At 41.7% G+C, this 144179-nt stretch overlaps 7 protein-coding genes across 12 annotated transcripts in view; 5 read left to right on the top strand and 2 right to left on the bottom strand.

The window, feature by feature from the left end:
• The first annotated feature begins 25990 nt into the window (after nt 1-25990).
• On the top strand, nt 25991-56983 carry LOC139330103 (chromodomain Y-like protein 2). The gene is made up of 7 exons (XM_070960843.1): nt 25991-26327; nt 40065-40662; nt 45354-45571; nt 52293-52465; nt 52551-52761; nt 52974-53117; nt 53206-56983. The coding sequence occupies exons 1-7, from the start codon at nt 26304-26306 to the stop codon at nt 53362-53364; spliced, it is 1527 nt and encodes a 508-aa protein (XP_070816944.1). The 5' UTR covers nt 25991-26303; the 3' UTR covers nt 53365-56983.
• A 74-nt stretch (nt 56984-57057) lies between these two features.
• Nucleotides 57058-59085, bottom strand: cmc2 (C-x(9)-C motif containing 2). Of its 4 annotated transcripts, XR_011602122.1 has the most exons (5): nt 58783-59066; nt 57874-57990; nt 57717-57788; nt 57174-57597; nt 57073-57140 (listed from the first exon to the last, which is right to left on the bottom strand). XR_011602122.1 is itself a non-coding variant. In XM_070960917.1 (4 exons), exons 2-4 carry the CDS (start codon nt 57952-57954, stop codon nt 57514-57516), a joined length of 237 nt encoding a protein of 78 aa, XP_070817018.1. In that variant the 5' UTR covers nt 57955-57990; nt 58783-59085; the 3' UTR covers nt 57058-57513. The 4 variants fall into 4 exon arrangements, 3 of the variants coding, with proteins under 3 accessions (XP_070817018.1, XP_070817026.1, XP_070817035.1); XM_070960917.1 differs by having other exon boundaries at nt 57058-57597; nt 58783-59085; XM_070960925.1 differs by having other exon boundaries at nt 57058-57597; nt 57874-58514; nt 58783-59054.
• Nucleotides 59086-61008: 1923 nt separating this feature from the next.
• On the top strand, nt 61009-64914 carry cenpn (centromere protein N). The gene is made up of 10 exons (XM_070966835.1): nt 61009-61300; nt 61561-61606; nt 61727-61786; nt 62410-62483; nt 62612-62785; nt 62886-62987; nt 63724-63778; nt 63946-64055; nt 64223-64346; nt 64570-64914. Exons 1-10 carry the CDS (start codon nt 61130-61132, stop codon nt 64689-64691), a joined length of 1038 nt encoding a protein of 345 aa, XP_070822936.1. The 5' UTR covers nt 61009-61129; the 3' UTR covers nt 64692-64914.
• Nucleotides 64915-66336: 1422 nt separating this feature from the next.
• Nucleotides 66337-76165, top strand: atmin (ATM interactor). Of its 2 annotated transcripts, none has more exons than XM_070969588.1 (4): nt 66337-66666; nt 69672-69797; nt 71811-72010; nt 72125-76165. In XM_070969588.1, exons 1-4 carry the CDS (start codon nt 66415-66417, stop codon nt 73905-73907), a joined length of 2361 nt encoding a protein of 786 aa, XP_070825689.1. In that variant the 5' UTR covers nt 66337-66414; the 3' UTR covers nt 73908-76165. The 2 variants fall into 2 exon arrangements, with proteins under 2 accessions (XP_070825689.1, XP_070825697.1); XM_070969596.1 differs by lacking the exon at nt 66337-66666 and adding an exon at nt 67085-67113 and having other exon boundaries at nt 72125-76159.
• A 65-nt stretch (nt 76166-76230) lies between these two features.
• c1h16orf46 (chromosome 1 C16orf46 homolog) lies at nt 76231-78701 on the bottom strand. The gene is made up of 3 exons (XM_070967146.1): nt 78481-78701; nt 78142-78377; nt 76231-77811 (listed from the first exon to the last, which is right to left on the bottom strand). Exons 2-3 carry the CDS (start codon nt 78343-78345, stop codon nt 76999-77001), a joined length of 1017 nt encoding a protein of 338 aa, XP_070823247.1. The 5' UTR covers nt 78346-78377; nt 78481-78701; the 3' UTR covers nt 76231-76998.
• A 464-nt stretch (nt 78702-79165) lies between these two features.
• LOC139335257 (protein phosphatase 1 regulatory subunit 3E) lies at nt 79166-84074 on the top strand. The gene has a single exon (XM_070968775.1). It carries the CDS (start codon nt 79467-79469, stop codon nt 80388-80390), a length of 924 nt encoding a protein of 307 aa, XP_070824876.1. The 5' UTR covers nt 79166-79466; the 3' UTR covers nt 80391-84074.
• Nucleotides 84075-113615: 29541 nt separating this feature from the next.
• The window catches only part of gse1b (Gse1 coiled-coil protein b), a 168269-nt gene continuing 137705 nt past the window's right edge, over nt 113616-144179 (top strand). For both annotated transcript variants that reach the window (XM_070960801.1, XM_070960795.1), the window contains exon 1: nt 113616-113708. In XM_070960801.1, the coding sequence (XP_070816902.1) occupies nt 113619-113708 (90 nt within the window). In that variant the 5' untranslated portion in view covers nt 113616-113618. The remainder of the gene's footprint in view (nt 113709-144179) is intronic.

The following is a 144179-nucleotide window of genomic DNA, read 5'->3' as shown; positions in this document are numbered from 1 at the left end:
CCTGGGTTATCTGACAAACACAGAGGACATAATGAGAGACAGATCAGTTTCACCTCCATCTACCTTTCGTCTTCCTCCCATTGCTAAGTCCTCCCATCACTCTGTTTTGCCATGCTGAGATACAGTCCCTATGCCGAGGCCTATCTTAGTGCACAGCCGGATCATACCGGGCCAATCTTCCACCTAGAAATAGAGGAGGGCCGGAAAAAGACTCCAGTTTGCTGACGTCACCTTATCGAGAGCAGGGGACACAGGGGAGAGGTAGCGAGTAGATTACCGGTCTCTAAAAATAAAATTGAAATATGGCTTCTGTTCTGCAACTTCCCTCATTCTCTCTCTCTCTCTCTCTCTCTCTCTCTCTCTCTCTGTTTTTTGTTGACTGTTTTTTCTCCATGCATCACATCTCCACTGTGTGATACATTCAGTAAACACTGTTAAATGTGTCAACTTTGTGATTAAGTCTAGTACTTGACCATGGTCCTTGTTTAATAATATACTTATATACACATATTATATAGGTGTGGCCTGGTTGCACATTATTGTTTTAAGCCCCGGCCTCTGGCTCTGTTTTACAGGTCTCAGAGGACAGCGGGCATTGAGTACTAATTGGTTCCAGAGCGAACCATAACACGGACTCCACCAACGACTGTCCGCCTTCATCACCACAGGACCGTAACGAGTGTTTTGCAAACAACACAGAGAGGCTGATAAGAGGCCAGGTGGGTAATTGATGTGGTTACTAAGTGGCTAATTTGCATTCTTTACACATATCAAACTAAGCAGAGGGAGAGATAGGGGTAAATGAGACAGAGTTGGGGGGAATTACAGTCATAAATGGCAACATGAACTCTAAATTTGATCTAAAGTGACCTGAATTCCTGAAGAAGACTCATTTATAAAATGCATTAGGAACTTCGATAGAGTTGAGGGGCTGGGCAATACGGTAAATTTGTTACTCATCAGTGGATTGACATACATCACAATATAAAATCAAGTCAGGATTTTTGTTTAGCTTCAAGATTTCCTTAAGCTCAAACCTCCTTGTCTGGATTACAACCAAAAATAACAGTTCAAGAGATCATATCTGCAATTTCCTGAATCTCCATGAATCCCTGGTTTTTGACAATAAATATCAGAACCATGTCTTTTGCACTTTAAAAAAGCAAGAATGTATATTCCTTTTTTGTCTTTCAATGCAGCGCTGGATAAGATGGAGCACTGGCCATCACACGCTGTGTGTCCAAATCCCCCAGCCCAACAATGATGAAGTCCATTGCAATGTTTTACTGCAGACATCGTGGACATGGAATGATTCTTTCCCATATAACAACACAAAGCAACTGTGCCACTATAGTACAATGCCTGACTGTCTGCTGGTGGCAATGATGAGCTGCTGAACAGTGACGACAGTGGGAGTAGAGATGATAAATGGTGAGTTTGAGTATGTTATGAGATAATATGATGAAGGCATTGTGAAGACTTTTTCTTGTAGGACTGTTGTCGTATATTGTATTTGTGCTAATTGGTGGAAAATATAGGGTATCAAGTGCTGTGGGAGTATCCTATAAAACTAATTTACAGATGCTATTACTATTATCTCACACAGCTCAGTGTAAACTGTGAGCAAGAACAACTCTCAGGAATCCTGAAGCCTCTTTCCTGACAGGCGATCAGGGACCAAATTAATGGACTCTGCAAAACACTATGCGCGATTCAACAGGCATTTGGGCACATGACTGAATGGTCTATGATCCCAAACATAGTGTGTGTGTGTGTGTGTGTGTGTGTGTGTGTGTGTGTGTGTGTGTGTGTGTGTGTGTGTGTGTGTGTGTGTGTGTGTGTGTGTGTGTGTGTGTGTGAATTTTGTTTTAGGCACTAATTAACATGTCTATCATTCTGTTTAGGTTCTCTTGTTTCAGCACAGACAGTTTAACATATTGTGGCATCCTAATCTATCCTACTCTCACCTTCCCCTGGGGATATAAAGTTAATTTGTGACTATTTGCAGACTGCACCACAATGGTATAATATTGATACCTAAGCCTGTCCCACCTCTTTTCATTTGTGCATTCTTCTCAACCTGTTCCCTGGCATGGCTCCGAGCTGTCTTGCGCTGTCTTAGGAACACATCTGCTGCTTTAATGCTCCACCAGAGTTTAGAGAGGTCTCAGCACAGGCCAGAGCTGCACCTGCAGACCCATCCAAACAAGAGGAACAGCACTTGCATTGCACAAGGAATTCATGACATAAATATCCCTTCTGCCTTTACTCTAAAATCAGATAATGTGCCCGAAAAAACGCAACCATGTGTTAGAGTAGTGCACAATGATAGGTACCAACTGGGGCATGGAAATACAGAGGAAGAACTCACTGAGATGGGAGGTAAGACAGATAGCAGGAAAAATTAGGAGAAAATTAAAAAAGGCACAAAAAAGTGACAATAAAAAAGAGTAAAAGAAAAGGAGAGAGATGAAACAGTGTCTTGCTGTCAATTCCTCTTCCAGTAAAAAGAATCACTGAGGCCACCTGCGCCAGATGCTGGGTAGGATCATTAGGCGGGTGGCTAAAGGAGAGATGCTTACCCAAAGAGGAGAGCTGTGTACCAAGCCCACCTGCCCAGGGATAAAAATCTCCCTGGGACTCTTAAACTGAAAGGAAAAGAGCGCTGAGCCTCTCAACCAGATGAAGCTAAATAAAACCAAGGCTATTTATCAGTGTAGCAGCCACTCGACCTGTCACTCCTCACCCTGCATCCTCCCCATTCAACCATTCATTGACAGCAGCGCTATCAGCCCACACAAAGCAAATCAGATGCATGAATCAAGCTAGGCAGTATGGCTGAAGTAAGCCAAAAAAAATAATTCTCCAGTTGGCCGAGACAACACATTAATATATAGAGTTGGGCACCATTTGAGAGTTGCAATTTGACTTTGACTGTACTTTGGTTATGTGGAACCACACAAACTTAAAAAGTTATGCCTGGCTGTTGCTGTTTGTAAAAGGAATTCCCACTGTGGCAAACATTTGCGTCGTTGAAGGCCTGACCAAACACTTCAGAATAATCTGGCAAACACTCCATTATCCAATTAATACTCCTTCCTAGGAAAGTCCCTGGGTTTCATTCAAGATCAAATGGACCATCAAAAATCACAACCACTATCTAAAAAATGTTGTTTGGACAAAGGCAACCACTGTTGGGTCTCTTAGCCCCCCACCTCCAAGCTTCATCCTTGCAATAGTCAGGTAATTTCTACACTCCATTCATCATGTGAGGAGCTAAAAGTTAAATCTTTGTCAGAGGTGAAAGAGTGATTCCTGCTGCTACTGTGTATCACTGACACTGCTCCCCTGTGGCAGATTTTCCAACACACTCACAAAGTGGGAGACAGATTATTTTCAACAGACTTACCCTCTCCAGGGGGCAATCTGTCTGTGTTACTGTGGTGTTAGTCACAGGGATAAAGGTACTATGCTCTACTATTGTCTGTAGAATTTCTCCTCTTTTCCAATGTGGTATTAAAGCAAATGTAATTATGCATGATATGTTACAGTAAATGAATGATTGTGGTGTGTACAAGTAATTGCCTCCCTTCTTTACCATTACCACTGTCATATTGAAAAGAGAATATGGGGTAAAGTTAGAAACCAGCATAATGGGATATTCTGAAACAGACAAAATTGCCTCATTATGATGCATTATATAGTCCCTCTGAGCTGCAGCCTCAGAGGTTTGGTAATTTTGGATGCACAGGTGTATTGTTTAATCAGCATTGTTATCATTACCACTCTTTCTCCTCCACTCTACACTAAAGTGCTGAAGCAGGTGAATTACACCATGGAACTTCACAATACTCGAGTGTATCTGTTCATTGTGGTAGTAGGCCAAATTCAAACTACTATCCCCTCACTAACCTTTAATGATCAGCTACTGCCCTTAAAAATAGATGTACCTTGCAATATCAACCCGACTGTATGTGTTTGTTTTCTGAGGCATCATATAATGAGCTCTAATCCTGGATACTGATACGTCTCCTTACTTTTCTACAGTCGTAATAAGAAACGGCATCAGTGGTAGGCAAACCATTCAGTGCAATAGCCATGTCTAATGGGGCCATAATGCAGGGTTGAATGGCTCTATCTGCTGGGGAGAGACAGCCCTCTCAGCAGCCCCTCAGGCCATCGCCTCAGGTCCATTTCAGAGGAAATTCTCAAGTGTTTCATAATTTCCATTTATAAATGCCTTGTTTTGATCACTGAGCTATAGCATAATGTCTTTTTAGCAGTTAGCTGGCTGTTTGACAAACCAGATCATCAGCTTTGTTCATACTTACAGTGATTCTTGCTTATAACAGAAATATAGCCAGATATTTTGTAATTTATACAATCTTGTCACTTCTACAGTACAAAACGACTTAAGAGAGACAGTGTAGGCTGACAAGACTGAAAAACTCCCTATTGTAAAGCAATGTTGCATCCACAGCGCACTTCAAACTCGAACAGTCTAAAATAAACATGGGAAATGGCTCCTTTATTTCATTTTATTTTATTCCCTTACTCCTGTGCGCTGGTCTCCAAGGAGTGCTGGCATCGATTGCTGATTTAATGAAAGCGTCTGTTCCTCTCCCCCATTCCTTGCTCCTCCTCCAGGTCACTCTGCTTAAAATGCCTCCGTTAATCAGATTTCTGTTAAAAGCCGTAAATAGAATCAAAGGTCTGGTGCCAAAACACACTCTCCTTTACCCTAGTCTTCACTCCATCGCCCCCATTTCTACAATTTTCTCATTTGGTGTAGTGGGCATCCATTCTAAAGGTACAAGTTGCATGCAATGGGCAGCCGCTCATTCAGAGTGTCAAACATTTCTTTGACAGCAAAACAGACAAATTACCAAAGTGTGACTTAATAAGTAACTTCTTCTGTAAAAAACTTCTTCTGTGACAAAGTGTTGGTGATAGAAACAATTACTGAATTAATCAATTTGTCAACCATCAGAAAATTAACTGGCAAATCTTGACAGCACAAAAGGCCAAACACTCTGAAGCTCCACTTTGTCAAAAGTGACGATTTGTCGCTTTTTTGTCACATAAGATAACAAACTGAATATCTGTAGACTCTGGACTTAGCGGAACAAATCAAGCAATTTGATGACAAAATAATCAGCAGACTGATCAGTAATGAAAACAATCGTTTTGCTACCAGTTGGTAGCAATATTGAAAGGGGAATATTTTTGCCTGATTAAAATCTTAAGAACTCTGCTCCTTTTATTTTAGCACTTAGACTGCGTTCAAGTGCTTTACGACAAATGGAATACAATCCCACGTAGTGTTATCCTGAAAACACTCCTGAGCACTGGAATTAACAGCTATTCCTTGTTAAGTATAGGATACTCCTAAGGGGAGGATTTCTAATGTTGTTATGTGGTGCAAATTCATTTTTCCGTATGGTTCTATTTGTTCGTCATACTTTACATGTGGAGGTAAAATCCAGAGAAAACCCTTCCAGTTTGGCAGAGGTCTGCTTTTACTCAAAAATTAAAAAAAAATGGCCTGTCAACAGCCCCCTGCTGAAGAATTTAAAGTCTCACCCTTGCCATTACTGCACAATTTGTGTTGGGCCTATCCAAAGTAGAGGAACTACTGTGAAATGAAAACACAAACTAAGAAAGTAAAAAACAACCAGCTATATTGTCCCTACTAATATCACTGTTGGGTTCAGAACATCACTGTTGATTCTTAAAATATTTACTTATGAAGGGCAATATGAAAGGGGATCAGAGTCCTGGTTGGCTAAGGATTCTTGGTGGTGGGTCCTGGGCCCCTTTCACTAATCTGCCTTGCAGATATTTAAAGGATAAATTGCATAGGGAAGAAAACTTTTGGTGCAGTGTCCAGGATGAATATTCTAAACATGTTGCAGTGACCATGAAAAATGGCCATGTTCACTGGTTGTACGAAAAAGAAATGCTATTTTATCACTTGTTATGCTTACAAGCAGGGAAAGCAGCACCACTTGATCCCTTAGGGTCTGTTTAAGTCACTGAGTGATGTCTGTTAGTCACTAAACGCTTCATACCCAACACTGCATAAAAAATACCCGTGGAGCAAATTCTAGACAAATTGTTCAATGTATCAATACAAAGGTTCATAAAAGTAAAACATTCTACTTTACTTCTACAGGCTCATGTTGCTCTATTACACATAAATGCTATTCTACTATAACTATACTTCTTCGGACATCTAACAGGATGTACATGCTCAGTCCCTAATACTGGTGGAGGCAAGGTGGCACGGTGGAACAGTGACAACACTGTTGCCTCAATGCTAGAAGGTCCCAGTTCAATTCCCGCTGTGAGCGCTGGTGGCGTGTCCTCCACCATGCCTTCAGTGCCTGCTGCTCGAGGATAAAGGGCCTTTCTGTGTGGAGTTTGCATGTTCTCCCGATGCTCACCTGGGGTATCCTCCATAAAAATACCCCCACTAAAAACACGCAAGAAGATCACCACCTGACCAATGGTGACAGCCCACCACTCCTGGTCTGCCACGGAGGAAGGAATGACCAAGGATGGGTTAAAAGCAGAGAAAGAATTTCACATATGCATGGCATGTGCAGTTCCCCATCCTAACTTTACATGTTAGGTTAATTGTGACTAATAAAGGATTTCTTCTTCTTCTTCTTCTTCTTCTTCTTCTTCTTCTTCTTCTTCTTCTTCTTCTTCTTCTAATATCTTTTATCTGTGCACTGAACATTTGAAAATGTAAAAAGAGCAGGAAAAGACAACAAAGCTTAATGCTCTATCCATTGCCCAGCCCCTTCCTCATTAGGGAAGCAGTGCAGTTGCTCATCCAAACGCTGATCATCTCTCGGACTACTGCAACTCCCATCTCGGCGTCTAACAGACTGCTGCAGCTTGCCAACTATGCTGCTGCCTGCCTGGTGTTCAATATCCCAAATTTCTCCCACACCACTCCTCTTCTCCAATTGCCACACTGGCTCCCTGTTGTAACTCATATACACGTTAAGACTCTGGTCCTTGACTACGGGGGCCATGAAAGGAACCACTCTTTGCTACCTCCAAGCCATAGTCAAACCCTACATGTAGGCCCAACTATTGCCCTCCTCTGCCTCTGGAAGATTGGTTTCACCATTACTCTCCGGCAATGCTTTTCACTGTTTTGGCCCCACAGTGGTGGAAACTGCCATGGCCCTCACAATACCCTTACCTAAACATCATCAAAAATGTGTGGATAGATCTCAAAAGAGCAGTGCATGCAAGACTGCCCAAGAATCTCACAGAGCTAGGCTACTTTTGACAGGAAGGATGGGTGAAAATCCCCAAACAAGAATAGAAAGACTCTCAGTTGGCTACAAAAAAATGTTTACAAGCTGTGATACAGGCCAAAGAGTACTCACCTTGCAGGGTGCACAAAATTTTACTTCAGGCCCTTTTCCTTTTATGTTACTTTGAAACTGTAAAAGATGGAAATATAAAAGTAATCTTGCTTAAAATAATGAAGCATGTCATCACAACGAGAGTAACAGAATTTTTGAACTCTGCCATGCAACTGTATATGTTATGGTTAAGTTTTTATGGACACCACTTTGAGTGGAAATGGTGTACATGTTTTTTTGCACAGATGAATGACTTATACATCTGGCCCCAGGTGTCGGATGTTCAATTAAATGTACTGCGTACGTTATGCTCTTATGATTGTTATTATGTTTGTGACTTGATTATTCAGCGTGCCATAAAAAACACTCCTTAAGCTTACAAATCCTAATTGGTTATTGTATATGCTAAAGGATCATTTAAGATGAGACTTTACTTTTCTTTCCAGCAGATAAGCAGCACTTAGACTGCCACAAGGGCTAATCATCACATTGTTCCTGATGAATAGCCAGCCAAAATGATTATGCACTCTACAAAAACTCTTAATTAGCAAAATCTCTTCCTCAATCAAGTATCTAAATTACATTTGTACAGTTCAGTGATTACTGACCAAAAGGAGGATTCTTGAGCGGTAAAGAATACGCTGGCCCATAAATGGTCCCATCGAATGGGTGACCACTCACTGAATGAATCATGTCCTAATAATTAAATTGTATGGCATACCAAGAGTGTTAACTTTAGTGGATGCACATTGAGCGGTTCTGACTTCTCAATAGGCTTTTAAAGAAATTAAGTGATGGGCTTGGACAATAATTTCTCTTTTCTGGGTCATTGATTGTTCTCATTTTTGGCTCCTTCAGGCCCATTTTGCTCCTCTACTTAAGATATGTATTCAGGGACTCTTGTCTTATCCCTATAACCTCAGACAAGTCAAGGGAGTAAAGAGGAAAGAGATGCATGACACTGAGCTGTCACAGTTGTTACTTTTGAAATGTGGTCATTTCTTACGTTATCTGAGACAAGTTAGTTATTCACTCTACTGTAATTGTTCAAGAGAAATAGTCGACAACTACGAAGTATTTCTGTGGGTATGATTTGCCATTTAGCAAAAATTGTTTACATTTATCATGCAATGTAGAGAGATATCACACAGTTTTATAAAATGTACTTATCAGTTACAAGCATTTTAGGTCTGAATAAATCTACAGTCACATCTATCAGGTTGACAATCTTTAATGTCACAATCATTAAATCACAATTTGAATATATGGATATGCCTATACATCAAACTCTGGAGATATTAACTCTTAATTTCAATTATAGACTGCATGTCATGAGCAGCACTTATACCCCACTAACGCCTGGGTTTAATCTTTAAAGTAATGGGCTCTTCCAAAGAATTTCATGACAGAAAGCTTAAAACACTATTGCCACAGGTATATACAAACCTTAATACCCTCTTCACAGAAGCAGAAAACAGAAACAAGCAGCTGTTATGGTATCCAAAATGTTTAATTATGTAAGCTAGTCAAAATAGCCCAGATGAATTTGCAGCTATTAGAACATTTGTTTAACACACTGAGGCTGTCAAAACAGGAAAATTAGTCACATCACAGACAGCCTTTTCTTTTTATTACATGTTCATTTTTCTTTTCTTTTTTTGACCTCAGAGGACTAACAATTTGCTGCAATCTGTTAGCATCCAGCTATTAATCTAGTGGTTGCTGAACAGCCTGCAGGATTGTTGTGATTTAAGAGCCATAACAGCGTCTTCTCTCTCTGTTCAAGCACCTGCTTTCCATTTGTTTCAGTTTTCTAAAACATTGTAAGCAAACTGTCAGCATGTCATAATATTAGGCCAATAATCAAAGTCAATTAGTGTCTGTGCTCCATCCCTTTTACACATAGTCCCTCTGGCTTATCCCACCATGTCGTTGAAACTTTAGAACAACCATTACCGCCTTTCTATGACATTTTTAGCTATCCAAAGGGGTCTGATATCAAGCTTCTTCCTGATCAATAAGTAGAACTGTAGGCTAGTGCCATTTATCACATCCAAAACTGCCTACCTGCCTCTCATGAAGAGTGATACATCTCCCACACAGTCTATAATCTAAAATTACTCATAAAGACTGATTAGGGCCAAATCAGAACCTTCCTCTTATGGATCCTGTACATATCATCAAAAACAGGCTTCCTGAAGTCAAGCAGCCATATGATAGACGAGCCTTTCCAAGCACGAGGCCAGGGTATTGTGTGTGCCATGAAGCTTATTTTATAGGGTCCATGATAGATGTTGTTTAGAGCGATTTAAGCGGCCCTTATGCTGGTGTCAGCATCTGACCCCTCCGCAGTGATAAAGCTATCAGAAAGAGAAAGTAGAACCAGAAGTGAAATATGGAGGGAGGGACACGTGTGCCAGATAAACTCCTGCATACTGGGCACAGGCCCAGCACTGGGAGGGGAAAGCCTTCAGTCTTATCTGCATAAAACTTGAGGAATGGTTGGTGAAAGGGGGAGGGGATGAGGGCCAGTGCAGAAAGAGTGGTTTCAGTGAAATTGCCTGTGAAGTCCACTAACTGTTCATTTTCCAAAACTTGAATTTAAATCAAGAGCATTTTCCCAGGAAGAACAAGTATAAACCGACTTCCTCATTGCATCAATAAGACCTAAGTGTAAGATATAATTCAGCTAAGTAATATAATTAATGAAACCAAACTGGCGGCAGCTACACAGTGCACAATGAGATGGCAGTGAATGTGTAGCAGCAAAAGACAAACAATATCACTGGTAACAGATGTTTTTGCATATAAATTCCACAAGTCAACCTAGTTCCTCTAGCAGAGTAGCAAAGTGCTTTACAATAGCAGGACAGTAAAACAGAGCATAATATGATAAATAACACAAATAACAATCAGAAGTCAAGAGAATAAAAACAAGAGCAAGGTACAGTAATTAAAAAGGTGGCCCTGACACAAGTTGGAAAAGGGAAGCAAATAACAGTGAGTTTTAAGAAGTGATTTAGAAGATGAAACTAACTTGGCCAGCCTGAAGTGCTGAGGCTAAAGCTGAGGGTGTGGTAGGGACTGGTATCAAATGATCACATATAAAATTGGCCTCATCAGGCAAGTTGCTGAAACAACAAGAGAGCACTGCGATTCATAGCATGCAGTGTCTAAAATGTAAACTGGTGCCAGACACAACCTTTAAAATAATCAATACAATCTTAAAGGGTCAGTTCACTTAAAAACATATTCTCTCAGTTATCCCTATTTGTACGTAGTCATACAGGTAGTTGCTGTTTAATTTGTAGAGGTGTTGCAGTGTACACTCCCTACTTATGCCGTGGGCTACAGTTTTTTTAGCCTATAGTTTGTAACGTTTTGATAAACTGTCACCATTGAAAGTATGCCAAATTATGTATTAGAAGTGCCTGTTTGCAGTGTACCTGTAGATGCACCAACTATCGCTGGATTAATTTGAGACTGATAATTCTCAGGCATGCTTTGAAGTTAACAAGCAGCATTTTTTCCAAAGATTTTAAGCAGATTTATAGATGTTTATCTGCAATGGACAGGAGACAATGTCATCTGACATATTATGCGTAGCTGTGACATCACTATCAGTAGCTTATAGCCTAAAGCTGGTGCACAGACAACCTATTGTAGCTAGTTATTTAGACCCACCTTTACAGACAATTATCAACAGCTAGACCAATTTGTCTGCTTTCTCAAACTTGCACATCTTTTGCTTTGCTGATGAACTCACTGTTTGCTATCCTCACAGTTCATGTTGTCACATTGCATCAAAAGCTCTGTCAGTCAAAATTTGAGAAATTTTATGCTAATCTCAGTGAGTGTACCCAACTTAATTCACCCCTCTTATTAATCTAACAGTTACAAAATAATTAAGAAGTAATTATCAATAGTACATGACAATGAAAAACAAAAATGACATTCCAAACAGCTTAAGGTGTGTTAAAGAACAGCAAACAGTGACCAAAGAATAGATTAGATAGAGAATAGAATAGATAGAGTTGTACAGCAGGTAAGAAAAAGTGCTGGCACAAAAAAAATTCTTCACCACTTCCTCTTTTAGGAAGATATTACAAACCCATTGGGACATTAACCCCAACTCCCTCTCTTCTCCAAGCTCCATAATACAGACACTGCCCCAAATGAGTAGTTTGTGCTGTCATGTGAAATTGAGACCTATTGGTTGTAATCAGGAAATGCGACAGGCCTGTCCCCTCTAAGAGCAGGTCACCTCTACTTCCCCGCCCTCTTCCTGTTCTGGTCTGTTCAGCCTTCACGAGCACCATGTTTTATTCCCCATTTCTGTCCACACACATTGGTCCTGTCATTTTTCACTCTGCTGACTGATTACTGGTTACACTGTTCAGCCTATCTCCACTTACAGCTCCTTGTCTTCCCTGGCTTTATGACATTATTATATGTCTTTATCACCGCCATCAATACTCCTGGACCCACAGTGAGATGTTTCAACACACAGTACAGGCTGGGCATAAACATCATTAGCTTAGCCCACAAATCTTCAACACACACCACACTACATATAGTGTCAGCTGGACAGAGACCTGAAGCGATACAAGTTTAACCAAGTGAATGTACTATCAATTCAACATGATGAGCATTATTACACTTCCATTTATAAAGTAGTAGCTACTTTTCTCAGCCTAGAATTTAATTTTTTTCTGTCTGGCTGCACAAACTTGACTGTGATAACAGAAGTTCAATAGTTTGACTAACCAAGCATGTGTGAAATTTGTAATGAGATTCATAATCCTCTACCTCAAAATAAAATTTAGTCTGAAATCAATGGAAACAAGGCAGTGGTTCCTACATCACCAAGTCTAAAAGATTAAACATGTGGGAGTAGTGAAATTAAGTCACACAGAGGGACAATGGAAAAGGAGGGTGAGCTAATATAACAAAGAAACCTCTATATACTGTACTGCATTGTACACTATTGTGCCGTGTGAAATAACGTGTGCTTATTTCGAGAACATGTTCATTCTGTTTTAAATATGGGTATTTCTGTTCATCCTTACCACTCACTAATCACCATTATTCTTTTGGGCGAGCACGCAGATTTCAGAGCACGATATGGAGAAGGAACACATTCATGTGATGGAAAAGGGACAGAGGCAAGACAGAGTCAAAATTAAGGGCAGTGGTCTTCCAGTCAAAACTCTAATCATCTCCTGAATTAATCAAAAAAGCCAAACACCTTGCAGTAAAAGAGTGAAAGACAGCAAACATTCACGCTATAACAAAGATAGTTTTAAGTGGACACTATATTGTCGCAATACTGTATCAATCGTCAGTATTACAGACATGTTTGTTAAATGCTTAAAAGTATATCAAAATGCAACATCTGTGGTTGTTGATTCCTGGCCAGAGGTGGCTGTCACAAAGGTGTATTGTTGCGGTTTAGTTCAGTTTATTTTGCTTGCACAATGACGAACAAATAATCCAATTTCGGGATGCAGTTGCTTTGCTGTTCTAAATATTAATTTTCAATATGACTTACAGTTTAGTAACAATGTCAACATTCTCATTTCCTAATTGTTTAAGTAACTGCTGCTGAATACTGATTAAGCCATCTGTGCATGTGAGGGCTGTCCACTGCAACCCTGCAAAATGGTTATTTTAGATAAATAGTGTTGCTTTTTTTTGGGGGGGGGGGTTGTTCTTGCCATGTAATTTCAATTCATGTCAAAAACAGCAATGGCAAATTTCAGTCTATGCATAAAACTCCTCGATGTCCTGTTTGTAATGGGAAGAACTCTGGGCAATTACCACACTTCAGCAAGCAGAATAGTAAATATGTGTCTATTAATTAACATTAAAAATGTTAAACGAAAAATGAGCAACACTTATCTGTATTTTACAGTCATTTTTCTCAAATTCAACTCAAAATATTTATGTGTGTATTCTGTGTGTGTACCAATGTGCGTATTAGTGTTGAGCATTTGAGTGCAGTCACGCAAACCTGCCCCCGGGTGGGTGTGGGGTTGTGTCTGTGTGTGTCTGAGTTTATTTGTGCTCAAGCTTGAACACATACTGCAACTTGATTGAAATGCAGAATTTTAGCATGAGAGAAGCGTAATCTTAGTCTCACAACAGGGTGCCTCAATGTCAGAGGAGCACTGCACTGGTGGCAATTACTATTGACATCACGCTAATTGTAGCTGAATAATTAATCCTTACTGTTGTGGAGTACAGGGACCTGAAAAGGTGAGCTGGATGTGGCAGAGTTGAACTCTTCCGAAGTAGAATCGTGACTAATTGGATTTAGGTTCATTGCATTTATTGGACAATCACAATATTATCTATTCCAGTTTAGGTCATGTTTAAGGAGGCACGGCGGCCAGAATTAGACTGTGAAGACCACAGCAGAACAATTGATAACAATTATAGTATGAATTTAAATATCCTTATACAGTGTTCCTGAAGCTAAACATATATATATAAACTACTGGATATGGAAATCTAAATTCATCTCATGAAAACAATGTAGTCTGTGCATGTGAATGAGCCCAGCGAAACTCTCAGCAATTAAATTTGCAACACTGGTCTGCCCTCTATTGGTCAAAACATTTAAATGTGACTTTCCCCCTCCATGGATGCAGAGGAAAGAATTATCTTTTGTATTTTAAGATTGGTAATTCTATTAAATTTACTGATTTTTTTAGAGAGAATAAAATTGTGTTAATCACAATGATTTAGGCCAAACAGGACAGTGTGAATTAGGTATAATGCATGTTTGTAAAATCTCTGAGCATTGTTGCAAAAACAGAGGTGATGACAGCACACAACATCAGGATGCTGAGAGTGTGACGAGTGCCCCCCAACACGAAAAAGTTGTCTGCATAAACAGGCCTGACCTTTGACTTTCTTGTGGGCACAAAAAAAATCATGAGAACAACCACCACAGGAGCTTTTATACTTACTACCATGAAAAGTAGCTTTTATCACATATTTTTTCTTTCATTTTGTTTACAGATTTAACTCTCTCTCTCTCTAGATAGATAGATAGATAGATAGATAGATAGATAGATAGATAGATAGATAGATAGATAGATAGATAGATAGATAGATAGATAGATAGATAGATAGATAGATGTAAATGCACTGTTCTGTTTGAAGAGAAATCTATTTCCTCAAAGTTGCAGTATATACTCATACTAATAAAAAGATTTTGATATCAATACTGATCACACATAAACTTTCATAAAAACAAAATATAGCCTCCGACATTCATTCATTCATTCATTCTGTCCATCTGATCAGTTCTTTTCAGAAGTCACCCTAACACAGGACATGATGCAGATTAAGTGTAATGTGGTATGAAATGACTGATCATTTACCAGGATATAGTGGAAAAAATGTACGTGTGAAAATGTTGTTTGACGTACGACCACAACAGGAGGAGGTGATTCATCCTGCTTAAAACAGACATGTGATATAGCCCAGTTAATCTCTTTCAATTTTCAATTTTATTTGTATAGCGCCAAATCACAACAGAAGTTGTCTCAGGACACTTTCCATATAGAGCTGGTACAGACCAAGCTCTTTTGTTAGTGGTTTGTCGTTACTTTCTCATGTGGATGGTACACATGGTACAACCTACTGAGGTTTCATTTTTAGATGAAAGTTGACTCATCGGTGCATTTCCTGATGACTCACCATTGTACATACAAGACTGACTTTGTATTTAAGTCACAAGTACAAATCGTTTTCCTCTTGCCCACTAAAGAAACAAGAGCAAGATTTAACATTGTGAGGATAAGAAGAGAGTATTTCAAATAAAAGGCAACTGGGAGACTCATGGGTTCATCGTATAGTAAGACAATGTCGCCATCTAGTGAGTGACACAGCAAAATCCTTCATGACTGATAAGTCTATTCATCAATGAGATACTATGTTAATTCAGTTTAATTTCTTTATCATTTTGCCAAGTGATACTGCATTGGGCTGAATCTCCCTGCAAATGGCATCACCTGGAAAACTGCAAGTTAAATAGTGCAAACACGCAATTGTTAAAAGCTTTAAATTCTAATTATTTCATACTGAATACCTGCCAGTTATGATAAATGTGAGATGCCATCCACAATGTATCAAAATATTTTTGTTACTTAGTCAAGTTTCACCTTTTCATAAAGATGTGTGACTAAATTAATAACAACGATTTCTCTTGACCAAACTGATTGTCATGAAAGTCACAGCTATCACTTAATCATCAGAACTGTCTCAATCACATTGAAAAGGATAGTAGATAATGCTGTAGGACTATAATTAACTGTACTGTTAATTTTACTTTTTTAATCACTTATGAAAACAGTTACTACAATTACAATTAGTCATTTGGCATACACTTTTATACAAAGTGACGTATATGAATTCACACACCGATGGCACAGCATCGGGGGCAGGTTTTTGGGGGTTCAGTATCTGCCCAAGGATACTTCGGCATGTGGACTAGCAAGGACAGAGATCAAACCACCATTCATCAGTTATATCATCTAGCATTGGTACATTTTTCTTAAACTCAATCAAAGACCCAGGCCTCGATTGAATTGACAGAATAAATAGCTCTCTTGCTGCAGAGTGGAGTTTAGCCATATGTTTACTGCAGGATTATTTTTTTAATCAATAAAAGGGCAACATTTCACTGGAGTGTCAAGGGCAGGATAGATCATCTGAACGTACAGTTTCCATTTCTACGTAAGGCTTCCCTCTAAGTTCTAATATGGCTGCTTAGTTTGATGAACATTGCATTTACAGCTTTACTCTCCTTCTCCATGTTTTCTTGTCACTATTCTTCTGGACTCGTGTACACTCTAGACCTGCCCAATACACAAATTGCCCTGACAGAACATCAGTTGTGATTTGGCACAATATAAATAAAACTAACTTGACTTCTCTGGCAATTGGCGAACCAGCTTACAGGTACTTAACCACCACCGTCACTCTCACAACATGCTGGAACGTGGAAGAAGTTCCCAGAGCACTGATAAATGCAAAATTGGGAAAATTCCAAGTTAATTTGACCCTGTCCATGCTGCTGACTGTGTCAGTAGATAAATGCAGTCAAAGTTTCAATAAGACTGTCTGAAATGCTATGCAAATACTGTAGCTGTATCCAAGAAAACAAGGCACAATATATTTAAACCTAACATCATCAATTGCACATAGCTAACCCCCACAAGCATCACAAGCTAACACATTAGACTTATGAAACTAACTGAGGGGGCCTTTTACCACAAATTTCCAGTTAATTAATTACAAATCATCACAAGTGGCACACCGTGAACTCTAGGTTGTCTGGTCCCTGATAGTCTCAGGCCCTGGACACAGAACTTGATCCAGTTTAGCCTGGTCCAGCCTTGGACATAATGTGTTAATCGTATGCTATCTCTATCTGAAGAGAATGTTTGTGTAGTCTGAAGGGGATGTTTTCATGAGGGCTATTTTTCCTGCATCAGCAAAATAGATGAGTGAGATCAGGTCATGAATGCATGATACAACATATATTATTAATAAATACCAGTATTTATTTTAAGTTAATTAGAAACTTAGTTTTTGCTGACCTGCAGCTTTGCCAGACATCAACAGACACTCGTGTGTACAAAATACAGCCCTTTTAGGGGGTAATAAAAGCTTTAATCTGGCTCTGACAGCCATTTAAAGTGCTTGTTTCTCTATCAAGAGTTAGGTTATTCTAGTTTCTCATTGCGATTCATTCATCATCTACACTGCTATCTAAAATACACACACACACACACACACACACACACACACACAAACAAACATTCTAACATATCTGTGTGTCGAGCAACACCAGCAAAGACAATAATATATACAATGAAAAGTAACTACAAAGAACTGCAGCAATTACACACTTTCATTCAGTCATTTGATGCAAATAAACATGCATAATTCAGGAAATGTCACACTCAAAAGCCAAAATCTCAAAACACATACACCGATATTCAGCTGATTTCAAAAGATGCCAGTGTATTAGTCAGCTAATTAATCCAATTCAAATTAGCCCTCTGGGTTTCCAACACTAACATTAAATACTATAACTATAAAAAATAGAAACTGTCCACACACCTTTGATATTCTATCCTTGAAAAACAACAAATTAAAAAAGCTTAACCATACACAATAAAAGCAAGAAACATTCATGATTAAATATTGCAGAACAGTAAATTTGAGAAAAATCTTTCACAAACACAACTAATTACAGATTAGTGAGGAATAAGCACACATGAGAAATACACAAACTCCAGCTTCTCCAATGGCCACATAGAGAGCTGTGGACCATCACAGACCCTCTAAACATGTCATGCCGTTAGCCAATATAAAATTCAAACTGTTTGCCAAAAAGCACAAATACCAGATGTGCCGTGTACTGACGCACCAGTTTGTCAGTACAGGATTCTAAAATTCAATCAACTGCAGGTGAATGTCAAAGGAGACACAACAACTTCCTGAAATAAAATACTTTTACAGAATGTCCTCTCCATCCAAATGACTCAGTCTGCCACCTCTATCAAACCCGAATTACACTAACTGGCATCTTCAACTCCAAACATGACTCTTTCACCGGCTAGCAAAGCCTTTAGAGTCCAAAACCTTCGCACTGCTCCTCAAACCAGGACAAACATTATCAATGTCAGCAGTCTTACCTTGCAGCAGGTGTTCTTTAATCTTTGCCAACGCAGACTCGTAATTCAGTTAATTCTTTAGACCCCTTGTCCTTGCTTGTTCGTAAGCTGGTTGAAGGCGCCAGTTGTTAGCTGAAGTCCGCTCGTGGTTGCTCCTAGCATGGCTAACATTAGCAATCCTTAGCGTTAGCTCCAACCGCAATCGTTGTGTAAGCTAACTTTACCTCCGCTGCGTCGCCGTTTACACGCTCCTCAGAAAATGTCGTTTTACCATCCTCCTCAGAATTATTGGATCTGTTCCTCCATTTACTTTCTCTGTATTTACAACTTTGTTTTAATTATGCAGCCTTGGTCCACCACTTCACCAGGCGTTGTACCAAACTTTTCACATACGTCGATAGGCGCCATTTGAACTCTTGTTGTCAAGAACTGTCTCCATGCTCCTTATTCCGCATGCGCGCAGCAGCGCCACCCTGTGGTGGGAAAGTGAAAGTGTGTCATGTACAGACTACAAGAAACAAAAATTGCACTGGGGTTTGTATTATGTGCCAGTATTATTTTTAACTAAAATATTCAGGTGAATTAAACATTACATACTGTACATACAAATAACTTCTTGCATTCATTCTGTAATGAACACCACTTTCATCAGTATGAATAGAGATGTTCAGATGCATTTTATTGGTGGATTGGGAGGATTGCAGTACTACATAATGTCTTGCACATACTCTAAATCATAAAACTCAAAATTGGAAATTAGCAATGTCAGCAACAGTTAGCTTTTATTATCTCTATACATTAATAGAATAATAAACTGTCAAATTAAACTGTAGCAGTGGCCATGCTGGTCTGTTCTTGTTTCATTCAATTCATATGATCTTGCAAATTTGACAAAAACCGAGTGGCTGCGCCACTGACTGATGTTCCTCCTATTTATCTGAGGGAGAAGGCTGGGTATTGTCACCTATGTTGTCGGCTTCACCCAGGGTAGCTACTGCTCCTACCTAGCTACTCTTAGGCCTGAGTGCCGTTAATGCAGTTGCACTGATTCTGACTTTGCCCACGACACTCCAGCTGTGGCTCCAGATGATCTGAATGACAAGATGAAATTCCAGTCACATTAACTGTCCTTTATTGTTTTTGTGGCTTGTTGATGTATTTGAGTTGCATTTTAACTCTCTATAGTGGTTTACCAGACACTGCTGTGCTGATGCTACTGTGACAACATCATAACTGATGTCGCTGTAGGACTATCATTGCAAACAAAAATTGCACCAAAAATCACAGAGGGAGCAGGTTATGATGGATGAACAGGTCAGGCACAAGACTTTGTGGGACTGGGACACTGGGGTTAGTGCCCTGTCTGGAACTCATGATTTTAAGACTTAGTTTGCTTATTATTTTCAGTTTCTTTATTTGTCTTCTTTTTTCCGTTGCAGTTTGGTACCAAAACTAATTGGTGAGGTTTAGCAACAAAACTACTTGGTTAAGTTTAACAACAACACTATGTAGTTAGATGTAGGAAAAGATCATGGTGTAGGTTAAAATTGACCACTTCACAACATTAACCATGTCTTATAAAAGCTAACTTTTTCCAAGTGTGTATTCTTCAGGTCTTTTTGAGTGACATTAAAACAGTGTGATTGGTCAGTTGTTGCAATGGTGGTCATGTAGCAACATAATTATGGTGTTGTAAGACAAGCATCAATGTGCAATATCAGACAGTGCTCCTAACTGAGAGTAACAGCACTAGGCTATACTCCTGTTTGACATAGAGACCACAGTCAGAACTACAAGTCACATGATGCACTGACACCTGGATATACTTGTTTATCATAAACATATTAAAAAAAAAAAAAAAAAAAAAAAACAGTAAAATTGACATATCCTCTCCATTCCATCTGTTAGCTGTACAGCCACTTATTCTTTGAAGGGCTGGAGTCAATTCCAGCTGACACTGGGCAAGAAGCGAGGTACACCCTGGACAGATCACCAGGATCACATGGTGGACAAATAAAGACAGAGAATCATTCATGTTCACACTGACGCCTATGGGCAATTTAGAGTTGCCAGTTTCACACCCACACATGTGATTTCATAACGTTTATTACACTTTTATCCATAGCTGCAGGAGCAAGTTATCAGTATGGGGAATGAGGGTGCTGCATTTTCAAGCACTCTTTCGTGTGCACAGATATGTGCAAGGTTAGGTTGCAAGTATAAAATGTGAGAGATAGCATACCAAGGGGGGTAGCAACAGCATTTCACAAGTTGTAAATGAAAGAGCGTCCTATCAAACACTTTATCACTTATCATCAACTATTATCATTGTCCTTGGACTCCTGACAGTCTTACTAACCGATGTCACTGTAATAGCCAACCTGTTAAGTTTTGCATTATAACAGTTTAGAGTAACAGTACTAAATTTGCCACTTGAAATTCATAGTTTTTACTTGAAGTTATCCAAAACCTTTTAACTTTTACAAGGCAAAGTGCATCAAATGCCGCAGGAGATCTTTTTCTAACATACCCCACAAAATGATATAGTTGGCTCATGCCACCCTATGTTACCCCTTCGCTTTGGAAATAGCATAATTTGGTCCTTACTTCATTGGAGTTACTCTATTAAAAATAGCACATATACCACAGACACTGCGACAGTAATTTGCCAGAGTGACATGATCAGCAAGGTGACCTGAAAATACTCAGCATTGTTGGAAGGGACAAGACTTCCCTAAAACATGAATGTGGCACTTACAAAACACAATACAACATAAAAAAAATAATAATAACTTAAATAAGAAGTCCCTCTTGGAGGTGTAACAGAAAGTCATACAAATAACAGGCCTGCCCAGTTGTACTGTATTTATTCTGCTTTGTAATCGCACTGTGTATATTGTGTTTTTCTGTTTGTAAAGTGCTTTGTAAACTGTCAGGCATACATCTAACAAAAGTAGATTATGGTAAGGCAAGATCAAGTATTAATTGAACTGTAAAGGCAGTAGAAGGAGTAAAGGACTGTTTTTTTTTTTTGTTTTTGTTTTTTTTAACTTCTTAACTTCTCACTTTTGGCCTACATATGAATAGGAGAGAGCTTCTTTTGTCCTTTACAGTTAATACGCTTGTAGAATCTAATCCACAAAGCTTCTGGTGTGTTGCTTGTTAGGATAAGGTAGCTGAAGAGGCTTGGTCTGTCCATGGATTGAACAGCATGCAGCTGGTGATGGCAGCATGCTACATGGAAGCATAGTGTTAGCTTTTGTTAGCTAGCATGCTGTCAGCTGATGATGGTTACTAGTGATGAGACATGAATATAACTTGTTAGGTAGGGCTGTGTTGAGTCTGTGGGCATAGGTGAAGAGGGGTGTGGTTTTTGGGTGTCTGAACACACTTTTGAGCTCTCTCAGCGTCGTAGGCCCAATTCAACAAAACACCAGTTAGGCGCCCTGCTGATGACACTGTAGACGTGCCTGCGCTCTTATACTCACACACAACATCAAATTAAAACTATGGTCTTTTCTTTAGTTAGAAAGGTCACAGGGCGTAATTCAGATATGTTTTCTCATTGGAGGGGTTACTACCTTGTGTCCTAGAATAGTGCAGCCATATAAGCAGGCCTGAAAGCAGGCCATGACACTCAAATGAAACTGGCCATAAAAGCTAATGGGGCCAGCCACTGTAATTTAGCCTAAGCAGATACAACATAGATATAAGGCCAGATCAAGCCACCAAGTATCTGCCCTTTGCTTTGGTGAGTGTAGGATTTAAAGACAGCTTAAAGATACGTTAGGTCAGGGCAGCAGAATTACATCGCCTGTCAGAGGGTTGCAGTTTTATGACAGCATAGCCTGATACACACTGCAGGGCATAATAATAGGTCAAAACACCATTTAACAGGAATACTGGGCCTCCATAGGAACGCTCAAGCAACTTTTGTCACATACTGTGTGCTGATAACTCACAAAATGTGATGTTGACCAGAATCATGGTAATTGCCTGACCACTTTTAATTGTGGAGGATGGCAGTTTTGATGGAAGTAAAGTGCCACTCTTATGTAATTTTTTAATTTACTTTTACATTTACTTTGCAGTTAAAGGGTAACTGGTGCAATCTTTGTCACCTGAATTCAAATGTTGATGGCCAGAATTGTTGTCACATTGTCAGAATGCAGTGATTTAATTGCCTTTTGATCAATGATTCACAAAAAGTTAGCTCTCGTGAACTGACAGTGTTGCTTATGGCTGGACTGGGGGCTGAGTTTGCCAGGATGATTGATAGAATGAACTTCCAACACAGTTTTGACTGACAGAAGTCTGAAAGCACAGTAACAAAGATATTTTCTGTCCTATACACCATCACGCTTGAGGTTAACCAAAAACCAGACTAAAGATAGTTTCAGTAATTCCTCCACATTTGCACATGCTACTTAAATAACAATATACATTTGTTGTTCATGGGGACTGAGGTCTGTTTAAGCTTCCAGTGCTGGGTATGCAAGTTTACATACATGGGAGAATGGAGGGTGGTTGAAGAGAAGCCAGGAGCAGCACTTAGATGAGTTACAGTCACAATGAGGAAGGAGCTCGTTCAGTTTGTGTTTCTGAGTAGAAATGTGCAGTATAATGCTCTCACTTTGATTGGCCTTATGTGATTGTAGGGCGATGGTGATAAAATCAACATTACATGCAAACAGCTGAGCGGACACACCCAGGAATGAGTTTTAGGTAACTCGACAGTTTGCACAGTAAACAAAGAGAATCACTACCTGGAGAGGATGGTTAGCAACATGGGAGGTAAACCACAGGAGTCCAGATGCCGTCCTGGCTAGCTATGGGAATTTGAGGGAAGCGAACATGTGAGAGACAAGGAACTGCAGCAGTGTGAAGCACTGGAGTGACAGCAAGGAGCACAGAGCTTGCAATGTGGACTGTTTGAGGCCCATGTGGCAGTGGTCCAACAAAGTTATTTAGAGGATGTCAAAACAGCACTATTAGTGTTTAGATGTATCTTTCTTAAGATGTATGTTGTTGTGAAGAAGTGAGATATGCAATCAGATGTATTGCAGTGCACAAGAAGCTGGGCATGACTACAAAATAAGTAAATTATTTCTGAAGTTTTCTTGTTTCTTTTAAAGAAGCAAAATCTTGTTCACATTCCCTGTCTCTCTCTTTCTGTATATCCTTGAGGCCTGTTGAATGCAAATGTGTAGTAATTATGACCGAATCCTTGTAAGTTTGACTCATTCAAGCGGTGTGATAAGTAAACAAGTACTCTTTTTATGATCATAACATTCACTTTTATTTGTAAAAATGTCCATAAGACTCTACAAACAATAAAAAGTAAATATAGTGTATTATAAATGATGAAGTGCATTTTGTATGACCAATTGTTTATGAAGATTGTCCTTACAGAAACACAAAGTTAAAGGGTTACTTCTTCCCATATAGAGAGCTGAACATATTCTCTGGATATTATACAGACAAGCCACAATCCCACCTATCACAATAGGAAACAGCAACTGATTCAACAAATAGCATCTCTGTGACTACAGGAAAAGAAAGCATTCATTTCCCCTTTTCACAGATGTACTTTAACTCCACCATTTCAAACATGGTGCAGTCAGCCAACAGCAGACACAGGTGTCAACCAGAGTCATTTTTGATAAAATATTACATCTGATCTATATTGTGAAACATGATCTGGACTTCAATCCAAATTATTGTGTTCTTTTATGATGAATATCTTTTATTCCCAACGGAGAAAGTCTCTAACTGTCTCCAGGTCTACAGCCAGCTGATATATATCCAGGCAACACTTCCTGTTTTGCCATTTCCTCATCCTTCCAACATATTGACAGTTTAAGCTGAGTCTCATTTATGAAACAGGACAAACATGCTGTATTTTCTGTCGTGAAAACATGACAGAATGGATTCAAATTGCCTGTAACTGCATGATCTCACCTTTCACAGCTGTTCAAAAAACATTTTGAATATTGCCAGTGTGGCTCCATTAAGGAAAGACCTATGATCCTTTTTCCTCAAACATTTCCCTCCTCAACTTATTAAAACACAAGTCTAGGGTAGCTTTCAAGGAAAGACCACATGAAGCGGACTGTGACAGATGCCTCACTAACCACAATAAATGGTGTCACAGGATCCCAGGAAGCCTTTTTGCATCCACACAAACAGACAAGTTTGACCTCAATATTTGTGAGGACCCTGATGCATAATGCATTCCTCACTCTCTATAGCCTCTAATCCAGACCTTCACCGTCTCAACTAAATGCCTAAACCAACCTCTTCTCTAACCCTAAAACCAAACCAGATGGTGTTTTCAATGACTTATAGAACATATACTCAGCAACCTCTGTGGTGTGACAGACTATAGTCAGAAATAAGCTCTCAGTGTACTTCCAGAAGTGTTTTGCAATACCTTATACTGCCAACATAATATTTAGAGAAAGCAGTTATTTCCAGCATCTCAGACAAGAACACTCATTTCTTGCTGATAATGTTACTATATTCTAAAAGGTTCATCAACTCCAACAGCTTACTTAGGCCGTAAGATGAACCTTGATCTTGCAACATTTCTGAAAATGGAAACTGAGCTAATATTATTACACTAAAAGCCATTCTGTGCAGTATTTCAAATCTCTCTAACTAAACACAATTCATGTTCATATTAAATGAAGGTCAAAGTAAAGTAACAGTTTACAGCTCTGCTGTCATATTAGCATGGTCTGTTTAGCGTTTCAACAGATATGACATGCTCAAATTTTCTTCAGCGTTTGTTTTTTCAATGCTGGTATTTCTTTCTATTAAAGCAGCGTGGTGAGATATGTCTATGTTGTATCAACCACACAGGTACAGTTATGCTCCAAATGTAGTGTGGCCTGGAGAGCAGTTGCAAATCATCTGCACTGAGCTCATTTCCGCTGAGTGTACTATCAATAATGTGAAACAGGCAGAATTTGTTTTCATATACATGTTCCTAGGCATGGAGTTGAATATCAGAATACTTTGCTATGTTGTATAGTTTCTTAGAAGTGTGATTTTTAATTATATTTTAAGTCAAATTTTAAGTAAGTGGTGGGGACAACGGTCGTTTAGTATAATATTTTTGTAGAAGGAATGAATGAAACAAAGTCAATAAAAACTATGGATGATTGTTGATGGCTTTCCATACTTTGTGCATACTTCAGTTGATCTTAGTAAATTATTATTTCTGTGTTGTGCATGGCACAAAACAACACTCAATATTATAGATAATCAAAAGTGATTGCAGTGGGAACCAAATGAACATTTACTTTGGATTAAATGCCACACTGTTGCTTAATCTTCACAGATGAAGAATTTCTCGATATTATTTCAGTTTGAGCTTGAAGTCACGATGAGATACTAATTCATGTGGTGCCTTATGTGAATCTTTACCACACAGCTGCGGAGTACAACCCGGATCATTTTGTGGCGATGAGCAGACCTGTGTGTCTTTGTTGAATAAGATCACTTTATTTGGTGCAACACGGTGATTGAGAAAATAAGATCAATATTTTTGTTTTTAATTGAATACTTTTGCCACTGCTTTGTTTCTTTTAATAATGAAAACATTTTAACCATGCCAACATGAATATTGCCAAATGATGATAATTTTGCAGTGAGGGGGCATACATGATCACCAATAAGCACAGTTTCCACTCAGTCATCAGTCGTTATAAATAGTTCACGCTCTCGTTCTGGGTGTTTCCTAATGACTCCAAACGAAGATAAAGTCATGTCGTCTCTTTATAGCCAAATGGACAGGTGGAGTGGGTCATAGGAAAGGAACTGTCTCAGCTGGTGCGTCTGAACACAAGACATTTAGCATAATCATCTCCCGTTGAGTAGTTGGATTGCGAGCAGAGCTCGGAGGAGCAGGGCGCATGCAGACCATCAGGCTGTGCCTTCCTTGCCGGGGACTAATTTTCAGTCCTCCACTTGGGTCTGGGTAAACAGCACCGCCCCGATGGTTGTTTGTTTTAAGAGTGGAACGATCCATCGCAGAGCGCCGGGCTCGATTGACACTGTCTGCTGATCTGCTACTGCGGATTGCTCAGAATAACAAGGCTGCTCGCTAATTCCCGTCTATCGGGGCTTTCGCCGAAACACCGAGAGAGTAGGGTCCAAAAAAGAGCCAACAAGGCAGGCAAGAACGCCGCGCCGCCGGAGTCCGCACCCTAGAATGGCTTCGGGAGACCTTTACGAGGTAGGACAAAACCACGTCCAAAGAAAATGCTCTGTAATATTGACGAATAATGGAATTAGGAAGTAAAGGGGAGGGCGTCGCGTATGTAAAAAGCGGTGTACTAAGCCCTTTAACAGGCGAAACTAACCCTTCTCAAGCTTCGCGAAGACAAGGTTAGTTAATTTATGCTCATACTTTATGTCGCTTCTGATATACTTTGACATAATTCTTCACGACTCTTGTAGAAAGACAAGATGTCATTTACGGGCTCAACTCCTCAGTCTGTCGCCGAGTTGAAAGTCGTGGTAAAGTGACAGCAGCGCTGAGCGGACGGACATGGTGAATAGCTACAGACGGAGTGATGGTCCTGAAGGTGCGCATACATGCCAAAAGATATTTTGTCATCACAGCCTTTACAGCGGTGTGACTGTGTCTCAGGCTGTTTGGCACACAAGATGAGACACCGGTTTATTTTTGTCGAGCGGTGTAAACAAGTCTGTGTGAGCTTCTTTCATGGTTGATGTGTGAATTTGTGAAATTATGACTCCCGACGGTGTAAAAGTTGCCCAAATCGGTGGCAGGAAGGTCACGCCGCCCTCGTGCGCAACATCACTCTGGAAGCGGTGCCAGAATTTGCATGAAGCCTGGTTTCAACATCAGCTTTACTGAATCGGCCACTTACTGTCTGTAGGCTTTGTTATACGGACATGGTGTCATATGTTTCAGTTCATGGTGGTGACAGAGAGAGATGGGGAGGGAGGGGGGGCTTCAGTGTCTGATGACTTCCAAGGACAAACAAATATAGTTGGACAGAACACGTTAAAGTAAAGCACATGTTTTAAACATGCCACAGCAGCATGTCTATCTGAGAAGAAACTTGGGGATCCTCTCGTGAGTGTTCGAGTAGCTAACCTTATCTCTGGCAGCATGGACAAACAATGTGTGATGAGTCAAGTGGGATCAGTTAGAAGACAATGGAATAAATAAGTGAGAAGGAGTTGGTAATAGCTTTTTGACAGGCTGTTTTTTTTTGTTTTTTTACAGTTTGGCCCACTGACTAATCATTTTATGTTATCGCTCATTATCCCAGACCCACATTTAGTTTGGAATATGGCAACACAGTGCTGCCAAAAAGTGGATCTGTGAAGTCCATATTAGTATACACCCCCATTCCCTGCCCCCGCCGCCTTCTGTTAATGGTTCTGGCTATTATTAGTTTTATTTACTTCCTTTCTTTGACTTTACAATATATTACAAAATGGATTTTAACTGCATCATTTCTGCATAATTAACAGTGTTTCTTTACATTGGTTCAATCCTCTGAACAGCAAAACCTGTTTGTTTTATGCCAAGTTCAGGTCATACCGTTCAGTAATTATGAGCATCTGAGTGGGAAAAAACACTCACTGTAATTTGTAGTTGTGCAAATGTAGCTTCACATCAATAAAGAAGTGGTGAGCAATACTGTACTTTTTTTTTTAAGTTTGTCTACTGGATTGAGAATACTGTTCATTCCATGCAGGCAGTTGGTGTGATGAGAAATCTGCCTCATGTGGCATCCTGTACCAACAGCTTACTGGTTTATTGTAATTTATGACTCGGAAAATATAATTAACTTTTGTTAGTAACAAGGTGTTGGCAGGCATGGCCCATCGATGGGTTGTTTTCCTACTAACATGACAACAGCTCTATGGGCGACTGTTTTGTTTAGAGTGGCCAAAATTGAGAAGCTGACCTGAGCTTGCTTGTGCTGTACAGCTTTTATTCAAAAAGGGCCAAAATAAACATTTGAAGTATGCAGAACAGTGTCTGCTAGTGTTGGAGTTTATGGCAAGTAATCATTTCGAGGAGTCTTTGCCTGTTTGGAGTGCCAGCATCAATAAACTAGCTAATAATGTGATGTGGCAGGAGTTTGGTTGATAGTGCTGTACATGAGGTTGTTTGAAAAGAGGAGGAAGTTTTGTCAGTTCAGGGTCATTCAGTATTGGTAGAGTTGTGTCTTGGAAAGTGATAAACGGGACTGTTATGACAATGAGAGAGAGAGAACTCAAGAGATGTAGTATCTGCAAGAACACACTGTTGTATGTTCATTATTTCTTTTTTTTAGGAAACAAAAACAAGGTGACTCAAAACACATTTATACAGGAGGGGCTCACTCATTTCACACGAACCCAGCTGATCTGACGAGTTGAGAATTAGCCTGGATATTTTTCAGTGAAGAAGAGCATCTTGACATCACTTACAGGTTTCTGAAAAGATATGAAGGCTGGCTTTTGGTCATTAGCCATCTTTAGAGCACCAGAGGTTAAAAAAAAGAAAAAAAGAAAATCTGTATTTTTAAAGAAGATGTTGGAGTGAAGGAGATCTGGCCTAGTTTGAAAGACTTTGAGATGAGCAAGCAGTGACCTCCAGGGCTGCGTGAGACAGGCTGAGAGACGTGGCTGGGTATTAACATTTGGTTCTTTTCTGATAAAGTGAGAGCAAATTAAATATTTGACCCGTAATGATCTGCCTGAAAATCTGACTATTCAGCCTGAAAGTGCAACAGGCTGTGGCTTGTGCTCCAGAGAGGGTGTTCCTAAAATGCACTGTCATTCTGATCTATTGCATGCTTTATTGATCAGTAAAGTAGGCCATTGATCTCTTCTGTAGTGGAAAATGGAGTAAACTAGTGAGCTGTATTGATCAGATATGATGTCATCAAACCATCTGAGAGTTGATGTGTGAAAGCATTTTTTGCAAAATCATGGATAAAGGTCAGGTGTTCTGCTCATTTTGTAAAATGCAGCGAAGCACTGCAGATGAACTGAGCGATGTCAAGTCCATCATTTAGTTAACACAAGAACAACTTGTGTACAGAGATGCTCACTGCTTTTATTTGATAAGCACATTAAACATAACTGCACACATTTGTGGAACAAAATTATCTATAGAGAGAATATCTTCCTTTATAAAAATTGGATAAATGTATTTCAAGGGTGAGGTTGAGATTTCTCATTCTTAATACTTTTTTTTGTTGTTGTTTTTTTCTACTAAAGAAACTTTATCTTTAAGTCAGTGGTATAGTTTTCTGAATCCACAAAGGGGCCCAATATTATGCTGCAGTTTGGGATTGTCCCTCAAGAAAAGATGTATTAGACACTTCATTTTCTGCATTCTGGTGATGTATTATGCATGTAAATAAGCATAATACCTACCGAACAGCAAATCAAGTTGGGACAGGATTGAAGGCAAACACTAAATTCCAAAATATTTGTTTGCCTGACCAGAACCAGAAGCCTCACTAGCATTAACCAAAAAATAGGAAAAAACTCACACAATTAATATTGTTGTATTAAATGACCAACAGTGATTCTAAAAGTAGACTCCACCGCAGATGCAACAAGCATTATGAGGCCACAGAAATTAAACTGCCAATTTAACAGCAGAATAAAACATCACCAAAGAGCCAACACAGAGATGTAGAAAGAATATAAACCCCACAGTGCTGCAGCCACAAACACACAAATTAAGACAAAGAGAGCTGCATAGTTTTTACACATGGCATAGCATTCACACACAACGCTTCATTGCTAGGCAAGGCAGTGGTCCTTTATGCAGTTGTTATAGGCTACTCATCTGTCTGAAAGTCATCCTCTGAGCCTTGTGCACTGCAAAGTGGTCCACAGTCTGCTCTTGGTTCAAATTATTTACTTGACCATTCTCAGTGCACATTATAGCCAGTCCTCCCAGCCTCTCTGTGCCATTGTGTCACTCAGAGTTGTCAAACATTTTTAGCTGAGAGAAGCTCAACGATACCAATTTTGACAGAAATTGTGAAAACAGCAGAAGGTCATCACACACACCACACACTGAGGGTAAATGCTGTTACCTAATGAGCAAATGTAGAAATCACTGCTGGATCCACTATGAGCATTTTAGAATTTAGCATTTTGCCAAACCCAGCAACCACCTGTTGGTTGCGCAACATTTTGGGTGTGTTTGTGTCACCTAGCATGCTTGCCAAGTGGTACATTAAATCAGTGATTGATTAATGTAGATACAACAGTGCCAACCATAACCAATAATGACATCATTCATAAAGGGATATTTGGGATTATTTGAAGTGGGGTTTTATAATGGAGTTATAAATAGTCAGTGCATTACCTACAGTAGACGGCATGCCCCCGGTTTGGTTCAGCAGCATGAGTACAAGTGTAGCAATGCACTGCTGTAGACTGGGGGCTGTATTTTAACCAACTAAAAGAAAAAAAGGTTCACCTGAAAAGATCAATATCTGTTAAGTGTACGCCATGTTTAGAATATTTTCACCACCACTTCCACCACCACCAGGCAGTCCTTAAGGTCCAAACCAGATTCCTTTGACAGAAATAGTAATTTTACCTTGTGGAACACGGGAGTGGCTGGTTTACCTCCGCTTTGATTGGTTAGTTTGTGTCATTGTGTAACTCTGTGAATCCTAACTAATCCTTTTAAACACCTCAGTCACACAATAGCCCGAACAAACTAACTGATTTGTTTGTGCAGGTTATGCCTTCACCATAGCATGATTTGTAATTTTGCCACCAGGTCTTGTCCAAAACCAGCGATGTTGGCACGAGTCTGTGTTGTGGGAGCATCGCTCTATTTTCAGTGACCTAAAAATGCATTTGTGTGGATGAAAGGCCAAAGCTCATAGAACAGTGGTGGGGAACCTCCTGCTTCCTGGCCCGTGAGGCAATTCATAAATGCATAGAAATTCTCTAAACAGCAATTACTTTTTTCAGCAACAAAAGAAAATAACATGAAATAGGTTGTGTTAACATGTTCTTCTGAGGGGTCCCTGAACACAATGTGCACATGGCGGTCCAAACTGTTCCAAAGCGTCAGTTTGTCTGGAATAATTTATAGAGATGAAGGAAAACCTGACATGGAAACTCAAGTGTCTGTGATTTGGCCTTCATGGTGGACATTATCAAGCAGCCCTCAGAGCTTACCTTCAAGCTCCAGACAGCTCCTCAGTTTTCTGCTTCTAGTGTGAAACCATTTGAAGTGAATTTAAAGCTGTGGCAAGTGCAGCTGGAAAGAGGAAACACTGAGCATTTTCCTACTCGCCAAGAACAAAAGCCCGCTATGACATCTGAATATGCTGCTGTGTGAAAACTCCTTCAGGTGTTTGGTGAGAGCTTTCAGGACATGAAAAGTAAACAAAATCAACTGAACATATTTGCTACACGGTTTAATGTGGAACCGGCTGGTGTAACTGACAACCTTCAACATGAAATCATTGAGCTGCAAAGAAACAACCTGCTATTGTGAGCAGCTCTTTTTAAACTGACGCTTGCAAAGACTCAGTTCTGCTCAAGACTGACATCATTCACCAAAGGGAAGATGTCTGAACCATCACAGGGGTTACTGTGATATATATGTTCGATAATTTAGTTTGGTGTTATAAATGATGTTATGAAAATTTGAATTACCTTTATTGGAAAAGCGTTACCCACCCCTGGCATTGAGAAGGTTGTTTTTGACAAATACCCATGTATGTGTGGCCTCAGCTGTATTTTGTGTTTAGTGCTAATTAACAAATATTAGCATGCTAACCTGTTAAACTAAGATGGAGAATGTGGTAAACATTGTATCTGCTGAACATCAGTCTGTTAGCATTTTCTTCATAAGTATTTGAGCATGCTAGTGCCAGCATTTAGCTTCAAACACAGCTATGACTCCTGATTTACTAAGAAAATGGTGCTGTACAAATGTGCACTGCGGTTTTCATTGACTTTGCGGCTGCAATTGTTGTGTGTTTCGTGCATGATTAACTCAGACAGCAGCTCTTCATGCTCTCCAAGTCAGCTCTTGGACTGTAACTGTTTCTGCACTTGGTGAGTGAAGGAGATTTGCAGTTGAGCGGCAGGATTTCTATGAGATCACTAAGCTCAGAGAAGACACAGCAACGTAGTGGCAGTGTGGTCTGTGGTCTGTGGGGAAATGTCAAGACAGCTGTGTGATGTATACCCTGACATCACTTTTGGGTGTGGTTACAGGTGCAACAGAGTACACTTCTGACCACACCCAAAAATGATATCATCGTGTGCATTACACACCTGTCTTCACATCCCCGTCAGACCATTTTATGCTCTTCTCACGAAGCTTTGGGTTGGAGGATGCTGAAAAGCAATCTGAGTTTGAGAAGCTGAGGGAGGATATGCCCACCTCCACTCTTCCAGCTCATACCAAAGCGCTAAGTGTTACTAAACCTCTCTGGTCTGTGCAGCTTGGCCCTTCTGTCTAACTCCTCCACTTTCCCTCTCCTTTTCTTTGCATCACTCTGCTCTGCTGTTATGGCTAAATATGACAATGTCTGGGACTGTAAGCATGAATCTCCTTAAAGGCTGGTCCTGTAAATGTCCTCAAAACTTATGTGAAAATGACAAGCGGCTTCAATAAACCCTCTGTTAAAACTTTCCAACTATCCTGAAGTGAATATGAAAGAGACAGTGCTTGATCTTGTGATTTTTTCCCACTCATGTGCCTTTATATGTACAAGGAGGCTTCTTATGGTATCTAGCACAGTTGGAAAAAAATGGATTTCTAGAAGATGTATACACCCAAATAAGAAGAAAAGAAACAATTTAAGGAAATATTGTTGATATTGGGAAAACTATGTTAGTGAATTCTCCAGTGTTAAACGGATCTCCACCTTGGGTGCATGTTGTTATTTCGTTTTAACACTGACGTACTTCCTTATTCTATATCCACTTTGCTGTCTGTTTCTAGAGCAACCATTGTTCACATAACAGGATTAGACACGCTAGCCTCAACAATAGTCTTTAAGTGGCAACTTGTAAATATTAGTGTATACATTTTGAAGCAGTCAAAAGATTCAAGGCCAGTCAATGCAGCATTGCAGTTGTACTGCACACATTATTATCTGTGTAGCTAAACAACATAATGCCCTCACAGGAGATAATTCTTCAAGGGCTTGGTCTGTAACCCCCTAGATCACCTTTCTTCAGGTGAGAGATGCATATAAAGATTTCAGTATCACAAACTCTAAAAACCAACAGATTGTGCCTTGGAAGACATGCTGCCACCATGCTCACCATGTTAGGCCAAAACTAAAGCAGTAATCATTGGTGTGGTCCAGTTTTACTTCAGTGTCGACGTGCAGCAGGTTTCCTTAAGTGGCAGAGATGGTGGTGATCTTGGGTGGCAAAGAGAAGCTTTGATCATATTAGATTCGCACTGGAGACTTCAGTATGAACATAAGAGAGAAGAAAAATGAGTCAGAAAACATTATACATAGACCTGATTTCATTGTTTTTTTGCCTCTTGATGTGAGATCAACAAGCTGTAAACACGACATTAACATATTATCGCCTTATTATAAATGTATTGGCAAACACATGGAGCGACATTAACATTCATCTGGAGTCATGTTTCTGGCCACCTATTGATTCTCCTTATGGCTCCTCTTTTTGTATTCACTAACTCCTGAGAGAAATATCGCTAACTTTGTCTGTATGTCACATGGTGCTGGACAGATGGGGTACAGTCAGTTTATCAGGGCCTTTTCACTGATAGCAACTGCCTGCTGTGGCCAAAAAACACCGCTATCAGAGCGGTAAAACTGAACCAAAACGGTAAATTTGCTGCCATAAAACGGAACTAAAAAACAAAAAAGTGTGACCCATTTTCACATGACACCTAACCAAACAGGTTTTAAGTAAGCCCCAAGTTCAAGTCAGTTATTTAAAATGTTTATTTGAAAGTGAAACCAAAAGTGAACTCAACCAAATTGTCTGTTTCAGAGGGATCGTCCTTTGCATTGTAAAACTGTGCGTGTAAATTTAAAATTTAAACAGGATGTAGTAATGCCAGATGTGATGCACTTTTACATTGTGGACTTTGATGAATCATATTTGTAATTTACTTAGAAAAAATGGTTTTGATAATCAAACTAAACTGGAGTGGTGTTTGAATTTTGTCTCACTATGAGGTTTCCCTCTTAACGCTGGCATAAGGCTACTGAAACTCAATGGTCTTAGACTTGTAAACACACTCACTCATTCACTGATAGTAATACATTTTGCAGTGTATTAAAGCATATTAAATAGAGCTTATTCAATCAAAGTTGGACAGTCATGCTGTGACGCAGATGCTCATTGCATTGAGCTGAATGTTCTCAGGGGTTTTCATTATCAAATTTAATTTTTACAGCACTTTTCAAAACAAAGTCACAAAGTGCTTTACATGGTTCAAGGAATGTTTTAAGGAATAAAACACCCAACAATAAGAATAAGTGTCTGGTGTGAGAGTGAGCATTAATAAAAGGCTTTTTAAAAAGATAAGTTTGAGAAGTGAATTAAAAGATGTCACTGACTCTGAAGCCTCAGATCTTCAGGCAGTGAGGCTGCGCTCTGGCTCACAGGCGAGCAGTAGTTCAGCAGTTTAACTGGGCACTAAACCATGAAGTGGTTTAAAGGTAAGCAGTAAACTGTTGAAATAGACTCTAAAAATGTGTGATATGATCTTGTGTTCTAGCATTTCGCCTCTCACCCTCCCTGTGATCGTTCATTTTAGAAGTCAGTATAGAACTCACTGCACAGCTGCCGTCATAACTTGTATTTATACTGATTTTGTCAGGTCAAAGTCTGATCCCCTCCGGATAGTGGTTCCCTCCAGTTTGAATTGTGTTTTCTGTCCCACTTACCACATGTTGGCTATGATTCACAGTTTTGTTGTTTGCCATCTGAAAAGAGGATGAAGAAGAGATTTTGCCATCTTTCACTGTGGGTAGACATCTCAGCGAAAATGCCAGTTTAAGAATTAACGGCTTAATGTAAACATAGTCTTGCTGTTTGTTTCTCATGTCAACGTTCCTGCTGATGGTTTGTCAGAATTTATACCCAGCATGTTATGAACACAGTGCTGGTACCAGTTAACGTCGGAGGATACAAATGCCCTCACTCTCTGCCAGCTCATACTTCAGCATCAAGAGTTTCTCAAGCTCTCCGGTCAGTGTATCCAAGTTTACCCCACGCTTTCCCTTTCCTTCTCTTCTTTTCTCTTCTCTGTCTGTGTGTCTCTCTGCGTGCTGTTAAGTGTGACATTGTTTGGGACTGTAAGCAACCTAATCGTCTGTTCATTTCTGTGACACCCCTGCGGCTCACACATCAAAGGCTGTTTACTCCTGTTAATGTGTGCAGCACATCTGAGAACATAATGAGCAGTTATTACCACAGCTGCACTGAAGCCTCTGATGGAACCTTCCAACCATTTTCCATCAGTCCCAAAACCATGGGTCTTCTAAATGTCCTTCCTGTGAGTATCGTTTAACATACTCGTACCAAAACTTTTCCTTGTCTTTTCCAAGTAAAATCAGAAGAGCCTTATGTGATGCCTGAGGATGTTGTCACTTGTGATTTTTATAGTGCCTGTCATATGTGAAGGTCCTCCCATGTCATGCAGTGATGAGGAACCTTATGCATATACCAACCTGCATGTTGTGCATCTGAGATGTGTCACCATGGCGACAGATTGTACAGTGATGTTTTGTTATGGTGTGTCTGTATATATGCTTAACAGTTTTGGATGTGACGTGTCCTCTGTGTTATATATTCTTTGTAACGAGGTTGAGGTGTGTGTGGCTGTTGTGATGGTTGAATTTTGAAGAAGTAAGGCCTCCTGTTTACTTCTCTCCCTTTTATGCTGCTCACTCTGCACGGGCTGTAGTCAGTGTTTATTTTCATTGTACTTACAAACAGATGTTTTGAGATTTAAGTCAATCAAAAAATTTGAATAACCAGACTCAATTTCTCCATCAAAGTTTTTCGTTCAAGTTTTCCAATCATGCAGATCTGGTAAAATGAAAGTTACATTAATTGAATGAACAGTAAACAATTGAACAGTGTTTGTCTGTTTAAAAGAGGGCTTTCACCTTGAGTTTTACCAGCATCTTCTGAATTGCAAATCAAGTTGAGTGCAATCAAATTGAATTGCAAAGTAACGATTCACACTCTTATTATTTGAGTGATTAGTCACACACTCATTGTGTGAAGTTTGGAAATGACACTCACAGTTGTTTTGCAAATGATGGAATATGACTCTGCTCTGTTGTGTATGCAACTACAAAGCTTTAATTTAAAACACCCATTTTGATGTTATATAGCCTAGGATTTAATTATTTTCATTTCACAGACCAAGCTGATATGACAACACATGTACTTTAATCACTAGAGTTATGAGTTTGTGTTGTTTCTGGACAGTGTCACCTTTCACACTGGGTTTATTCAGTTACTTTACATAATTAAGTGCCTGTCAAAATGCAATATTTGCTGATGGTTTATGGTCTGCATGCCTAATACTGTATATATCTGTAAAATGCACAGGCTTTTGAATTTTCGTTTTGACCTCGAAAAGCTTATGTTTAAGTTTTGTTCATGATAGCAGCCTGCAGCTCATCTCAGCTCCACTCTGGTGTCTTATCTTTCTTCTGCAGGGAATTAGCCCTTATCTTAAACTTCACATATGTCACAAAGTGTACTTTTTTAAGATTTGACACTCCCTGGCAACATGTCAAAATTGAATCCATCATTAGAAATATGTCAGAATGTACAGTATATATAAAATTGAAGGTGCTTAGTCACAATCTGAATTAGCATTGATTAATGCTAATAGATTAATGCAGCACCACGCTGAGATAAATAACCAATAACCAACTCTCGATACAGTCTCACAACAGGACTGTTAACTTAAAATGCCAATGTTTAAAATACCATTTTACATTTATGTGATGAACAGTGAAGGGTTAAATCTGACCACTGACTCTCTTTTTATTACATGTTGCTACCACGACACATAATAACAACAACAACAACAACAACAACAACAACAACAACAATAATAATAATAACATTAGGGACTGAACATCAGGGATCAAAAATTAATATAAAGTAATAATGGAGAGAGAAAACATGAAATAGAAGCATCAAAGGTCTCCAACTCTGTTATTTCTTTAAGACAAAGGCAGTCAGACTTAACAGGCGAGAACGCACAAAGTATTTGTCATGTGCACACTCTACCAATCGGTGCCTCTGATGCAAACAAGCGTAACACAATCTCCCAAATTCGCGATGGACTCAGATTCAACACCAGTCTTGATTACCCGAAATAAGCCTATCTCAGCCTACCACACAATGTCTTCCTACAGGTTTAGCCTCACTGTGGGTATTATCTATGTTGATCACAGCCTGAAGCTGCCCCAGAAAAAAAACGCCCTGTTGAGGTACTGTTGGGGTTAAAGCAACACATGACAGTTTTTTATAAAGGGAGAAATAACATCACCAGGGATAGAAAATTTTATGGAAAATGAGATAGAAAATAATTGAATAATTGTAATACAATAAAATTATACAGTACATAGAAATCATACAATCAAGTTAAAATACAGCATTTTAAAAGACGTACAGCAGTGCATAGGCACAAAGCAAAGAGCAAAAGTTTCAGACCTGTGTCAGGAAAGTAATAGCACCGACAACTGCTCTTTAAAGGTACAATAGTGTTTATTACTTCAGCAATATTGATCAACATCCAATAGTCCTTCAGTCACTAAACATCTATTGTCCAACTCCAACAAAAGTACAAGTGTCACACAATGTTCAAGACTGTGAGGCTTAACAAAGACATGACAAGCAAAATAGAGGACATGTCTCTGATCACAAGTTGGCAGAGAGCAGCTCTGAGTTGTACTAAAGCTATCTGCACTTTTTAAGGTGTGTGTGTGTGTGTGTGTGTGTGTTTGTGTGTGTGAATGCCTGTAAAGGCATGTGGATATGTGTGGGTTAGTAAAAGAGAAAGAGGGAAAATCGCTCAAAGTGAAGCGATCTTAAGACACAACAACTGTTTCTTTATCACACAGACCCGACATGTAAACTCAGCTCAGAGTTCGTCAGCTGTGGTTCCAGTCTTTTAACTGATAAACGTAACTTACTGGCCCTACCACAGTGGCAGAAAACACAAAACAAAACAAATCCTGACAGTGCAGGACACACAATCACTATAACTTGCAAGGAGGTATCTCAGACAGCAGCAGCAGGGCTCGGGGGTCTGTTAATTTCACAATAATACAGTAGAGCTTTCACAGCAATGAAGCTTACAGAAACATACTACCATTAACCTGTTTCTACCCAGACAAAAGCTGCTTACTAGAGATCGCTTCAGGAGCAATTAACACATGTTTCAGTTCGTCTAGTTTGTCTGGTGTTTCTTCAAGCTCAGTTGTTGACGGGGCTGTTGTGTTGCTTTATCTATGTTTTAGTGGCAGGTTGGTCCTTGTAGGCAGCAGTGGAAACAGTGGGCAGTCAATTGAATTGAAGTAACAGTAAATCCAATACTTCCTTCTGCAGGCAATGTGACAACACCCATTATCTATTTCAAGATCCAAACATGTTCAGTGAGTGCAATATGTTGCTCATCAAGCGAGTTAAGACTGGTTAATTAATGTGCAAATGTTTATTTGGGAATGACACACCTCCTGTAGCAACTTCACGTCGCAGTGGAAAGGCGAGGTGTAGTGGGGGGCGTTGATTCTTATATGCTTGATGATGTCATGGCTGTGCAACCGGGATCCTCCTGAGTTTTGGTGGGACTTGTCCAATGGGAAACCAGGACTTGGATTCAAGAGAAATCTTATACTCCTGTGTGATTTGCAAGGCCTGACGTGGTTTTGCCATTGTTCCTTCGTTTGTTCTTGTGTGACTTTGGTTTTACATGCAGGCCTGTTTTTGTTCATGCTCATGGTGAGATCCCAACCAGAGCAAGAACAAGAGGATTCATCCACCGGAGATCATGACTATTGACAGAAATCTTCAGTGCTGTTGCTGCAAGATCCACAGTGCAGATGTGTATGGTGCTAGACCATGAAATATACCCATAATGGGGGCCATGGCCACAGGACCCTGATTTTCAGCAACATAAAATCAAATAAAGGGCCTCAGATGTTTTAAGTTAAATTAGAATTGAATTTGGCACACAGACATTGGGTTTTTACATTTTAGTGGACATACAGTTAATAGTTTGGCTGTGGCATATTTCTACCTTTGTGCAGATATTAAACTGATTATAAGTAGATATGCAGTTCTCAGCTATCTATTAGTTTCATCATCTGCCTGAGTGTCATCATTTTTCTAATGTTGAGCTTTTTTAAATGAAACCAAAAGCGATTGCCTCAGTTATGTAATTGTCATAAAATCTGACAAGAAAAATCCAAATGCAAATGTAAAAGGAAACAAAGCAAGCTCACTGTCACTTAACTGGCCTGTTGAATTTAATTTTGTTTTATTTTTTTAGATATTAAACAGTAAAGCCACAGTGTTAGGAATTTGAACATTTTGACTCTGCCACCCTCAGGTTGTAATATCAAAAACACCCTGGAGTAGGCATTTCCACTCATAAAACTTCTGTCTGTCAATATAAATGTGCAGGAGCTAATGGTTACCTATTCTTATTCTCCTATTCTAATTTAGGTCGATAGATAAACGAGTGGGAATGCATTTAATATTCTTTGTTTTTAGAAATGATTCAACATGTAAATCTCTTCTCATGCACTCGTGAACTTTTGTGCTAATCAGTTTTTCAGTGCAAGACATACTGATTATTTTTTCTAATTTCTTAAACACAGCAATGTTTTGGGAGCCAAAAAGAAACTAGTAATTCTGTGTATAATGAAAATAATAATACTGTCTAATTGCCTGTTCCTTTGTGTGCTTCCTTCAGGTGGAGCGGATCGTGGACAAGAGGCGGAACAAAAAGGGTAAGTGGGAGTACCTGATAAGATGGAAAGGTTATGGAAGTAAGGAGGACACATGGGAGCCAGAACACCATCTACTGCACTGCGAGGAATTCATTGACCAGTTCAACAGCTTGAAACTGCACTCACACAAACGGCCCAAAGTTCCAAAAAGTCGCCAAGAGTCTCTCATCACCAGCCACCCATCTGCTACTGAAAACTCCAGAGCTCGGTCTGAGGCCCGGAAGAAGAAGCAGACTTGTGGGCCGGCTGTTGGGGTTAGAGTAGGAGCTGTTCTAGGGATTGGAGGTGGAGGGTCAGGACCTACTCAGAAGCAGAGGAAGGTGGGTGTAGGACCTGGGAAACATGCTTTAGGAATTAGCAAAGCCATGACGTACAAGGCGCCTCCACCGGGGGAACCTCACTTTGCTCCTCCAGTTAGGGTTCCTCATAATGGACTTCAAAATGGAGAGATGGAGCCTCTCGTGTACAGGACAGCAAAGTCACATAGACTGCCTTTGGACAGAGTGGATGGAGAACTAGGTGACATGGATACCACTGGACAGCAGTTCACCACTGAGCTAGGTAAGATTTTAAGAAATAAAAAATAGAGGGCAGTTTGTTTTTTGTTTGTTTTTTTCAGGCAGATATTGATATCATAATGTGATAGTTTAAAATATCTGATAACAACATAGAGAGTCAAAGTGAAACCCAAACTCCTGGTTTCTGTTCCTGAAAGAAGAAACCCTCATTCAAAATTAGACTGACATTTGTAATAATGCAAATAACTGCCAATCCAGCCTTAGAACAAAACCTCAGGTTCGGGCTTGTGGCAACAAATCTCACTTCAAGCTGCAAGTTGGCAGCCCTGAGATTTAATTTAGTTGTTGTTTAACTTTGTAAAAATCTCAAAGATTTGGATTTCGAGTGCTGTCGTGGATGCCAATTTGCCAATTAATCTTAGGATATGGAAAGTAAACCTGAGAGACAAGTTGCATTTTTTTAGAAAAAGCAGATGAAAGTACATGCTCAAATGAGAGATTACAGTTAAGGACAGAGTGTGGTGGAACAGAGGCTAGAACAGGTTCTGTTGGTTCAGTTCTAATGGGAAATGTACTCGAGTGTGGACCTTTATACATGGATATTAATAATACAGGTGCTGGAAAGGTCCTGACACACCAGGGAGCTACATATAAAGATGTGATTCCTGTTAGATTGCGCACCATTATCTGTTATGATGGGCTATTTTCTTATATTACAATGATGAGCATTTCGCATTCCATGATAGATTGCATTGCCTATAAAGATAACTACAGTATGGGCTCACCTTAATACTGTCATGACTGGTGCTGACACACAGCTCTTAAAGCTCTGACTATGGTTCTTTACTGTGGGAGCAGCTGATAACACCTTTGAATTTAACTCGTGGGTCACAGTCCAGGGCTGCACCACTGTAGTTAATCATTACATGCATCTTAAAAAAGCCATTCTCGCTTGTTAAACAGAATACTCAGACCAGGATAGTTTGGATTTTTATCATATTTGAATACATTAGACACATTAGAATTAATATAGAGTTTGACCGTTAAAGAAATGTTTTTGTCCTCCATTGTGAGCACCAGGAGCAATTGCTGTTCTGTTCAGACACACATGAATGAATTCTTAGTGTTTGTTCTGTTCTTTCTCTGATATTGGTTTTGCTGTTTGTTATTGCTCTTGTTACTGCAACTCCTGTCATATTACTTAATGCATTTAACTGATGGTTGCAGTGTACTCATGTATTTCTGGGAAACATCACCAATTCTAGGTTGACACACCAAAATGTGAACTTATTAGAAAATTTTCAGACACTGAAAAATGCCCATTGTGAAATCTGGCAGTTCACTCATTTCAAAGCACCACAAGCTAATTAGACATTTGTGAGACCTCATCTGAGAGCTTCAGTATGTGAGAACATTCAGGCTACCAACCTAACCTGCTGGTCTGAGCTATTATGGATCCTAATCTCCTAATCCTCAAAAGACTACCCTGCTCACCTCATTCAGCACCCTCGGCTCAACCTATTAACTTGCTACACTGGTAGGTTGTGAGTGGTGGCAAAATGTGCAGACAAGGTCAAGCAATGTCAAAAATAAACAAAAAAGAGACCTACGACCCCAACTCAAGAAAAGATGGGATGCTTTGTGAGACATAAATAAAAACATAATTTAATCATCTGCAAGTACACTGTATTTACCAACAGTTTTAAGAAGTGTTCCTGAACTCATGTAGTAACATCCTTTATGCAATCATGTGTTCACAAAGTGGTGAACCTCGCTCCATCCTCGCTTGTGAATGACTGAGCCTTTCCAGGATGCTCCTTTATACCCAACCATGATACTATCACCTGTTACCAATCAACGTGTTTACCTGTGGAATGTTCCAAACAGGTGTTTTTGGAGCATTACACTACTTTCCCAGTCTTTAGTTGCTCCTGTCCTAACTTGTTTAAAACATGTTGCTGGATCAAATTCAGAATAAACAGATATTTACAAAAATCAATGAAGCTTATGAGGTAAAACATTAAATATATTGTCTTTGTACTGTTTTCAATTGACTATAGTTAGGATTAGCAAGTTAACACATTCTGTTTTATTGATGTTTTGCAGTTTTAAGGAATCGGGGTTGTAGGTATTTAAGTGTTATTGTATTATAAGAAAAATAGTACCTTAATTGATTGACCACTCGTTATCAAACATTCCCATCATGTGTCTCTTTTGTTCTGTGATTATGCCATTGCTTATGGTACGTCTTTTTTGAGCATATGGACAAATTAAAACCTTGAAAAACAGTCTTTCAATAAGTTGTAGGAGCAAAGATGGGACGCTGCAAATGATATTTATTTTGCCACGGTGATTGAGATGCTAGCATCCTCGTGACAATCAGAGAGCTAAGCACCTTTCATTATCAGAAATTTAAAACAGTTTTTTGGGGGTTTAGCCTTTATTATTCGACAGTAAAACCGATGATAAACCAATGGATGGGAAAGTGGGGAGAGAGCAAGGGGACAACCCACAGCGAAGGGCCCTGGGGTCAGAATTGCTCCCAGGCTGCTGCTAAGGACTCAGCCTCAGCACATGGGGCACAAGCTCTGCCAGGTGAAGCACTGGGGTGCCCCAGGCACAGTGTTGTCACATGTCAGGAGCAAGCTGCAGCCTCTTTTAACCGTTTGGAAGCACTGCTGCCATTAGAAATCCCATCTATCCAGGCCAATCTCTGTTTATAGTCTTCCTCTGTAGAGTTGAATTGAAGCAGACTCATAATTTGCTGTCTATTACATTTTGTCTTGCCGAGTCAAACTCCAGATGATTCTGTTTGTTAGAGGAACTAACCCCAATATATTAAGTTTTACTGTAATTTGACTTGTTCTATGTTGGGTCTGCGTTTGAGAAAGCCTGGAAGGATGATATAAATCATATCAATGATTTGAATATTTGATACCAGTTTCTCATATCATCAGCCTAAATTACCATTATCTAAATTTGTTATTATAATACCCAGCTTTTTTTCTCATTTGATTTGCTTTTGCTGTTTCTATTGGTGACTTGCTTATAGATTTAAACTGGCTGGTTCTACTGCCTTGCTGCATTATTCATCTTGAAATCGTTCATGGCTTTCAGCACAGAAGGAGCTTCTCATTGAAGGCTTTTACATAGATTCAAAGTTCTCCACTGATACAACAGTTTATTAGTTTTTTTTAACATATCACACTCAGCTTTTGTATTATATTTTGTAGTTTTTCAAAAAAGCATCATACCACTTGTTATGGTTCCTATGTATTCCTGAATGAGGTATGACTGCATCACCAGATCTTTGTTGAAGGACTCTTGCATTGTTAATTCACTTTTTTTTTTTTCTTTAATCCATTCAGATGATGAAAATGCAGCTGAGATTGTGTTACTGAGCTTTCACAGAATCAGAGCAGATTTTGGATGAACGTTGGTGCTCTATAGATCACAATGTTCCTATAAGTCAAGGTTTCTTTGTGTGAAAGGACTGAAAATGATGGAAAGTAATGTCGACTATTTTCCAAATGTGAAAGTGCAGCTCGGTGTGGGGGTTTTGAGCCAGAAATATTAATGCAATCAAGAAAAGTTCAAATTCAGTGTATCCTGCCGTGACAGCTCGGATGTCATGCATAAAAAATACTGTCAGATAAAATGAAAAAAAAAAAAAGCCTGCCAGACAAAATCAAATGTTATATGGAAAATACATGCACTGCCCTGCACTGTGCATGTACAAAAGTCGCACTCCATTCAAAGTTCCTTTTAATCATCATGAATTTTAATTGTAAATGAAAGATCAAAACCTAATGTTTTTCTGATCAGTTACACAGTCCTGATTAGGTTTTAGTATAGAACTTGCATACTTTCCATTTGCAGTAGCATCATAAATGCTGAAATTGCTACCCAGGAATATCTTTCATAATGAAACGTAGGGTTAAATGCTGTGTTTCATTGCAAACACGGTATGCAGTAATTCTTCAGCTTTCCAACCCTTGTTTTCTAATACACAGAGAAACTTGTGTAAGACACCCTGTAGAAAACATGAAGGAAGGTCATGCCAGATTTAGTGCAAAGAAACTCTTGCATTTCTTTAGCTATAGGACAAAACTTGTCCAATAGCTTATAAAACTTGCACCACCTTAAGATAAAAACTTGCTCCCGGTGCTGCAGAGCCAATGCAGGGGGGAAGGGGAAGCAGTCAGTGAGACACTCCACTCCATTTTTCCACATCAGATATGCAAATATATTGTAAACCAAGTCAAATCAAGCTCAGTATAGTTTTTTATCACAAGCCTGTCTCAAAGAAAAACAGTTAGAGCTTTCATAAAGTCTCCAGTTTGACCATATTATCAAAGCCACCGGTACGGATAATAAGTATGCTGTTTGAAGTGAAAATGAAGGTCAGTGTTTAAATGTGCGTCTCAAAATGTTGCTTGTAAACATCTGGTACATTTTCCAAAGCTACTTCCTGGTTCAACTATGACCTGCGTGCACAGTTTTAATGGACACACTTGCACTGTAGATCTGAGCTGTGAAATTGGTGTTGGAAAATGTCATCAGGACGTCAACTGAGACCTAGGTTGGAAAATATGAGGAATTTTACACACAGTTTTTTAAAATTGATATTATATCATGGAGGTTATTTAATTACCAGTCTTATCATTGGGTGATTAAAATCTTAAAGTTCTAGAAGACAGAGTGACCTGTTTTGTCATCCCTCCTCTGTGTCAGGCCCCCCTCTGGCCAACGGTAAGATGCATCTACACAGCTCTGTAAAGCGGAAGTTGGCTGAGGACAAAGGCTACGTGTTTGACAAGCGGCTCAGGTACAACGTGCGACAGAACGAGAACAACTGTCGATTCCGAGACATTGTGGTCAGGAAGGAGGAAGGCTTCACGCATGTCCTGCTCTCCAGTCAAACGACAGACAACAATGCTCTGACACCAGAGGTGAGAACAGGAATGTACACACACCTACGAACACTGTTCTACTGCTTATACATGTGAGTTACATATGAGCCACACTGGTGACACGGTGGCTGGAGGCATTATGTTTTCGGATTGTCTGAGGAAGGTCTTGAGGGAATTTCTTCACATTTGGCACAAATGTTCATGTGGACTTGGATGAACTGATTAGATTTTCTTGGTCAAAGTTCACAGTAACTTCACGAATCTTTTTCTTTTTTTTTTTGACTATAACGTACACAAATTATGGCAAAATTTTACACAAATGTCTCATAGGATGAAATGATGAAGTGATGACACTTTATATCCAAAAAGTGGTCACAGCTGGTCATTATTCAGCACCATGAGTCAGGAACTGAAGGGCAGATTGTGACCATATTTTACATTTGATCAGATCAGAGTTGGTGACTCTAATCTTGGATGTCCACCTTCAAACTGTGCTGACTGGTTAGATCGTCTGTGCAGCCTGGTTGAAAATGTGTGTGAAGCATCCACATATTACAGTTTGTAGTGCAGTTTTGCAGTAACATCCATTTGAAGCATTGTAGTCAATACAGGCTCATTGGTTCTGCTGATATTGAGCTGCAAATGATTGTTGTTAGACCATGTGATGAAGCTCTCATCTGTAAACAGTCTGAAAGTAAAGACAGCATGTTTTTCACTGGAAATTATTCACTGGAATCATACATGTCAATACAGCGATATCTTCCATTTCACCAAAAAATACACTTAATACCTTCTATTAAATTCCTCCAAAGTCTTCACTACATATTGTATGAGTGTGGACAGACATGGATGAAGATGCATTTTGACTGGTTGGGGGAGGCATGCAGTCATGAAGTGGTAGTTCTAGTTTTTTTCATTTGTGCATGTCCATTTCCTCCTTGTGTGTCTCTGGTATGCATCAATGTATCAAGACCCATGTTTAATGAAATTACTTTTTAACTGTGTCCCACCTGACATGGAGCTCTGTTTATGGAAAAATAAATGAGAAAAGTTTCCTCATTAATTGCTGTAGAGATGCCCTAGAGCTGTGCACCAACTCCCCAACTGCTCCAGGGGAGCTTTTTAGGAGATAACTTTAGAAAACTGGTTTTATTTGACAGCTGCCAGGTGTGAATATGTTTAGCTGCATTAATCTTACACAGGGCATTGCTGAAGAAGGGCATATATACTCAGCAAATAAGGTTAGAAAATAGCTCTTGAGCGTTGTCCTTTGCACCGAGATTCCTTAAAACTGCTTCCTACCAAACAAGGTTTCTACAAGTAGATCAATTAGGGTTACATATAATCCGGCATGATGCCATCTGTTGTTATTGCAGCAAAATGTCAGTTGAACTAGTGAGGAACTTTCACAATGTTATCGAGATATTGGATATAAAAGCAGCTTCAAATAAAACTATTCATTTTGCTGTCACAATGACAGCAAATTTAGACCTAAAACAACAAAAAGGTTTTGGTAAACGATCAGTAAAATGGCTGATTTACCGTGACTTTGAACACATGTAAACAGGATCTTGCTATTTTTAGGAGCATGTTTGATTACTTCTGATGACGTACCAGCCAGCCTTCTCTACAGGCATTTGGGTGCATAATCTATGTCAAGCTGTGCTCACTGGCTTTTGACATGTTTTCTCACAGTCTCCTCAGCAATTTGTCGATCACCTGCTAACTCCACGTCAATCAACCCCCCCCCCCCCCCCCCAAAAAAAAAAAAATAAAAATCTACATCTTATGGCAGAATGCTACAGCCTGAATTCAGCAGTTGGGTTGTGATTTATTATGATCTGTGATGGACAGGGAGGTACGAGTTCTATCCAAATTCTAATTTTAACATTGGATCTAACATGATACCTGTGTCAGCATGTATCATGTGTAGACTTAAATGCTGCTCTACGTGAGACATTCTCTGTGAATATGTTAAAACAGGCAGTTGAACAATGCTGGGACATCCCCATCTGCATCACTGAATTGCTCTCTTTGGAAAGAAAAGTACCAGCCTGTGATTGGTCGCCAGATGTATTCAGTAACTTGCTTTCACAGTTGAGTAGGTGCTTTCCCTAACTGCACTTTTGAATGTTGATCAGTCTGTTTGCTTGTGTGCTCTTTGTGTTGACTTTTGTGACACTTGTAACCTTCTGTTTAATTTTGGAAAAGTATAATTAATGAATTACCTTGCTGCAGTTGGATTTAATCTGTCAAAATGACAAACGGTTTTCTCCAGTGCTTTCAAAATTTTGATAGATGATGAAAACTTAGCATGTCTTTCTATTACATTTGCTAATATTGGCCATATAGTCATTCAGATATATATTTATAATTTCCACCTTTGCTGATATATTAATTAAGCACATCATAAAAAAGGTATATCATAGTAAATTGGGAAACATTTTGAATCTTGATCTATTGTGAGTTGACATACATTTGAAAGTAAATGAAAATATAGTTTTCAATGTATTTGTCTGACAGATTGCTCGGGCGACCTTTAATATAATAGTGAGTTTAACCACAGATAATGACATGTATCACGATCATTCACCTCTGGCTTGTAAATCTAAGCGAACAGGATTTTCCTCCTCTCAGACTGTAGGATACGTCTCAGATCTTCCACAGAGGGTGGCTCTGGCTTTGATACAGCCTTGTGTGCATGGCAGTCTGTACTTCACAGGCACTGAAGTGGCCTAAACTGTGTGTGCACATGAGTATGTGTACTTTCATGTGCGACAGTAAGCCCGTAAGCTTTGGGCTTATCAAACAGCTCTGATAGCTCCTCTGTCTTGCAGTCTTTGAAGCTACAGGAACAAGAGAGTCTGCGGATGTGCCGACTGAATAGCTTTCACTGAGAAAATCTTCCTTCCAAAATATCCCTGTACATTTTTCATCCAAACACTCAACGCTTGCTTTAAATAAGAGAGTCCCCTGAGCTGTTACCTCGCACTCTTTCTGTCACCTTTCTACAACCCAGATTCGCAAAACATTAGAACACTGTGTAAACGTTAATAAAACAGAATGTGATCATTTGCTCATCTTAACTGACATATACTCAATCGAAAACAGTACAAAGACAATATATTTAATGTTATACTTCATCAACTTCATTGATATTTGTAAATATATTCTTATTCTGAATTTGATGCCAGCAACATGTTTCAAACATGGGACAAGAGCAGCTTAAGACTGTTTGGATCATTCCACAGGTAAACAGGTTCATTGGTAACAGGTGATAGTATCATGATTGGGTATAAAGGTGCATCCTAGAAAGGCTCAGTCGTTCACAAGCAAAGTTGGAGAGAGGTTCACCACTTTGTGAACACATGATTGTATAAAGGATATTACTGCATGGACACAGGAATGCATCGTAAAACCGCCCTTGGTAAACAGAGTTAGTTTGCAAATGATTACATTCTCTTTTTGTTTACACTTTAGACAGCGTCCCAGCTGTTTGGGAATCGGGGTTGTAATTAAGAGAAAAGAATTTCAAATGGTCTTTTTAACAGCAGAAATTTTGACTTGAAAATGCACAGGATTTACTAATGCCATTAGTGATGGCTCTTGTATTCAAGTGTCCCATAAAGCCATGACAGTGTCACAGTGAGCCGGCGCGCACAATACCAGGACGCTGAGACTGACGCAGCTAAATGGGATTCATCCATCATTCATTTTATTATTTTCAACTGCGCCTTTCTACTCTGACAAGAGAAAAAAAGAAAAAAGAAAAAAAGAGCTTTGGTAAAGCACTTTGAAACACCTGCACTGTGTCTGCAGTCATTCTCCACTCACTATGCAGAGCACCATGTTCACTCTCCAGTTTTATTTGAGTATATCTGTATGACGTGCACACTACTTTTTATGAAACATCTCACCATGCAATGAGTTGCATTTTATAGATGCAAACATTACGGTTGCGTGACTCCACAGCTGTCAGTGATGATGGCGAAGTCTCAGTTTACTGCTCTCCAGAGTAAACCACTGAGGGTATTTCTATAGGGAGCAGTGAACGGGGGAGCTTTTTTAGATATAGCCCCATAAAATGCAAGCTATTTCTGTTTTGAAAAATCAAAAACTGTCCTCGAGAAAAATGAAAAAATAAACCAATAAAACATAAAAACACATGATTGATTGACTTATAACCAGCCCTAGTGGTGGTGATATCATTTCTAGGGAGCTCTTGCATGCTGTTGCAAGTGTCTTTGTTGTGGATGCCGCCTTTGTCTACTGATGTCCTTGAGGCCTCTGTTCATTGCACATGAATGTCACTTTGACTGCTCTCTTCTTCATTTCTGTTTCACAAACTGGAACCAGCATCTGCCCATCTCTGTTTCATGTATCTGGGCAGGTTTTTAATTCACCTTATTGGAGTAATGTTTCTCATAGTTACACAGACACATGCCACATGCAGTTGAAACTGGGGACAGATTATGTGCTCGGTGAGACGTAAAGAATTAAGATCACTTTAAGGTTGAATGGTTAATATGGGTCAGGGCTGATAATCTGATTAAAATGCAACAATAGTTGTGCAGGCTGACTGCAGACAGTGATGTGGGTGTTGGGGTGTCCAGACCACTTCTTATCAGAGGGGTTTACCAAGAAGCATGATTAATTGGTTAGCAAGGCAAGCTGAGCTTAAAGCCGGAGTTCTCAATGCCATGAAGGTGGCTCTCATTTAACCTGGCTTATGCTGCCTACCTAACCTGCTCCAGAGGAAGTTGTGTTGTGAGTTTCAGATTTAAATAGGCTATAAAAATTGCCACCCGACGTATATATTGTATACAAACTTGCTGAGCCAAACGTTAGAAGACAACGCTAAAAGAATGACACAGGCACAGAAACTGTAGACCACTTTGGATTATGTTTTTATGCTTAGTCCTGATTTGTTGCCAAGTTTGTTGCACGTTGCTGATTTTGCAGCCAATAAAACACCGATTAGAAAATAGATCAGTCTACTGGCATTTACTGGCACAGATAATATTCTTTTCACTTTGATCTGGCCAAGAACTGAAGTGATTTCCTCCTATCCTTCATTAGGGGACACTGTCAGAGACTTGCTGTATCGAGTTTACATTTTTAAGAGCTTTGTAGAATGTGCAGTTGTCACATTAGAAAGAAACAGGAGGCACTGAGAGTGCACAGAGGGGTGAAATAAATACATCAACTAAATTTACACAAATAGTCGAAGCAACAGTGTTCTTTTCTCACTGCAAAAACAAGAAAGCAATAAAATGGACGAAATATAACTTAAAATAATCAAACTGATTTGGCAACAGAACAGAACAATTTACCATGATCTTTAAAACTAGTAAAAATAATACAAGCATGTGTCTGGATACAAAGAAATAACAATGATAAGAATGATAATAAAACCTGGGTTAAGAAAGTTGTTAACCACTATTGTGATACCCGCTGTCTCTGACTGGGGACCATGCACAGAGAGCCTGGCTATGTCAAACTTGCTTCATATATATCCACCAGGTCAGCTTTCTGAAATGGCCAAACACTGTCTGTTGATGCTGAATGAAGCACAGCTTAGCTACTGTAGCAGCTGCTCTTCACAGACTGCCACAGTATATTTTGGTCCCGTTTGTTCAGATATCATACTGGAAGTGTACTCAACTGAAGGCTGACCATTGATTTTTTTTTCTATTCCTCTGATTACTTCCTATGAATACACAGAGAACAAATAAGAGAAAAACATATTTGAGTCATATTTCATCAAGAAGTCTGCATGCACAACTTTTCTCACAGCTTCTGTTGGTCCCGCAGCAGGAGAAGCTGCCATCAGCATCCAGTCAAATCACCTGATGATGGCAGGCGGATTTTCAAGGAAACAAGCTGCACAACAAGTTGTCATGTAAACATGTCACCTACGGTATGCCGCTGCTCAGGAAGTAACGTTAAAGAGTTAGAAACAAAGTCACCACCAAAATCTGACTTTGATATTTGATTTATTAGCACATTTAAAACCAGTGTTGTTTTAGGATTCAATGGATTCAGCAGCTCCACTGAGGAGAGGACATCTGCTCAAGATGTTTTTCTGTTGATGTCCCCGGGGAGCTGGCAATGACCACAACGCAGCTGATTTCATCACTGCATGATATAATGCGGTTAAAACTTAAGCAAATTGACATTTAGTCAACAGATGACTTAAGATATGAGCCACTGAATGCCTTAAACAACCACCATTATAACCAGCAGCTTTCCATCAGTCGTGTATTTAGACATTATGCCGACAGCGTGTGAGCCTTTGATACTTCTGTTTGAAAATTCAGACGTGACTTTTTAGACATCTAAACACCTCTTTTATAACCCCATCGTGCTCTATGCTTTATGCTGTGTGCAATTATTAATCAAATGCTAGCTTTAATGAAATGTCTTCCGCTGAAGCATGCTGGTATTTTACTGTCTTTTTCCCGATACAATAATTATTCACTCCACTTTGTTGAAAGAATGTTTGTAGACATCACGGTAAAATAACAGAACAGGAACAGGATCCTGAATATTTGTGGCCCCTCAATTGAAAACAAGTTGATCACTGCCTGGTTGGACAAGTGCTCTTTTAAACGCACTTTCCCATAAACTGTCAGCATTTCTTAGGCCTGTCTGTCTTGCTGTAAAGATTGAATATCTATATTTTATATTTTTTTTAGCCTGTCTTCATGTGTCAGGTGAGTGAAGAAAGTAATGCACATCTCCTTCTTTTCCTCTTCAGATCATGAAGGAAGTGTGTCGAGCTCTGGGTAATGCAGCTGCTGATGACAGCAAATTATTATTGCTCAGCTCTGTGGGGACTGTTTTCTGCAGTGGCCTGGAGCCGTCGTACCTGATAGGGCGTCTGTCCACTGACCGCAGAAAAGAGAGCAGCCGCATCGCAGATGCCGTACGGTAATGAGAAATCTCTCCACTATAAACTCTGACTCTCGTATCACCAGCTTGAGAGTTGGTCCTGATCGTTCTGTGACCCCTTCAGGGACTTTGTGTTGGCATTCATCCACTTCAAGAAACCCATCGTGGCGGCAATAAACGGGCCTGCTCTGGGCTTAGGGGCCTCTATCCTGCCCCTGTGTGATGTGGTGTGGGCCAGCGAGAGGGCCTGGTTCCAAACTCCATGTGCAGCTCTCCACCTCACCCCCTCTGGATGCTCCTCTTACACTTTCCCCCAGATCCTGGGTGTCGCTCTGGTGGGTCTCAGCGATATCAAGGCTTTCATCTCATTTCACGTGACATAATTTAATTCTTCCTACAACCACCTGATTGACCCTTGTTTACACAAAGTTGATAATATGCATATTATTATTATTATTATTATTATTATTATTATTATTATCAAAAATAATAATAATAATAATAATAATAATAATAATAACCCCTGCTTTTCTGTTGCCATTGGCAGGCCAATGAGTTGCTGTTCTGTGGAAGAAAACTCACGGCACAAGAAGCATGCAGTCGAGGTCTGGTGTCACAGGTCTTCTGGCCAACCACATTTAACCAGGAAGTGATGCTGCGTGTGAAGGAAATGGCGTCATGCAGTGCAGTGGTAGGTCCTGATCTAGACAACCCAGAAGGCATAGTGCTCTCTTGAATATGACCAAATGACCGTCTTCCCTTTCTGCGTGTGTTTAAAGGTTTTAGAAGAATCCAAATGCCTGGTGCGGAGTATCGTCGTGACAGTCCTGGAGGAAGTCAATGAGAAAGAGTGTCAGATGCTGAAGCAGCTGTGGTGTTCAACCAAAGGACTCGAGGCACTCTTCAGTTACTTGCACAACAAGTCATATGAGAAGTGATCGAAGGGTCTCTACAGGGGACTTTCAAACTGAAGGAATAATTGCATTAAGGGTCTTTGTTTCTATTTGTCAGCAAAGGGGATTCTGTGGTGTTCTGTTTGCTCACATGTCTAACAACAATTCCTTCACCATCATCTTTTGTAAAGCAACTTTTTTGTTGGGCCCATAACTGTCCAGATGTTTATTGTGTAGATGTCAAAGAGCAAAGGGCCAAATGTGCATTGCTTAATGAAACACTGAAGGAGGTTCTTCAGGAAGGTACAGAGTGTCTCTGTGCGTATGTGACACTTACCTGTTTCTGAAACAATCTGGATGTATGAAATCCATGTATGTCTGATAGCACATGATAAATTGACTAATATATTTGAAAATATATTTATTTCAAGTGTGTAAAGGAGTTGCTTTCTGTATATGAGGTGCATTTTTCAGGATTTTCTTTGGTTGCTTCTTGTTTTGAGTTTAAGTGTAAACCAAAGTTTGCATGAAGACACTGTCTCTTGCTCCTTGCATGCACATTCCATCCTCTCTGTACGGACAGAAGAAAACTGGCCACAAATGCTCAAACATACTCCTACACATCAGTGGATCAGATTCACTGGCTGCTCAAAATGTGATCTTATGAATTCCCATAAAAGATCATAAGATGCTATGGAAAGTTCAAAGAAATGTCTTTTTTTTAAAATCACATAATTCATTTTTCATACTGCAAACGTCATTAGTACGCATAGCAGACATCTCATTTTCCAGTAACTTTGTCATCATCATAATCACCAAAAATTTGCGTCTGTTATATGAAATCAAGATTAATGCTCATGTGCTAATGAGACCGTCTGCGGATCCTGCAGAAGTAGATGAACAAGCATCCTCATACTGTCAACATCCATCTGTTATTTTCACCTGCAATACAACACATAATGGCCAGAGCTTAATTTAACTTTTATTTCTATAAATAAAATCTTATTGAGGTCAATATTTTTCTCTCAATAGAGAGATTTTTTTTTTCTTTTTCTCATGTGAATGCTAGCACTAAATACACAGATGTGACTTTTCTTAATCAAATGGCATTTTGGCTTGAATACAAAATGACTCCAGATGATTAAATGAATTGCGGCACATACCACATGGAAGGATTAGCAATGGATTTTATTCCGTTTCATTTGAGCTACAAACATTAAGTAGCCTGATGTGAAGCACTGTGGTGATTCATGGCTTCCAGTTATCAATGCAGATTCTTATTGTGTGAAATGGTTTTTGAGAAACATCAGGCGATCCTGTTATTACCTGATCGTTCTTTCTTAGCTGTGTATTTTTTCAGAGCACACAGGAGATGATAATTGCTCGGTCCTCCAGTAACAACATTGTGACTACACTAATTGTCGGTGATTAGTTTCGTGGAAATGCAACAGTCGTGTAGCTGGAGTTGACTTTGTTCTTACCTGCATGTGATGATTTAAGATTTCAAGAAATTTTATATTGCAATGTGTATTATATTTAGGGATCTATTTTGTTTTACCAAAAAATGTAGGTTTGTGAAAATTGTTTTGTAAATTCAGAAGATATTTGTCCATTTTTGCAGTTGTACACATGCAGTACAGAATAATATATATAATGTAGACTGTTTTGTGTAACTAATTGCATGTAATATACTGTACATATAAATGTGTTGCCTGTCTGAATACCTTGTATTCCAGGGTATGTTTTGTACCAATATTGTAAGTAATGTTAGAAATGGTGCAGTTTATTTTTGTATTTATTTGAGATAACTGTTCGGATGTACAGTGCCATGTGGTCTCCTTTGCTCCAGAAGCACCTCAACTCTCTTAGTTACCCTTTCTAAATTATCCCATAACAATTTTGATGAATAAAATGGGTCAGGAAAACATATAATTTATATATAGTTTCAAATCCAAAATGTGTAAACACTATCGTCACTTGAATGTTAACCTTCTCAATTGACTTTACCAGATTAAGTATTTTATTGTAAACTATCAAAAGCATGTCAGATCATTTAATATATATTGTGTTTTACTGAGCTTTACGAGTATGAAAAGATGATCAATAAAATGACCCTTATCATATTTCACATTGGTCCATTTCAAGCATTCAAGTCTCTGTTAATGCTCCAAGAGCGTATTACTGTTGCAGTCTGATTGTAGGGAATACTAATGGCTTGCTGACGCATTTTTTGACTAAAATGGACAAAAACAACAGCAAGCCTCCACTTGTGCTCATGAAAAATAAAACCTTTTGTAGCTGCATCATAGTGCATCTAAATTATCCTTCTGATTTTCCAAATTCATAAAATTCATAATCGGCTGGAGCCCACAAAAATCAAGTGTTATATTTTCTCAGGCAGTTTGACCAAAAAAACTCCATTAGGTTTAAATAATAAGAAGCTGTTAGAATGTTTTTTTTTTTTTCTTTATTTACAGAAAGCGGTCCCTACGTTCACTTCTTTGACTCTGCTCCTCAGCTGACGGTAATTAACAGTTAATAGCTCCAGTTCCAGGCTCCCAGGAAGAGGTGGGAAGGACCTGTGTGATGTGGCTACTGAACAGCACCGCTGAATGCAAATCATTCAGGGCCACTGAGCATTAGTCACACTGATCCTTCATGACAGGGCTCTTTATGTCTTTATTGGTTTTAGTTTGTAAAATATTACCAGTTCTTTTCAGAGTGTCGCCTGAGATAGAATATGCATTTCTTTTCTTTGAACTGCTTCTCTTTCAGGCATCAGATCCAAATTCCCTCCTCAGCATGTGTTTGATGTGTGCTTGATCATAAGATTTGAAGTAAATCCGTTGGAACTAAAAAACTACTCACATTTGATCCATTATTTATTACAAATGATTGTTTTTGATAGTTTTTCTGTGGTTTTCTGTCTTTTATAACCACAACATCATGTATGTGTAATTCATCATTCATGTCTCTTCACCCCACATTGTCTCAAAGCACGCCTTGTGGTGCCTTACAGTGTCTGTCAAGGACTGATCCACACATTGTGATTGGTTAGAGAGAGCCGCTTCAAATAAAGAAACAGTACTTTCACGATCTGTTTTTGTTTTACATTTCTCAAGCTACTACCTAGGCTTGTTGAGTTTTCTACACATTTCCAGTCCGCTGACCTCACCCCACCAATGACCCTCAACACAACTTTGATTTGGTCATTATAATCAGCAAATATTCACTAAAATCATTTTATCGACAAGTAAAATGCACAATAGTGTAAAAATGGATGTTCGCAGTCAGTGAAACTGTGAGGCTGTGGGGAAGTAAGAGGCCTTCTCATTGATGCAGCAGGCCTGCTACAATCTGTTTTTAGTGTTTTAGTCAATGAAGACAATGCAAACTAAAAGGTCTTCTTACTGCTGATTCTGAGCCCTCAATCACATCTCATGGTATTCACTCAGCAAACAGAGTAGGCTCAGGTGTTGTTTCGTGACCTAAATGTGAACTTTCAGTCACGTGACCACAAGGTCACTGACAAAGAGCCAGTAGACAGCCAGAGACATATCAAGGAGGAAAAGTACATCCAATGCAGAGACTATCCTTAACAAAGAGAGGGGTTATGTGACCACTAGCTAACATGTGACTGAAGGTTCCAATTTAGGGAATTTAACAGTCCATTGTTGAGACCCTGACATACTTTGTTTTACAAGGATGACAGACTATATCAAAGCAATGGATCTAAACATATAACTTTATTTGAACACTGACTTTGTTCAATATGTATGTTCACATTGAGCAACACTGCCACTGGTCATCCTGTTTTGGGACTTTTTTTTTTTTTAGATGCATCACTGACACACTGAAATGGACTCTCACTGTTTTCATGAATAAATCAGGTACCACAATATTCATGTGGTGTCTTCCCAACTAAAGTAATGGTTTGATGAAAGGCTTCAGCCACAAGCTACACGAATCCCTTTGATGGAGCTGTCGTGTTCTGAGGAAATAAATGACAATCCTCAAATGCACTGTTTAATCAAACACACTAGGTGTTGCGTTATCTTGACCTAAAATGTCCTGATACCACTGCAAGTGCAAGAAGTGGAGGCCTGTTACACAGGGTCATACTTAAGTCCATGTACCAATATCTGAATACTTTCAACTCCTCGTGGCAATGGAAAAGTTGCAGTAAAATGTCCTTCAGAGCTCCTCTGTGAGCCGTCTTTTCAGCTTCTTTTTCATCTCTATTGCATGTAGCTTGTTGCACTCCCTCTTTTCCTGTCTCTGTTGAATGGCAGGACACAAAGAAAACCTTAATCAGAAAAGTAAACAACAAAACAAAAATAGCAGTCAGAGTGCTTGATGTATCTTATTCAAAAAGTGCAAAAAAATGAGCAACAGACCTCTTTATCCAGGCAGTGACGCATAGCACGGTCGATGTCATTACACGTCCCAAAGAACCTCAGGACACTGTGCTGAAGGGGGACATTAACAAGACTGACATTGTTTTGTTCTGTGTATATGTAGCACGCAGCAATACAAAAATATAGAGTGACATACCTCCTTGTGGCACTGCCTCAGCTGAGCTATCAGCTCATTACACTCATCTGTGTGCAGGTGAGGTGACAGATCAGGGTGCATGCTGAGTTAAGGGCTTTCTGTACGAGTGCAGCAACACTGAAAAGCCACAAACAAGAGGAGCACTGATTGAAGAGCACTGAGCTGACAGTTACTTTTGAATATGACTGTAAAAGATGTCTTAAGGCGGCACCACATTTGAACTCAAACGCAGCTAAGTTTGCCTTCAAACAAAATGTTGCTTTCTGCTGTACTGCACTTTTTCATTGCATAGGGTGCTGAGCATCAAATCTAAGGCTGCCAGTAACTGATATTTTCATTGCTTATGTGTATTAAGTCTATTTACTCATGAAAAAAAAAAAAGAAGCTTATCACAAATTCCCAGAGCCCATCTTCAAAATGTTAATTCGTTAAGAGAAAATCAGGATATCCTCACGTCAGAGAATCTGGAACCAGTGGATGATTAACATTTTTGCTGAAATATTGATTAATGCTCATTGTCAACTCATCATTGTTACACACATATGCCGCGGACATGTCCTCTAAAGGATACTCATGCCTCCAAATCCCTCTCCTTCCTGTGCTGTCATAGTGATGGAGTTTGTTTTTCAGTGGACACTTACCTGCAAACACAGAGAGGCACACAGGCAAAGGAAGAGCATAAAGCACTGTGATAAATGTTTAGTCATGGCTTTGTAAACTACCTGTATCCACCCAGAATCCTCTCGAAACAAGACAACACTTTGGTTTTGACAAAGGCTTGTAACGTTAACACAATAGCCATGTTTGTTTCACAGTTGCGATGCGATGGTTAGTGAATATCTAGTGTTTTACTATAGACTGTTTGATAACACATGCACTTCCGGCTGTATGTAACCGTGGTACCCTTACCAGTGTAAAGGCTGTATCACGTGAAGTTTTCCAGCAAACTCTGGTGAAATGTCACGTTAGCTAACTGCTAGGCCTGAGATAACGTTAACTGTTAGCATAAATCCATTCAACCTCTGAAGAAGTACTGAAGGTTTCGTCTTTCTTCCCTCTAAATAACGACGCGGGTTACTTAAACACATGTACAATGTCAGCTAACAGCTGCTCTAACACTCTAACACACAGCGTAACCTACGAAACAGTCCGGACGTGTAGGACATATTCGCCGGCTATTGTTTCACGACAGCGAATTCAGGAGCAATAGTCACAGCGAATTGGCATCCGCGTTTCTTTCAATCCACCAATGGCAGGCGTTCTCATCTCAAAAAGGTGGGACTTCCGGTGACGCTAGTTAAAAGGAGTTACGAGATGCATCACCGTAACGTACTTCCGTCTTTGCTTGTAGATGGCTTAATTTTAGGCGAGACGTCCTTTTACAGACGTGGTGACAGTTTTTGGTACCTGTCCTGTTGTAACAACAACGTACTATTAATATCCAGTCGTTTTCTAGTTAAAGGCTAGTAATGGCGGATATCAGTGATGGACAGAAATGCTTGTTTTGCAGGATTACGCTTCATGATGGCGCTTTTTCCTCTCCAAAGCGTTTCATGATGTACCTGCTGCACCGTTCCAGTCTAGTGGACAAAGGGTCCAGCGTGTTCTTAACCCACTTAACTAATGGCTTTCATTGTGATAGGAGTGGAGTATTGCCAAGTGCTTGCTTATGAGGGAACTGTTTGCTCTCTTTTTGTAAAAGAATGGTCTGGACCAGTTCTACATGGAAATTGTTATGAGACTTACATTATAAAAATAAGAAAATGAATTCAGTTCAACTGAATTCAGAGGGAGCATGAAGACAGTTAACACAGTTTGTGTAATCTCCAGATAAAAAGAGGAGCAGTAGAGTAAAAGCAATATTTTAAATGCACTGAAATGGTAAAATAATACAGCACATCTTCAAGAGGGAAATATTACATTTTTCACTCCTTTTCTTGTATTTTACACATATAGTTAGTAGTTTCTTTTCATAAAGATGTTGTTAGCAGTTCCAACAAAGAGTGACTTCCCTTCTTCTCACATGGTTTCATTTAAATAAATGTTCAAATTCTCCCTTATTTTGCAAGAAAATCAAGGATTACAGAAAAGTTCAAACAAAACAAAACAAAACAAAACAAAACAAAAAAAGATTTGTACATCAGAACTTTGTATTTTCTTCTTAAGATAGACTGTCTATTCTTCCTCAGATCCATCAGTGCATGGCACAGGCTCCTGGAAATGTTCTAACAATCTATATTCAACAGTGCTCTGTTATTCACAGTGTGCTGGAGTCGTGGCATCAAGGCTGACGAGGCCAGCAGACTTAGCAAGCTGGTAAGGAAAGCCAGTTTTGTGGTTTGGCTCGTCTGGACAGACTGGAGTCAGTGGTGGACAGGAGGATGAAGGACAAGATCAATCATAACTACATTTCACCATAAACCATATTTCATATATAATTCTATGGTATAATGCATTACATTATACTATGTTAATATGTAGCCCTGCGATCGGCTGGCGACCGGTCCAGGGTGTACCCCGCCTCTTGCCCGTTGACAGCCGAGATAGGCTCCGGCCCCCCCGCGACCCCGAAAGGGATAAGCGGCATAGAAAATGGATGGATGGATGGATGGATGGATGGATGGATGTTAATATGTAATACTGTCTTCCTGTATGATATACTGTATTGTGTTTCTATTATGTTCTGAACACCAAGCATCATTACTTTTTATATATTAGGGTGGTGCATGCTTTTTATATATACTAGACTTGCTGTTATTAATTTCACATCTGTCACTTTACCTCATCATTTTGTCTTTAAATATTCTTCTATATTTTCTATTTTTGCATGTGTTCTTATTATAGTTTTACATAGCTCTTTTTGTTTATTGTCTCTATTTATCTTACTTATTTATGTCCTTATGCTGCTGAAACAACCCAGTTTCTCTTCTGGGGATCAATAAAGGCTTAACCTCACGTTATGTTACCTTTTTGTTTTACTTCAGAGCAAGTCCTGACATGATATGTGTTAAAAAAGAACTAGTCTTGACAATTCTCCAGGCAACTAGCAGTATTGTTACTCCAAACCAACAGGGGACGCCAAATGGAATGCGTCAACTTGTATGGTGATATCTGATTGGTCGATTCGTGTGTTCCGTTGGAGGCAGTTTGTTTGAAATTGTTAGACTCGTACTGGCGCCGTCGTGCAACATTGAGGACTCAAAACTAACCTCCAGCACAGCACCGAAGTTAGATATCGATTACTGTCCGAGGAAGAATGGATGATTCTATGAAACGCTTATTGCAGCGCCTCATTAGGCGGATACCGGCTCATATGCTCAGAGCAACGCTGGACAAGTGGGGCCGTTTGACTGAGGCTCAACAGCAGTCCATGGATTTTACTCAGCCAAAGTGGGCGTTAACGGAAAGATTATTGGGCATTTGCGAGGTATGCGACGCTTTTAAACATATATATTATTAAATGTATAGTGTGACAAGATCTTAGTTAACTAACAACGCATTCATTGTCAAGATTCCTGCTGAAGTTGGCCGTGAAATCCATCGTTGCGCAGAAACTAAGCACGTTTACTGTTAGTTTGAAACTCACCGTCGCTTCTCAACGCTCTTCAATAGGAATCAGCTTCATTTGGGTGTAGCGGGCGTTGCTGTGGACTTCCTGGCTTTTAACCTCACCTGTTTTCTTTACAGGAAAATGGCTGGACGGTTAAACACATCACAGAGCTTGAGATGACATGTAAGTCAGATATTGCATCTGGTTTTCTAATTTGGACTGAAAGCCAAGACATCTTAGTCAGCGTTTATCACATCATACCATGCCGTCTAATGGCGCCTCTTGTGTCACATTGTCTCTCAGATTTTATTGACAATCCAAACCAGGGGATGTGGCATGCCTTGCAGCTCGTGGACCCTGAAGGTATGTTAGAACTTGTGCCATGGAGACTCGTCTGTTTCAAAGATATTTAAACAAAAGATTTTTTTAAGCAAAAATCATTGGATTGGTTACAATCTAGCAGATAAAATAATGCAGTCATACAGATAATAGCGATATTTCCCTTATTTTACATAATGAACCGATCTGTAATTCATGTTAAATACAGTGTAATTTCCAAATATAGGCTTAAACACTTTTTTTGGCCACAATTGTGATTTTTCAGCTACAAGAAATGTTTCAAAAAGACATACATTTGCTATAACTACAGACATAAAGTTCTGTAAATTTGCGCATTAGGACCATTTGATCAAGGTTAAAGCAGCTGCAGAATTTTAAACTGGGCAATAGAAACAGTTTTTGGCAGACAATCGTGGGATCAGACTTTTCTTTCTGGTTGAATGTTTGTTGTTTCACTCAACTAACAGGATGCAGGAGTCTGGGTCACTGCGCCTTTTTCAGTCATATAAAGCAAGGTTAACATTTTCTTGCACACTGTATGGCAGTGTCACACACATATTCTTTGTCTGGTCGTTCTGTATTTGGATGAAATAGATTGAAATTGTGTCCTTTTTTTTAACGCATGTTTGTGATTTTCTGTTTTCCAGATGATGCTCACTCTGTAGAGCTGACACAGTTCAAAGAGCAATTTAAAGCTCACCTCAGTGAACTTGTGAGACCTGTAAGCCATATTTTCCTCCTCACATAAGTCACAAAATCCTACTAATCACATTAGGAGGTGGCATTAGCATCAACCTTTTATGTGTTAAACATTATATAGTAAAGACTGCGTTTCACATTGCGTTCAAGGTGTCTATCAAAATAAAGAAGCACACAGATGAAGCTGTGTGGATTCGGATTGCATGGGGAGACCGCTTCTCTCGGCCCAACCACTTGAGACCGACATATGTTGTTCACTATCTTCAAACCCCTTATGTCTTTGTGACCAGCCTGACGTCAGTGCAGAAGCCTCTGTTATCCCAAGTAAGGAATGACTTTTATATTTGATCCTTGACATTGTTTGTATAGTTGCTCTTTTTTCTGTCTTTCGATTCCCCTCTAAGACAGTGATATTCTTTTTCAGGCCTTGGTTCTGTCCACCAGGTATCAAACTATTAAGGATGCTAACCTCAGTGGACGGAAACTCACTGCCATTAGGGATCTGCTGATGAAGCATTATCAACAGGTAGGCCTGTTGTGATTATAGCAGTACGAGACCAAGTGTACTTCAACACGTAGACTGCCGACACCAGGGATCAAACTACCAACCCTCTCATAAGTGGATGACCGCTCTACCTCCTGAGCCACAGTTGATCTTCATAACCACTGCCAAGAAAAATGTAAACTGCCATGTTCACCCTTTAAATGTAGTTTAAACACATTTTAGGTGTTGTTAAGTTTTAACTATCCTTAAAACTCTCACTTTTTGTAGGGGAGTAAGAAGCTTGATTTATGCTTATTAAACTCTGGAAAGCTTCATACAATATTTCATCCCTACGTACAGTAGATATTTGTCATTGAAGGGAATCTATTGTAAATGTCAGGTATGTTGCAGAACTACCTCCAGGTCCATGTGTGACCTTTGCACTTGGATGTTCTCACTTTCAAATGAGTGGTTTGCTGCAACCTTACTGTTTGTCTGACTGGTTGAGTATGGACAGAATTATCATGTCATTACACAGCCATCACTTGGTATGGTCCAAGAACATCAAGAAAGTATTTTTGATGACACCACAAATCAAGTTTGTGTGAATAGTGTTGATTTATTGTAACCCCTGATGAAGATTTCCCTATTATGAAAAGCCCAACTGTGGAAGATAGTTGTTCATATGAACACTGAGACTGAACTGTATGTAATGTATATTCAGAATTTTGTTTCTGGGAAGATTTTGATTTTGTTTTTGTGTTTTTTCTGTTTTTAGGTGTTTCCGACTAAGTATCCCAGCCCTCTTAGGGAAAAGAACCAAACTGTCTCAAGTATGTTTTCAAATCATTTCGTCCGACTAAATGTATAATTTGTTATATGTTTGCTTGTTAAACTTACTGTATGTATATTATTCTATTGATTTATATGACCTTAATTTGTGCTTCTAGTGGAATCCTGCATTTGGATTTCATTTATTTGGCTTTCTTTGTGTTTACAGACCCACGGGTAGAAAAAGAGCAAGTTGGGCCTGCAGTAAACAGATTTCAGATGGCCTGTGAGGCCTTTGGTGATGGGACATTACCTCAACTACAGTCTGCAGTTTACAAGGTACCCTGAAGCATGCTCGTGTTTAAAATACTAGTAGTTGAATATCAAAATTAAAGAGACAAAGGGCACAAGTCTCTGTCTTACTATATGAGGTCAAAGATGCAAAAGTTCATAATTGGTCTTGGCTGTGATCATCTGAATTACGTTTTGTGTTCATCTTTCCTCAGCTGGAGACGAAATTCAGAGACCACACCAATAAGACCATGACAGAGCGAGAGGAGCCCTTCAGATGTGTTGTCAAATTTGCAAGTACCAACCTCCTGGAGTCACTTAGACACTGTGCATCGTCAGGTAACAAGAATTTGTTAGCCACAGACACAAAAGAAACCATCTGTGTTTTTGAAGGAAGTGATATTAACATTGAAATTCAGAAGAACAGTAAATGATTTTGAATGTTTCATAATACAGGCAGTTCCATAAATGACCACAAGAGGGCACACACACACACACACACACACACACACACACACACACACACACACACACAAAACTAATGTGTTTTTATTTTTGACAGGAATTGCCTCCACCCCTGTCACACCTCTGCTCTCATCTATTCCTTTAAAAGGAAAGAATTATTTTGTCATCACAGACAATGGCCCTGGTCCCTCCTCACAAATGCGGCAACCACAGACCTGATTGGCGACAGACCCTTGATTTAAAGGACTCACAGTCAGTGTTGCCTGTTCTTACTTCTGCTATGTCTACTCCACCCATGCTTTGCTCAGTTTATGTATGTCATGTATTAATTTATTTACAATAGATAACTGCCATTTCTTACCTTGTGCTGGTGAGAATGTTACTATCATCAAATGCCAGATGTGTCCAAAATGAAAATAAAAGCAGGATTTTTAATACTCTTGAAGTTTGTAACTCGTGTCTTCTGTGTCTTCACTGGGTGGTAGTATTGGGTCATATAAATTACAGAAAGATATGCTACAGAATTTTTGTTTCATTTTATTTGGCTAAAAGGGCAAATTCATGACCTCTGTGGCGATGATTACAAAAAAAGAATGCTAAACAAATAAGGAGAACCTGCTCGCTTGCCTCAGCCATTTTAAAACAGCTGCTTGACCCATCATGACAGCGAACCACACAGAAATTTGGCCCCGCTCTGATACCAAGTCCATGGAGGCGTCTCAACGGCTGGACGAGGGCCACAGCCTGTCAGTTCCACAATGAAAACCTCAGTCACTACATTTACTTGCAGTCCTTTCATAACCGGAATATCAGCAATAACCTGGTTGCACAGCCATGTAAACACCAACAACCCTTTTGAAAAACCAGAATATGCTCATATTCCGGTTTTTAAAAACCGGAATATGACCCCTGGGTTACTCCTTTTCTAACCCGAATTTTTGGTCATGTATACGCCTGTCGGAATATCCCCATCGAACGGAACATTAATTTGTGTTCTGCGCATGTTCTATTCGCAAGGAATCTTGGTCTGTTGAGTGCAGGTAGCATGGATATGGATGGCAAGCTCCAGCTCCATTTCCTATTTCTTCACGTTCTCGCCTTCCATTAATGAAGAAAGTGAGACAGAGTAGTGTCAAGTACTGGTGGTGGGTCAGTACCAGCACCAAAGCGCAAACAAAGGCGACTGCTACCAGCCCCAGGCTGTTCATTATCCACTGTGCTGCTGTTGTTGTTTTTGGATACAGGAGGAAGAAGCTGAAATGATTGCATCATGACGTTCTCCATGCGTTGACACGTCCGTGCGTCGCTGTTTTGATCGGGATATCCCAATTGATTACCCCTGTTTGCTCACGCATGCAAACAGGTTATTCCAAACGTTTCAGAGGCTGACCTATTCTGCATGTAAATAGATCTGTGATAAGCTAATATTGGCTAATGTTTTCTTGAAAGTCTTCCTAGAACACTCCATTAGAGCTCGGCTATGAAATTTCTAAAGTGGATCGTGTTTCTTTATTTTGGCAGCAGCTACAAGCCAGAATGTGTATGGTTCACTCAACATGCCTCAAAATTCTGTGGGAGATCTTTTTTAACCCACACTTTAAATTTGCTTAAAAAGAAATATTGAGCATTGAATTAAAACACTTTGAGCTTACAACACAGACTGTGTATAAGGTAGAGCAGTACTTTCTAAAATACTATCACCCTCCTCAGCCACAGGCATTTACATATTTACAAGAAAATCAGCCACATTTGAAAACTAAAGTCTGATGGTAAATCTTAATTTTGAAAAACGGAAGTAGTATGCGTATACCGGATGTGGCGTAGCTTATCTGTCCAAAACGTCCTTTCGGTGAAAGGTAGCGAAGCAGCCTTTCAGGCAAAGCTGAGGGAGGTATGTCACTTTGCATTCAATGCTGCTGTGGGGCTCCCTGCCAAACACAGAATGGACTGTCAACACAGAAACATGGCTGCGTCCGCAACGAGCAACGCGAATAACAGAGATAACGCTGCAACAAACGGTCCGAAATGTCACGAAGAGTCTCTGTCACAGTCACGGGAAATAATAAAACCTACCATTACGGAGCTAACCAAAGAAGTGAGGACGAACATCCTCTGCACCGTGGAAGGATGTGGCAAGATTCTGCCCAACACACCTGCATTGAACATGCATCTTGTTAAGTCACACAGAATAAAGGTAAACGATTTCAAAAGCTGGTGAATTTTCATGCGGGTCAGGGCTGTACGGAACTGCGATGCTAACTTGGCTAACCCCCTCGTGAGAGCACTGTCATAAAACTGGAAAACGCAAGTCATCCATAATAAATTCGTTGTAGCTAACACACAGTATTCATGCTTAGCAACCGCGACATCTTCTTTAGAGAAAAGTTCACGCCGTTTTGATGTCAGCGAAGCTACGTAACATGTACCTGGTAACTGTTTAGTTTGCCGTTAGCAAGCTAGCTACAATGGAGCTAGCGAACGTTTCTTAGTCATCAGTTGCTGATTTGTAACGCACGTGATGATGCTTGCTGCATTTTTCGATACATACCAAGCTACACGCTTAGATTTCATCTGGTGGACTGTCCGTAGTTTGTGGCACTGGACAGAAATTTGGGGAGCATCTCATTTTGACTGGTAGTTTGTAAATCTGCTTATCATTGTGATGTTGTGATCTCTTCACCTTTGTGTCCACTTTTGTCTGCCTGAGTCTCGGAAACAGTCGACTTCCATCGCTGAACAGTCAACAAAGTGGAGCCAGACGTAGAATCTGGACTTCAGTAGAGCTGCAACTAACTACTATTTTCATTGTCGATTAATCAGTTTGTTGTTTGGTGTATAAAATGTCAGAAAAATCGTGAAGTGTTTCCCAAAGCTCAAGATGACATTCTCAAATTTGTCCGCAACCCAAATATATTTAGTTTACACTCATAGAGGAGAGAAGAAACCAGATAACACTCACTTTTAAAATGCTGGAATTAGAGAAATTACAGGGTTTAACAAACAAACACTCAAATCAATGAATCATTTATCAAAATAGGTGGCAAATCATATAATTGTTGACAGCTAATCAATGATTTGATTAATTGTTGTAGCTCTGGACCAAAGTCGAAGTCTTTTGACTCTGGTTCTTATGTTGTCACTGGACTGGGAGCCAGTAAATCACTGTTTCCCCTCCATGAATGAAGTTCTATGCTGGGAAAGGCTGCCTTTTGTCCTGCAGTAGACTAAGCTCTTTGTTTGAAACAGGTGAATGTGGGAATTTGAATTAGCTCTCAGAGGTAGTCCATGTGGCCCAGCTAGAAGATTGTTTAAAGGCCCAGTTAGTGGTTCTTATCATATAAAGCTGAGCTGCAAAGTTTATGTCTGTTACTTAGTCTTAATTTAATATGGGCCTATTTTACCTCAATGCGTAAACATTACTGGTGTAAAGAAACCTTTAAGAGCTACAGGAAACGTTGAAAGTGTTTAATTGTTGTCCACCATCAATCCTTGTACTAAAAGACATGTCAGCTACTGTTGAGTAACATCCATCCATCCATCCATCCATCCATCCATCCATCCATCCATCCATCCATCCATCCATCCATCCACTGTCTATACCCGACTATCCCTTTTCGGGGTTGTAGGGGGGCTGGAGCCTATGCCAGCTGTCAACGGGTGAGAGGCGGGGTACACCCTGAACTGGTCGCCAGCCAATCACAGGGCAACATATACAAACACACAACCATTCGCGCTCACGCTCACACCCAAGGACAATTTTAAAGTCATCAATTAATCTAATGAGCTAATCGTTGTGCAGCAACATTTGCGTCACAGTGTCTTTAAAGGGAGTCAACAGCCGTGTGAAACTTGTCAGCAGTAGTAATGATTTTGTGTTTGACATGATGACAAAGTTCTTAAATGCTGGAATCGATCACTCTGTGCTTAATCTGCATTATTTATGAAGTCAGACTGCAGGAATGAGGCCTCACGTGGGACATCATTTCTGTTTGTGTTACGTCCACTTTCACATCACTGTTGCTCTGCTGCATCGTTGCACAGCAGTAATGTATTTGTTGATCACTCTTTCTAACAGTCTCTTACAGGTCATAAAGACTGATGCATTTCATTTGAACTCGCTCACTCAGCTCAGTTCAAACTCCTTTAATAAGTCTAATGTGACTGTTTTGGCAGGGCTTGTAGCTGTCTTCCTATCCATATCACTTACCTGCAGCAAGGAGGAAGAGATTTGAACTATTACTCTGACATATCATTATATTGTACAGTCTCGCAGAACGATTGCTATTTAAAAGGCTGCGGACTGACCCTTGTGTGGCAAAGGCAGTGAATCTGGCCACAGCCATCTGCTGACTGATGACAAATAATGTCTTGACATGACTCAGACATCAGCCTATGGCTAGATGATGTAGCCAAATCCAAGTCCCAACATTAATTGTTAGTGAAATGTCCGTTTATGCTAACTCCTTATGATTAGCCACAGGGTGTTTGTCAGCTTTAGCTGTTATGCTCCCTCCAATGTTAACAGCAGATGGAGGTGACCTTGACCACTGGAAGGCAGCAGTATTAATGACTGTTATGGAGCGTGATGGATTTGTCTTTTTTCAGCATTCAGGGTACATTCAAAGTGCTTGCTGTTTTCTCTGATAAATGTGCAGCTCATGACTTTAAATATATATTGTGTTGACAGCTGCTTTAGCAAGTCTGCCTTGGGACTAAAAGAGGAGCAGTTTGCTGCCATGCTCATTAATTTGTTTTGCAGTTATGTAAAGCACAGTGTACTGAGCACGAGGTTATATTTTTAATACACATCATATTTACCTACACTGACGAAGGAAAGCAAGGCAATATGTGCAACCATTGCTTTTGCCTTTGAAATATGACGATGATGAAAAAAATTGTATAAAAAGCAACTTTTTTGGATTTTTACGTGTATGGTGTAGTTGACATTTAATGCCTTTTACAGCAGTTATTGTAAGAAATGTTGTAGGTCACGTAAAACCTAATCTTTTCAGCTAAAATCTTGAGGTAAAGGTAAACGTGTTTGACTGCTAACTTAAAACTTCACCCGATTGTGTTTGTGGTTTTCTTAACACTCATTATAAGCCATGTTGAGTAAAAGTATGGTATAACACCTAAAATGCAAAAATCTTTCTCCTGTGTTGTCTCTCTTTGTCTTTCGGTGGCATTGTCACCCCTCAGGATGGTATGGTCAATCCCACGGTCAGAAAGGACATGAAGGGCTCACTCAAGCTTTACTGCTGTCCCATTGAGGGTTGTCCCAGGGGGCCAAACAGACCCTTCTCCCAGTTCTCCCTAGTTAAACAAGTAAGCCTTTCCTACAATAGCCTGCGATCCTCATGCATTATTCACCACCAAATATGTTACAAAAATCAATTTTACAGCAGTGATGCAATCCTGAGTTTATCTGTGCCCAAATACCACATTTCTGCAGACACTTATTGGTCAGTGCTAAGTACTGTTTGCATGATTCTTTAGCGTACTTGTACTTAATAAAATCCTCTTAGATCTTTAACCCTTCCTGCAAAGCTTTACTGCCTGGCTGCTTGAACTATGCTTTCAGTTACAAACATAAGTTTGTCTCCTATGCAAAATATTTCCCTAAGGGGTTCATTTAGGAGCACCAGCCACTTAAGTTGTCTTCTTATCTAAGTGTTTAGACTAAGGCTTTCACGGTAGTTACTGTCACAATACAGCACATGTGTACTTTGGTTATTGTGGTTATGCTTCACTCACATCATCATCTTTTAACATTGTATTATTGTCAGTGTTAGCTAGCGTCTATGAAACTGACAACTAAGAGAGTATAAAAAGAAAGCCAAACTCGACAATAGCTGCGTTTCCATTACAGTTGTTCGCAAAATAAAAGCGATATTTCTGAAATTTCGACAAAGTTCAAGTGCTACTTGCAGGTGTTTCCATTGAACGGTGTTTTGCGAACTAACCGAAATTCTCGTAAATTCTCGGCCGTCCCGTGAGACTGGAAGATGGCCGAAAGCGTCATGCGTCTCGGTACAATGATCTCAGGAGCCGCTACGGCTGTTGCTGTACTTATTATGAACAGAAGGCGGAGGCAATGTATAACTGTTCAAAGGCAAAGCCCTTATGTGTGGCAGCGGCCACGAATAAGGGATTTCTGGGAGAAGATTGTAAATGAGGAATTCACAGACGAACTGTGGATACAACATTTTCGGATGACCCGGGCCACGTTCAACGAGCTTTGCGATGTTCTTGAACCTCTTGTGGCACCAGATGTGTCATGCCCCCGGGAGGCTGTTCCTACTCGGAAGCGCATGTAAATGCGAAAAAAGTGTTTCCATTACACTTTTGCGATACACTTTTATATCAATACGTCTGAAAAACCACCTCATGAGAGCGTAAAAATGTTTTTGCGATATTTGAGAGGATTTTCGAAATATAGGTGTTTCCATTACCAGTATTTTATTGCGATATTTAGGTTTTGCGCATTTCTAGGGGTAATGGAAACGCAGCTAATGTTGTTCTCCTCAAAGAATATGGAACATGCAAACGCATGATCCAAAGTAAATTTAACCCAGTCTTAACAAATATGCACAATCAGAAGATGTATGGGTCCTTTACATTTTTCTAAGGAAAATGTTACTAAGGACTAAGGACTAGCAACACATAAAGGAGTGCTTAAGTAGCTCAGGGTAAACACTTACAGATTAAAGGGTTTTCTTTTACAACATCTTAGGCAAATACTTATGGTGATTTTATGCAACTAATTCTTTTTTTAGATGAAAATTTAAGGGCAACCTTAGCCCAAGTGGTTTTAAGCAGCCAGACTCTGAGCTTTTGACTGAACTTCACAGCCTTTGAATGAAAAGAAATCATATTTGATGAAGATAGTTTAAAGTTATACAGACCAGCCTTCATTTTCTGTATGACTCAAAGCCTCTTCAAATGAAACAAGTGGTTAATGTACTTTACTTGACTTAAGATCAGACAGAACAGTTGTCTAAAAACATATACTGTGCACAAACTTAAAATATTCCTGTAAGATTTAGCGTCTGTATGTGCTGAGTCAGATATTCTCTTCGTCCGTTTCTGGTCAAGAATTGTAAACAAGGAGGGGCATTGCCTGAGTGTATTCTTCATCAGACCCACTTACCGGGTGTGCATTGTTGCATTACATCAAATTTATTAGTATTCATTCATGACAAAATGTGATTAAAGCCCTAAGGACACAATTCAGAAAATGAAAAGAGAAATCACAGAATAATAATATTTAGAAGCTCTGCATTCTTTACGTTGCCAATGACCAGATGTTAACATGTTCTCTGATCTGTTTCAATTTAGCACTTCATGAAGATGCATGCAGAGAAGAAGCACAAGTGCTTCAAGTGCAACAATGGCTACAGCACAGAGTGGGACCTAAAAAGGCACATAGAAGACTGTGGGAAGACCTACCACTGTACATGTGGCTGCCCCTATGCTAGTAGAGCTGCACTGCTCTCACACATCTATAGGACAGGCCACGAGATTCCGACAGAACACAGGCATGTACCTGCATAAACCACCGTGATATTGAATGATTAATACTGAAACGGTGTTTTGGCTTTGACTAAAAATTAAATTTGACTTTCTCTGTATCTGTTTTATTTTCTATACAGAATTCCTCCAGTAAAAAAGCGAAAGATGGAGAGACTGTTAAGTGGTTCTGAAACTGTCAAGACCAATGAGTCGACCTGTCAGATCATGGCTGCTAGTAAAGAGCAGACAGAAACTACTTTCCCTTCTGATACGACTGTTCACATCCCAGACTCAGTGAATCAGAACTCCAACCCCCGTAAGAACTTCCAGAAGTTGCTCCTACCAAAGCCCAAGATGGCTTTGGTTAGTGTTCCTGTGATGCAACTGGCCCACCTGCCAGTCCTTCTTCCATCTACAGAGAGCGGGGCTCTGAGGTCGGTCGTGCTGGCGGTGGACAGCCAAGGCTCCGTCAGCACCCTTCACCTCCTGGCACAAGCCACAGGAGCTGTGGTACCACAACTTGATGCTAAGAGTATGGGTTTCAAGGATAGCATGCCGACTTCCCGCTCTAGCCAGGGGCCCATTAGCACAGGAGTGCAGGTTAGCCCGGACCTTGCGAGCACAGAAGATTCAACTGGCAGCCTGGCAGGACAACGGGGGAGAAGCACCTCCACTACCATTCAGACGGACAAATCGTACTTGTCCAAAATGCCCACAGGACTCGGGGTTGGGGAGGGAATAGGCTTGTGCCCGGTGGGTGAGTCCTCTGTGTCGTCCTGCTCCCAAACAGACATCAGCGTGAGTGCCCAAGTCCTCCTGCCAGTCAGTGTTGAAACACAGACATTCTCCTCCCGGGCCAAAGCCACATCCTCCATTGGAGCTCAGACAGACAGCCAATGCATGAGCCAAATTTCTTGCTCCTCCTCATCTGTGCCCCCATACAAAACCAGGCAGACACAGACATACTTTGCCATGCCCCAGTCAGAGGAGAAGGCTCAGGACCAGGCTATCATGTGTTCTGACCTATTTGGCAGTGACTCCCTCAGTGTCTCCACCCAGACTGCTCTGGACATAGAAGACACCCTCACTGCTGCAGGAAGCATGTATGAAGAGTCAAAGTCAGCGGGTGGTATGTGTTTTGGGGTGCAGACAGATGAGCTCAACTCAAACAACATGGCAGACAACCAGACCCAAACAATGACTTTGCTAAGTGACCTAGAAAACATTCTGTCTGACAGCATGTCAGGCCACCAGGTGCTCACTGAGGCCTCTGCAGGCTGTGGGTCAGGTCTGGGCTCTGTTCAGGAACAACACAATGGCATTGACTTTGACTTTGAAGAGTTTCTCAACGCTGTGCACATCCAGACACAGACAGAGGAGAGTGAGCTGGGAGGACTGGGTGGTGACACACCGCTGGAGTCTCTGGACATCCAGACCCAGACAGACTTCCTGTTGATGGATGAACTGGACCAAAGCGAGGGACCAAGTCGAACCCAAGCCAGCGATCTGGAGCTATTTGATACTCAAACTCAGACTGACCTCAATTTCCTGCTGAGCGCCGGAAGCCACATGCCTCTGAGCAGCATCCTGCGACACTCCAGCTTTTCCATGAGCACTGAGTCCTCAGATACAGAAACACAGACAGATCTCCCTTCATTTGCCACAGGCCTCTCTGCTCAGAACCCTGTCAGTCAGGGTGAGCATGCAAGGCTGCTGAACAGCACAGAGACACAGACTGTGACCAGCCAGGCAGAAGGCCTCGGACATCTCTTCCTGACAAGCAACGAAACACAAACTGTCATGGATGACTTCTTGTCAGCTGACCTGGCGTGGAATATGGAGTCCCATTTCAGCTCTGTGGAAACCCAGACATGTGAGGAGCTTTGCGCTCTCTTTCAGCACCCTGAGAAACCCAACAGCTGAAACCTTGTTAGTGAAGCTGCCTAAGCTTTTTGCAACACCGTTTTCTCATGTCTGCCTCTTGCTACGAGAGGAATCAGTCTACACTGTCCTCCAGCGGACCACAGTCTTAGCAGTAAGAAGTGTGTGAAAATGTCTTTGAACATTCCACTGGAGACACCATGTCCAGAGCCTTTCCAGGTATATATCCTGACAGCTCCGCTGCACTTTATTAGCTCAACGGACATGAATTATCAGCTCCTGACGGTTTACATATTTATTTGCACATGAAGTAACATATTGTACGTGTCTTGTCTGAAATACCAGTTTACTTCTATATTTCAGTGTATAACCACCATGACTGGTTTTCACTGTTTGTTCTTACTAGCAGTTTAAAAAATAGCTCAACATTTCATCAGTTAAATCTGTGCTTTAAAGGGATGACAACTTCAGCTGTGCGTGACTGTCAAGAAAAGGCTCAGCTTTCAGATGTGCATAGACAGCATGAAAACAGCTTCATCTCAGCTGTACAGCAAACAGCACTGCGTGTTTAGTTTACGTATGGTCGTAAATGTGCATGAAGCCTTCACTCTGTCGGCAGCACTGTCGGCATGAAATATCTATTCTCAGCTTGTGCATTTGATGGCTGCCTCCATTTATGTTGCCTTGTCAGCGGCAGCAGGAATATAAACCCTGAGTTACATCCTGCAAGCTTTGCAGCCAGTGGAAAACTTGACCAGTGAGAACCTGTCGGCTTTGTTTTCCAAAATAAAACCCCACAAGGCCTTCAAACGTGAACAAGGCATCATTCAACATCGCTAAAATGCATCTCTTAAGCATATAGTTACTCATACAGATGTGGCACAAGTTAAAATGAAATGTTTATGTCTTGTCAGTTGTTGCACACCTTTCTTGGATTTGTGATTGTGAGGTATGATGTTGTGAAAACACTTTTTTGTGTCTGGGCCTCTTTAGCTAAGCAGTCAAGTCAAGTCAGTAAGCAGATTAGGCTGTCATTGTCTTTGACTTATTCATTAGCTGGGTGTAAGTGTATACAGTAGCAGTACTCAGTGCTCGAGTGATCCAGAAATGTTACTGTACAGAAATACATAGTGGATTAGAGCAAGGTTTAGCATAGAGTTCTTGTATGTATTCACCACCTGATATTAACTGAAGTGGAGTCCTTTTGAATATCTTCTGTTAAAATCATCAGATTTTCCACCATTTTTTTTTTTTTAACGTTTGTCCAAGCAACTAAACTTTTAATTACGTTTTCCATTATACTGTTGCACTGAGTTACCTCATGAAGCACCGGCACCACATGCAGACTATGTTCTACTAAGGAACCTAGAGCGATAAGCCTTGATTATGTATTAATTTTGTTACAGTGGTGCCTTAATTCAAGTATTAGCTTTAGTTCTGTTAGACAATTTGCTGCTTTATAATCATTAACAAAATTATACTAGCACATGTTTTGGAAGCTGAACACTGAAAAATTTGTTCCTTTTGTTTTGGTCGTTGCATGTTTAATCCATCAAGTATTTGTGTCTCCACGTGGTTGCATGAACTGTTGGAATGTCCCTGATCGTTCTCCAGAGTTCATATGGAAAGATTTCCGTTCTGTCACGTGAAAATAATGCTATGCAGCATTTTATTGAAGAGAATTTGTTTGACGCCTTCACACTATTTTTACGGACGGATGGTTAATGCTGTTCCGGTTTATAGATGTTTGCAGAAACTGAAGAATGTATAGAACACGACACTGTGCCCAAGTATTACATGTCCTATATTTATATATCTATATCTACATCTATATATATATAGATAGATAGATATAGATTGATATATAGATAGATATATACTTTTTTTTTGTCCCATCACATCCAAACAGTTTAAGGATAATTTTCCCCTGAATTTTGGATTTTTGGGTAAGGATTGTGACACCCATATTAAATTTCAGCATTTCTTGTGTTGAGTTTAGTACTTCTAGTTAGTGGTTCTTGAATTCAGATATAGCATAGCTGCTCCCTGCTGGTTTAGTGGCACAGGGAAATGCCTTGCTTTAAAGAGAATTATGTGTAGGAGCCTTGTCAGTCTCAAGTGTCAGTTACCGTGCTTTATTTCCTCTCTGCTGGGAGTGCATGCGTATCTTTTCCCAGCACAAGATATTTGTTTTAGCAGAATTTTAGTTACTGTTGCCTATATGTGTAGATCTGATGGTTGCCTTTATTAATTGTTGAAACTACACTACAGATGCTCTTAATAAAAACTGCTGGAAAGTGTATATTGTCGTGTTGTCACTTATAGAACAATGGCCATAGAGTAAAACATTGCACTCAGCCAGCTTGTGCTGCATATGGGAACTCTTTAGAAGTCAGTTTTCAATAACTAGTTTTATTGTACATGCATATTTAGGTAAGAAATGTGTCTAATTAGGTCAACCTTTTGCCTATTGAACAGTCCCACTAAGCAGATTATTTTTACTTCACAGGGCAGCTAAACAACAAAGAGGTAGCATAATAAAACATGGTAACAAGATCCTCCTAGTTGTAAATAATGTTACAGTAATTGGCTGACCTTTCAAAGACAACATGATACACAGGATCTCAGTGTAATACTGCACTGATAACCACTGTACAGCACATAACTCAGAACCCAACCGCAATCACCCATAATCACTCACTGACTCATTTAAAGTTGAAAAGGTTTAAATTTGAGAGAGCAGATGGCAACAGTTGACATCATCATCATCATCATGCAAAGTCACAGGATACAGTGTGACAGTTCTGACAGCTGTAGCTTGTGGTTGAAGTTAAAGAAGTAGAAAGTGCAAAGCAGGCTTCCTATGAGGTAGATGCACCATTGCTAGGTAACTAGAGAGCTGAAAAATCACTTGTGGGGTTAGTGTGGTCTGAAATGTCATGCCAGACTGAACTAAATCAAATGAATAACCTTTGCAACAAGTTACTCTTATAAACATGTCTCATACACTGAATCTATTCCTCCAATAAACTGTTTTGATGGAACTATTTGCATGATATAAAATAAGATAAACCAGGTTGTTCTTACTTGGTTGAACCTGAGAGCTTCAAATTATTGCATATCAGCAGTCATGTCAAACATTTATTTCACAGCCCTCATACAGCTTGACAGCACACATGGTCTTGCTGGGGCGCATACGGGCTTGTGCACCTGCTGTAGTACTGGAGTGGAGGGCCTTTGTGAGGCTCTTGCCCATTGAGAAGCTCGTGCGGTGCGCTGTGTCACGTTTGGGGATAGACACGTGTACAGCAGAGAAGAAGTGGGGGTTATGCTGACATGTTTGGTACTTGGAGGTCAGGCATGCAGAGTAAGTGGGAAGCTCGGGGTTAGCAACAGGGTCCACTCTTGTTCCTCTTGTCCCGTTCTTCTTATCAAACATGAAACAGTTTTCCTCTGTGGTGTCTCCCTCTGGAGCCTTCTTACCACTCACTCTCAGAGGATTCAGGGGTGGTGAGTCAATTGGTGGTAAGAATGTAAAGTTTTTAATGGGAACCACTGTATTACTGGCCCTGTGTTTCTGAGGCCTAGAAGGCCTGTTCTGCAAAGGAGTCCTTCTGTGCATCCCTTCCTCCTCTATCTGTTCCTCCAGTAAGAAATTTGACATTGTTTTCTGCACTGCATTGTGGACGGGCCATTCTGAGGCATCTGTCTGCAGAGCTGCCACAGCAGCTGTACTCCAGGATCCTGTGTGCTGGTTTAACGGCATGGATTTCTTAAAGCTGTTAGGCACATGAGAGTCACAGTGATGCTCCGCAATACTGGCTGAGATCACTGGGTCAACAGACAAGGGGGCCGGAGTGTCAACCTCCTTATGCTTTGGTTTCCTGGATCTCTTCTGGGTCAGAAGTATGCAGCTCAGCGGAGCAGCTCTGGTCCAACCTTGGACCTGTTTTAAAATAAAGTTTCATATTAAATATGAAAACAACAGTTTTGATGTGTTTAACACATTAAAAGAATAATTGTGCCAAGTCCAAATAAGAATTAAAATAATATAGTAGGAATTATGTCAATATTAGTACCACCATCACACAAAATACCATATAGATAAGAGTCAGTGGGAGTGAAATTAATCAGATGTTTGTTCTTTGCATTTCAAAATGTACACTGAACCATTTTGCCACTGAGTCCAGACTGACAGAGGGCACTTAGCCTACTAAAGGTAACATTAACTACATCAGATAAAGGCAGGCAGTAACGAAGATATTCATTCACTTACAGCTTCTTCCCAACCAGAGTAACCATGATACTCATACGGCTCCAGGTCTTTCAAGAAGTCCTCCTCACTAATATCCAGAAGGGCATCAACGTGTCTCCGATCTGGTGTCTTGTAAGGCTGCTCTCCCACGGCGTCCTCCTGCGCTGGAAGCTCCCTGTCTGGTCCATTCACAGCTGTGTTATCCACTTCTTCTACGGTCGCCATTGTGTAGTTAGCTCATGCACACGTGGTGATATCTAGAAAAGTGTATCAAATAAGAGCCAGCAACATCGCTGAGTTCTTTAAGTCACAAAGCTTGTGTTTTAAAGCTTGAAAACCATCTACTACTCTCTCACTCACCCAGAGGAATCACTGTGAATCCGTGCAACATTTTCAGTGGGCTTGTATCACTGACCCCACACCAGAAAGCACCATTCGTGGCTGTGTTTTCTCCCTCTGGTCGACACAGTTTTCCCCAAACACAAGTCAAGTGTTGAGGCGGTGAATGCCTTCAGAGGCGAGCTGCAACGCCGTCGTCACGGCAACCCGTAGAGGCTGCGCTGGGAGGCCGTGACGCGATGAAAGGGGCGGGGCGCTCCAGAGGAACTATTACAGCTCTCTTATGCAATAAAACGCCCCCTCCCAAATCCTGGTGATCCGGTGAGGCGCAAAGCAATAGACCAGAGTACAGAGAAACAGTATAAAGACTTATGATAAGAAACTGTATGTTTGAATAAACCCAACTGTGCACTCTCTTCAGTCAGGCATTGTCAGAAAATGCCCAATTTCATCTGTTAAAATATCAAATGTGTTCAAAGTGGGTTTTTTTTTTTTTTTTTTTTTTCTGTAGGTCATTAATTACTGTCACACTGTGAAAACTGAGAAGTTAACCGGTTTCGCACTTGTGTAGGAGGAAACCATTTTGGTTAGTTGCTACGTTCAGTTCTGCACGTAGAGCTCCTGCAGACGTCAAACTGGCCCTTGCAGGTTTATATAATATGAGAGAGTACACTGCTGGTTCATCACTTGAAAATGGAGCCGAGCGGTGGTCGCTGCGAAGAGGAAAGTGCTCTCTTTGTATTCTTTTTGCAATAAACTGCCAGTGGGACATATTTTTCACACGCCGAAATGTAAAAAGAGACATCTGCAGGAGCAAACTCGCACTTTGCTGGCGCACATCCGCAGCTTGGTTTATTGGTCCAGAGCTGCAGAGTGTCAGCGTCTGACGCAGCTGGAGCACCTATCCGCGAGGGGGAACACTGACACCTGACGGCTCCATCTCTTGACACGCCGGTCTCTGCCATCACGACCACTCCGGCTCTGTGCTGCAGGATCTGCTGCGTTTTATGGAAGCGGAGTCTTCGCATAGTGTCGTGGTCATGCTGCCCCCAAAGAATTGTCTGCCGAGGAACTACAGCTGCATAGCTGGGCTGTTTGGAAGCCTGGCCGCGGCGAACCCTCGGCTTGAAGATGGGGAGGATCTTGACATGTTGAACGGTACTTGCGAGCCCATCGAGAGCCCCGTGGTGGACGAGAGACCGCGGGGCAGAGAGATCTTCCTCAAGCCGCCACAGAGTCCAAGTCTGCGTCGGAGGTGCAAGTCGCTGCCCACACCCACAGAGAGAGCAAAGTTAGAGATCTCCCGCAGCAGAAGTCCAAGCAGTCAGAAAAAGGTCCGCTTCGCCGACTCCCTGGGCCTGGAGCTCATTTCAGTGAAGCACTTTGACGACACAGATGTGCCAGAGGTCCCGGAGCGCATATTGGCAAAACTCCCCAAAGGACCCCTCCACCTTAATCACTTGGAAACAAAATTCCCCCGGCCTCCCGCGCAGTCTGTGTTCATGGAGTTGCAGTTCACCAACCCAGGCACACTACCCGGATTTGAGCAGAAAGTGAGAGAGGTGAAAGTGCTGTTGGAGAGCGTTGAGGCGGACGAGTTCAGCCTCTCCGGGTTTGTGCGCGTGTTGAATCTGGCTTTCGAAAAAAGCGTCTCTTTGCGGTATTCTCTAAACAACTGGATCACATTTATGGACAGTTTGGCGTCCTATGTGCCTAGCTCAAGCGACGGTGTCACTGATAAGTTCCGCTTCAAGATCGTCATGCCCACCTACCTCGACAACGGAGGCACATTGCAGTTTGCAATCAAATACTGTGTCGGCGGCCAAGAGTTCTGGGACAATAATAACGGGAACAACTACAAAGTGCGGCGTCACCGGTTCAAGATGTCCCCGCCGCGGGAATGGGAGAATGGATGGATTCACTTTATCTGAGCTTTGCCGTCTGCAGTGGCACACTGTGTGCGTAATATACGCGTAACTGATCCCCGGGTACCTTAATTGTGACTGTAGCCTGTTTAAGATTCTTATTTTCTGCCGTCGTCGGATACACAAACGCCGTGACACTGAAAACAATTTCCCACAACAATTCAAATATTTGGTAGCAGAATGAGTGGTGAAGAGTACTGTGCAAGCCTTTGATAGGTGCCCGGTGTGGGATGCTGTGAGATTAATTGCCTTGATGTCAGGGCGCTGTAGAGCCTGGTGCCCTTTGGGAGGGCATGTTCTGTTCACGTTATGTAATGTAGAAACACGTGCCACGGAAAACGTGCCGGGCAATGCCGACTTTAGGCATCACTGTTCCTTCCAGGAGATGCTGTGAATTAATTTGGTATGTTTAAATTATCAGTTTATTTTGCTCGTGTGCAAAACACTGGCTTAATGAAAAGCAGAGAGCATCACATTTTTAGCTGATATAAGATGCTGAGTGAACCTAGTATCCAGTAGCGTACTCCTGGGGTGGTCCCCTGCAGGTTGGGGGGGGGGGGGCATACACATACCACATACATACACACACGTCCTGCTGAGATGATGGCAGGTCATCTAATTCAAAAAAATTCAATGTATAATTTCCCACTGCCGGGCCATTGCAAAATGCCTTATTTTAAGCCATGATGTGGGACATTGTGTGTTGAATGCTGAACAATATTTTCTTCACTAGGCTTGAACATACTAAATGCATTAGATGGTTATCATCATCAACTTACATTTTAAAAGGCCTACAGGCTCTGGGAATTAGCTAGTGTCTATATACCTGTAGGCTTCTAATCCAGGGACACCATACTTCATCATAAACCATATATTTTGAAACTATTCAACACCCATTGTATTTTTTTTGTTGAATTAAAAAAGATTAAATATTTTATCAAACTCAGAAATCAAAGAGGACTCACCAGAGTCCAAAGTGGAACTCTAGAAAAAGAAGTCCCCAAATTACCCACATCATGCACATATCCATCAAATCATAAAGACGATATTTCAAAAGAATGGGCTCTGATAGGACGGTCTTTCCTGAGTGAACCCCTTGATGTTTGTCCCCCCTCAAGGACAATACATCTCGTAGCTGATTGCAAGGTTAAATTTACCTCAGACTCTTCTTCTTCAGGCTGATCATTATTAGACAGATGTTATTTTCACAGTAATTATTTTCTAGCAGATACATTCAAACAGAAAAGTGTTATTGTACATTTGAGTATTCATAACACGATGCGTATTCTAATGTTCTTGTTTGCACTGTGTACCTCTGTTTTTCACAGAGCAGTGTTGTCTACAGACAAAGTAGCTAATACACGGACGACTGTGTTTAACCGGCTTCTATCCTCAGTCACCACTGTGCAAGATTAGTGCTGCTCCTTGTGCCCACATGACCTAAGTGGTTTGAACCTCATGAGTGGCAAACTGTTGTCTGATTACTTCGTTTCCATACCACAGGCCTTGATTGATGTTATACAACCAGTCTGCCCTCTCCAGACAACAGCTTATGTAACATCTATACGTTTTTATTCATTCATTGGGGAGTAGTCGTCTGAACCTGCACTCGATCACTTGTGATCCAGGCTTGCATGCTGTAGGCAAACAAGTTTACTGAAATGCAAATATTCATCAGGCTTTTTTTTTTTTTTTTTAGGTGTATGATAATAACATTGTTTGTGGGCATGTAGAAAGCTGAGCCTCCAGTTCAGCAAGTGGAGGAACAGAAGCCAGGGTGCTTTTAATTCCTATGCTCTGACTGTGAGCTGAACATCACTTTGTCCTTTGTTTACATCACTGTGGCCTCAGAGGGAGGCTTTCCATTTAATGAGACCATCAGGTTGGGATGTGGATAAAGACTATTCCTGTAACCACTTAGGTTTTGGAGCAGCTCCACTGTGAAGCCATCAGTAATGTTTGCCTCCATGTCTGAAATGGTTTGTTTTGAAACTTACATGCTGTACCTGATGTTAGAATAGAAGTTTTGCTGAAGTCAGAGGCGGCCAGCTGAGCTGATAAATGCTTTCACAACATTTAGCTTTACCGTGTACAGAGGTAGGTTTCTCTCACTCACCTGTTTATTTGAATACAACGTGGATATAAAAGGTCTTGCCACGGCAGAGCTTACTGTGTGTTGGTGAATCAGTGGCATGTTATCTGCTTTGGTCTGTGTAAACTTTGTTAAAGCTTCCATGCCATGTGATACCAGAAAGCATTATCCAGGCTGAGGCAACTGTGGGTACAGAGAGATGCATCAATACCAATCAGCCACTGCCATCACAGACTGTGTTGTTTAGATTTTAACATTTGATGAGATTTGCTCTGTTTCATCAACACTGTACAGTTTGGGACTGAGTAACACAAATGACTGTCTCAGTATGTTGCTTTCACTATGTTCCATTTCATGTGACTCTTTGGTTTAAGTCTCCAGAAAGTGTATATACCAGTGACTCCTTTTAACCTGGTATTGTCCAAACTACTGTTGCTATTGGTGCATCCCAACCACAGAGAACATGAAGGGCTTCTGGTCTGTTTCGATTTTCACCTCAATGTAAACATAACATTTTGCATCAGAACTCACTGATATATAGATGTGTATGTAAATGTGTTAATGTTTCATATTGAATGTCTTCCTATTACTGTTCTATGTTGTGTGTATACTGAAGCATTTTAAAAGCGGAATTGAGAGATGTGAAGGGTAAAGGTTTGTTATCTGATGACCCTGTGACATTGGAAGATAAAATATGAGCCCGAACTGAATGAAATTCTAAAGCACACTTAGTATTAAATTTAATGATTAGATCTTTCTTTGAGATGACTGAAAAAAAGGCTGGATGTTAAACTGGCAATGCCACTACCAAAACGATGTTTTATCAGTGAGATATTGCAGAATTTCCCCTGAAATATGAAATATATACCATGTGTGCAATATTTCTGAATGAAATTAACATATTGGAAGCCCCCTGTGCACAGTTGTAGGTGTACACTGCCTTATTAAAATGAGTTTACTTAGAGACATTAAGCAACGCTGGAAGAATGCAAGTGCTTGTTTGTTAAGAAATAATGTGATTGTAGATGGATGAAAACATGTGACTCTAGACAATGATAAAGGCACATACCTGGACAAGGTAGATAACGCGAGATGCACTTTGGTGTTTGATAACTTTTATCATGAGCGACTTACGATTGTAACGCACCCTGTCAAAGCAGGTCTCATGCACTGAGTGAGAAAAAGGAAAGAGGCAGGGTTGCAGGTCAATATATATACAGTAAGGAAGCTTCTCCTGTGAATAGCTACTAACCAAGGTGTTTTCCATTCGTTGTCCTTCTCTTTTCTCTCACTGTGGAAAGCCTAAATCACATCTGTCTTATGTATAACCATTGTATGGCACTGAGTTGTTTTAAGTGAGTTTCTTGGTTTTGTAAATCCTATGCAACCCCTTTTGTGTTATAACATCTGCAGTCATCTGACTGTTCATCTGTGCTGTGTATATCTTTTCTCTTTTTGCAGAGAATGCTAACCACTCTTGCACGTACAGCTGTAGCATACATTTATTGTTATGTTTAGTTTTTAAGGTAACCTATATTTTGTTAAAACAATGGTTAATAAAGGCATTTGTGACGGAAACCAAATCAACCAAATTATCTCTATACCACAGCCTTTCATTCATTTCTCCCACTGCATTCTGTATTATGTGAACAATGCTGACAATTTGTTGCATAATGTCATAATCAGACCCTTCATTAGAAAATGCCATCTCTTAGACTTTAGGAAACCGACAGTGTCTGTTACTATAATATAAAATATTACTGTGATGTATGTGCAGTGTCTGACTGCAGAGCTGTTCGTGTGTGTGTGTGTGTGTGTGTGTGTGTGTGTGTGTGTCCAAGGTGTCTGACTATTAGACCAGCTGAGCATCTCATTTGCAAATGGCTGCAGCTGGTCCTCATTCATGAAGCAGCACACTGCAGTGGGCTGTAGCCATCGCCATTGTACACATGGCTGCAGACATGTCCTTGAATCGATTACAGTCTGACACCACGCCCCCTCTGTTTGTGAATGGGAGGGGTTGGAGCTTGAAGCAGGAAGAAGCGCAGGAGAGCTGAGCAGAGGGGCAATAAGCAGAATATAACAGAGTGTATAAGAAGCAAATGATAAGACAGTATAGAGTATGAAGTGTAACTTAAGGCTAGTGCAGCTATTTAACTACACACAGAGTTAATGCAGCTGTTTGTTTAGCTTTACTCTAACCAGCTGTTTTAAAATAATTCATATGAAGAGCAAGTCTTTCTTTAAAAAATGAACAACCGTAAAATGCAATCATTATAAAACACCCACTCACCTTGACCTCACATGTGGTCATGCATAGTTATGCAGTTTTAGTGTTTTCCTTCCCCTCTGCTTGCCTGCTCCCTGACTGCTGTTTTTTGTGTCCAGGTTGACTCCAGTCCTCGCTCTGTCACTCTGTCCCCCGTGACGACTCTGGATCTTGATTCTCCTCCAATCTGATCACTTTCTTGTCATCCCCTTTTGTTTGAGGATCTACCAGACTTGTCTGTTGCACATTTCTGAATATTTATTAAACTGTTACCTTTTTTTTTATTCCACATCTGTCTCCCTGTTCAGAGTTCAGGGTTTGGGTCCACCTTCTCTGCTTGTAAGCAGAACACACTTTCTGTTCTGTTTATGATGCGAAGTATCTTGGTTGGCAAATACCAAAAACACGATCAAGCTGCAGCCTCTTTCCTTCTAACAATCAGACCAGCTGTGTCTGTAAATAGCGCAAGTCATTCTTATGGAGGAAATAAGCCAACTGGCATGCAGTCGAATAAAGCCACAGTCTCTAGAGTCCATTAACAAAGCCCCAACTCTTTCATTAAAGGAATTAAATGGCTGATAATGGCACTGTAATGTAATACTGATGCAAAGTTAAGTCTAATACTGGAGGGTTTTTTATTTGGGAAGCTAACAGGATTAACTAAGGGTGCTGCATGCAAGACTCAGTCTGCACATGTAAAAGCTATATGTTGTACAAGTGTATGGGTCAGTGTCAGATTAGGAACATGATCCTGCTTAATCTTCATGTAAACCCAAGGCAGTGATGACTGAGTGGTGCTGGCCCACAGTCTGGAAGTTGAGTTCAACTTTGCTTACTAATGGTTGTGTCGAAGGCATCCTGAGAATTTGCAGCTGCTCTGCATTCAGCATTTCAGCAACCAATCAGTGTGAATCCATATGGCCATTCAAGAAAACCCTGCTGCGAGACGCCGATTTAATTCTACGGTTAGAGCTACTCAGCAACTTGCTTGAAGTGACATAATTGCCCTTGTATTAAGATAAAGAGTGTTCAAAAAATGTGAGTGAGTGGTGAAGCAGAAAATTAAGACATGCATAGTTTCATTGGACTGCAGTCTGGCACATATGTCTTATCTGTATTTTATCTGACTATTTGTAAGATAAATTTAATGTATAACCATCAGTCACTGTTTTTACAGCAAAACTGACTTTGGGCATGAGCATGTATCCTATCACATCATACTATATATCAGCTAAGTGCATGGGTTGTATGCTTGTCTGTGTAATTACCAAGTGGTGTTAATCAGGAAACATTGTCACGCTGTGTAACAACAGCTGCTTATATAACTGCTGTGTTCATGTGATGATGACGTTGTGATTGTTCTCTCCCTTGGGCGTCTGGCATTATGAGACTGCAGCCGCAGAGCCATTTTCATGCCACCTGCGTAGCTCCTACCCTCTCATCCAAAGTGTGTCCTCCGGCTCCAATAATGTGGCCAAGTTGGTGCACACAAATATGTTTCATGATTTCAGTTTGAATCATTCATGTGATGCATTTGGGCAAATGTTGTGCCATGAGATTAATCCTGACTCAGCAGCAGCCAGGGCTGCAGTGCAGGGCACGGCCACGACCTCATCTCAGTGAGCACTGGACCTGAATAATTAATTGACTAAATGATCCTTTACATCTTTGGAAAATTCATTATGTTGTTTTGAATGTCTTCTTACACAGCTGACCTTCCTATTCCTTTAACCACAGCTGTTTCTTTTGCATTCTTCCTTTTTTATATTCTACTAAATCACCCATCATGTTGCTTTCCTCTCTCACGTCTCTTAACACACTCTCGCACACACACGCTTACATCGATTCACCCCCAAAGAGCATAAAATCAGGTGTGGCAGGAGTCAAACTGAGTCTTTGTCAAACAGCCTGCATGACTTCTCATTTTATTTCCCTCTTTACAGCACTTTTCTTTTCTCCCCCTCCCACCATCTTTTTTTTCTTTTTGTAATCAATACACTTTTTTTTAATTTAACTAATTTGCTCCTCTGAGTGTGTATTGCCTTATTCAAGTTTTAAACTTTCTATACTTAACTGTAATTTTAATGCATTTCCCCATCTTTTGCTATAAAGCTTTATAAAAGCACACGTGAACCCAAACAATTCACATGTGAAAGGATGTGGATATCATGTCCCAAAACCACACATGCATGTACATTTATAACATGTGAAGTTCAGCCTCACATGATAAAGTCATATGTGTGTTTTTATAGTTTCATAACAGTTCACAGAGAGTCATGAAATATAGACAATATGAAATATTGATGGAGGTGGCAGCCTAAGATGTAGCAGGAACTGCAGCAGACAGAAGAAATTGCAGGTTTAACTTTTGTCCCGTTCATGTGAGAGCTGACAGCATTAGTAGGTCAACCATACTTGTCTAAAGCAAATATCCACGACATTACAGCTTCGTTAAGTTAGACAAACAAACACACACACACTCAAAATGAACTCATCTGGATCTGGGAAGCTTTTCTGGCTTTTGTGTAGAGCTCCCAGTGGAAGTTTCCACTATCTCGAGTACAAGTATTTATTTATGACAATGAAAGATGACTTGTTTCCCCACACACCATATTTAGACATGGCAAATGAAGTAAGTTGGGGAGGCTTCCGAGGAAATGCTTTTCCCGACAAAATAATGGCCGTGTGCCATAGCTGCATACCACACTGTAGGCAGATAAGCTTATGTATGAGTTGTGACACAAGCACTTCCAGAAAAACAAAGAATTGACCCATACATGTTCTCTGCTGTATTTTGGTAAGAATAAGCCTAAATCGTGGTAAGATGACTCAGATTATGTAGACCTTTTCTCTATGTTGCAACAATGCTTGTAAACTGCACAGACAAAAATGCTAGAGCCATCATATTGGCCAAGCTACTCTGTGACAGATGTTATTTCATATGCAGCAAATGGAATAAAATTGAAAAAATAAAATGAATGGAAAAATATCCTGAAAAATAGCAGTTTGGTCCATTACGCACGAGACGTGAATTCAAAGAGCTGTACGGGCATTCCTCTCCACCATCCATGACTGATTAGTATGCTGCTGCTGATCTCCCAGGTCTACCAGACCTTGTGTATTAAACACGACTGTGGCTCAGAGCGGTCGTCCACTTATCAGAAGGTAGGTGGTTTGATTCCTGGCCTCGGCAGTCTACATGTCGAAGCATCTTCAGGCAAGATACCGAACCCCAATATTGCCCCGATGCTGTGCCATTGGTGTGTGAATGTGTGTGAATGGATAACACTCATAATGAGCAGGAGGTTTAGTCGCTGTACAAATGGGTGAACTGTAAAAGGGCTTTGAGTGGTCATCAGACTATAAAAGCCCCATACAAATAGAGTCCATTTACCATTTTCAGTCCATTTATTAAACACAACTCGACTCAATGCACCAGGAAATATTGCTTTGAATAAAACAAAAAGTACAGCTTGACATTTCCTTCCTCCTTTTGAAGTGTACATCCCATTCTTTATCTTTAAGTCTCCACTGTTTTCATTTTCTCCTCTTTATGCACTATTCAGTCTCCAGCCTGCTTCTCATCCATGCATTTGTTGATGCTCTCTAATGAATTAAATGTTCTTTGTACATTCTGTTCATTTCTCTCCTTCTCCCTCTGTCCACACTTTCTTCACTTCCCTCCCTCACTCTCTATGCTCTCACTGTCCTTCTGGACTGTATCTCGTATTATAATAATGCAATGAGCATTCAGGCCACTGCAGACACAGTAAATTTCTTGCGCTGACACTGGGGAAGAATTCTGGGCTTGAGGCACAGTAATAAATAATCCAGACTGCTTCCATCCTTTCATCAGCTCTGCATCATGTCTGTCTGACCTAAGATGGATAAACAGAAAGCATCGTGCTGACAAACAGGTGGATAGACCAACTTGGTAGGTGCTTATATATAAAAGCACACATCAGAGTGCATGCACACATGAACTGAAGACCATGTGGAGAGAGGAGATAATCAGTGGCACATAAAGCATAATCAGTTCCCAGCTGACAGGTCTGCCACTCTAAAAATGGCCTGTCTGACACACCAAGCTAGGTAACTTATTGTGGATATTGGAGGGATTTTGTCTTCAGTCAGTGCAGGTAGCAACACTTCTGACACAGTGCCTATAACAGGCGCCATGGTGGCTGAAGTGTATTAAGCCAAATAAACAGAGAGTGGTATAGAAAACTGAGTAAATGTCTATGTGGGAAATGATCAGCTTACCTCAGTGATGTGTCAGTGATAAAGTATGTATTACAGGGCCAACGTATGCAGACATTGGAATAAAGTAGGTGGCTACCAAAATATTATATGGTCCAAAACCACATTAATATGCTGCAATAACACAAGAATCCACAAGAATCTGTTTGCAGGAATTTGTTCCTATTCACAGAAGAGTATTTGTGATGTGGGGCACTGATGTTGAATGAACATAAGAAGAATAATATTGTGTACTGTAGCATTAAGATCTTCTTCAGCTGGATCTAAGGGTTCAAAAACATGAAAAAGAGCCTCAAACCTGTGGCTCATATAAGCATGTAGACAGGGGTGTCAGGTGGTGGCTGGATGTTGGATTTAAGTGAGAGAGGGGCTGTAGCATTGCACCCACTCGATTGGATATTGTGACCCACAAACAAGATGCTTTTTAGATTTTAAGAAGCAGGAAAGTACATAAATGGACAGGAGCCAAGAGGTGGGGCTGAGGCTGTGTCATGAATGAAGAAATAGGAAAGGAAAGGAAAAAAATTTAAAATGTCTGAGTTGGTTGAGCTGTGTGCGTTTGTCGTGCGTGACATTTTTAAAGTAGTGGTAGTTGCACCGAATGTATACTGGGAGTGACTGTAGTCCCCTGGGACCTGTGGGTAAAACCATTCAATTAGATTAACGTCCTGGTTCACATAAAGCATACAAGGGGAGCATGTGTCTGTGTGTGTCTTTGTAAGTGAATAAGGGTGTGCTAGAGAGAGAGAAAGAGGGAAGCAGCAAAAGAAGAAGGTCACCCTTAATGGTAGTCAACAGCGCTAAGAAAGGATGTCTCAGCACAGTATCTGTAACAGGAGCCGAAGCCAAAGCTTGTTCGCCCGTAAATACACAGTGGGGTGACTTATCACCCCTCTCTTCCTCCTCACAATTGTCACCCCTGCTTGGGCGTCATTGACACTTTGTCACAGGAAGTGATGCCATTAAGTCCCAACTCCACCCTCATTTCCAAACAAAAACTCTCTTTGGTGTAAAGGAGCAGGACCGGGCGCATGAGTGATTCAGCAAAACGTGACTGCTGTCAGAACAAATTTTTGTTTGCTTGATAGGGGATGTCTCTTCCTGCAGATGGGTGCCGGAGATTTGACGCATCAGGCACGAAGCAGCAGTCGTGCATGAACGTGAAAACACAGCAAGCTTGTGTATGCATACCCATCTGCTTGTGGGTGAGAACGCTGTGTGTATATTTAAGTTGTCCTCTCTCTGTCTGCCTGCCTTATGGGAACCTGAATCGTATCATTTTCACCCTGATGGCTACATCTCCATAAGGCCTGTTGCCTTGAGGTGCAGAGCACTCACAACAGGTCTCATGAAATAATTATACTGCTGCACTCTCACACACCTCTCTGTGTGTCTGGCTTCTGCCCCAAAGCACTCTCTCATGTCTCTCAGACTCTCTTGCTCACACAGTGGCAGGTCACATGGAGTGAATGTGTGACTGGATGTGCTGTAGTCTTCCTTTGCCAGTGACCCTTAGCTCAGCTACTGATGCACATTCCGTCCTCATGAACACCCACCCAACCACCCATATACACATATTAGTGTGTCTAGGTGTCGTTTTTGTGTAGGTGTGTGTGTGTAGTATCACAGTAGTTCTATCTGCTTCATTAGCTGAGACTAACTGCATCAATGACATCAAATGAAATCAATTCTAAAGATGCATTTCTATTCTAAAACATTTTAATAACTTCAACATTTTACAAAAAATGCAATACATTTAATGTGTCATGAATAAACCATCAGCCTAAACATTTTTTAAAATGTAATTTACCTATTTATCTACTCAATGATTGTATGAATGCATTTCCTGTCTATACTTATGGGAAGGAATAATTGGACTATATATACACATATGCACACACACACACACACACACACACACACACACGCATATATATAATACTGCTTAAGATCGGAGCACATGCACCACGTGTAGGAGAAAGTACATCTGTGTGATGAACCAAACTGATGCACTTCATGCATGTGTGCACTGAGGCTCTCCATATGGTGACTGTTATTCTTAGATTCAGAGCTCACTCTCTGCTGCCCTCTTTTGCGCAAACAACAATATTGTCTTGTCTGTCTATAACCTGAATTATTTCAAGTGTTGCAGTCGAGAATTCAGGCTCAGAATTCATCAGGGCCTGTTTTACGGGGGACAGTTTGTAATCTGCTCCCATGTAAATCCTTATTGACGACTGACAGCTCTATTGTTTACTACTGTTTTTAATCCGGGCGGCACGGTGGGACAGCAGTGGTGCGCGTGCCTCACAGCAAAAAGGTCGCCGGTTCAAAAGGCGGGGCCTTTCTGTGTGAAGTTTGCATGTTCTTCCCGTGCATGCGTGGGTTCACTCCGGGTACTCCAGCTTCCTCCCACAGACCAAAAACATGCTCATTAGGTTAATTGGTAACTCTAAAAATTGTCCTTAGGTGTGAGTGTGTGCATGAATGGTTGTGTGTGTATATGTTGCCCTGCAATCAGCTGCTGACAGCTGGGATAGGCTCCAGCCCCCCCGCAACCCCGAAAAGGGATAGTCGGGTATAGACAATGGATGGATGGATGGATGGATGGATGGATGGATGGATGGATGGATGGATGTTTTTAATCCTACTACTGCTACTGTTATTACAAAAGCCATATTTGCTGTTCTGCACAATACACCCATCACACACACACACACACACACACACACACACACACACACACACACACACACACACACACACACACACACACACACAGCTAAATCCTTTTAAAAAGGTGTAAATCCTCAGTGCAAGCCAGGTTAATGAAGGAGGTTTTGTTGGTACCCAATCAGAAGGCTTGTGTTCTTGCTCACAACCCTCTAAATGTGTCTCATCTGTCCAGAGGCTCCACAGGTTAGCAGATTACTGAGAACAAAGCCCAGGATATGCTAGCCTGCTGCCAGCAGACTGATCGCTCCTGTCTCCGGGACCCAGTCATCAGAAAAAGCATCGCCGCCATCTGTCTGGAGGACAGAACTCTCTCTCCCCTCTCACCCTCACCCTCACACTCCATCTTGTCTCAACTGTGTGTGTCACAATGACCGTTATCACCATCAAGTGCAGGCCAGCCACACTCATACCGTCAGAATTTTGCTATTGCATATATTTCTAAATGATGAATGAATGCATGTTCCTATATACATGTATCAAACTACATATGCACATATGGACACAAGGCATTGACACAAAAAAACAAGATGTTTTAATATCTCTCCTGCCCCCCCCTCTAATTTCCTTTCATCTTGACTGTTGCCATGGTGACCCCCTACTTCACCAGAGGTGGGACCCCAGTCTTTTCAATCTTGTGTCAGGTGAATATATATGGTGGCACCCGCAGACTGACAGCACTGATGGACCTCTCTTCTTCCAATTTCAGCTAAAAGCAGCTAAGAGGTAAACATGAACAATGAAGTAGGAAAAACTGGGCTAATTCATTGCAGCAGCTGTCAAACACAGCTGACATTTCCGTGCCACGAGGAAGAGGTTTTGGCACGGGATGAGTGAAGGGCTTATGATTTTGGCGACGCTGTGTGAGTGTGTGAGAGAGGATAGAACGTGGCTCTTAAGTGTCCTCCACTCGGTGTTGTTTCAGCTGGACAGCCTCAGGGACAGCAGGGAGGGATCTAGAGGGAAGGATTTCAACAACACACACAACAGACAGACAAAATGATGGACAAAGCTCCATCCCTACTGATGCAGACCCTTTGTAAGAAAATCCAACAGTGCAGGTATTAAATCATGAAGTGCTGTATGTTCTTAATAGATATATCCCTCATTCATTACAATTATCATCAGACACTTATAACCATGGTTGTATTCAAATTCGACTGAGGGAAAAAAGGCTGAAATATGGCAGCAAGTTTCTAAGGCACTGCAGCGCTCTGACCTCAGTGTGCTCAGTCTTTGTATTGATGTCCTTCACATGTAGCTCAATGCATATGTGTAGCTGAGGCCTCAGCATGTAATAGCAGCTCCCTTTGCATTCATGTTTTACACAGCACACACAAACAAGAGAGAAACGGTAGCCGTGATTTGGTATTAATACAGTCTCAGGTCATACAGCAGCAGCAGGTTGTTATTGTTCGTATTCAGCAGCCGCAACTGGGCTGCTTATGATTGATGGATTCATTCCATGGAAACAAAATGATGATGATAGTTTGCATTCATGCAATTTTACATTTGCTGAAATGGTATGTTTCCAGTTTCCATTACACTCGAGCTTATTTAGTCATTTCGAGAGAACAAAATATTGCCATTGTTTCATTGGACCATATAACAAACTTTTAGGAGGATTACCTCTCTTTTCTTCACACATCAGACAAATTGATGTTGTGTAATTTGTGTAATGAAAGTGGAAACTATGTAATACACATTTTCAGTGGGTGACTGCATACTATTACCCTTCAGATTAGACCAGCTGTAGTGTGTTGTAGGTTCATATATTCCTTCCCTGCAAATCTGTGGAGGCTAAATGACAGCATAGATCTGTTTGTTTTGACATGTCTTACTTCAGAAAAGGAACTGTAGATGGCCTGAAACTACTTTGTGAAAATCAGTGAAGTAAATTAGATTTGCTTCTTTGAACTCCATGTAGTTGCTTCAGTTTCAGGGTCCTGGTATTGTGCATGCTGCCTTACTGTCTCATTGTTAATGTTACTAGTAATACCTATGATTTTTTAGTAACAATACCGTTTTTTCTGAACTGTAGTGAAGATTTCATGGAGAAGACAGAGAAATTGTTAATGCCCCTTCAAGATCTTACCTGTACCATGCAGAAATATAGCTAGAAAATCAAATCGAATCAAAATTTATTGTCACATGCAGTCATACATAGAATAACTCATGAGGTGAACAAGTCTAAGAAATAGAACAAAAAAATGAAATAGAGTAAACATGAATGGTGGAAAAATGAACAATATAGTATATAGTATATGAAACATGATAACTAGTACATAACGATATTATGGTGACACTAATATGCCCAGTGGATTATGAGTAATCACATTACCTTTATTTTATCCAGTCAGACAAACTCACAGATGCCTTTCATGCACCTTAATCATTCACTTCATGGTTGTCTTTTGGCTGAAATGTTGCAAGACTCCAAAACTGTAACAAATACATCAGTGATAAAACAATTTAAGTGCAAAAGTGCTGCACACATGTACACAGTGGTGACATAAATCAAGCTTTATTAGTGATACAGTGCTGAGTATTTTTCATCTTCCGTACTTTTTTCGATTCGCTACTAGTCAAAAACGATAGTGAGCACCCAGGCAAATGATATATCAAAACGTGCGGCTCGATCGGACTCGGTCTGCTATTAATTTTCTCTATAGAATACGCGTTTTTCGCGTCGTAAGACGTGAAAAACGCACGAAAAATTGCCATAAGAAATGAATGGGACGAGCCGAAAAATGCGAAAAAATCTCCCCCTTTTTCAAAGGGCTACTGCTCCGGCATACGTTTACCTAGAGACACCATTCCAATTTTAAAACGTAGACACAAGTCTCGTCTATTGCCGTCTTAAATCTCGTTTTAATAGGTGGTATAATTTTGGAGCAGTCGCCGGTCAATGACCGTGAGCGTTTTGGGAGAAATTGTGAGTTTATAATGGGTGTGTATTGCACGGAATGTTCGCGCTAGAGTGGAGGGGATTAACTGCCAGAGTGGAGAGAAGCTGTGAAAATTGTGTGAAATTTTTGTCTTTCCACGCTCCTCCAAAGCACAAATTTCGCTCTACGCGCATGAAAATTTCCAAGGTTGTAGTGCCGCTTGCGCTGATTCTCACGATGTGCCTGGCTAAGTGACAGGACTTACGGTTTTTGAGTTGTGAGCCTCTGAGCGAGGAGAGCGCCTCTGACCTCGCCCATAAGGTCCAATACAAATGAAAAATGGGAGAGACAGAAACCAGACGTTTTTTAACTCGCTGTAAAATCCGCATTTTTCAGCCCAGCGAAAAAAGAAAGTGATCAGAGTGTACAGCAAAGCCTTGTGGCTCTCACAGTGAAGAAATTTCGGCAATAGGAGTTTCGGTGTCGGCGTGAGAAGCGTTTGTTCGGAGGGTGCGCAGAGGCCAAATTCAGACGTTTCTCAGAGTCTCGCAGACCCGCAGGTGGCCTGATCTCAAGTTGCCGTGGCAACCTCTGAGCCTAATTGCCTCTCCCACACACACACATATGGAGCTTTAGCTGCAGCTGTGCAGCTCAGTCAAATGATCAGTTCTCCATTAAGCTCTGTAGTGACATGGTAACCAGCCACAGCCAAGCTACCTACTGGTGAGTTGTATGTGTTAGTGATGTAATGAGTGATGTTGGCCTGTTAGCGTTAGCCACAATGCTAACGTGCTAATGCTAACATGAGGTCCTATGAACTTGTTGGTGCCTGGAGGTATACCTGTTGATGTCGGGTTGGTGTGCTAACATGCTAATGTTAGCATGCTAATGCTAATATGCTAACTTAGGCTAAAATGAATCTTGAAGGCGTTCTAATAATGGTTCAGAGGTTTTTAATGTGTTATTTGACATGCTAATTTAGCATGCTAATGCTAACATGCTAACATGTTAAAATGATTGGTAAAGGCATTCTAAGGGTGTTTCAGACCTTTTCAATGTGTTTTTTGACATGCTAATGTCAGCTTAGCATTGTCGCCGATGCTGAAATGGGGTTCTATGAACGGGTTTGACTTGTGATATCGGGTTGCTGTGCTAATATGATGGCACTAAGCATGCACACGGCCCGGCATTTGCCACACGGCCCGGCGTTTGCCACACGGCCCGGCGTTTGCGCACTGTATCACTCTCCAAATTTCCCGCCGAGGGGAATTTGTCTAGTTTTTCTTTGCAATAGTGTTATTAACTACAATAATATCTGAATTACATTGTGTAGTTTAGTCATACAAGTAGTCTAATCTGACAGTTCAAACTGCATTCACAGATGTAAGAAAGGCCGACCTAGTGTGTGTGAGAGAACAGCTGATTATTTCAGCCTCATGATGGCAGCAGAGTGACATAGCTGGGATCTCCTCACAGAGCACGGGGAGACTTAACAAGGAAATAAATTGTAACCTCATCCTCTGAGCCTTTGAGGAGTCTGGTAAAATTGCTGTATAAAAACACTCAGATTGGCTTCCCTTACCCTCTCTCTCTCTCTCTCTCTCTCTCTCTCTCTCTCTCTCTCTCTCTCTCTCTCTCTCTCTCTCTCTCTCTCTGTCTGTCTTGAGGGGAGGGATTGTAAGGACTGCTCCCTATTAACAAGAGTCTGTGTGAGAGATGTGTTGAAGCGAGGCCAGCTCAGCTCTCAATCTGAAGAATGTGTTGGCATATACAAGGGGCGCCACTCAAATGGAACTTTAATTCATTTACACAAAAACCAGAACAATCGTAAAAACAGACCTCACTGCCGAGAGCTAACAGCTTAGGTAATAAAGGCTGGAACATAACTTCCTTTAACCTGAGAATTAGCCTTTTATAGGGTCTTTATTTCTCTATCTTTTGCCCATTGAATGGGAGGACAGCATGTCCTTCCGTGAGTGTGTGCATGCCTGTTGTGTATGTGTGTCGGATGGTAGAGGTGGGCTGTGAATGAGCCTTTGATGTAGCCTGCCAAGTTTCCCCTGTGGACAGCAGCTGTTATGATAAACACGCTGTCTAGTAGCAACAGATCCTCCCAAGATGGTTCCCCACCCCTCCTCTCCACTCTCCTCCCCTACTTTCCCTCTCTCTTCTCCCAAGGCTGTGTTTAATGGAAGGGAAATGAAAACAATAGCCCTGCCAGTCTGCTGGCCAGCAACAGCTCTGCCAACCTGACAGTAAGTCAGAGAGACAGAGACTCTGAGAGAAAGCCTGCGAGGTCCCAAATACAGTCCAGACAGTGTTTTTTATAAAGGTCTTTCCACAGAGGGGAGGCGGCGGCGACTTGGGGAGATTGATTGTGCATGACCATCTATTATCTGTCCAGCCAAGCCAGAGAACAGAGAGACGAGGCCTTATAGGTGTTGAACATACTGGATGTGCTGCTGATGGAAACCAACTTTTATCTTTTACACTAGCGGGCTTTTTATGTGAGCCTACTTCACCACAAAGTAAAAAAACGATTACATTTCCATTAGCTGGGCTATTTCTGTGTAGTTTTCCAGTCTAAAATACATATTTCTTTCTGGCTCACTCTGACCTGTGACCACTCTGACACAAAGAGAAATGCTATATGCTGATCTCCAAAAATGATCTGATGAAGAGAACTGATGCTGTGATTTCATGCACACCAAACCCCAACCCCCCCCAAGATCCTGTTATTTAACTGGTAAATGCATTACAGTAACAGTATCACAGTAACTGAACTGTACTCAATGCATACTTTATTCACTGATTAAATATTTCAAGATCTTTAAGTCTATTATTTTGCATTATTTTTGCTCAAATTGTCCAAGGTCTATCGAATGTCTTGGGAAAGTTTATATATTAAATCCAGACCACTGAAATCTACTATTATAACTGTTCAAATACGGTGTTGATCTCAGTTCAATGGGCACAACGTCCCTAAACAAACGAGAATCTTCTGATCTAAATTCTGGTTGAAATCTGCCTTACAGACAAATTCTGGCTGGAGTTTCTTCTCCATTACATGAATAATAAAATTTAATGTGTTTTTGTAACAAAGAGTAGTCTTTACATTAAGAAAGGCATTCCAGCTCCAGATGATGGGACCCTTTTTAAAACAAATTGTACATTTTCTGTACCAAAACCAACAATAATAACTATGAAAAAACAAAAGAAGATGTCAGTTATTATCCAAAAATTAAGCACTCCTAAAGCATTTCAAATGTTTATTTACTTGTTCAAAGTTTACATCTGATGACATGTTCAGGCGGTGACAGTTTGCCCACATGAGGAGAAATTACACTGTCTTTTGCTAATTCTCCGCCGCCCAGGTTTACTCATCAAAGTGCTGTCCGGTCTTATAAAGTGATGTCATTCAGCTTTTGGTTTCCATGAGCTTTGGCTCTCCACAGTCATGCCCACGTTGTTGAGTGATGGTGGAGGAACGGTTAGTGGACACACACACACACACACACACACACACACACACACACACACACACACACACACACACACACACACACTTTCCTGGAGATTTGCCCTAACCCCAAACACCTTACCTGTCTCTTCACCTTTGAATTCAATGATTTATGTTGTAGGGACTTGCATTTTGTCCCCATAAGAAAAGTAAGTCCCCGCAATGTGACTATGTAAACAGTTCTGTGTCCCCACAACGTTAGTAATACATGTGCCATGCACACATAGTCACACAAACACAACACACACGCAGTGTGGTCACGACAGGCCCAAACCACAGGCACCCATGTGGAACGAGTCAGTGAACAGACCTTTATTCCTGCACTGAGCTGCTCTATGAGTAATCTCACTCAAACTTTGTGTGTCAATTCTCTGTACTTGCACATTTCATTACGTGAGTTGCAGTTCTATGACTCCTGAAAGCCATTCCATATACTGAACGTGTCTCATTAAGTTGCTTTTGTCCTGTTCGCATGCTGACCCTGTTACCTGGAGGGTTTTGTTTGTCTGCTCTGTGACCTCGGAGTCAACTCTCCCAAGTTGGCCTGCTGCCCAGTGAGGGACATGCAGTTCATTTGGCCCTTCAGTACCTGTCTGACACACTGATTGGGTTACTGAGTGTGTGTGTGTGTCGGAGAGTAAACAGGTACTTCCCCATCTATCCAAGAGCCCTGGAAGAGCAGGCGCGTGCAGAGGTGCACAAAGATCCTTTTACATTTTCCACTCTCCTGGAGGCGCCCTGTGTGTGCTTATGTATGCATGCATGTGTGTGTTACCGTGTGCATGTTGGTGTATGTACAAAAACACTTGGAAATCTTGGGTGTTGGAGGGGAACAGGACTCTGTACTCAGAGCATCCAGCTGACTTTTTCCAGAACAAACACCTCTCAGCCTCAAACCTAATCACACTGTTTGAGCATGTGTGTGTTTAAGAACATATGAGGTGTGACTGGAGTGACTAATTCAATAAAGACTTAGCTTTCCCCTGCAAAGCTATCCCATGCAAACTAAATGTATCTTAGTAGGATATCATGTTGCCTGCCCACCCTGCCTCTCTCTCTCCTGTGTTCATTACCCCCAATGCCCACATAACATTAGCCCCCACCGCATCAGTCAGTGAGCCAATCCATCATGAGAAGTTTGTGCTGATGAGAAGAATTGGAAAAAAGCGCAGTAGGTTGGAGAACGAGAGGGAAAGACATGGGGTTAGAGAGGGAAAAGAGGGGAAGGGGAGAAAGAGTAGAGCCCTGATCACTGTGAAGGATGAGGGAGAGGATGCTGGTTGATAGCTACTCTCCCCTTTGGATCCCACGTGAATGTGAAGTCAAGCAGGAAAAACATAGTCATGGGATGGCTGGTGTGAAGGGACATTAGAAAGAGGGACAAGTAAGAGGAAGAGGTGTGAGTGCACATGGGGGATGTATGGAATTTGTTGCATGTTGGATTTTTTCATTTTTTTCTCCTGTGAATAAGTCCTGTCTTGGTTAGTACCCATATGCGTGAGAACCCCTGCACAGCGATAACTCAATATGTCAGTTTTCTGCAGTGAAAACATCAGACAAAAGGCTGAATGATTTATACTGGTCAGAAATCAGTAAAACTCAGACAGGGAGAAACCACAGTACTGTCATGATCTGAGTCCAACAATGGAAGATTGGATAAATGCAGACGCTGGACTGCTTGGAAATGCAACAAAGTATGACAGACCTAACCACAACTAGACTATTATGTTACCAGTGGATGAATATCAGAGAGTTGGACAGAGAAAATAACTTATTATCCAGTCTACGTGTGCATGTATGTTTGTGCTTTAATTGCCGTGTGAGGGGCTGATTATGGGCACTAATGCTATTAGAAGCAATTGCATCCCTAAACAAATAAAGAAACCACTGAGGAAACAAAACAAAGAATCTCCGACTTATTGATTACTATTATCAGGCTTCGAACTTCTGGAACATCTTGAAAAGTTACATCTCACTGGAGGGGAATAAAAGTTGGAGAGAGGGGGCAAAAGGTGGAGAGAAGCAAGAGAGGAGATGGAGCCAAAGGAGTTTAAAGGAGTGGAAAAAGAGGGAGAGAGAGAGAGAGCGAGAGAGAGAGAGAGAGAGAGAGAGAGAGAGAGAGAGAGAGAGAGAGAGAGAGAGAGAGAGAGAGAGAGAGACGGGGGAGAGGTTTCAAGTGCGTTGCTGTGTGGCTGGCTGTGTGCTCCTGTTCTGCTAGGCGGCCGTGGCTGGCTAAATAAACAATCCTAATTGGCTGTGGAGCCCCACTAGTCTGGGGTTTCACTCGCTTTCATCCTCGGGAAGCTGCCGGGAAGCTGTGGGAGCGCTGAGGTGAGGCATCATGATAAACACACATGTGCTCAATCACACACACACACACACACACACACACACACACACACACACACACACACACACACACACACACACACACACACAGAACTCATGTATATGCTCATTCAGGGTGAAACTTGATTAAATGTCATAGAGGCTGCTTTTTGATTCTGTTCTATTTCTGGTCAGGTCACTGGTGATACATGAGAGTTAGTATATGAGCAGCCCCCCCCCCCCCCCCGCCTGCCGTTAAGCTCAGAGGAGGGTAATGTGGCCACCTGCTTGGCACATCTGGGGATGAGCAATGTACCCCACACACACACACACACACACACACACACACACACACACACACACACACACAACAGCAAATTCCTGGATGTGGCAGACACAGCCAGAGCCCAAATGACTAAGTTACACTAACGGAATTACAACACTGGCTCTGGAACAAACAGCAGACTTTATCCATCACGGACCATTTAGATTCATCTAGTGAGGTTTGGTGAAGAAATTAATGATTTCTTCTTTTAAAACATGAGCACAGTCCAGCATACAGTGCAGGATTTTTCAATATGAGAGACATCTAGTGGTGTAAATGAGAGCTGTCTCTAAGTCTGTCAGTTCCTATCATCATCCAGACTAAACAGCCGTGCCTGTTTCTATTTGCTGATGTGTATATCACAAGAGAGAAGACCACTGTGAGCAGGATCACAGCAGAATAATTTGTGAAATGGATATGTGAATTTGGTAGCGATGTCTTGAGGAAATTCAAGATCAAACTTGGAATGATCCTCTGATTGGCTCTCATCTCTTGGAAATGGTTTCAAACATCAAAAGTGAGGAATGACAAGCTTATATTCTTTTGTTTCTCTGCTGCCACAGCTAACCTTTGATGCACTTAATGCATACGGTCTGATGTTGCTGCAAAAAGTGTCTTAAGAAAAGACAAGGCCTCGAAGTTCTGAATACTGTGGTTTCATTGTGATGGAATTGTGTTGTCTGTGAAAAAGAAAGAAGAAGAAAGAGAGGCTCTTTTGCTCTTAAGCACGATTCTGGCCTTTAGCCCGGCATGGCTCAGTAAGGGGAATTGTGAAAGCGGTTGTCATGGAGGAAAGCAGGAGAATAGAGAAGGAGAGGAAGACTGGAGAGGAAAATACTTGCTCTCTGGAGATGCATACTACTAGTGACTTGAATGTGCTGTTTTAAAGGCTCCACAAGAAGAAAAGAACATGATGGAATAGGGAAAGTGGCTGATTAGAAATTTAAAGGCAGTAACGTCATTCTCAATGAAACAAAAGTTATGTTTTGCAACCCTGTATTTAGGTGATGCTTTTTGCAGCAGCAACAACAAAGGACTGTTTGTTTAGATATACTGTAGATAGTTCAGATGTGCAGCCGCAATCATGGTGTAAAAAAAATTAACTAAGAAACGAGAGTTTCGTGTGAGACTGTAATTATGTTGCATTGCACTTAGTGCTAAATGCATGCTAATGTGCATCTTAGTTTAGCCTGGCAGCCATTATTTTGTAATCACAAATTGCTGAGTTTTGCAGGTAATGCAGGTCTATACCAGACTCCATGGCAACCCGCTCAATTACTGTTGAGACATTTCACTCAAAACCACAAATGTCAGTCCTATTGAGACACTAGAAGAAAGGTCAGGGGGTCATCAAGATAATTGTCATTCATCATCTGGGAACCGTGAATATCTGTGCAAAATTTGGTGGCAGTCCATCCAGTAAATGTTTTATTTTACTGGATAAATGCAACCCTTGATCTGGTGATGGTGTGGGATTAAAAAGTCATGGGATCACCAAAGTCATAAGGTTTTATCCTTTGCAAAGTTTCATGGGAATTCATCCTGTAGCAGTTGAGATACTTCAGTTTGGACCAAAACAGTCATAGAGCCACACCAGCAGAAATATAAAGTGAAACACCAGTACTTTGAAGGGATCTCTGCGAGTTAAACACTGAAAGAAAAGATAGTGTGACATGTACCACTAGAATCTGTCTTTTATTGTTGCCATAATTACAAACAGTTTCGCAATATCTAGCAAATATGACACACAATTGTTTCCTCACTGTCCTCCAAGACATCCTCTGGAAATTCAGAGTTCATAGTGGTTTAATGGTTCTGGCAACAGTGACCAAGCTGTGAGTCAAAGGGCTGAATGTAAAGATGGCTCCGACCCAAACCCAGCAGCCCAGCCTGCCTCCATCCTTCCTCCTGTCAGATCTTTTCCTCCTCTTTTGGCTACTGGCACACACTCAGCACTCACACTGCTCCTCGCGTGACCAACACACACTACCAATTCAGACAAGCCGTGAGAGGAGATTCTGTGTGTGTGTGCGTGCGTGCGTGTGTGCGCGCGCACAGGGAATTAAAGACTCCTTATGCAAGTTGTGTGTATATCAGGCACCTCATGTATCAGACAGCACCTCTGTCCACTGGAGCAAAATGAACAGGACACAAGGTGCTTTCCTACCGCACTTCAATACTCTGCTCACAGATACACAGAAACACACACACACACGAAAACATATACAGCTACACACACACACACACACACACACAAAGACAGAGAGGTGATAGATGGAGATGGAGAGACAGTGAGAGGGAGCTGGAGTGGATACTGAATGCTGAATAGACTGGAAGGTGGGGTTGTAGACAAGCAATAGGATTATTTGATATGGACGAGGGTGGGCGGTAATCACTTTTTCCAGGGACCTCTCCGAAGATGTCATGTCATCAGCATTTTCTCTGGCAGCTCGCATGCTGTGAGAGAGAGAGAGAGAGAGAGAGAGAGAGGGGGAAGGAGGGAGCGAAGACAGGAGAAGGAGGGAGAGGCTGAGGGCGCGCTTCTTCCGAAGGTGGCGGGCAGCCAACAACAACAGCCGACTCCAGTAGGTCGGCACAGGAAGGGGGGGTGGGGGTAAGTGTATGAGTGTGTTTGTGTGGATCTGTCTCTGTGTGTGCATGTGTGTGTATGTGGGGGGTGCTGTTAAAGCCCTTATGTGTGCACCCTGCGCTCCTCAAGCGTTCCCGTTTGTTGTTCCCGAGCCAGAAGGCCTTCGGCTGGGCCGGTCCCAAGGGAGTCGTTACACCACATTCCTTTCTCATTATTCCAGGCGTCTCTTTGCGAGCAGCACCATCCCCGGATTTCAGCTGGCCTTTCCTCTCGCCCCTGATGTCCTGTGTTTTCATCCTCATCGTTATTTTTTGGTTATTAGCTGCGAAAGATGGTGATGTGTCAGAGAGCCAGGGGGAGGAAGGGAGGGCAGGATATTGAAGGGCTTCTGCTACTACAAAGCCTACCAGTGTGTGTGTGTGTGTGTGTGTGTGTGTGTGTGTGTGTGTGTGTGTGTGTGTGTGTGTGTGTGTGTGTCTCATCTCATCCTTAAACTAGATCTTGACAAAACACAAACCACTGGAGCCTCCAGGTTGTACAAGGTCACATGAAACAGTTATCCAAATTTGTATCTTTAAAGTTGCTGCATGTCAAGCAGGACATCATCCTGTAACCTAGAGAAGGGTGACAGAGTGACAGCTAGTCACTCTGTCACCCAGGTGAACAGAGAACAGGTGTCCCAGGATCTCCAGTTCCATGAACACCAGTCATGACCCAGCAGGGTTACTCCTATCACTTGTTCTGCTTCTCCACATATTCACTCTTTCTGTCTCTCTCGTCTGATCTCTTCTTCTCCTCATCGCTTCCGCTCCCTCCTAAATGTTCTCCTCTTCCTCTCCCCCCGCTAGAGCCTTCTTCCTTTGGGTCTCAGTGACCTGAGAGCAGAGGAATGTTCATCAGAAGTATGTCAAGACTTTTTAAGGTCGATGATGGGAGGGGCCTGGAGCCTCAGGCCTGGGAGGGGCCTCGTGACTGACTGACAAGTACAGGTGAAAGTGGATTAGGTCAACCTCGTGTCACTGAGGACACACACACACACACAGGCTCCAAACAGGCTATGCCACTCTGGGAAAGAGCAGAGAGGTCAACTACAGCTGTGATGGGGTTAGCTACAGGGGAAAGTGAAGGCTTAACATGAAACTCGGCTTGATTGAACTGAAGAAAGGGTCAAATACGGAGCATAAACGTGTGAATGTTTTTGTGAAGAAAATGTGAGAGCACTTGTGTTTATGCCTTCAAACTGATCCAATTTGAGGTCACAGTTTTCCCGCCTTGTAGAAAAAAGTGCATCTATTTTTACTGAAAGTCTATTTAAGCAGGGGAATACAGTCCACAAAGCCAAATGAACTGTGGCCCAGTCGACACTGAATGAGCTGGACGCGTTAGTGTTTCCTTGTTCAGGGGAAACACATTCCTGAGTTGCACCTCTGACCTTGGAAAGAGGGAAGAGATCCTGCAGAAATAAATGAATAAATAAACAACGAGGAGAAAGTCCAGACTTCTCTCCAGAAGTTGTATTTTCTCTCTCCCTCTTTTCTGTGTGTGACATGCTGAAACTGGATAATGAACCTCCTGTCTCCCATTCTTTCACAAAGATGCTGAGAAGCATCTTGTTACAGTTAACAAGTGTCAAAACTGAGAGAACTCAGCCTTGAAGTGCTGCAAGGTAAAGTTATAATTCCCTTATTTGTGAAAAGTTTGTAACCTGTTTGTTAGCCACTGTGATGACTCTCAGTCATGGAGCTGACACTTAGGCTTGGTTTTCTTCCTGTCTCCCTGCAATGGCATTTACATACACCCTCACTTCCTGCCTAGCAGGATGCAGAGCTGTGGTTGGCAGCTAAGCATGGTTGTTATTTCTGGCATCAGAAGGTATCAGCTGCTTTTAAACCTTAATAAACACAATAGACATTTAAACTTTAACAGACACACAGAGGATAGCTTTCATGTCGTGCCTGACAAAGTCTTTTTCTTGTCTCTTCTTAAAACAACATTAATTCATGAATTATTTCCAATTGGTTTGTTTGACACCTGCTTTCTAAAGTAATGTCTTCGCTGCTTAAATGGCATGCATGCTTGACTCTGGGAAATTGGCTTTTTTCACTGCAGACATTTTGACATAATCATAGCAGGAAAAAACGAATCATGAAGCTGAAAAAAGGAGGCACAGCTGAGCTGTCAAAGAAATTCTGTAAAGATGTAGTAGCTTTTCTTCAGTATGAATTTAACAGTTCTTGTTTATAAATCATACGATGGCGTGCTGCCGGTGAGCTGAGCCATAACCACTGACTCCACTGTTCAACTCAGCAACGACTGCAGCTCTTGTTCATGTGTAGACCATGTGCTAAGAGGACTGTGGTAAACTTTGAGTCTTTTTTAATCCTTATTCTAGTCAATAACAATTTCCTGAACATCATGGCCTCCTGCTCCCAGTTCACATCAGGGTAAACGTGAGCACAGCAAACTAGAAAATATATATCAAGCAGTTAAATATTTGTCATCATAATTTGAGACTTACATGAGCATAGAGAATTTCTCCATTTGTGTACGCCAATAGATGACAAAGTATACCCAACAGCTGCTTTAATGAAAATAAATAAATAAATAAATAAATAAATAAATAAATAAATAAATAAATAAATAAATAAATAAATAAATGACAGTCACGTTCTTGAGAAATTAGCCACCTAATCTTTACATGTTCACACAAACAAGTACAACATCTAAACATCTAAAATGACGTAAAACTATTTCTAAAATGACTTTACAATGTTCTACATCATCAGTGGGGCCTGGAAGAAACAGCAGAAGAGCAGGAGAGGAACAGATGTAGAAAGGAAGGGAGGACGAAAGGAAGAGGGTTAAAAAGATGATAGAAAAACGAGGGAAGCCGCTGAGCGATTAAATAACAAAGGAGCTGTCAATCAAGCCTGGTTTATACAAGTTTACCCCATCCTGGGGCAGAGGTCTAATCAGGCCAAATGGGAGAAAACATCTATGTTAGGTGCTCTTGAACTTTTAAGCTGTGAGAGAGACAGCGGGTCAAGCAGTATTAGCTGAGTGAAGAGGGGAAGGACTGTTGAGAGTAGTCGGGGGAGCTGCTTTGTTTAACAGATAGGCCAGAAAAGCTCTTAATGAAGCAGTGGTGAGAGGGCAACTGGAAAGACGCAGCGATGTGTGGCACTACAGTACCAGTCTCTGTAAAGAAAAAACAAAACTGGGCCATGAAAGCAGCTGGATCTGAGGGGAAAAACAGGAGTTTTAGCCCTCAAACATGAGAACTTATCAAACACGCTCTGTAGACTGGCTTCAGCTACACGTTCTGTGGATACTGACCTTGGTAAGACTGCTTTGGGATATGCTGGATCCCCTGAGTAGTAGTTTCAGAGAACTCATTAAGAGCGTGATAAGTCTTAGTTTTGACCTGTGTGTCCTGACACACTGAAAACATGTCAAAATGTCCACTGTGAAAATGGCTGACAAACAGCTCATTATCTGAGCTTTATCGATGTGATTTTCATCTTTTGTGAATTATTTTCCACTTTTAGCGTGTAGATTTTGGATAACGCTGTCTGTTCTCTGTGTTTGAAGATGACAGTATTTGCATTTTAGCTTCTGAGTTGAGCTATAAGCTTCCATGCTTTGCATCAAACACTGTTTTATTTGGAATGCTGTCACTCTACTTGAAAAAAGGAGTTCTTCTTATAAACATGTCTATATTCTCTCTCACTCTGGCTGACATGCCCAGTTCACAGGAGGTCTCTCTAGTGAAGTATGGAGTCCTGTGCTGTAACTGTAAAATAATGCCTCCCAGATGTTTCCCTGAAAGCTCAGACACATGCAGGATGCCATAAGTAATGCATACAAATGCACTGCACATGCACATTGAGTGGTTTTTGACTATAGGGGTCTGGTGGTACTGCTGTATCTGTCACAAACCCCAAATATCAAGTGCAAACACAACTTATCCGCACATTAATACACACATACATAGGGGCATTGTGTGTGTGCTCAAGCATGCAGGTTTTGTGTGTTTGAAAGTTTTAAATGTATCTTGCATATTGCACAGACATCAAAAATCACAAGGCCCCACGATGATTGTCATATGAGCCATACTACTAGATGCTATTACACCCCCACTCCTCAGACACACATGCACACAAACACACACAAGCGCAGTGTAGTGTCGATGCCCTTCTCCTGCCCCTGTCATCACCTCTTCTAACGAAACTCTTGGAGGCCCTACACTGCTTAACAAGGGGATTCTATTCAAATCACTCCCACTGCATTCCCCTCGCTACGCTCACTTCAACACACACACACACACACACACACACACACACACACACACACACACACACACACCACACACACACACACACACACACACACACACACACACACACACACACACACACACCTGTACCCCATCATCCCATCTCCCTTTGCGCTCTCTGCACCCTTTCAGTCACTCAGAATGTGTGCACACTGATCATCACACACACTGGCTGTCAAAGCAGTCTGTCTGAACACAGTTACAGAGATGACATCAAAATCAAAATCTCCAGTTTCACATCATCAGTTTTGGATATTTAGAGCGTAAGTGTGTGTGCAGTGAATTAGTGTCTTGACTTGTGACCCTTCATCTCAGCTCACAGACATAAGTTGTGACCAGTTACGCCAAAGAGTGATTTTTCTTCGCAGGACTGTTTCTTCTGAAGAGGTTACAGTAGCCAATATGTCACATAAGCTTGAGAAAAAAGAGAAACAATAAACTTTTGAATGAACATTCTGTGTAACAGAAATTAGTGTGTATATATGTGTGTGTGTGTGTGTGTGTGTGTGTGTGTGTGTGTGTGTGTGTGTGTGTGTGTGTGTGTAATTTCTTTTTTTTTTTTTGCATTTGTATGAACCTAATAATCTTGTGAACCCTCGGATTTGTACCGACCCAGAGATTGGAAGCCAGTATACCAATAAAGCAAAACAAAAGAAAAAAGAAAGAAAGAAAGAAAACAAAGATGATGGGATACCTTTTTACAAGCTCTTCTGCTCAACTGTGATTTGCCTGCATGATCCTCAGACTGACTGGCTGCACAGGGGGATTTCCCAGACGATGCAGTACCAACATTTGACAGTATAGGGCAGTGTTGTAAATCTATGCTGAAAAGTATTATGCCAGCTTCACTGTGTGTTAAATGTAACTGTAAGTGAGGACAGAGTAATGGTGTGTGCATTGAAAACACATCAGTTTGTGAATCACTTGATACAATACACCTCCTCTGATGTTGCCATGCTGTGCCTCTACTCTCTGTGCTTGTGTTCCCTCTCACCCCCTCTGACTTTCTCCTTCTTTCTGTGAGAATTGTCAGTAGAAACAGGTCAGCATCACTCAGGAATGCCTCCTTTTTTCTGTAATCTGTTTTGGTTGCCATGCTGAAGAAAAAAAAAACAGATCTTGGGTGGGCAAGGAGTTATAGAGGGGCTCAGCACTGTCATTGAATCCCCTCCAGGTTGGATAGCTGAGGAGTAAGCTCAGTTTTTCTTAAGGGGACACAGTGATAAAAAAGAGGGTAATTGATGACGGGGAGGGTAAAATGGGGAAGTGCAAAGGTAGAAAAATAGAAGGTAGAGGGGGGTCCCTGACACATGACGGTAGACGAGGCCAGAGGCAGCAGTGGAACAGTGGAACGAACAGACACAACTGTTTATGTGTGTTATTGTTAGATGACGTGAGTGTTTGAGGTTTGATTACTTGACTTGCTGAGTTGTCAGGTCAAGAATATTGCTTTGTTGATAGATAGATAGATAGATAGATAGATAGATAGATAGATAGATAGATAGATAGATAGATAGATAGATAGATAGATAGATAGATAGATAGATAGATAGATAGATTGTTTTGGAGTCCTGCCACAGATTCTCAGTTGGATCGTACTCGACATCGCTGTGTTGAGGCCATTCCTGTGTAGCTATGGCTTTATGTTTGGGATCATTGTCTCACCGGAAAATAAATTTCCCAAAGTCACACTTGTGATGCAAACTGCAGAAGGATTTTTGCTAAAATTTCTCTGAATTTGCTGCATTCATTGTGGTCCTTATCCTTGTTATTCTACTGCCACCACCATGCCTAATTGTGGGAAACACTTGTTTCTGCACACCTCCAGCGTTTGACAAAAAGGTTAGTTTGGGTGTTATTTGACCAGAGAACCTTGTGGCTGTGGTTTTTCAGAGTCTCCTGTAGCCTAGCTGTCATATAATTCTTCTTCAAAAGTGCCTTTCTCTTTTATACTGTGTTGTAAGGCTGCAACTTGTTAAGCACCTGTTGTAAGGCAAATGCTGTCACAGTGCAGTCTCTCTCATCTCAGCTAGCTCCTTCAGAGTTGTCAGCATCTTGGTGGCCTCCTTCGTTTGTGCCCTATTCGCACAGACACTCAGTTCACGACAGCCTGCTCAAATGCATGGCTGTGCTCTATTCTTAGTCCTTTTGTCGACTGACCTCGCAGCATTTTGATGGATACTTGGTTCCTTGTAAATGCTCCTGTATCCTTTCTCTTGTTAGTACTTTTCATTAAACCTCTCACAGACTTGTTGGAATGACACAGTTTTTCCAGGAAACTTACTAACCAGAGGATGTACCTTTCATGCACATTTGTATTTAAACTAAAATCACCTGCCTGTTACACATGTCAAAATGTGGTTGGCTGTGTGAGTGATTATTTAGGTTTTCAGTAGGGGTGCATATTTGTGTAATTGGGTTTTTTTTTTTTTTTTTTTGTCTTATATTTGTACTTTATTTACATATATTTGTCCAAATTAATGAACTGTAAATTTAAAATCAAACTCTATTCTCCTTGGAAATGAGTTGCCTGAGGCATGAATATGATGACATATCATCAGTATCATCTAATGTTGCTTAGACATCTTACCCAGTGTTGCACATATTGTACACATATTTTACATGTCCGAACAAACACTCAAACACCTTAATCACCCCTACATACATACAAAACATAAACTCTACAAGCTCTCAGTGGAAGTTTTGATCCTGCATAAAAAAAAGCCAAAATCAGCTGGAAGAGCCCCCGCCTACCCCAGTCTGTGAAAGAAAAGTAATAGCCTAAAGCATTTTTCACTGAGTCACAGACAGTCGCCTAAACGGCGTCTATTATCTATTGATTTGAACGAGTTTTCGAAGTTCTGCCTGCAGATGCCGGGAGTCCGTTTATTAAACCCACGCCCCCCGTGCATGTTAAACTGTGGATATCCTGTGCATGGTTAGTACTGTGACGCATGGGCAGCTACTGCAGGAGTGTGTGCTCATAATCTCTACAAAATTATTACTGGGGGCTGGCAGGGGGTGGAGGTTGCCTTTGGGTTGTCGAAGCGGGTCCCATGAATTGGGGATGGCGCTGTGTACAGTGTGAGCGAGTCAGCAGCCAAAGTTTGCAGAGCGCAGGCAGGAAAGTTCGCTGGAGAGGCGACCCGTGATCCAAAGTTCCTCTGTCATCTAACCTACGGATTTCAGCTGCAAACACGCGGACTACAGGCTTCTCTGCTGTTTCGTGGGTGTTTTGAGTGAACTGCTGCCTGTCCTTGACAGATAGTAGTTAACGGTTTGCTGCCTTCGCTGCACGCTGTCGTTTCAATGGACTGTCGTCTATCTTATCATTCAGTGAGTAACTTTGACTAAAATTGATTGTATGATTTCCTGACCTGCAGATAAGTGCGGAGCATGACTTAACTGTTGACATTATGCCATGTAGCCTAGTCTAGGGTGTTTAAAAACAATGAACACCCCCCGTGACAAGGAACTGGCACCCTTATCTCGGAAACACCGACTCATGGCTGCAGCTATGCCCGGTGAGGACAGCCCATTACCCGGTAACACTTCCAGGAATGATCGGAATGGGTTAGGGGGATTGGTTCACTGTTTCATATGTGGAAGTGGGGTTACCCCAGGGAAGGAAATAAGGTTGCAAGTGACATACCAAAAGGAGAGAGTGCCATTTTTCCCGTTTCTACAAAATCAGGAGCCAGCCCCGGGTGCGTGTGAAGTGAGCCCGGATGGACATACGCTGGTGTGCGCGGTGTGCCACTGCTTTTTGACGGAGCAGTGGAACTCCTTCGAGCGGAGCAGGACGCCCATTGAGAAGCGCATGTACTGGCTGAAACGGCCGTATCAGTGCGACTCTCGGCGGGTTCCACAGGAGTGGAACATCTCCTACGATCTGGAGAGGAGGATCAGTGTCAGCAGCCAGAACTACGACGGGGGCGCAGAGTCTGATTTCTCGTCTTTTTCTGAAAACGAGAACATATCAGACCAGGAGATGGATTTAGTCGACAGAGCCTGTGTGGGCAAAGACAAGTGCCTGAGATCATCTGGCAAGTCGCCAAGACACAGTAGCAGGAAAAACAATGTCATCAGTGTTAAAAACAGCCCCGATTCACAGCGGGCAATCCGTTACCCGGTGGGTGTTTATGGGGCGCAGGGATCGCCTAAAGCGGAGAGCGTGCCGGCGAGACGCGGTGCTAAAATTATGAATAATGTCTGTCAATCATCAGAATCTCTGGCAAAGCCCCAGGAGAGATTCCCCCAGCGCTGCTACGACAGTCCTCTCTCTGACACACCTGTGCAAGACAACGGGGTCATTATGCGCAACAGGCGATGGCTGGAGGAGGGGAATGTCAGACATGCGGAGCCGCGTCAGATTCAGCGTGTTACCGACAGCAGCTGTGCTTCGTCCAGACATCCATCGCTTTTGCACCGTGGAAGAGGCGAAGGTCACCCCAACACTGCACTGTCATCTGTTGGCACCACTGCTGTCAGCACTAAATGCAACGTAGCTATTCACAGGGAGAATGACACTGACAAGTCTGATGAAGATGAGATTAATATTACAAGTGATGATAACATAGACGTGTGTGATAGCAAAACAGGCCCAAGAACCCTATTCAGACCTGCCAGAGACCTTTCAGCAAGAAAGAGTGCCCAGTCGCACCATAATGCAGATATGTGTCCGGAGGAGGGTGTTTGCTACATATGTGGCACTGTGCTTAGACATAATGGCCGTTTTAAAGTAAGTGTTCAGAAACAGGAGAGGGCACAGGGTGAGCCTTTCTTTCCCTTCCTGTGGCTTCACTCTCCTCCCCGGGGTGCAATGCCTATCAGTCCAGCAGGCACAACCCTGGTGTGTGGCAACTGCCACACCTCCCTCATGCAGCAGTGGCAGAGCTTTCAGCTGGCAGATGTGCCTGTCCTCCAGCGCCTGTATGTAGTCCCCCTCAACCAGGGCACCAGTTCTCTCCATCCTTCCCAGATAGCTCCCCAGGAGGGGAAACCCCCAGAGTCCATGGAGTGCATAACTGACCTCAGGGCATCTCATGAGGCCTGTTTCCTTTGTGGTCAGGAGTGTGGAGGAGATATGAGAGTGGCATATGCACAGGCTGGTGTTGGCAAGTCCCGTGGTGCAATGTATTTTCCCTTCATTAACATGTTGCCTTGCCCACCGAACTCCCACGGGGTGAGGAATGGCCGTGTACACTGCTGCCTGCAGTGCCATTTTATCCTGGAGGAAATCTGGGGTGCATATCGACTCAGCCTCAGTGAGGACCTCATCACCTCTGTCAGCTCCTTCCTTGTCAGGTATCATGCTGCCATGGCCATTGAGGGATCTGGACCTGCTCATTCCCAGACAGGTGTGGCCTCTCGTCCTGGCAGCTCCATGTCGGTGTGTTACCTGTGTGGAGCCGAGCTGTGTGCAGGTGGGGAGTACCAGCTACATGTCAACCCGCCTGGGCGCTGTGGGGAGAGGGAGCCTTTCTTCCCCTTCCTCACCGTCCACCCTCCTGCTCCCTGTGCCAAGCCAGTCGATGCCACAGGCCTGGTATCAGCTTGTAACCTCTGCTACCATGACCTACAGGCACAGTGGGCACAACATGAGAGCAAGAGCCTGGGTCCCTCCACCCCGTCTACCTCTAGTTTACCCAGTGCCAACCCCCAGCCACCCAGCTCCCCTTGGGCCCGCCAGTACAGCTGTGAGGCGTTTGTGTGTTTCTTCTGCAGGCAGGAGCAGCGCAGGCTGGGTAGGCTGTGTGCTGTTACTGTGGCCAGGCTACCTGTGTTTCTATATGCACCTCGCAGCACACGCACACTCCTGGTGGATGATGGGAAGAAGTTGGTGATTGGCTCATGTATGGAATGTAAGGCCATGGTACAGGTGGGACAGAGCATGCAGCAGGACAGGGACAGGATGGGACGTGGAGCCTCAGATGGGGAGAGGAAAGAACCAGAATCAGCCTCACCACAGTCTAGACATAAGGTAAGACCAAAGCAAACTGCCTGATACGGCACACAGCCAAAGATGCTCCTCTGTTTTCATGAGCTTGTTTAAAATGACTTGTCATCTTCTGTCATCTTTTAATCCCCCTACATTCCCACAGTGCAGTGCAGATTGTGTTTGCCCTCATATGACCTCTGAGTCACATAGCAAGAGATGATTTTAACATTTTGCATGGTGGAATTGCAGCGATAAAGAAATGGCAGCAGGGTAATAATCATGATGCACGTGGTACTTCTTGTTCTTTTGTCAATTTTACTGTGCTTATGTTAAATGCATTAAATATCCTTGAAACTGCTTGTCATGCAGTGGAGTACTGGATTCTACTTTCTACAGAATAATAGATTGCAAATGGTAGTGTGGTATGGATGAGAGAGAGAGAGAGAGAGAGAGAGAGAGAGAGAGAGAGAGAGAGAGAGAGAGAGAGAGAGAGAGAGAGAGAGAGAGAGAGAGAGTGTGTGTGTGTGTGTGTATGTATGTGTGTATGTGTGTGGTTGGAGACTAAAAAGCTTAGTTAGGGGGGCTTACACAGCTGGGATGAACAATGATGAGACAAACAGTTTCATCAAAACTTACTTCTATAAACACCAGAGGAAAACTATGGGGATCTGAAGGCCAAGACCAGCCTTGTGTTTGCTGTGTGCATGTGTGCAAGAGTGTGTTTATTTGAGCAAGCATGACTGAGTATGTCTCACCCGGTGCTGAAGAGTTTGTTATGGTTTGAACGTGCTGACGATCTTAAATAGTATTTTCAAGGAAGTTAGCAGAAAGTCTTTACCATGTTTCTTTTTTGTAATGACAGTAATCATAACACAAATTCAAAAAGAACTGCCTACCCTGCTAATTAGAGTAGTTTCACTTGATTAATAGAGCGTATTTCCTCCAAAAAACATCAACTACTGTATATTGTTCTATTACCAGTCTGTCTTGAAGTGTTGAGTTTAAGTCTCGATATGTAGAATATATGATAATCTCAATAAATATATCATTCTTAAATAAAATCTTACAGTGCTGTATAATGGAAATACAAAGATCAGACTAACACAAAGTGAACTGTCCTGTCTGTCTATTACTTTCCATGAATTCCTTTTGTTCCCTGTTAAGATTTGGGGTGAAGTACACATGATGACGCAATTCACAAAGCCAAAGTCTCGACCAAAATAAGAAACATGACTGAATATATACTCAGACAGTCCTGACACTTCATTTCCATGATGTGTAGAGGGCAATTGATTAAGTACACGCCTGCAATAACATAAATAGTTGATGAGTTAATGATAGCTGATCCCTATTGATGCCACCAGACACAGACCTCTCCTAAAGTGAAAAGCAGGGGCACAGTGTCACACAAAGTCAGTCTGGCTCCAAATCTGCCCATATTTAGCTTATCTGGCAAGAATACATGTTTAAAGACTTTGCACATTACAGCTAATGTGCGGTGTGTTTTATCATTAATTTTAATGGTCTCTCCTCATATTCATGACAAAGTTCTGCATGTTAATGTTGTAATAAGTGATTCTGACAAGTGAAGATGCTTGCATAGGTGGTCCAGATGGGCTGGCTCAGGGAACAGTTCCTCTGACCACAGATCGTTGTCAACTTTTGCTTTGTTGCCTTTTTTGTTGCCTTTTCTGTCTCTGAAGACTGGTTTCTTTTTATTCCTCTCTCAACAACACACATAAGATCCCTTTCCTGCTGTTAAAAAGCTGATAGCAGAAGTCGGCTTTTCCAAATGATCAATAGCATAGGTTGAAGTCAGAGGCTGTGGGGCTGCATGGGTTCAGGACAAATGAAGATGGTGATGTGTTGATGAAGAGCTGAGGAGCATTTAGACAGCCTGTTGGCTCTGTGAACAGCTCTCTCAGGCAACCAGACACAGACTGACCGCCCATTCACGACACGTGAAGAACATCTGTGGATGCCATTCACACTCAGCAACCTCAGTATGTTGCACACTCACACCAGCTGCCTGGAGTTGTCCACCTAATTTTCTCTGTCTCTTACAGAAGTGTTTGGAGTAACGCTGTCATGGCTATTCTTAAGATCTCCAAACTTAAGTCTTTATTATTTGTCTGAGCACTTGCATGGAGCCAGTCTTAGATGAGCTCATAGTAATCAGACGTGAGGGGATGCTCCTGATATAGGGGGTAATTATGGGACCAACCTTTCTGCCTGCCGAGGTTGGGGCATCGTAGGGTGGGTGGAATGAGAGGGGTGTTGGGGCAGGCAGGGTTTCGGGTGATCATTTTGGGCAGGGAGGGCTACAGGTGGTACAGTCAGTTTTGGCCTGAGTGAGCCAATGACCTCATGGCTTAGAGAGTGCCAGTGTGTGTTTCTGTGGGGAAGGGGAGGTGCGAAAGAGCTCCAGGGGAACAGGTGCTTTGTCCTCTAGTGTCATGCTATATGCTTGAGAGGGTCTGTCATCGCTGGGGTTTGGGCTGTCAGGAGGGAGTGCCCATCTGGTTCCCCTTAGCACTGCGTGTGCCTGCCGGAGGGGGCTGTACAAAGATAAACACAGGCTCATGTACAGTATTCTACTCTGTTCTATTCTATTCTAGTTTTTCTTGTTGCATAGCAGTTTACCTCAGTGCCCCAAACACAAAACTGCAGAGCAGTGACTGATTAATTCATGTTGAATAATCAGAATTCAGAGACATAACCAAGACCAAAGACAAATTATATCTGTCATTAAAGTCAGAAAGTTTTTAGTCATTATACTCACTTGCTATGGTGTAAACATTGCAGTGTACGGATGAACGCTTATCCTGAGAAGTGTGAAAGGGTGGATGATGCTGTGCTCTCTATTTTCCCTGCTTAGTAAGATATGAATTAGCCCATGAAATAAGATCTGCCATAGGACAGTCTTGTAGCACACACACACACACACACACACACACACACACACACACACACACACACACACACACACACACACACACACACACACACACACACACACACACACACATACACACATACACACATACACACACATGCACACAAGCACAAGCGATGGGTGGTTCTCATGTTCTCTGTTCTGCTGCTGTGTGTTTAATTAGTATGTGGGACCTGACCTTTGACAGGTGTGTAAGTATAGACCACCAGCCGGGTTCTGGGGAGGGGTTGCTGGTCAGTAGACCTTTCACATGCTCTCGGCAAAACAGCTCTCTACCAATTTATGTTTGATTCATTAAAACTGTTGCTTGCATGTAGTTGTATTGTTTTAAAGGTTGTTTTAAATCATATTTCTGCTTGATGAGGTGGCAGCAGGATGACATAGATGGGAGACTGCTCCTTTGAAGTGCCTCTGAGCAACACAATGATGGAATATTTATTTACTAAGTCCTTTGTGCTAAATCTCTGACACATTCTGCACTTAAAGATGTGTGTCTGATGTGTGCATGAAGGAGAGAGTTGAGTTGAAGTCTCTTAAGCACAAATTCTCTTTGTTTTACTATCCCCTTGCTGTAGCTTTGCAATGAAACACTGTGTGGGAAGAAATGAGGGAATTTCGTAATAAAAACATTTTGATTTTGAAAAATACCTTCTTAAATTCAGGAACTCTGACTGCATATTAGGGTTAGATGAACTTTGGAATGCCTTTTGCACTAAAAGAAGAGTGTGGATTTTGCTCCCCATCCTCACACTGGAATCAGGAAGGGATCTCTTCACAGCCAGTATGGACAGGTGAAATGATTACAGCAACTAACTAGAGGAGTGCACTCTATAGAGTGCAGATCTCTGCCAGGTATGTCTGTGCACATGTGAATAAGCAGCCCCCAGGAGTTGGTCAAGAGGAGTGAGGAGTAAACAGTCAATGGTGGTCTAAAACACAGCAGTCAGTAAAGTAGGTTTTACAAAAAAAAAACAGTCATAAAGATGCACAAAAAAGGCTGGTGGCTGTAGTAGCATGAGAGATAAGCTGCCGACACACACACACGCACACACGCGCACACACACACACACACGCACGCACGCACGCACGCACGCACGCACGCAGGCAGGCAGGCAGGCACGCACGCACGCACACACACTCGACCAAATGCAAGACCGCTCCATAATTATGCCTTGTAAGATATTAACTCTCTCAATGTACATATGGGCATGTATGTCCAAAATGTGAGTCTATGATAGCGACATTGAAAATAATGAATGGCAATATTATTATTAAGTATGATCATTTAGATTGTTATGGACTTACTATTGTTCACAAAATTTTGAAGGGCCAGATTACAGTCAGAATACTCTAAGTGAGGGATAGTTGTGTGGCGAAGGGAATTTTCAACCTGTATCCTCAGTGGTTCTGTGCAGCAGTAAGAGTAAGAGGTTTGCAGACCTCTCTTTCAATAAATATTAATATTAATAGTAAAAGATGTTCAATTTCGATGGCAGATTCAGTTTCTTTTTTATGCTTGCTGATGTTAAACAAAGTCCATCTCTCATAAGTTGTGCATTGTTAGCGCGGTTTCACTGACAAAATGCGCCAAGAAGGCATTCTTAAAAGCTGGTTGTGTAATCATCTGCTACCTTTCTAAGTCAGAGACAAATTGCACTGGTTCAAAGAGCAAAATGCATAAAAGGCAGAGCACAAATTCATCCTCATGAGTACAAGGGGTGCATTCAAGTCTTTTAAGAGAAATTTGCTATGCATAATGGATACCTTTGTTTTTGTCACTTGAAAACCTGTGATGTAAAAAGTGACTAAATGTAGACACAGAAAAACTAAAAAAGCAAGGACAAAACATGGTGAAGAGATGATGGCATGCTGCAGAGCTTTGGCCCTAAGTACACACGTAATATCACAGTTACATGATTCTTCAACTGATTAGATACCAGTGCTGCCTAACTTTGTTATTGCAAGGATTGGAGTTGACTGCATTCCTTTGATATAGATATGTAAAACTGAAGCTTATACTGTAGCTAAACTCATAGTCTCCCTATTGTCAGCATTGTTTTCTGCTGCATCTGTCTTCTGCTTGTGCAAAGACAAAAGGGACTAAAACAGCAAATAAATGAATACTTAGTCAAGTCTTGCAAAGGGAAATACTTCATAATTGTACATAGACACAGAATACACAAACATATTGAGCCTGAATACTCATACGCACTATCTGTATCCATGCATGGATGTTTATCTTTGTATGGTGGTCTGAGAGACTGTTTTCTGTGCATGAGTTCCATCATTCAGTTGCTGTGTGTTCTGTGTAAGGGTGGTGTGTGTGTGTGTGTGTGTGTGTGTGTGTGTGTGTGTGTGTGTGTGTGTGTGTGTGTGTGTGTGTGTGTGTGTGTGTGTGTGTGTGTGTGTGTGTGTGTGTGTGTGTGCGTGCATGTGTTTGGTGAAAAAGGTTGACTGTGTTCTCGCTGCACGGCCCATATCCTGTAAAGGAGGTATTTGCTGTCACGGGAAAAACATGCCGGCATCTTGACAGTGTCGCCAAGGAAGATTTATAGCATAGTGAAAGGAGTGAGGACAAAATTACATATCAAATCTGGATGTGAAGTTGAAAAGGTAGAGAAAGATTATCCTGAGTGAATTATTGGAAGAAGAAGAGGAAGAAGAGAAAAGAGGAATGGAAGGCTGAGAGAAGGTGAGGGGGTTAATGGGATTTAAATTGCAGCCAGAGGAAACCAGAAGAAAAAGGAGTCGCGTTTTCCTCAGTTCATCATAGAAGGAAATATTACAGCATGCTGGCCACAGAGCCTGTTTTACCCAGAAAGGGGAATCTATTAAAATGGTGTTAATTTTAGCCATGTGAGCTGATTAACATATGGTGTGAGCTGTTCTTATGCGTGCCTGTGTGTATGAGTATGTGTTTAGTCAAAACCACTCATATTGCATGTATCCTGTAAAGTTCCTGCAGCTGTGCTTCTCTCCTCTCCCAGCAGTGTAGTCTGACAGACAGCCTTGCGTTTCACAGGGAATCCTCTGGTATTTGAGGGGCTTAGTTTCAAAGCTGCTGGAGGTGGGTTTTGATTTAGAGCTCAAAGCTTTAATCACCTTCTTCCCGCTAGCATCTCTCAGTGCTGCATTCTTGCCCATGTCTGAATGGAGAGATCAAATCCTGGATGGAGCAGATGAATTTGAGGTGTTCCAGTGTTTCATTCCTTGTCTCCCCTTCTGTGTCTCATCCCTGCAAAGACTTACATGTATACAAGTCTCCCCCAGCACAGGTTTGAGGAATACCACAACTCCCCAGACCTGTCTTAAAGCTCTCTGCTGTACCTGATCTGCTGTGCGATGTATGTTCTGGCTAGTGTTTGACATGGCAGAATCCTTTGACGTCGCTAAAGTTGCCAGCTTTCACAGCTGGCATACAGTACATACAGTTCATGTACCCATATATCTCCACTATGCATAGCGTGATGGATGTACTAAGACAACTCGATATGTAGGACTCCTAGATGGCATCCATTCATTCCAATGAAAGTTGCTCATACAGTGCATATGCCAAAAAGTCTCACCCTGCTTCTGAGCTGTACTGCCTACTACCAACCCACCAGTCCTTCAGACTCTACATTGAAGCAACGTTAAACATATAAAAACATTTATATTTCATCAATAAATGATCTTGTTTGCAGATTTTAGTCTGCATAATAGTGGTCTATGAGTGAAATCCTTTTTGGTGATTTTTGCTGCAGTACTGCGTTTGGCCACTGGGACTGAGTGGCAGCATGGTTGATTTGCTCCGTTAATACAACTGTGTCGTGGACATGGGTTAAGGTGTAATTAATGTGTTTGGTTGAAGTAATTTTCTATAAAATTATTTCATGTTTCAAGCAGGAAATCTGATAATCTCTTAATTTATCCAAAATATAAATTAATCAGCCCCCTGTCCTACCACGTCTGTACACTTTGGTCCATTCATTCTAACTTTAGACTCTGGTTTGTTACTGTTGCTAAAGTCGCCACAACCAGCTGCAGAAAAAAATGATAAAAGACTGTTGTGGAGATGGTGAGTAATCCAGCCTCCCTACCAATTAATGTGCTTTTTAGTCAGCGTTTTTCAAAGTCCATTCTTCTGGCGTTAATCGTGTATACCAGTAAATTTACTCAGCTAGTGTAGCTGTTAGCTAGCTGAGGGTGGGTGTCTACTGTTAGCCTAATGTTACTGTACATTAGCAGAGACACCCCTTATGTTTGTAGACATTTAGACTTACATTATTCACAGTTTGGGTCCACCACATTTTAAATGCAAATTATTTCCTTTGCGATTGTTATAAAACTAGTTAAACATTTAGCAGTAGTAGCTAAAGTTGTTTTCCCTTTTTCTTTTATTCTCCTGGCTGGAATCTGCATTTTTATGTAGTTTGATTTCAATGCAGGAAATGCAGACACACAGACTGAGAGCAGTGTTTTGGCAGAGATTAAAAATTCTGATAATCAGGTGAGAATTTATGCAAGTTTTAATGCAGCTGGGAAACTCCATCAGATGAACTTTAGAGATTTGTCATCCCTGCAGATATTTGATTAAGTGCTAACCCAAAAGGCATATGCTTTCTCCTGTTGATTATGTTTGTAGGTTGGCAGACCAAATGGATCATCATAGGCCAATCAGGATCATAACAGAGCACTTTGATGTTAAAATTCCCTCATACATGAGTGGAAGCAGTAGAGGACTATAGAGGTAAGGAGAGAGTGATTGAATCAAGCAGCCTAGTTTCCTCACATCCTGTGTTAGTACAGAAAGGAATGTCATTGAGTGCAAACAGTGAATGACGGTGTGGTTGCTCACTGTACTCTAACTGTGAGAGAATGAAAGCGTGGCACTGCTGCTGTTGAGAGACAGTGGGGTTGAAAAGGCAGTTGGGGTTTTGGGGCTTGCATATGACCTCCAAGGTAGTTTGTAGTTGACAGGTGATGGCATACTGACCTTTTAACCCTGTGGAGCCTAGCAGAGATATCGATATGGTCTTAGCACTCAGGCAGAGGGTCAGCAAAGGTCATATGTCATACAAGACTCTGACACACCTGTTTAGCTTTTAGACTTCAAAAATTCACTTCAGTATTTTGTGGGCATATGGTCTGGTGATGTGATCAAAACAGCCTAAAAACGTATTGAAGTGCCACTCTTTTCCCTAGTGCCTGCATGTTTATGTATGCACTGGGCACAGCAGTAACCATGCTCAACAGAAATACTTAAATCAGGCTTTACTCACAGATTTAATGTCATCATGCTCTTCACATCTGAAGTACAAAGGAATGTGTGCCTTCACTTACTTCATTGCCCACTCGGCTCCTTGCCAGTTGACATTGAGTAACAGCAAAAAGTTGAGCCAGGTTAAACTGTCTTGCCGGATCCCTGTGCGCTGACACCCTCAGGTCTCATTCAAACGAATGAGGGGGGTGCATTTCTTTCAAGCAGCACTGCCTTGATTACAGCGTGTCAGATTGATTCAAGTTTATGTCATTTTGTACACACACTTGACCTCTCTCACTTTCTTGTTCTTGTTTGCATTGCTTGACTCTCACAGTTTACTGTACCTTTGTGTCAGATCATAGTCCAACAATAACAGTCTCCAGTGACACTCTTTTGGCACTGGAGGACAACTGGTTCTCAAACAGTCATATTGGGCCCCAGAGGTTTAAACCCCTACACACCCATAGTCCGCTCACACAGGTGTTTTCACTTATTTTTCCTGAGTAGACATTGTCTCAAAACTGTGTAGGTATGTGACAGTGCCTTATTGACATGTACCTGACTCTCCTCTCTTTGATATGAGAAGAGATCTAATCAGCCAAACATAACAAGAAACACCTGTGAGTGTGTGTGGGGTCTTAGCTAAAGCAGCAGCCAGAGCCTTTACATCACTTTGTCTTGCTCAACGTGGTACTATTTGACTTTGGCATCATATTATGATATGAAATAATCCATATGTGCTGGAATTCTGCACACAGTTTTGATGTTGTAGACACAAAGTGCATGCATGTCCATAGGCTTAAATATGTTTGAAAATCAGAAAAATGTTTCTTTAATGTCAGTGAAACAAATATTGTTGATTATGTAACATTAATTGTACCTGGCAATCTTGCCCCCATTAAAATAAATGTCCAAATCCACTTGAGTGGACAGGGTGAAAGGAGAGGGCACAGAGAGGGCAGTGTCCCTCTAAACCCCTGAAACCATGAACCCTGCTGTGAGCTACTTTCAAAAGTGTTTTCGTGGGTGCCCATTTGGCACCAAAAAGTGTGTATGCAAACGGCCAGGCTGGGGACACAGTCCAGTAAACTATGTGTGAACTAGTAAGCTGGGTTCCTGTGAGAACCAAGTAATGTGAGTAGGAGTACAGTGTTGTGTGAGTTTCTGTGATGGAGCCTAGACTCACACCACAAGTGGTGTTCTGCACGAGAGATGTACGGGTGCATGTATGTTGATGTCTTTGGCTGTTTCCTTCTCATACATACAGTTTTCATTGGTCTGTATAATATGGCCATAGTAATCTCACCCACAGGTTTCCAAAGAGTTATTTTTAAGCTTGGATTTGGGTTTTCTGCCTGGCTTTGTCACTTATTATAGCTAGTAAATTCAAAAGTTTATCAACCTAACACACAATCAAGTCTTGAACGTTTTATGTGAGAAATGAATTTAAAAATTGCTGCCAAGATCAACATCAGAAAAACTGATGTGACCAGCAAGTACTGATACTCTAAAATTGTGGGAAATGTGAATTTTGTGTTTTGCAAGAGAAAATTGGTGTTTTTGTAGTAATTTTGTGCAACATGAGTTTTAAGTCAGTTTCATGTGGACACAAGAGAAAATGGATGTTAGTGGTCTTCTGCAGTGTCGTAGCATCCAATGCGATTCAAAGATCCTTTGTTTAAAAGTTCTTCCTTTTGTCTTATATAGGTGTGTTTCTGTAAATGTACTATTTTTTTAATCAATCAACCCATTTCAACCTACCAGGAACTGTTGATGTCAACTAGGTATTTTTAGGCTAAGGAACATGCTACACCCTGTAGTTTGTCATAAACGTGTTCTATACTGTGCATCTGCTTTGTAGTAAATTCTTCTGTGTGTACTGGAGCCTGGCATGGTGTGGCAAGAGGCCAATGTGGAAGAGCAGTGATGCTGTAAATGCTGCTGCGCTCCAGCACTGTCCTGGAGTCTCGGTTTTACAGTAGTAAACCTAGTTTGACTGAGGTAATTATAGAGGATGCAGTGTAATGTAACTATAGCTCCGCTCTCCCTGCCAGCTCCCCCCTGGCCATAACGCACATTCACCCACAGTCCCATATAAATGCATACATTTTCAGACTTGCACTTACACACATGCAGTATGTAATCTTTGATCATCATTTGCATACAGAGCAGCTGCAAGCATGTGTGAATGTGTGTGCACACGCGTGTCTGCCAGGTGGTTGGGAGAACCGGCAGGTGTTTGCTCTCGTGCTGGCAAATGCAGCTGGATTGTGCCACAGCTGTGTGTGTGTGTGTGTGTGTGTGTGTGTGTGTGTGTGTGTGTGTGTGTGTGTCTGTATGTCTGTCTGTCTGTCTGTCTGTCTGTGGTTCTGCACCTGGACACAGCTGGAGTGTGCGGCAGCACAGTAGCTAATAGTGACCTATTTCCATGCCAGACATTTAACATGTAACTTATGTCTCAGCTGACTGGCTGGATATTTTTCATTGCTATTAAGTGCTACACATTAGTCTTGCTCTTTTAGACCTCCCAAGTGAAGCTGAGGGTCTTTATGAATGTGATTCTTCGTGCTTTGGCTCTTCATCTTCATTTCCCACTTTGTTTCACTTTGCTCTTGCGTCCCCCTCCTGCCCTTGACGTATTCTGCTGATATTTCTAATGGGGTGAAGAGAGGGATGACTCACTCTCACCCTGCTGTCAAGACAACTGGGGAGTCTAAATAGCCCCCTGTAGTGGACTAAATATACCACACACCCTCTTGCCCCACTCTCACAGCACACAGACAGACAGTCACTGGCTCCGACCAACCAGCCACTAGATAGCTTCACCATGTTTGTGTCAGCCAACCAGAGGAAACATAATGATTAGCATTGCCAGTGATCTTTGGGGAGCTTATTTTGGCTGAAGAAGACATTTCCTCCTTGAATCACTCCCTTCTCCTGTCAGCCTCCGCAAGTCCTGGCTCTGACCCCCCACCCCCACCCCCCCAAAATCTTGTCCAACCACCTGGTCTCTAACATACTCAGCTTGTCCTGCTGGCTCCAGGGCAACAGGGGAAAAGGAGACAGAGACAGAGTTTTGGACTGAGCCTCCCATAATACCTCTGTAAGAATGCAGTTCACAGACTATACAGTAGCCCTGACACATTTTCACAGTATGTGGTCTCTATACTGTGTGTTAAAAATATACTGGAATCATTAGGTGTTGCCTGTTTGAATGCTGGTCGCTGTCGTCTCCATCTGCATATTCCGTGTAAAAAGCATACCAAAGGTCAACATTTGACCCTCGGTAAAGCCTTAGTTTGGGTTTTGATCCAGTCGCCTTTTGTAATCCACAGCATCATGCAAACAAAGACAAGTTACTCAGAGGGCCCTAATGTTAGCCAGGTTGTGTAGACTTCAATGGAGATACTCTCAAGCCATGAGTGGACATGCATGAAGACACATGCACGGGCACACTCAAACACACAGACATAGTCAGGAGTTACAGGGATTTTGTGAATAGTTTCCATGGGTTAGAGTCTCCCACACTGACATGACCATCCTATGAGTCAGAAATAACCCGATACAGTTTCTCCATCTGTGTGACAGATAGATACCACAGATACTTCCCAAAGGCCTGTCATTATTTATTTGTTACTTTTTGCCTGGTATCCCTTTCAAGTATGCCATTTGTAGCGTTGAAATGTTATTAATATAGAGTTCATGTGGCTGTTTACCACTGCTGGTTATGTCTCCGACTTACTGAAAGTATGCCTAACCTAATCCAAGGCTATGAGGCTAGCAGTATGCTAACATATGACCTGCCAACTTGGTCAGTGGCATTTCCCACATGGTCAAGAGTTGTGTGCAATGTGGACCAATGCTCTAGTCACGGTTAATGTGCAGAGCACAGCCTCAAGGCCACAGTGAAGTAGGCAGAGTGGGAAGCCACCTGAGTAGATTTAACCTATCGCAAATCATCTCCAAACTCCTTGGCTGCGCAGTCATTGACTGGAGCAATAATAACAATTATGTGGTGTTGTATCACGATTCATTTGCAAAAATAGGTTCAGGTTAGAAGATCCTTTACCCTGAAAACTACAGAGAGAAGAATGAGATTTTAAAATCCAGTGTTTCCTCCTCAAAGAGAGCCTCTGTTATAAAATGCTTCAGTTGTTATGAAAGCCAGCAGAGGCAAAGGGGTTCTTGATGGTTTTTATGTTCTTCTCTTCTATGGGGGGCTATAAAAATAGCACTTGGCTTGAGTTAGGTGTCAGAGGTCTTCTCATCTCTCCCTTTTTTCCATCTCTCTCCTATTCTCCCCTGTCCCCCCCATCACATCCTTTTTCTCTCTCCGCAACCCCTCCCTTTCCCTTCTTTTGCCCCTTTTCTCCCTTTTTTTCTCTCTCTCTACTCCCCCCTCCTCTTCATCTCTCCCTGTGGTATTAGCGGGGCCACATGTTGCCGGCCTCTCCTGGTGGTGTGAGCCCCATGGCAGGCCCTGGCTCCAGGCTGACGCGTAGCCTGGTGTGTGTGTGTGGATGAGAGTGAGACTGTAATGTGTGCCTGCATGCCTAAGTGTGTGTGTGTGTGTGTGTGTGTGTGTGTGTGTGTGTGAGACGCCACTAACACAGTAACCTGATAGCGGTGCGGCTGAGCAGTACAGAGCGACGCAGTGCTGTGATTTATCCCGCGGGCCCAGCAGATGGCTGCAACAGGAGTTTGTTTAAGTTTGCTTCAGTGCCGGGCAAGCAGCCAGGAGCATAGAGAGGGCCTGCCAGAAAAATGTTCACTGACTCTGGATGCCTAACCACACTACTCCCCCTCTCCTCTCCCCTCTGCCTCCCCCTAACCCCTCACAGCCCCTCAGTCCAACACACACGCAGACACACATGCTCTTCCAGACTTTCTGTCGCTACTCTCCTTTTACCCCTCTCTAATTTCTTTCTTTCCTCCCATCTGCTTCACACACATGCTTCCATACATATGCACCCTCACGCACACACACACACACACACACACACACACACACACACACACACACACACACACACACACACACTCATGCTGGTCGGTGCACGCTTCTCTGTTCTGTTGGCATCCCTGGTGCAGACATGATCTCACACCTCAGGAGGGGGCATTAAAGACTGAGGAGGTGTCCATTCTGGTGGGGGTCTTCTGAACACAACCATATGACCAACACTCTCTCACAGTGGAAAAGAGAAGGATCTCTGCAGAGGAGCACATGCACAGCCATACACAACTTTGCAACATGCACACGAAGCAGATGATTTATGAAATAGAGTCTAGTCTGGGTTTGATGTCCATCCGTCACATTTTCCTCTCTCACTCTGATTCAAGCTCTTGCTCTCTGTTTGGGAAAGGTGAAAACAAGCCCTGTCACATCGCTTCAGGTCACCCAGGGTGATAACTCTTGACCTTTCTCTCCACACATCAGTCTCATGTTTTCTGACTTATCTCTCTCTGGTCAGTTCCTGGACTTTTCCTTTTCTTCTTATATTCCTCTTCTAGACAAAGCATTCTGCAGTGAATATTCAAGGTCATTACGTCTAAATCTGATGAAGCAGCAGACATGAAAGGAGAGGAGAAGTGAATGGTCATTTTGTCAAGTGTATGAAGTTGGAAATAGTTTGTGATCTTGGATTCAGCTGTTTTAATCAAGCTTTCCAGACTCACTCTGTTTACTTTGTTTATTTTCAGCAACCGTTTTTCAAATTTCAGCAACCACAAAATCCAATGCAAGTCAAATATTTCCAATTTCTTCCCTGTTCAGTAAATCGTCCTCTGTTATCCCCTCTGTCATCCAATATCCTAAGAAACATTAAATCCTATTGTACCAAAATGAAAACATCTGAGCAATCCAAATACCAATTAGGCCTGCCACCTATCTACTGTCTGTGAACGTACAAAGTGTTTTATATTGTATTTCTGTAGGATTCCATCAAATTTAGATTATTGCACTCTATTTAATAAAATCAGTATAATCCCACAATCATTTTGATGAATGGGCATCTTGTTCATGGGTGCACATACGTATTTGTCTCACTTTCTGATGAACAAGAGTCTATCAAGGTAAAATCAATAACTGCTAATCATCTAAGATAAATTGTGATGCGTATTGTGTATTTTATTCGCTTAGGATTATTAAAAGTTAATGCCAGCCATGACAAAGGTGATAAAAGCACTCATGCCTGTATGTGTGTATATAGATGCACGTGTGTCTTTGTCGTGTTGTGACTGTATTCATGTGTCACAGCGTGACTCCTTCATCTCAGAAAAACACACACATCCACGCATGTCCTAATTCTCTCCTTTTCTCCTTTCAATTGATCAAAACCCTTTCCATTCCATGTTTCCTTTTCATACCTCCTCCCTGTTGTATTTAGATCCTTTCTAGAACTCACGTCACCCATCTTTGCAACCATCAGGTCTCTGTCTCTTGGCCACCTCCTCAGTGTTTCTGCCGTAGCTTATCTATTTCACTTTCTCTCTGCCTCCTAACCTCTATCCACTGCCATCAGCGCCTTTTCCAGTTCAGTCACAGCGATTCAACTGGGCAGTAATACTGACAGAAGGTCACTAATGTGAACTGAAGTCGTACGTTCGCTAAATCCATGCATAAACTATGGAGGGAGGGAGAAGACATCCTTGTGTTTGTGTGTGTTTATGTATGAGTAATGTGTGTATGTATATATGTATGACTAACTGTGGACGCTGTCAGGGCCATTGTGCTTTGGCAGTGATCCTTATTTCCTCTAAAGCAACATAAGTCACTCCTACTGCCTGTTGTGCCTTCAGGTCAGCTGAATGTTATCTGTGTTCTGTGAGCCTGTAAGAATTTGTTAAAGATAAGAGTGGCATGTTTAGGTTCCTGGAGGTATAGGTGCTTACATGAATCAACTTTCTTATGGAAAAGGCTTCATACTTTCAATGAAATGACATGTATCTGTCGACGGACAGATATGTAGAAGTCTGAAGCCTTCAACTATTACAGTCATAGTCCTGTACGGTTTCTAAGATGTCCACATGGTATGTTCAATTACAATAAAAGTCTACCAGCAGTTAATGCGGGATCATTCAGTACTCTTCTATGTGAAGCTTGTAATAATAACTAAAATTTGTCTCCTGCAAAATGAAATGATGCTTTGAACATGTTGGTGGCTGACCTGTGACAGCACCAACACATTTTATAATACATACTTGAGAAGAAAAACAATAGCTTTAGCTATTTTTGCTTTTCATTAGTCATCTCTGACTTTTACGAGACTGAATAGCTATAGTGCCACCTTTGTGTGGGTTCTTATAGTAACGGGAGCTAGCTCTTTTAATTGAAAGTGCTTCCACAATCAAGGCGTGCTATTCCTGTGATGTTTGGGGAGACCTTTCTGTGTGACATCCCCTCTCTGCTCCTGCAGAAAACCGCTTCAAATGCAGACGAGCTACACATCAAATAGGAAGGACAAAAAGAGGAGGCAAAGAAGAAACAATTCTTTATCAGACTTCATATCCTCCTGCAGCTCTGCTCCTTGATATCCTCAGAGAACAGGAAATGAGTGGGTCACAGGTCAGGTAGCTTAGCAGCACGCTAATGAATATTTATTTACTCTCAACTGACACAAATGTGCTTCTACCAGACTTATTACCTTAAGTGTGCTTTTGTCCACTCATTACCTACATGCTATTCTACATACTAAACTACTGTATTGCCATATAAACAGTATTTCTTGAGTTTTTGATGCTGATTTCAGTGGAAATTAAGGGTGCTCTTTGAATTCTCAAAACAGATTGACAAATCAGTGCATCAGAGTCCAGTTACAGCAACATCTGCCAACAACCACCTTCTCACCAATACATATGGATTTTTAAAAACCCGAATTAAACCTTATGAAATGAAACTATTTAAGCTTCAAACTCTTAATTGTTATTCCAGGCTGATATTATATCCCTTTATAGGCCCATTACTTTGTGCTGTTGTTAAATTTCATGACTATATCTGTGAGATTCATCAGCAAACCTAGCAGTCTTTTACCATACATGTTTTTTAACTAAAATAACCTTGAGTCATCTTTGATCTCCAGTCCAATGTGTCTCGAATCCAGTCCACTGCAGACCAGTGAATACAGTGTGATCAGCAAAAACATGTGGTTCTGTGTGGCTTGTGGATCCTTTAGAGAATTACATTCTTAAGATCGTATTACCCATGTCCTCCTCGTTGTCCTGTGTATATGATAACACTGTGTGTTTTGTCCAGGCCAGATGGGCTTTTTGTGAGCCAATCGCTGTCCACCTGTTGGTTTGCCTGAGGAGAGCGGTAAGCACAGCAATTTCTGCAAACCAGATCCTCAGACAGACTGACGCTGCCTAAGGAGTGATCAGATGCTGTTTGACGTCCACTCAATATGGAACATGTGTCCTCAGTGTCGGACTGATAGCAGGCTTTGGACCAGCTCCCACACAGCTCCACTGGTGTCAGAGTTGTTCAGGATTTTGTACAGCTTGTGATTGTGTGAGAAAGACCGGCAGTGTGAGCTTTTTTATGTTCATTTGCACGTGCGCGCGCGCACACACACACACACACACACACACACACACACACACACACACACATGAGAGCATTTTGAACATCTTGAGTGTGTCTCTCAGTGTAGATCAAAGCCCTGTTTCTCTGTTGTTTTGTCGTACTTGGCTGAGTCAATGTACATGAGGTCTGAGCTGCTTTTATGGAGTGTTGCTGAGCTGGTCAGTGGCCTGAGCCTACATGCATGGCTTTGGTCCTGCTGGATCTCTGTGATAGGCTGTTACAACTGACTGACAGCTCTGCTTTACAAGCTGCTATACATCAACCCGTAGACCTGCTGAAACCGTGGGAACAAAGACACAAAGGCAACTCTGTGTGTGTGTGTGTGTGTGTGTGTGTGTGTGTGTGTGTGACAGAATCAGCGTGGAGCAGAAACAGGGCCTGCTGCTGAATGATAAGGACTGCTGACCTTGTGACCTTGATGTTGCTGTGACGAGGTCATCTCAGATTACACCTAGCCAAATGTTCTCTGTCTGCGAGCATTAAAACAGGAAGGTCTAACCTCTGGAACAGAAACCTTTTTCTAACCTGGTGATTGATGGTGATCTTCTGTCCAACCTTATGTCCAATAAACACAGATAAATGGACAAACACACAACTCTCAGCACACAGTGAAGGCCTGGAAGTCAGAGGCTAACTTATGAGAGACATCATGCTTTCGTTTTACTTAAAGATGGCCAAAATTACAAAATAATTTTTGCTCCATCATCAATCTGTTGTATTTATTTACTGCATTATGCTGTGCTTTGATCTGCAGCTGCAAAAGCTGACAAATGCTTGTGGTGGCTGTAGGGTTGATGGCTTCATCCCGGACTCTACATACCAATGCATCCTTTAACAAGACACTGAACTCTGAAATTGTTCCCATTAAGCCGCTGTCGGATCATGTGTGTAAACCCAGTGTGTGTGAATAGGAGGTATAGACGGGAGCAGGGGCCGTGTTTATGGTGGAGCGGCGCTGGTGTGTGTGTGTGTGTGTGTGTGTGTGTGTGTGTGTGTGTGTGTGTGTGTGTGTGTGTGTGTGTGTGTGTGTGTGTGTGTGGTATTGCATTGCCCAGCCCTGAGGTACGGTAAATATTTGAGGACTGCAGGCACCATTAGGAGAGGGTCTGTCTTTGATGGGCTGATTTTGTGTGAGGCCAAAAATGACGTCAACCTTACCTTACCTCAGAGGATCACAGTGTGTGTGTGTGTGTGTGTGTGTGTGTGTGTGTGTGTGTGTGTGTGTGTGTGTGTGTGTGTGTGTGTGTGTGTGTGTGTGTGTGTGTGTGTGTGTGTGTGCATACGTGTAGCACAGTGAGCATATCTGCAGTTCACGTGCACATAATAGCAAAGTCTGACTTGCATTTAGAACAGAATTAAGGAAAGTGATTGGTCTCGTGAGTGTGAATTTGTTTGTGTGTGTCTGTGTTTATCGGAAGTTAAATTACCCAGCACTTAACTTGTGACATCCCCTCAATCACATTTCCTCCACTGCTTCCTGTGGCACCTGGGTTCTGCTCAATGACATGCATCCACATATTTTAAATACACTGATCGCAGTACAACGTTGTTTTAGTGAGGGACAGTGTCGTCCCTAGAAGTTACTTTCAGCTCTCAACAATTTATTGGACAATTAAACAAGTTTCTGTTCCAGACAATGTTTGGACTCGCTTGACAATGACTTTCTTTATGTACCCAAAAAGTAACTGGCAGGGAGTTTGTGTAAACAGAACCTCAACCGAAGCTGCCAAGAGTCCTCTTTCTCACTCCTGATCTCTCTATCTTTTTCTTTCTTAGTTTCTCCTTCCTTCCTTCTCATTCTCAACTCTTAATCTTCCTCCTCCTCCACATTCTTCACCTCCTCTGTCTCCCTTTCAGTGCAGAGCAAGCCAGTCTTTTCTGGCGCCGATGTCACTTCTTTATTTTTCCCTCTAGAGGAGTAGGATTTATTAGTCCAATGATTATTTATGTAACTAATCTTAGTTTTTCATTACTTATCTATTAACATTGGCATGGTAGCTTTTTTCATGTTCAGTGGTAAATGGTAGCCAACGGTGTGAGCTGTGCTGCAGCGTGTGTTTGTGTTTGTGAGTGTGTGTGCACTTGCATGTGTGAGTATGTGTGCATGTGCATGATCCAAGCACAGATGTTCTCAAAGGCTCCAGTTTTTAGGCAGTAGTTCTCTCTCTCCCCTTGCAGAAAAAGGGAAGTGTCTAATAAAAGGCGGGTGTACGAGACGGAGTGAGTCATGCACATGCACAGAAAGAGAGAGAAAGAGTGTGCCTGCCTCGATCTCTCCGAGATTGTGAGAGAGAGAGGGAGCGAGTGAGTGAGAGAGCGAGGCAGGAAGCAGGGAGGGAGGCTGTGCCAAGCTGGAGCTGAATTCCTGCCAAGAGTCTACTTGTTTGCTCGTCTGGCTGGAGCCAGAGGCTGACCTTATTAGCTAGGAGGGCAGCCGTCTTATTAAAACACATCTGGCGCTCAGGGAGCCCAAATAGTCCTCATATTGTCTTCCTGCTTGCTCCTGACCTTGCGTTACCTAGCAGGAATGCTGACAAGGGCTTCACGCATCTGTTGAGAGTTTCACCAGGGTCTTTCTCCACCCCCCCTCTTTTCCACCCTCGCTGTCTTTGCTGGCGCCTGCACGGTAGCTCTGTGAGACCTGTTTTTCTTCCTCCCCCCTTTTTCCTTTTCCCTCCCACCATTTCCACACACCACCCCTCAACACCGCCATCACTTTGCGGCATAGCGTCCCGGTACCCCCCATAGAGAGGCTTTTTTCCCTTCCCTGCCAGGTTGCTGTGTCGATACAATTATTCCTGTGTGTATTTGTTTTATGAGGGGGCTGTAACCTGGTCCTGTTTAAATAGCTCTTTGCTGGTTATTTTGAAGTGTGAATGGTGCCGCGTCCTGGGGCTGCAAGCAAGCCTTTATTGTCTGTTTGGAGAGGGGGAGCTTTTTTATGGTACAATTTCTTATAAGAGAGGAGCTGTGGGTAGAGACACAGAGACTCAAACTTTTACTGTACAGGAACCAGATCCCAGCAGGCTCCACAATGGATACACTCCCATCACTTGATGTTGTTGTGCTCTGTTCACTTTGAACACAGCACAAAGAAAGACTGTGGGCCCCCTCCCCTCCCATGTAGAAAATTTAAAGCAATGCATTTTTCATTTTTTTGCCTGTCAGATATTCATTGTGAGAACTCACTCACTGATGCTTGCAGCACAAGCTGAGGTGGACCGCTGCTCACTGGCCTGAAACAGCACTATCATTACCAGACTTAACACCTGTAAGTACTTGTAAGCTGCTCCAGATGTAAGCAAAGTGGTACGTTTTACACACCGCTGTTATGCCTGCATCACACCACTTTTTTTTTTCTTTTTTTTTTTTTTTTTGACAATGGTCACTGGGTCAGCTCTGATGATCACAGTGTCATGAACTCTTGCTGTGTGTTGGTTGTGTGGCTGGCAAGACTACACATATGAGCCTGACTAATCACAGCACGTCTTATTTGACCATCACGTATGAGTTCAGATGTCATCGAGGAGGCCTGTGAAGCAACTGTCAATCAAACTGACAGAGGCGTTGTGTGTGATGCTGGTGGTCTTGTGTACCACAAAGAAGGAAAAAACAGCTGTGGATACGCTACAACATTAAAGGCAAATGCAAGAGGTGGTGTAAACTTTCAGTCATTATTTATTATATAATATACAATATATTATTTACATCATTATCTACTGGGTAGCATCCAAATAACAATTATGACAGTTTCACATATAGTAATTTTATTTCCATAGTTTAATTTCCTACAAGGAGCAGGCTCGGCTGTGTTGGCTGCATCAAACAGACTACTTTAACGTTGACCTGGAATTAGTAATGATAAGCATATTCCTGCAATGAGGACCAGGGATAATGCTATGACAGCATAGCAGCTACTCGCCGGGCTGATGAAGTGCTTTCACTCTTCCTCGCCATTTGTCTTTTTTGACTCGGTCGTGGTACTTCCTCGAGGGAACGTCTAAAAGGCAGGGGTACTGTCTCAGATGCTGCACAACAGGTCGTTTAGCATGTCATGCTGCATGGGTATAGACGCCCGTCTTGTTGTTCATGATCGGCCACATTACTAGTAATGGGTTGGCCTCAACAAAATTGTTTAAAATCAGGCTAGATTTGTGTGGTCTGATCCCGACATCACAGTCATTGAGTTTTCTCTCCCACACCTGTACTAGTTTGCCCTGTTCTCAAGTATGAATCCACTTTGACTTGTTCCTCTGTCGAAGTGGTTGGTTGTTGCTGTTCTATGGCCAGTACATTGCAACACACTCTGCTTGTCTGTGCGCTGTTAACTGTTCCTGTTGGTGTGTGCCCTTTGACCCTTCAGCATCCTCTGGTTTTAGTGTGACTTTGTACTTCACCTCTAACCCGAGATGCCCTCCTGACCCTGGTCCCTTAAACACACATCAGACCGCCCAAAGTCCATCATGTCACCACCTATTCCAACCTCTCTCTTCTCCTACAGTCTGGTCTGCCTTTTCTCCTCTTCTCTCCTCTCCTTGGAGGAGAGAAGAGAAAAAAAGATGTATGTGAAAATGAGAGAGACAAGGAGGTGAGGGTCAGCGTGTTGATTTCTCTTTTGTGGTGAGTCGTGGTTGTGAAATTGTGGGAGATTACAAAATCTCTAAATAGATGAACATGAGCGATATCAGTCTCCATAAGGAAACAATGTGTGTTTGTAGTGACAGAATCACAGCCTCTATGATGCTGTGCTGAACATCTGTTTGCTGATGGAGTCTGGACTCACTCATCTCACTCATAACATCTCTCATTCCCTCCCCCTCTCTCTTCTCTCTCCATCCTCTGGCTACACTGGACATCTTGCTTTCTTTTTCATCGATCTGGCGTGTGTGTGCAAAAGCTGTGCTTTTGTGCATGATGCAGCTTTTGTGTGGTTCTGCTCAGTCTCCACACCCATCAGCTCTGTGCATGTCTTCACTTTACTCAGGCTGACTTTCTCTTTCCCAGAGTAACACCACAGCTTGTGATGTGTCATTTGCAGACACACGCATGTTCCCTCTGGTGATTCAGATCTTATAGTCCATCTATCTTCTCTGCTTATCCTATCTTCGTTTGGTTCCACCGAGTGTCACTACGACTCACTTTTTATTTTTTATTTTTTTGCTGTAGTGTGTGCATGCGTTTTTGTCTGATCTCTGATGCAGAACAGATCACCGCTGGGGATCTGCGTTTAGTTTACACTCACACACACATGCTTGCCTCCCCTCCAACCTCGATTCACTCTGGATCTGCAAAAGCTCTGTCATCAACCGGATGCTCTGCTGTGATTGGCTGCCAGCACGTTTTGTGTTACAAACATCACTGCTGAAAACTGCACTGCAGCGAGGAACTGGCTCTAGCCTGGGGTTGACAGACACAGAGTGAGACACACACACACACACACACACACACACACACACACACACACACAGAAGTGAACATGACCCATGACAACGAGGAAGGTGAGAGCGACACACACAGACACAGCACTCTCAGGTTAGAACAGCATTATATTGTGTCAGTATCAAGTGTTTCTGCTAAAGAGATCAGAGCTCTTGACCAAGTCAGACCACCAGCTCTTTCATCTCCCTATTTAACACACACACACACACACACAACCCAAGGCCTGTGGTAAAAGCTTTATTTTATTTGCTCCCAGGCTGTTGGTGAACTTTATTACCTCCAAATCTTTTTACACTCATCTCAGCTTCTGTGTTTGTTCTGTGCATGTGTCTAGCCACACATAAATGCACCACGCATAGCCATAACCATGAACATGATAGATAGATAGATAGATAGATAGATAGATAGATAGATAGATAGATAGATAGATAGATAGATAGATAGATAGATAGATAGATAGATAGATAGATAGATAGATAGATAGATAGATAGATGGGGAGAGAGAGAGGGAGAGAGTGAATGAGTTGACCGGACAGACCGTGCATCCTCTGGGGAGATTCCTGACATTCCTCTACTTCCCTGCCCACTACAAAGAGTCCCATTCCCCAAGGCTCATCACAGCTCTGCCTCATTACACACACACACACACGCGTTGTGTTTTTATCTCTTGTGGGGACATTACATAGACTTACATTCATTTCCTGGAGCCTTACTCTAACCCTAACCACTATTTGCCTGTTCCTAACCCTGTACCTAACCCAACCTTACCTAACCCATAACCCTATCCTCAGTCTGCACCCTAAAATTTAATGATTTACATTAAGTGGACCTGCATTTTGTCCCCATAAGGCAGATGAGTCCCCGCAATGTGACTGTGTAAACAGATTTTTGTCCCCACCACTTAGCTTAACACTTTTCAGCGTTGTGGCAGCCTAAAGATCAATTACTGAAACTGAAACACCTAATCTAAACAAGTCCTCTTCATTGTTGTGTGTGCATGAGTCTGTGTGTGTGTCTGTAATGGGGGGGGGGGGGGGGTTGTACGGTGGGCGTCTCTTCCTCCCTCCATTGATAGAATAAATAACAGAGCTTCACCCCTCTGCTCGCTGACTCTTCCTGTTGTCACCCTTGTAGAGGGAGGAAAAGACATGCCCCTTCCATACCTCTCTCACTCTCTCTGCCTCTTTCTTTTCTAGTCTTCTTTTTTTTCGGGGGTCGGGGGGTCGGGATCATCCAAACAAACATACAAACAACACACACATAGACTACTTGACAAAGTTAAGTGAACAGCGCACTATTCCCCGCTCCCTCTTGTTCAGTTATATATCTACATATTTTCTATCAATCATATGTTTTTTTATAAACATACTCATGCTGGCCGTGGTGGCGTTTGTGTTAACTGCAAACTGCCTGTATGGCTTCACAGGACATTTGTGTGTGCGTGTATGTGTGTGCGTGTGTGTGTGTGTGTGTGTGTGTGTGTGTGTGTGTGTGTGTGGTGGCCAGCTCCTCAGCATGGGAACAGCTGTTCAGAGCAGCGCTGGCCACACACACATGGGTCTGATTAGCACTTGGTGACTCCCTCCCTCCCTCCTGCCCTCCCTGCTCACCTCCCTCCCTCTTTCAGTGGGGGCCGCGGCATGCTGGCGGCACCAATAATTTTAATGCCTAGTCTGAGTCTGCCAGAAGCACAGGCATGCTTGTGCGTGCACGCACACACACACACACACACACACACACACACACACACACACACACACACACACTGCACACAGACAAATACACGCACACACACAGCCGCAGAGTCCTGCCAAGAGAGGGAGCACAAAGCTCTCATGCTTTGATCTGCTCTTTTCCTTTTTCCTCCCCCTCCCCTCTCTCTTTCTCTCTCTGTTTACCCCTGACCTTCTCCTCTCCCTCCTCCTCCTCCTCCTCCTCTTCTTCCTCCCTCCCACCCCACCACAGATGTTCTACTTTAACAAGTTCAGAGTTGACGTGTGGGGGTCTTCATGTCCTGTACTGCTGTACACTAATCCCCTTGTAAATGTTATATATTGCTCTTGCTTCTTTTTTCCCTCCTTCTCTCTCCCTGTCTTTCTTTTGGAGGATCCCTCCATCGGTCATGCTGTCTTTTTGTCTTAATGGAGCAATTTAATGGCTTCAGTGGCATAACAGCAATTGAGCTGTAGCAGTAGACAAAAGTTTAATTTTGTATCTATGTATGTATCTATATGTTTTTCTTTTTTGTCAGCTGCAGTCTCTTTCTGAGGCAGATTCCACATGGAACAGATAATAGAGGAGTGGGTGTAATAACTCACAGGGGGAGATAAGTGTGTCAGAAATGGGGGGGGGTAAAATAGAAAGGCTGTGAGAAAGGTTGAGGAATAGAATCAGAGAAGGACTTGAAACAAGAGGGTGAGGAGATGGGAGAAGATGGTAGATGATCAGAAGGGAGTGCAGAAACAAACACAGGGTGAGGGACAAAGAGATCACATGCAAGGGGGAGCAAATGGGAGAGAGGGAGACAGAAGAAAGTGCCCACCATGACTCATCAATCTGGCTCCACTTACTGCATAGTCCCAGTATCTGTTGGCGTGTGTGTGTGTGTGTGTGTGTGTGTGTGTGTGTGTCTGTCTGTCTGTGTGTGTGTGTGTGCATGCGTGCGTGCGTGCGTGCGTGTGTGTGTGAGAGAGAGAGAGAGAGAGAGAGAGAGAGAGAGAGAGAGAGGATATAAGTGTGCGTTCTGTGTATTGATTGAACAAAAGCAAGATCTTGACATTTAACTTTAAGTAGGGTGAACTCACTGTACAGTACCTGGGTTGTAAGTTAGTGGTAAACATACAGTGTGTATGCATGTGCATGTATAAAATGGTCTCCGTTCAAATCCGATTGTGTTTTATTTGTGAAGTTAAATATATAAATGTTGGCCACCCACAGAGCAGAAGAAATATATACACAACATGCAGTGTAAAATGATAAAGTCAGACATAAATGTGAATTATTAAATGAGCCTGCACAGCGCACGGTAAATTTAGCTTAACTTTTGGGTGAATTTGTCTTTGTCCTCAGTTCTTGGGGTTTTGGCAAGCTGTTATGAATTTTGAAGCTATTACATCCCCATTTTCCAGTTTCCTCCTTTTTTCTGTCTCTCTGTCAGTTTCTCCATCTGTGCCTCTGTCCCTGCCTGTGCAGTGCATGGAGTGCAGGAAGTGTCGTGCGACAGACAGATACCCAGTTAGAGAATAGATTGGGACCTTGTGGTTGACTCCAGAGATCAAAACCACCGGCGTCTGCTGTTGCTGTTTGATTTGTTCCAAGTGACTGCTGTCTGGACAGATTCTCTGTTTCTGTTTCCTGCTGCTGGAGATGTCTTTCCTGATAGCATATCATGGAATTTACAAGTCATCTTTGTCACACATGCCTTTTTTATTTTTTCTTACATGAGTATCGTTTAAGGCTGTCTCAGGATGTGAGTGCTTCTTAGCAGTGACAGTATGTAGTATGCAAAATGTGTAATGATATCATTATCCACCAGATGGTGGCAGTGCTCCACTCAGGACACGTCTGATGCTGGATAAGAGCAGAGGTGGAGATCTCCAGTTGATAAAAAAAACAGAGACTCCAGTGGGTAATCATGGAGGGAGTGGACCCAGGTATTATTGTATGTAGATTTAATATAATTGCCTGGGCTTGTATGTGTGTGTTTATACCTGCATGTGTATTTGTGTGTGTGGAAATGAGATTCCTTGTGCAACAGTTCACAGCATGTTGTACCACTGGGTGGCTTGGAAAGTGTACATGAATGTATGTGTGGTTTGCCGGAATGGGGATATGGAGCAGCTGTTTAAATGCTTTGTACAGTAATTGCTGTTGTGTGAGTGTGTGTGTGTGTGTGTGTCTGTCGATGTGTATTTGTATATGTATGTGTATGTATGTGCTTGTGCATGGATGTGTGTGGTGTATGGTGTCATCACTTGGGCTGTGTTGTGGTAGACTCTCGGCTCCACACACCAGGCAAGTCTGTAATTACTGAAGCCAATGCTCATACACACTGTAAGCTTGGAGAGTCTGTGGGCACCCCCCCCCCCCCCCCCCCCCGCTCCCTCTTTTCCCTCTTTCTCTTTCTCTCCCCTAAACTCTTCCTCTGTGATTCCCAGTGTGGTCCCAGCTCTGGTTTGGCCATGAGATCTGTCTCCTGTGTTTTGGAATGTGTCGGCGCCTCTAGCCAATCCACCCTCAAGCTCACGCTTCACTGGCAGCACACACACACACACACACACACACACACACACACACACACATGCACACACAGAGGTATCATAATGTATTGACTTCTTTGACCAACTTGACCCAGCCAACAAGCCAATTACACATGACTCTGTTTAGTTACACACGTTTTAAACAGTGAGCTAACACATACCAGACAGGTTTTGAAATTGTATGCTCAGCATTGTGCTGTGTGTGTGTGTGTGTGTGTGTGTGTGTGTGTGTGTGTGTGTGTGTGTGTGTGTGTGTGTGTGTGTGCGCGCACGTGCGCACATGTAAACCAGCTGTTCATTTCACTCCAGCCACACCTGGACTTGCAGATAGTTGCCGACAGCTTGTTGACCTTTGCCCTCCCGACATGATCCCCCAGAGTCTCTCTTGTGCACATACATGTAACAACAGTTTTGTATCTTTGATCATGCCAGTAGGAGTGTGCTTGTTATTGTATTGTTTGTTTGTGTGTTCTTGTGTGTGTGTGTGTGTGTGTGTGTGTGTGTGTGTGTGTGTGTGTGTGTGTGTGTGTGTGTGTGAGAATGTTCCTGTTTAGTTACTGCCAGTTGCCGTCAGAGGACAAGAGGCTAAGCCACATCTCTAACCAGTTAGAGAGCCCCCCTATCTCTGCTCACACAGGCTGGGTTGCTGGGCACACACATGTGCGTGCACACACACACACACACACACACACACACACACACACACAAAGATACAGGAGGCATTACAATACACATACTGTGCATGCACACACGCTCATGTATATTCCCTTTTTACTGTTCCTCTCTCTCTTTCACTCTCTCTGACACACATACGTGCACGCGTACACACACACGCACACACACACACACACACACACACACACACACACACACACACACACACACACACACACACACACACACATGCACACACAGATTCCCTCTCCCAGCGTGGCTAAACTAGATTAGTGTGTATAAAGGCTCATAATCCCTGCTGCCTCCCCAGCAGGCAGAGAGGAGCCTGTCCTCCAAATTAGGTTGGCCTCTCTGGGTGATGAGTGGCTGCCAGCAAGGGTCCACTTTATTTGTGTGTATGTGTGTGTGTGTGTGTGTGTGTGTGTGTGTGTGTGTGTGTGTGTGTGTGTGTGTGTGTGTGTGTGTGTATTTTTGCATTTGTGCATGAGCTGTGAAGCACACATATCCAGCTGTTCTGTCACTTGTCCACATGTAGAGATCCACCCAAAGGAAAGACAAAGGGAGATGGCACTATAGAACCAGTGGCACAGTGTTTGTTTTACTTAGGGTTGTGACTGACTGTATCTGTATCTTGCTAAGTATCACATTGCAAAAGTTGACAGTTGACTCTACAAAAGATGTACAGGAGTAGTCTAAACAGCAGGATGTGCTTGTTAAAGGGTGAGTCAGCATGTAATTTCCTCTGGCTTAGTCCGTTCCTCGGGAGGGATGTGTTAAAGTTCTGTGGTACTGTTGCGGAGAAAGTAAAAACATTTAATTGTTGTGATGTGTTTGTCATGTTAATGATATACAGGACATACATTCAAACAGACCCCGTGTGTGTGACAATGGTTATGGGCAAATCTCTGTTTTGGTTACTGTTTGCTGCAGCATTTTGCAGCAACCGCTGAAGCCAGAAAATCTGATTGTGACGAGCTTGGATGACTGTCAAGCGAGAAAAAATGCACTTATGTTTAAACCTTAATATTTCCTTAATGCTAAAATGATGGTTCTGTGTCTAAAGGCTCTTTCTCCTTTACTTCAGCTGTTTTGTAAGAGAATGATATCATAACTAGCAGGTGTCTGTATCCTGCACGTACATCTGTTATACATAAATTATATGACCCTCCCTCACTGTGTAGTCTAGAGCTGTTTGCACTTTGATCTTTACTAAGGGTTTGGCTGGACTCCTCTCTGCTGTCATGCTTTTTCTGCATTTTTTGTGTCTGCTATAAGCTGATTTAGTGATGTGTGAACCCTACAGGCAGGAGGTCACTTGACCTTCTGGACTTGGATTGATTTAAAGGCCAACGTCTTGTGAAGCAATGTAACACAAGCAGATTGCGATTGCAGACTGACTGTACTCCTGTATACGTAATGACTTGGTTCATCTGTTGTCCCCCAGCAATCATGTTTGTACTAGCAGCAGCACAAATTCCTCTTTACTTGGCAAATAAAGTGAAGCTAATTCTGAAGCTTATTCATTACTGATAAGGTATAAATTATCCTGATTATTATCATTGTTTTTTGGTGCAAATATGGCTAATCCAGCCCCAGTATTTATGAAGTTATGAAAGTTGTCCTTCTGCTACCCTCTGTAGTGCTTATCATCATGATTCAGCAGGCTGACTGTTATACCAAGGCTGTACTGGCTATGGGGCAGCACTCTTTGGGGTCTTTAGTGTGCTAATAGTGAAGGGCCCATAGGGAAGCACAGTAATTGGTCTTTATTTATGCTGAGTGAAGGCTATGATTAACTAATATCACCCCTGAGTGTATATACACACACACATTAACACACATGTGGCACACACATGTGCACGTGCAGTCACACACACACATGCAAATCCCCGTATATAGTGTGTGTGGTAGTGAGATTGAGTGGAGAATTGAGTATTGAGCTAATCCCTGGTGGCAGGCTGGAAGCTCTGTAAAGCCACTGACAGGCAGTAAAAAAGGGCATATTGTAGTTCACTTACAGTACCACAGTGAATTGCTAGAGGGGTGATGTTACCAATATAGCTGTTTAATGATTTTGTAACAAACCACTAGTGGTGGGACAACAGTGTGTCAGATATGCATTAGTTCTTCCACGCTCCGTGTGTATGAACATGTAAAACAGTGTAAGCTTTGCCCACAGTCATTAAACTGCCAAAGGGTCCATCGCATGTCAATGAGAAAGCAAGGCTGTGCGTTAATGTTTGTGCATATGTGTTGTTTGTCTCCTTCTCTGCCGCTGCTAATGAGCTGAGGGCATTAAGGCCATGCTTTGTCATTTGAAGAGACAGACGGCAAGCGGGGAAAGTTGTGTGTTGGGCTGCAGCCTACTAAACTTACACACATGAAGGCACTATGTGTCATTCACGTTCCGGCTGTGTTGTTCCTCCTCTTCTATGCATGGCGTCCCTGCCTGTGTGTGTGTGTGTGTGTGTGTGTGTGTGTGTGTGTGTGTGTGTGCATGCTTATGTATTGTCAAATCCCCACAGCGCTGGTGTTCTCATGTGTTTACTCCTAGCGTAGAAACTGAACACCAGGCTGTAATCAGAGCTGCAGTGAGAGGATCACAACAACAGTGTTCCCTCATTATGGCTCCAGCAGATCACCTTTACCTCCTGTGTGTGTGATTATGGTTCCCCCCTGGTAGCCTTACAGGCAGCAGTGGTGCGTGTGGGTGCAGGCAAAGCCATCAGTGTGTGTATGTGTGTGTGCTTGTGCCTGCTTACATAGTACGTGTGTAGCTTTGTTTATTTAGTCTTTTGGCACAAAAGTAACTGTGGCTCTCAAAGGCATGGTGATTGACATATCATGAGCTTCCAAGCACACTGCACACAGATGCTTTTAGAATCAGATGGACTTAGACTTGCTCTCACACCAACACACACATCCATAGGACTGCATGTATATGTATTTTAACGCTGGGGCTCCACAATGTGAGCATATTCAAATTCCTGCATGCAGTTGTGTGAATGAAAATAAATAGTAGCACTTGTGAGTTTCTGATGCGATTAAGCTGCTATTTGGAACAGATCACAGTTGTTACAATTCCTCTTGTGCAGGAATGTCTGAAACAAATGTTCTGGCAATCCATATTCATTATCGAGTCATTTCACTCTAAACCACAAATGTCAACCTCATGATGACAACATAAGAAAATCCAGGGAAAGGTCATTAGCATACAGAGTCTGGGAACCGCGAATATCTGTGCATCAGTTTGTGCCAATCCATCCAGTAGAAGTGACAAATTTGACCTGCTGTTGGTGCCACAGGTAACATCAGGGCGTCTTCAAAGCCTTCGGTATTCATTCTGCGGGGAATTTCAACA

Source organism: Chaetodon trifascialis, chromosome 1 (assembly GCF_039877785.1).
Source record: "Chaetodon trifascialis isolate fChaTrf1 chromosome 1, fChaTrf1.hap1, whole genome shotgun sequence".
In the NCBI taxonomy this organism is placed as follows: domain Eukaryota; kingdom Metazoa; phylum Chordata; class Actinopteri; order Chaetodontiformes; family Chaetodontidae; genus Chaetodon; species Chaetodon trifascialis.
The sequence above is the reverse complement of the archived record's forward strand: the minus strand, read 5'-3'. Positions and strand labels throughout refer to the sequence as shown.

What these genes read in the sequence shown, in the direction of transcription:
- LOC139335257 (XM_070968775.1), top strand. Translation starts at nt 79,467, where the DNA reads ATGGAAGCGGAGTCTTCGCATAGTGTCGTGGTCATGCTGCCCCCAAAG.
- LOC139330103 (XM_070960843.1), top strand. Translation starts at nt 26,304, where the DNA reads ATGGCTTCGGGAGACCTTTACGAG. An exon ending in GCAGTTCACCACTGAGCTAG is followed by an intron (nt 40,663 to 45,353) that starts GTAAGATTTTAA and finishes CCTCTGTGTCAG; the next exon opens with GCCCCCCTCTGGCCAACGGT. An exon ending in ACAATGCTCTGACACCAGAG is followed by an intron (nt 45,572 to 52,292) that starts GTGAGAACAGGA and finishes TTTCCTCTTCAG; the next exon opens with ATCATGAAGGAAGTGTGTCG.
- atmin (XM_070969588.1), top strand. Translation starts at nt 66,415, where the DNA reads ATGGACTGTCAACACAGAAACATGGCTGCGTCCGCAACGAGCAACGCG. An exon ending in TTAAGTCACACAGAATAAAG is followed by an intron (nt 66,667 to 69,671) that starts GTAAACGATTTC and finishes GTCACCCCTCAG; the next exon opens with GATGGTATGGTCAATCCCAC. An exon ending in AGTTCTCCCTAGTTAAACAA is followed by an intron (nt 69,798 to 71,810) that starts GTAAGCCTTTCC and finishes GTTTCAATTTAG; the next exon opens with CACTTCATGAAGATGCATGC.
- c1h16orf46 (XM_070967146.1), bottom strand. Translation starts at nt 78,345, where the DNA reads ATGGCGACCGTAGAAGAAGTGGATAACACAGCTGTGAATGGACCAGAC. An exon ending in ACTCTGGTTGGGAAGAAGCT is followed by an intron (nt 77,812 to 78,141) that starts GTAAGTGAATGA and finishes ATTTTAAAACAG; the next exon opens with GTCCAAGGTTGGACCAGAGC.
- cmc2 (XM_070960917.1), bottom strand. Translation starts at nt 57,954, where the DNA reads ATGCACCCTGATCTGTCACCTCACCTGCACACAGATGAGTGTAATGAG. An exon ending in TGAGGCAGTGCCACAAGGAG is followed by an intron (nt 57,789 to 57,873) that starts GTATGTCACTCT and finishes GTCCCCCTTCAG; the next exon opens with CACAGTGTCCTGAGGTTCTT. An exon ending in GTCACTGCCTGGATAAAGAG is followed by an intron (nt 57,598 to 57,716) that starts GTCTGTTGCTCA and finishes GCCATTCAACAG; the next exon opens with AGACAGGAAAAGAGGGAGTG.
- cenpn (XM_070966835.1), top strand. Translation starts at nt 61,130, where the DNA reads ATGGATGATTCTATGAAACGCTTATTGCAGCGCCTCATTAGGCGGATA. An exon ending in GATTATTGGGCATTTGCGAG is followed by an intron (nt 61,301 to 61,560) that starts GTATGCGACGCT and finishes TTTTCTTTACAG; the next exon opens with GAAAATGGCTGGACGGTTAA. An exon ending in AAAGAACCAAACTGTCTCAA is followed by an intron (nt 63,779 to 63,945) that starts GTATGTTTTCAA and finishes TTGTGTTTACAG; the next exon opens with ACCCACGGGTAGAAAAAGAG.